Source organism: Lontra canadensis, unplaced genomic scaffold (genome assembly GCF_010015895.1).
Source record: "Lontra canadensis isolate GAN:19392208 unplaced genomic scaffold, GSC_riverotter_1.0 scaffold126, whole genome shotgun sequence".
Taxonomy (NCBI): Eukaryota; Metazoa; Chordata; class Mammalia; order Carnivora; family Mustelidae; genus Lontra; species Lontra canadensis.
The window spans coordinates 2,572,285-2,694,180 of NW_022631120.1; the positions used below are offsets into that span (position 1 = coordinate 2,572,285).

Genomic DNA, 121,896 nt, shown 5'->3' on the forward strand with positions numbered 1-121,896 from the left:
TCTGAGCCAAGGGATACCAGGATTGAAAACCAGTGACAGTGGTCTCCTCAAAAGGCTCTTCATTCATTCCTGTGATAGAAAACCATGATTTGGCCTTGATCTCCTGTTTCTTCCATGACCTGATTCTTGTCTTGAGCCTGTAAGCTATCCCCTTAAACTACCAATACAATCTTTTTATTTGTTTATTTGCTTCTATTAGTGAAAGCCAGCCTTTACTGCTGAACCTTGGTCGTCCTAACAGGTACACCGAGCACAGTGTGAAAGATTCTATAGCACTTGCTGGGTACCAAGCACTGTGCAAAACACTTCACCTAGGTTCAATCCATCATCGTGGTCGCCCTCTGAAGGAAGTAGCATTTTGTCTCCCTTTTAGGAATGAGGAAACTGTATCTTTGAGGAGGTGAGAAACCCATGACACAGCTGATTAATGGAGGCACAAGGTTGATGCTCAGTTCCTGAGTATGGGCCTTCTGCTAATAACACTGTTGGGCTTCCTTGACATCTGTCTCGCTGCCAGTGAGGGCTTTTCTCCCCTGAGTGCCTTGTATGTTCTTTGGTATTGAGGAGAGTTCACATTTCTCTGATGGTACTTAATTACATTCCACCTTCCTCTGGAGCCCTTTGTGTACATGCCTAGACTTGCTTAGCCCAGAATCTAGTATACGGAAGAGGTAATCAATAAATAATTCTGCATGGATAAGTAAACGTGTAGTTGGATCTAAAGAAGACAAATGAAATTTCTAATTCTAATTGAAGAAATAAACCGTGCTAACAGGGCAAGCAGATGGACCTCACCCTGGCAAGATGGCAGCAGCCATCCTTTTCGCATGAACTCACTTATAACTTCTTCTTTATGTTATGTTATGTTAAGTTTATGCTAAGTTAACGTTATGTTAAGTTATGTTATTACAAACTACTGATCTCCTTTCCAGTGCTTTACACACAAACCTTTAATAGTGGATTGTGGTTTCGATCACCAAGGTTACTTTAATTAAATTCAGTGGTTAGCAAAGAGTTGTGGCAAAAATTCTCCCAAGTTGTATCATTGGCCAGTGGAGCAAACTACCCTTTACCAGGGTCTTGCTGCTGATGTATTTTCTCCTTTGTGTTCTTTTAAGATTCCAATTTCTTTTTTCCTTTTCATCTTACTTCTCCAAGACTTTGATTATGGCACAACTGATCCAGTTGCCTCTCTCCTTGTAATCTTAGGATTGTGTATTGGAAGGAGTTGGAGGAGAAATGGTTTTCCATTTCATTACCAGTAGTGGTAACTACTGGTCAGGGTGAGGATGGCAGGAGGGGAGCAACCATGCTGGGGTGGGCGGATGCCGGGTTGGCTGGCTGGCCTTGGGTAGAATTGCTGGCAGTGTGGCACAGGCCAGCATAAATGACGTCAGTAATAATATTGTCCTGTTCCCACAAACCAGATGAGTTGCCTCATTGAGGCAATTTTTCAAAACCTCCCTATGAAAGATGCAAAATCTAACTTTTCCTCTTAAATATCTCCAACTGCCATAATTTACTCTGTAGGGATCAGTGCTTTAAGATTTTGTTCCCACTGTAAGGGACTTGGAACACATTTGTATGTTTCCGATCCCCTTTGGAAATAGAAAATGTGTTAAGCTGCCCCCCGTTAGATGAACCGTGTGATGGAAAACCCTGGAGAACTCTGCAGATATGAGATCAGTTGCAGAAGATCGGTAAGGAGAATGAAAGAATTGAGGATAGCAGGGAGGTTCCTCCATTTCAAAAAGTGAATATATTCAGTATTTATATTTCACTGAAATGTTCTCTCCCAACATTCATAAATGAGAATGCTTCTCTTTCAAAATTTTATTTATTTATTTATTTGAGAGAGAGAGAAGGAGGGAGGGAGAGAGGGAGAGCGCGTAAGCAGGGGGAGGAGCAGCGGGAGAGGGAGAGAGAAAGAACCTCAGGCAGAGTCCACGCTGAGCCCCGGCTTGACTGCACCACCCTGAGATCACAACCTGAGCCAAAACCAAAAGTCAGAGGCTTAACTGACTGGGCTGCCCAGGCGCCCCACAAGCCCTGTGGTCCTTAGGAGAGCCGCGCTCGATGATGGAAACACCATGGACTCCCAAGCACGCCGACCTGGTCTTCAACCCTGGCTCTGCCGGTTCTCGGCTCTGTGCTTCTGAGCAGGTTGCTGAAGCTCTCGGAGCCTGGGTTTCCATGTTTATAAGACGGAGATTCAAACAACTGCCCACAGGGCTGCACAGAGTGAATGAGAGTCGTGCCTATAATGGACGTGTCCCGAGGAGTAGCTCACAGTAGCCGCTCACCCTATGAGAGCAGCGTCCGTGCTCTCCTACCCATGCGCTGGCCCGCTCGCCAGCCTCTGCTGCCTGATCTGTGAACTGGAACCCGACAGTCGCTCTGTCCCATTAAAAGAGAAGGTGAAGGACGTTAAAAGAATCAGTAGAAAGGCTTCTGTGACAAAGAAGGTCTTCTCTAAAGAAGTTCTCTACTGTAAAGTGTGCCTGGCACCACCAAAGCACCCGACTGTCTCCTGGGTAAGATTGGAGTGACCTGCAACCTTCGAACAGTACTGCAGACTAAGTAAGTACCTCAAGGCAAGTGGAGGCTGCCCAGCGTGTAGGCATTTGGTGACCTCCATTCAGTTCTTACAAGTTCAGTGCTTGCGAACACAAGCCCTTTGGAAACTCAGGAAAAGCTGACTTGAGTCCCAGAAAGAAAAGGAACATTTGAAGCAACGGTGAGTTTATATCGTCCTGAAAATAAAAATGTCAGCATCGAATGGACCTTACTAGCTGAACCGAAGCCCTTTAATAGCCTGGAATATAAAGCAACAATCAGCCGTATAGTGAGTTATCAAGCTGGGAAACTGGTTACAGCACGAGAAGTCATAGACCTTTGATTTTTATCTTGGAAGACAGACTTTATTTGGATTTGAACATTTAAGTTATATGCAATGAATGCATTTCTCCCAGCCCTCTGGGTTTTGGAAATGACTCCTGGCCTTAGAAATAACATTTTGGAAGCTGACTCAATGCTAGTGGATGTCACTTCCACGAAAAGAGAGTTGGAACGGAGAGGAAAAAACAGAGCTGTTTAAGGTTGGTCATCAAATTGGTCTTTAAACGCTAACTTTTAATATATCAGGTATTGCCAGGGAAGGAGTCACTTCACCTAAACAAATTTTGTATGCAAAAAGGAAAACAGTTTTGTTTTGTTTTGTTTTGTTTTTAAGCTTCATGATTTCTGTGAGGAAATCAGGACATTTTTCATCCTCCTTAAGCAGCACGGACAACATACAAGCCAACCTTTGTCGACTTTTCAGTGGGTGGTAATGATAGACCCTGACTATCACTATCTAGGAGACAGAGGAGCGATACATTAGGAAAAGCATTGGATTGGGAAAGCTTGGGCAAATCTCTTCATCTGGAACTCAATCTTTTCGTATTTAAAATTAGGGGTTGATGAGTAAGGTTCTTCAAGAACCAAAATTCTTTCCTTCTGAGATCAGTTATGGGCTTATGCTCTGAAGCCATTTGCTGTAGCTAAACCATGTCTTCATCTTACTTAACCCCTGAGCAGCATTTAATACAAACCCCTGAAGGCACCATGTTCAGGTGGGTCCCAAGGTTCTACTCCTCTGATTTTCCACTTACTTCAGTGGGCTACACTCTCCTATGTCCTTCAGTGAACGCTCCTCATCTTCCCAAAGACTTAAAGTTGGAATGCACCGTCTCCCGTCCATGTGTACATCTTTCCTGGTTTATTTCACCCTGTTCTATGGCTAAAGCCATAAAAATATCCCAACGATTGAGCACTCCCATGTTTCTAGGTATCGTCCCAGTATCTCCCCTGAATTCCGGAAAACTTATGCAGTGTCTCCACTTGAGCATCGAATGGGTGTGTTCTACACAGATTTCCCTCCACGTGCCTCATCCTCGGCCAGAATTCTGGGTGCCCGTAAATGGCACTTCTCCATATCCCGTTTGTCAGTCAAAGCTTTGGAGTCAGTCTTGCCTCCTCTCTTCTGCTCACATGCCCTGTCTTAGCAGATCTTTTTACCTCCACTTTCGAAATGTATCTTGGATCCAACCAGTTCTCAAACCTTCAACTGATATCACCCTAATTAGAGATGCCATTGTGTGTTGCCTTGAGACAATCTCTTCACTGCAATGATCCTTTGGAAATACAGCCCGAGTCTATCCTTCCCCGGCTCACAACCTTCCAATGCCTTCTTGGCATGGAGAAGAGACTCTGAAGTCTTCATCTTACCCTGGGTGACCAAGCCCCTTGCAGTGCTCTGCTCTATCCCCAATGCTCCCTGGACTTCTGCCACCCTTGCCTCCTTGCTGTTTCCTAAATTCAGTAAGCACCCTCCTGCCTCAGGGTCCTCACTCCTCCTTCTGCCTGTAATGCCCCACCACCACCTCCCAGATCGGTGTATGATTTTTCTCCCTCACTTGCTTCAAATGTCACTTCTCCAGACAGTTCTTCTCTAGCCATTCTTTTCTAGTCTGTAATTATTGCTACCCTGCTCTCACCATTCTCTTCCTTTACTGGCTTCCTACTTACTTAAAACCTTTATCTCTACCCAATATTAAGGATCTGTTTTCTTGTTGATTGTCTGTCTCCCTTGACTGGAAGGTTGTCTTAAATAAATAAATTTTATTTATAATAAAGTTTGTTTATTATAAATAAATACATTTTATTTATTTTTGTTTGACAGATCACAAGTAGGCAGAGAGGCAGGCAGAGAGAGAGTGAGGAGGAAGCAGGCTCCCTGCCGAGCTGAAAGCCCAATGCGGGACTCGATCCCAGGACCCTCAGATCATGACCTGAGCCGAAGGCAGAGGCTTAACCCACTGAGCCACCCAGGTGCCCCGACACTTGGGCTGTTTTGTTCACTTCTGCACCCCCGGCAGCTACAACAGTGGCTGGCATTTAGTAGGAGCCCAATACCTGTTTTTCAAATGACTTATGAAGGTGTTGGATGGTTGGCATCTGATTTAATTTGTCCCAGAATGATTACGAGCACAATGTTTGATAGCCTTACTTCTCAGTGTGCTAGCTTCTACTCCCACTCCTACTTTTTTATAATCTGCTGCTTCTCGTGAACCGTGATTATAACCCACAAAAATTTCCAGGGTTCCCAGGGGAAGCTAGATAAACTTGTTATGACAGTGAGATTCATTTTATGCATCGTGCTGCATTAATAGGCCCCTTCTGTGGCAGTGTAAAAAAAAGGCACCTGAATGGGAGGGAGAAGCGTGGATGTCTTGTTACTATGACTTGCCCAAGAACCTGCAGTGTGATGAGGGTGGGTCACGTGGCTTCCCATCCCCCCTTTCTATCCTGAGGTCCTGGAGATATCTTCATGTGCCTGCTGAAGAGTACTGGGCATAAATTTGTGACACCTGTTTCTATCACTAACAGGAAGATTTTTTTTTTCTTGCTTTTGGTTTTGGGGCTGAGGGAAAGATATGTTTGGTTGAAGTGAGGTAGGAGTAGATTGGAATTCAGGAATCTTATATTCCTTATTAATTTGATAAAAGATTTGTTGGGCATATACTATGTCCAGCACGTACTAAGAACTCTAAATACAGTGGTGGAGAAGACAATCTTTAACTTTGCCTTCATAGAGGAAACAGTCCAGTGGGTAAGACGGGCTTCAAATAAGCAATCGTGTGCCAGGAGACCAGTTAGGAGTCTGCCATCAAGGCTCCGCGTCAGGAATCATTTTAGCCTGACCCGGAAGTATATAGAGCTACAGAGGTGAAGGAAAATTAGAGAGGTGTTTTGGAGACAAAATGGATAAACCTTGGCAATCGATTAGATGTAAGGAGTGCAGAAAGGGAAACGTGCGTAACACTCCAAATCTGGTGCTTGATCAGATGTGAGAAATAAGGACGAGGAAGGAAACACGGCTAACTCCCAACTTTCTGGCTTGAACAACTGGAGTAGAGGGGAGACTGCCAATTCCCAAGACAGGAAACCCCGGAAAAGGAGACGATGTGGGCACCACAGGTCAGGAGAGAAAACGAGGAGTCTGCGAGATGGGGAAAATGCCAAGGAACAGGTAGGTTTTGTCAGCCTATGGGATCTGCAGACCTAGGGGACAGGGTCCCCATCACTCAGGGAAAGCACGTGCAGTTGGAAGTGGATAGGGTCCAAGGCCAAGCCTTGAGGAATTCCTATATTTAATATTCGGGCAGAATATTTAGCAAAGGTATCTGAAAAGATGGGTAAGGAGAGCTGGGATGAAGAGGTCCAGCAGGAGAGAGTGGTTCAGTTGTGATGGACGCTGAATGTGGGAGAGAAGCCAAATAGGGCAAAGACTTCAGATTCACCCCTACGCGCAGAATGGCGCTGTTCTAGAAGATAACGGTTGCAATCTCAGTCGGGGCAATCTGAAGACTGAGTGTCAGGTGAGAAAATACAGCAAAAGCACATCATTTTTAAAAAGATTTTATTTATGTATTTGAGAGAGCAAGAGGGAGAGAGCATGAGCGGGGGAAGGGGCAGAGGGAGAGGATCCAGCAGACTCCACCCTGAGCGTGGGGCCCGTCACAGGACTCGACCCCAGGACCCTGAGATCGTTTGTGATCTGACCTGAAACCAAGAGTCAGACACTTTAACAGACTGCGCCACCAGGCACCCCCAAAGCACGTAACTTTTTAAAGAACCATAAAGTAGGAGATGGAGGGGCACAGGAAGCCAAGGGAATACCTTTTTTGTTTTAAGTGCAGGGGGGAGTATGTTTGAATGGCAAGAGACATGATGAGCCATGAGGGAGAGGGAAGAGAGTGGGAGCAAATGTAAGAAAGGATGAGGTAAGAAGAGCGCAAGATTGCCAAGAAAATACGAAAGAATAACAATCAGAGCATGAGTGCATCAATTCACTCTAATTCAGAAGCAAGTGTTCTTTGCTTCGTCCTGGGGGAAGGGGGCAAACATGGGTGTGGGCTCAGGGAAGTCCGGCTGGTATGGAAAATTGAAGTGGTTCCCAGCGGGTGGCTTTCATTTTCTCTGCAGAGTAGGAGGTGAGAGGGAGGGGAAGGGTGATGGGTGAGGACAGTGGAGAATGCATGAAGACAGTCATGCCAGACTGTGAAAAAGCAAGACACAGAAAATGGCAGGATTGAGGATCCAGCAAAGGCTGGTCACCATGAACATGGAGTGTCGCCAGCCTGCCCAGTCATGGGGCCTCCTCCTGGTGTCCTAGGACAGGAGGGAGAGATTCAGGATGCTCTATGGACTCACCAAGTGGTATGAGGAACACACAGGGGCGCTCAGGGGTGTATAGAGCATGACGGGCAGTCGAAGAAATACCCCCAACGCCCGCATACCAGGAATGATTTGTATTTGCTTTTTCGCACTTCTATTTTACTTTTACAATACAACAAAATAAGACAAAAATTCGTAACAGATCTTCATTTTTCACATACCCAGCATCCATCCCCCTTCCTCCAGAACAGCCCCAGATTTTTATTTGATGATTCTCCCTGACATAGCCTTAGCCCATAGGATCTGGCTGGGACCCCAGGATGGGAGCACAGGCCCTGGGACCCATCCTGGCCTGTCAGAGGTCTGCATCTCCCCGGCCCGTGTCACAGGATCTCATGTTGGCCCATGTCCTCAGCTGGCCTGGTGATGGTGAATTTCAGGCTCTTTAAGGAGGCCCTTCTGGGGAAGGTAAGGTTGAGACTGTTGCTGCCGTCTTGCCGCCATCTTGCCGCCATGAGGAAAAGCCAACTGAGAGCTGATGAAGGAGCAAAGGTTACGGAGGATGAAGAGAGCGAAATCTTGTCCTAATGACTCAGAGCCCTGGACCTAGCAATCCCCAAGTGACATCGTGAGCTCTGCAGGTCTGCAAACCAGTAAATTTCCCTGTTTACTTGAGCTGGTTTGGATGGAGTTTTCAAAAGGCTTTTTACTTGAAGCCAAATTTTTCATTTTTAAAAAGGAACCCCTTCCCTTCTCCCTCAGTCATTTCAGTTTTGGAGAAGTCTTCCCACCCAAGCAGGAGGCATCCCTGGGGACAGTCGTGTCACCTTGTTGGGCTCTGAGTGCAAATTCAAGGGAAGATTATGCAGCTAAAAAAATGGTCAATAACAATTGTTTTAGAGTGATGGTAAGTTAAAACGAAAAAAGGTAGGATTTAAATTGTATATAAAATGTAGTCACAGTGCCATTTTTATAAAAGATGACATAAATACAACAGTCTTATGATGATTGTTTTGGGTTACCAAGCTATAGTTGATTTTTACCACTCCTGATTTTTCAGCTTTTTTTCTGCCTTTTCTTAATGAGCATGCGTCAGTTATATGTATTTATTTACTTTTGAAATTAAGTATTTTCAAATCAAACAATACTAAAATTAAGTATTTTTAAATCAAAGAATACTAAAGAAGTTTATAATAAAAATCAACATTCTCCTGCCAGATCCCTTTCCACCCACACCCCCAAATCTGCTTTAACTGTTTCTTCCGTTTTTCTAAATACTGTGCATAGATAGCCATTTTCTGATTGTCCGTTTTAGAAAGTACCTCTTGACCTTCTGTTACATCAGTGTCACTAACCCATTCATTAGTCTGCAACTTAGCAAACGCTTGTTGAATACTTGTTATGCGACAGACACTTGTTTAGGGACTTGGGAACTCATTAGCAAACGAAACAGAGAAGGATCCTTGCCCTCATGGAACCTAGAGTCCAGCAGCCTGAAGATAGCGAACAACAGATAAAAGAAATTAAAAAAAAAAATTATGTACCGTCTTGGGAGGTGGTAAGTGCTTGTAGAAAAAGAAAAATGGTAGAGCAGGCTAAAGGGGTTTAGGAATATTACATAGCTGTAGCTTTTAAAAGGTGGTCAGGGTAGGCCTTTTTAAGAAATTGGTTTTTGGGGGCACCTGGGTGGCACAGTCGGCTAAGCGTCTGCCTTCAGCTCAAGTCATAATACCAGGGTCCTGGGATCGAGCCCTGCTCAGCGAGGAGTCTGCTTCTCCCTCCACCCCTCCCCCCACTCATGCACATGCTCTCTTTCTCAAATAAATAAATAAATAAAATCTTTGAAAAATTCGTTTTTTAAACAAAAAGAAAACCTGGTGGGAATGAGGGAGTTAGGCATATGGATATCTGGTCCATTTTTATCTACATTACTTCTGACATCAAATGTGTCCTCACACCAATCAGTTCTCCAACCCTCGGGACACCAACTGGGTGTCTTACAATTCTGTTCAATTCTGACACTAACTGCCCAGATTTAGCACAGACCCGGCAGGTGAAGGACTCAGCCCCAGCCTCAGTAAGAGGGCCTTGTTTCAGGAACCACTTATGGGTCCTGGGCCTTCTGTACCTCGAACCGCCAGCTGTAACTCAGAGTTTCCCATAATCCCCTCCTCATGTTTAATTATTTGCTAGAATGGCTCACAGAACTCTGGGAAAACAGTTTATTTGCTATTTATTTGCTATTGCCAGCTTATTATAAAGGACGCAAATGAACAACCAGGAAAGGTTCTGAGTACCTGTCGTGGAGTTGGGGTGCAGCACCCTCCTGGCATGTGCATACATTCACCAACCAGGAAGCTCTCCCAACCCCATCATTTAGGGGTTTTTAATGGAGGTTCCATTATGTCAGCACAATTGGTTAAATCATTGGCCCTTGGTGATTAACTCAGTCTCTAGCCCCTCTGCCCTCCCCAGAGGTGGAGGGATGGGAATGAAAATCTAACCCCCTAATCACGTGGTTGCTTCCTCTGGCAACCAGCCTTCACCTCAAAGCTATGGGAGAGGAGGGGCTAGTCACCAGGCATCTCATTGACATACAAAACATGCTCTTATCTTTGCAGAGATTCCAAGGGGTTGAGGAGCTGGGTGACAAGAACCAGGGACAAAGACCAAATATATATTTATCACAGGACATCTGGGGCAAGGATGGAGCAGGCTAGTTGAAAGGAACAGCCGGTGCAAAGGCCCTGAGGTAGAAGCAGGTCTGTCATGTTAGAGGAAGGGCAAGGTTAGTACAGCAGTGAGAGAGAGAGTGAGGAGGACACGGGTGGAGAGGAGGTCACAGAGGTGAGAGAGGGACTTTGTGGGTGATGAGAAGCTTTTACTGAGGACAGAAGAGCGTTGTTACAAAGTATGAACCAGAGGGACAGGATCTATCTTTGGATTTCAAAGAATCACTCTGGGACCTGAGGGAATATTACCCTCAGGGAATAGTAGGGAGGAGCACCAAAGTGAGGAGACCAGTTAGGAGGCTATTCCAGTAACCCAGAGAGAGGTAGAGAGACGGTAGCTTCACCAGGGTGGCAGCAATGAAAGTGGGGGAAAAGTAGTTGCATTGGGAAAGTATTCTGCAAGTAGAGTCAACAGGATTTCCTAATAAAATCAGTGTCAAGTGACGGAGATAGAGTGGTCAAGGAGGACTCCCAAGTTTGCGGACCGTGAAGCGGAAGGGAGAGACTGCCATGTTGCCCAAATGACAGGACCATCTGGCGTTGGGCTAGGTGTGTCGCCTTCCTTCCTTCCTGGGGCTGACCCTCGCCCTCTGCTGGGTGCAGTTCAGCTCTTCCAAAGCACAAACCTCCAGTTCCCTATCTGTATGTGCGGAGATGGAGTGGGAGCAGAGGCAAGGGAACAAAAGGATATGGGACGGGTTGCACTGTTCTTGTGTGCTCAACCAAGCCCCTGTTTTTATTCCCACATGTCGCTTCCGTCCAGGAAAATAGCTCCAAGTCCTAAGCCTTCCTGGGCTTCTGTGGACGTGGGTTCCCTTGCTTCACATTGCTCTTGAACTTGGCAGACACCTGCGTTTTAACTGGCTTAGGTTTTTGAAGTGTTCCAAAAATGTGCTGAAATTTCTTACCCATCCTTGCTGGTTTTCATCCTTCTCTGTGTGTGTGCGCACGCGCGGGTGCGCACGAGCGCGTGGATGAGCACGCATGCGTACTCATGTGCCTTCATTCCTACTCCAGCGCGCTCATTCCTACTCGTGCACGCTCATTCCCACTCATGCACGCTCATGCGTGCCCTTGCCCATGTGTTTGGAGAACAAGAGGGTATAAGGCTTGTGATCAGTCTGTGATGTTGAACTGGAAATATGCACGGGGGGGGGGGGTACCCTTTTTAAAAAATCTACATGATTTTGTATCATCTCATTTTCTCCCAAATCTCACCTTATATTTTAATTACCAGTAGTAATACATGACCTTCAAGAGATGTCACAACACACTGAGACCTAACAGTTCAAAACTCTGGTTTTCAGCGTGATAATGGAATTGAGCAACTCCCATTTCTAGGACCTCTTTCGTTTCCAGACAAGCCCTTTCATGGAGAGGCCAAGCTCTGGCTCGGAGTTTCAAAATAAAACATGGCATAGTTAAGAAGGGAATAAGAAGGGGGTAATCGTAGTAAGTTCTGAGAATGTATTATTCAGAACAGATAATGTAAAACGGTATCTTCCAATGTATTGCATTCCTGCAAAAGGCAACGGAACCATACTTCTGTGAGATATAAATAATGAATTATAAAAAACTGAAAATATCTTCCTGTTTTGGTTCCCCAAATCCTTATTCTTCATGGATTTAATTATTATGAAAGACCATCTGTACAGATGCTCCTGGCTTTTCTGTTTTTCTGCTCTCAATCCAGTACTTGGCATCTCTGATCAGTTGGTACAAACATCCCACTCAGCTCCATTCACAAAAGGTTTATTCTGAGCACCTTTGGAAATTGCTCGTTTCACCGTAGTTTGCCAAAGGGAATAAAATCTCGAGTTCTGCCAGAACTGTTTCATCTTCCAAAGGGCACACTAATGACTTCATCTGATAGTGAACTTCAATTTTTCAGGAAAAGTAAAAAGTGTAATTTAGTATTTCTTCAGTGGAAGAAAGGGTTAGCACATGACCTTATATTTAAATAAAAGCAATGAGTTGGGCCATATATATGAGTGTGCAATGGTCTTATAGGTTGCTTAAATTCCATTTACATTTCAGAATCATTTGATAGTGACACCTACTTGCTTATTGGGAATATGTTTGTACATATGGTTTCAACACCAATAAGAAGAAAATTTGCTCTCTCTTCCATACTAAGGTTTTTTTCTCAAATGTCTAGCGGTCCTTGGAGATCTTGCTGCCTGATCGTTTTCATTGTCAGGTGACAATGAGGGCTGAGCCATCCTTTCTGAATATTGGGTCTCCCAAAATCCATCTCTGGAGATCTGTCTTCTATAGCCATTCAGTTCCTCTAGAGAAAAGTCCTTTGATCTCCTTCTTCCTGGAGATAAATTGGCCCAAGTGACAGAGTAGCCTGAAAGGAAAAAGAAACTCAGCTCACTGCCTACTCCCTTCAGTAAATTTGCAACCTGAAGTTGGGGTAGGGTGTGGGGAGCAGGTGAGGCAATGCAGAACAGAGGAGCCACCAATTTCTCGTTGTGAGTTCCTTTAGAAAGACGTATCAACCAGTTTGACCAGGCTGAACCTTCAACTTCTCTTCTATTATCTGATTCTCCCATAAAGAATCAACTAGTTTGGCATTCACACTCTTCAAATAGCTAGAGTTCATGCAAATAGCCGACATCTGTTATTGGTCCAGCATCATTTTAAGGCTTTTATTACCCTGGAGGAAAGGCCATGGGAGGACCTTGATCTTGGCCTTCCAGCCCCCAGGACTGTGAGAAATAAATTCCTGTTGTTGGAGCCACCCCGTCTGTGGTATTTTGTTGTACCAGCCTGAGAGGAGTTAGACATTAGCCTACTGTCTACTTAGCTGGAAAGCCGTGGTTTGAGGATTGAAACCCCATCGACTCTAACTTCAGCCCCTGCTCCCTTAACTACTGTGCAATGTGTGCCTCTTTGATGTGTAAACGAAGCATTAGAGCTTGGCTACATAAATGTGCAAAGGAATGGAAAGAGCTGAGTTCGGAAAAGAATTCAATGAGTATAAGGGAAACAAACAAACTTCAGCCTTACTAGTAATGTTGAGTATCAAACATTAAAATACTAGTGGCAGGGCAGGGCCAAAAAAAGATAAAATAAGCAAACAAATAAATAAAAAAAATAGCAGCGTCACTCCCTCCCCAATAAATAAATAAATAAAGGATGAGGGAGTTCTCATACCAGGAGGGAGTTCATCTCCTTAGCCATTAGAGGTTCTTTTTTTTTGTAAAATGAGTGGTGATAATGGTGTTAATGTGATAAATTTGCAATTTGGTGGCCCTGTAAATAAATCTAAGCGGGCTTCTATTCTGCTGCTGTTTCCCAAAGCTCTTTGACCGTTTATTGACTGCAGAGTTCTACTCTGATGGGCTTGGGTCCATACCTGGTGGTAAATATTTTGAATTCCAACCCCAGCTGGAAAGTGATTTGGTGTTATTTACTTAGAAGCATACAAATGGTCATGTGGTGGTACTCTGTAATTCTACTCCTCGCACTCCCTAGGAAGTAATACAATTTTCAAGTGGAGATATATCCCCATTTAACACCCACCCCTTAGCTTTAACTGTAATAGCAAACATTTAGAAATAATGTAAATGTGTAATAGTAACAGAATGGTTAAGTGAACAAACAAATCTATTATACAGATATTAAACATAAAATAATCCTTGTGAAAATAGTAACAGGAGGAAATGCTCATGATATGATTTGAATGAATTAAAAAGGGACCCTATATCCTGTATATACTATGGTTATGTTCAACAGTTGTTTTTTTTTTTAAATGGATAGATAGGAACACAGTTGGAAGGAAACGCCCGAAAAAGGTTTATAGTGATTTATGTTTGTATGATAGACATTTTTTCTGTTTTGTTTTCTAATTTTTAATGACACAGAAAAAAAGTTATTTTCTTTTCAAGATTTTATTTATTTATTTGACAGGGAGCGAGACAGTGAGAGAGAGAACACAAGCAAGGGCAGTGGGGCAGGGAGAAGCAGGCTTCCTGCTGAGAAGAGAGCCTGATGAGGGGCTCATTCCCAGGACCCTGGGATCATGTGAATCAAAGGCAGATGCTTAACAACTGAGCCACCCAGGTGAACCTAGAAAAAAGTTATTAAAGAAAAATAGGCTATCTTTTTTTTTTTTAAAGATTCTATTTATTTGACAGACAAAGATTGCAAGTAGGCAGAGAGGCAGGCAGAGAGAGAGGAGGAAGCAGGCTCCCCGCTGAGCAGAGAGCCCAATGCGGGACTCGATCCCAGGATCCTGGGATCATGACCTGAGCTGAAGGCAGAGGCCTTAACCCACTGAGCCACCCAGGTACCCCCAAAATAGGCTATCTTTAAATCAGTTCTTACCATACTTCTTCATAGAATCCAAAATGGCAAGTAAACAGAATTCCCAGCAAACTCTGTATGTTTATTATTTTGAAAGATTTTATTTGCTTATTTGAGAGAGGGAGCAAGAGGGTGCACGTGTGAGTGGGGAAGAGGAGCAGAGAGGGGGAGAGAGGGACAAGCAGACACTGTGCTGAGCATGGAGCCCAACATGAGGCTGTATCCCATGACTCTGAGAGCATGACCTAAGCTGAAACCAATAGTTGGGCCCTAAACTGACTTAGCCATACAGGCGTCACTCTGCATGTTTAATTATTGAAGGAAATAGTTCATTGTAGTCTTTTTAATATGCATAATGTAGATACAAAATAATTCTATTACTCTCAACATGGATGGGAGGAAGAACCCATTTGTCCTTTCCTCAAAATCCTAGTGTGTCTAAGTGCAGTCAGTAGGAAATAGCAGTCCCTTGTGAGGCACAGGACAGGACACTGGTTTTCTTTTTTTTTCTTTTTTTTTAAATTTATTTTTTATTTTTATTTTTTATAAACATATAATATATTTTTACCCCCAGGGGTACAGGTCTGTGAATCTCCAGGTTTACACACTTCACAGCACTCACCATAGCACATACCCTCCCCAATGCCCATAACCCCACCCGCCTCTCCCAACCCCCCTCCCCCCAGCAACCCTCAGTTTGTTTTGTGAGACTACAAGTCACTTATGGTTTGTCTCCCTCCCAATCCCATCTTGTTTCATTTATTCTTCTCCTACCCCCTTAACCTCCCATGTTGCATCTCCTCTCCCTCATATCAGGGAGATCATATGATAGTTGTCTTTCTCCGATTGACTTACTTCGCTAAGCATGATACCCTCTAGTTCCATCCACGTCATCGCAAATGGCAAGATTTCATTTCTTTTGATGGCTGCATAGTATTCCATTGTGTATATATACCACATCTTCTTTTTCCATTCATCTGTTGATGGACATCTAGGTTCTTTCCATAGTTTGGCTATTGTAGACATTGCTGCTATAAACATTCGGGTGCACGTGCCCCTTCGGATCACTACGTTTGTATCTTTAGGGTAAATACCCAGCAGTGCAATTGCTGGGTCATAGGGTAGTTCTATTTTCAACATTTTGAGGAACCTCCATGCTGTTTTCCAGAGTGGTTGCACCAGCTTGCATTCCCACCAACAGTGTAGGAGGGTTCCCCTTTCTCCACATCCTCTCCAGCACCTGTCATTTCCTGACTTGTTAATTTTAGCCATTCTGACTGGTGTGAGGTGATATCTCATTGTGGTTTTGATTTGTATTTCCCTGATGCTGAGTGATGTGGAGCACTTTTTCATGTGTCTGTTGGCCATCTGGATGTCTTCTTTGCAGAAATGTCTGTTCATGTCCTCTGCCCATTTCTTGATTGGATTATTTGTTCTTTGGGTGTTGAGTTTGCTAAGTTCTTTATAGATTTTGGACACTAGCCCTTTATCTGATATGTCGTTTGCAAATATCTTCTCCCATTCTGTCAGTTGTCTTTTGGTTTTGTTAACTGTTTCCTTTGCTGTGCAAAAGCTTTTGATATTGATGAAATCCCAATAGTTCATTTTTGCCCTTGCTTCCCTTGCCTTTGGTGATGTTCCCAGGAAGATGTTGCTGTGGCTGAGGTCGAAGAGGTTGCTGCCTGTGTTCTCCTCAAGGATTTTGATGGATTCCTTTCTCACATTGAGGTCTTTCATCCATTTTGAGTCTATTTTCGAGGACACTGGTTTTCTGCCAATTAGCTGGTTTGTGATAATCACCATCTCAGTAAATAACTCCAATGGTGGATTATTTCCTGACTTTGGACTCTGTGGTAGGAAGATATGCCCATCTAATGACATTGAGTTGTGTGTAGACAGGGCATGGTCCCACAATGCTAGTTATAGGAACTCCTTGTTCTGAAGAACAGTGACTCATTTTGACACGACTATGGCCCTCAACACTGGCTCCAGTGAAAAATGGCTTTCTCTTTCTGTCTTTTCCATCCTGGGCAGGATAGACTCAGGGAGAAGTAGTATAGTTGGGATTCCAGAAGAGTCTAGACTCCTGGCCTGAAACAGCTGGGTTTCATTAATTTTGTTTTAGGTTTCCTCTTTCTATTCTGCTTTGTTTTCTTCTCATATAAAGGACTGACTTATTGTATGTCTCAACAGCTTCAGAACGTATTTTGTACTATGAGAGGAATGGCTGTTCCATCAAAGCACTTGTGATTTCGTGCTCTCTTCTCCAGAGAGACAAGTGCCAGAACATCCAGCTGGTCATGAGGGTAGCCCCTCTGGAAGGAGAGGGTGACATCTGGGCATCAAGCAGGGTGGCCTCATCTACCCTTGAGGGATAGCTCCTTGGAGTCACTGACTGCTGGACCCAGTGCTCTTGGAGTCTGCATGGTGCACTTGGAGGTGCCTTGTGGGGGAACTAAAAAGCTGACCTCTCAGAGTGGTCACCTCGGGGTCCCCAGGGTGGGCCCTGGCTGAACTACTCCACTCTCAAAGAACCAGAGTGACCTCTGCAAGGATCTGGCTAAATCAGACATCGCTGGAGAATGGAGATCAAAACAGGAGGACCAATTTTTAACAGCAACCTCCACGTGACAACAAAAAGCAACGCTGCTGGAAGAATTAATTAGACCCTGTTCTCTCTCTTCTTCAAGTGCATCTTCCCCACGTGCCTTCAGGCATAGTGAGCTTTCAGAAGAAGCTGACTGGAGATACGGTCTTTTGAAAGAGTTTTAAAAATAAGGTACCCTTTGATTGGATAAAGGCCATAAGAGTTCTTGCATTCTTTGACCGTGGGGGACCATTTGAGAGTGCCAGGTAGAAGAATGCTTGATTATGGAGGTAAGAGATTTCTTGCTGTTGAAAATGACTGGGGGAAAACCATGTCTATTTTGCCCCTGGAGGGTTTGTGATAATTTATACAGGTCAATCCCTCCCTTCTACCCATTCCTATCTTAGCTTAATGTCTATCTCTGTGATCTCTGTCTTCTTGCTTCTGCCTTGTTTGCCTTAATTTTTCTATGCTTATTCTTTATTTCTACTGTTAAAATATTTTCAATTTTTATTCCTATGTTCTTAAAATATATTTTTACTTCCATCTTGCTAATGATTATTTTAAATGCTTATTTTGTGATTTTTATTCTTTGTAAACTCCTTTTCTTTTTTCACTTTTTGTCATAGGGAACTTTATCATTAGTATATGTATTTTAAGTTTCCATTATTTTATATTACTCTTAATTTAAACTGACAGGACTCTTTTCTTTGATAACAACTCAATCTTATCTCCTTTTCCTTTTAAACTTATTTTTATTCTGAATTTTTAATCAGTTCTTAAGCCTTTTCCACCTGTCAACTTTTAGATCTCTTCTCTTGTTCCTGATGCTTTATATTTTTTTGACTTCATGATTTGTTTTTCTGGAATGCAGATGGAAGCTTGACCACACAGGCGCTGTGTGGAGGTCATAGCCAACTCTGCATCCCCCTTTTCTGAATTCCACTTGCCCTTCCGTTCCTTCTAAGGAGCGCTCCCCTGAAAACCTTGCTCCTGATGACTCTAGCTGAGTCTCCACGGGACCATAATTCCTTCATGTGTATAAATGAGCGGGATTAACCCACCAGGAGTTGTAGAGGTAGCTATTAGAACACGATGTCTCTAGGAACAAAATACGCTGGCGGCCAATAAAGTTGCTTCTTAGCATTTATTGAAATGAACAAAGCATGAAACAAAAAGCAAGAACGGAAGAGCAGGAGCCTGAGGGTGGTCATCCTATTAACAACTCATGATTCCTTGTCGTGTTTCTGGGTTGGAGCTAGTTCTCAGATCAGGAACCCAAGGACTGAAGAAGTAAATGGTCCCTAAGAGGAAATACTTGTTAACGCCACAGACTAGTACTTACTCAGATGTTGCTGCTAGTGTTTCCACAAAGACACCTGTAGCCATTTCCTTGGGGGACTTCACCCTGTGGAAAGGGGGAATTAACAAGTATCCTGAGGAGTGTTGGACACAGGATCTGAGCAGACATGATACCCAGAGACCCAAAATGTCATCATGGACCTTTCCTTGTAAGACTCGGGGCATTGAGGCCAGAGGATAAGTAGAGTCCTGGCTAAGGTTGGGGTCACAGTGCCTGAGTGTCCATTTGGAATCCATCTGCTTGGTAGTTGGAGACACCCAAGTACTGGGTTCTTACCTGTGAAGTAAAAGCATCATAGAGGGAAAGACCAGATGGAAACCTCTGAATCCAGACCTACTTTCTCTAGTTAGACAGTAAATCTAAAACAGTATTGGATCTCAGGAGGATGACAGAGATCAGTGCCTGCATTAAAGACAGGGATGGTGGTTCCTATCATATCTCCCTTTAATTCCAGTCTGGCTTCCACAGAAACCAGATGAATCTCAGAGAATGGTTTGTAGACTATTGAAGATATGCCCGTGTAGCCCCAGTTGCATTTGTGAATGACTGGCTGTTTCGACAGGGCCAGCAGTCCATTCTGATGAGGACAGATGACCTATGTGAGGTGTGGGTTTGCCTTTGCTGCCCATGGTCTCAGCCAGCATCATTATCTGGGGGCTTTCACAGTGCTTGATCCATAGACATGGAATCGCACACAACAGAGCGATTGACTCGGGGACCCACTTCCCAGGGACAAAGTTGTGGGAGAAGACCTGTGATTATGGGGGTCACTGCTTGTGGCACACAACAACCATCTAGAGGCAGCTGACCTTGAGAATGCTGGAAAAGCCTTCTACAGGTGCATAACTTAGTTGCCAGTTTGAAGGAAATACCATGACAAAACGGGGTGTGGTCATTTAGAAGGCAGTGTGTTTATTAAATTGGAGACCTCTACTATGCTACTTTTTCTCCATTTTTGAGGGTACAACAGATAGACAAGAATGCCCCCACCCTACTATTCCTTCCTTCCAGTGACTCACTGGGAAATGTCTTTCTCCTCTGTGCAACTCTGGGCTCTGTGTGGTTGGAAGTTCTGGCGCCCCGAGGATCTACTCTCGCAAGGGGACACAGCCACCTTGCCACTGGATTCCAAGTCATGGCTGCCCCAGGGCGCTTTGGACTCCGGTGCTCGGGGACAGGCAGGCAAAGAGAGAAGCAAATGTTCTGGCAGGGCTGGCTGACCCCGATCGGCAGGAAGAGTAGGACTGCTCTTACACAAGGGCCGCTGTGATGGGATCCACTTGGACACCTCTGAGGACTTCCTGGGAGCAGACGTGTGCACCAACCCCAAACTGAGGAATGTGGGACCATCAAGGGACTGGCCCCCGAAGGAGGGAAGGTGTGATTCATACCCTCAGATAAGCCACTAGGCCTGCTGAGGGGGAAGGGGATTTGGAACAGAGAGCGGAGAGGGGAGGGGATGAGCACCAGTTGTGCCTTGGGATTGCCTGCCCTGTTGGGGATCTGTAGTACCTTCCACTAAGGTGCTCCCTTTTCTAAGTTTCCCCTCAGGAAGAGAAGCCCACAGGAAAGGACAGGTAAGCCGCTCCCCCAGGCTGTGTGGAGCAGTAATCTTCCCAGTGGTCAATGGCAGGCATGAGGGGTCACCCAGCTGAACTTCAGGGCATATCCCTGGAGGAGGGCCCAAGCTGCAGGGCTTACCAGCCATGATGGAAGGCAGCCATGAGTGAGCGAGGGAGACACAGAACTCTCTGGTGGCAGGCTCTGGGCTCAAGGACTCCCCAACAGCTTCATCAACCCTGCCAAAGATTTCAGGACCATGGGGTGCCTGGGTGGCTCAGTGGGTTAAACTCCTGCCTTCGGCTCAGGTCATGATCTCAGGGTCCTGGGATCAAATCTTGCAGCTGGCTCCCTGCTCAGCAGGGAGCCTGCCTCTCCCTCTCTCTCTGCCACTCCCTTGCTTGTGCTCTCTTTCAGGCTCTCTCTCAAATGAATAAAATCTTAAAAAAAAAAAGACTTCAAGGCCATGTAGGGTGCTTCCCCTTCCCTCCCTCTCTCCTTCCTTGAGGTCAGACTGACACTGAGGTCTGATGACGCTCCATTCTCCCCTGGCCTTCTGCCTACTTCCTTCCCCACAGGCATCTTCCTTAATAAAATTCTCAGCACGTTTTCATCTCATCTTGGTGCTTGGCATCTGCTTCTGGGAAGATCCAGACTCCCAGAGAGCTGTGACTTTGTTCTGCCAGTTAACTCACTGCAAGTCAGCTTGGTGCTTCCAAGGCTTGTCGTTAGGCCACAGTAGGCCAGACCTACAACAGCTTCTCCCCAGCAGTTCAACCAGCCCTAAAGCTGAGGAGTTTCCTTTCAGGGGTTTCTGACAAAATGCCCCAAAGTTCACCAAGGACTCTCCTCGGCGGCTGGTTGGAACACAAGTATCTCCTGGCCTTTCATGAGCTCTGGAAGTGTTCATCTTAGAGCGTCCTGGTTGTTCTTTGCCTGGCTTCGTGGCATTTTATTCTATGCACGTAGAGCTAAGTATGCAACCATTGGTTCAAGGGACCCCTGAGCAAAATCTCTCTGCATAACTCCCTCCTCTCTGATGCTCTGCTCTGTCAATGCTAGACACTTCAGTCTCCCAGAACTCAATCTAGAAAACGTTTACGGGTAGGAAGATGGCATAATCATGGGTGTTACTTCATCTGTGTCTCTTCTCTTAGAAAAGAATCACAATCCCGGACTGGTTGTTGTTTAATATCAGAAAAGCGTTGCTTCATAAATGCGATCCAGTTTTCTAATTGTTTCCTGGGGGAGGGGGCAGTGGTGGTTACCACAAGAGGGCAGATCTGGCTCTCGTTGCTTTATGATGGCTGGGGGTGGCATCCCAGCACCAGCACCAGTGTCCCCTTCCACCCGAGAGGGTGGAGCTTACACTCTGGCTGGTGCCTCAGAAGGTGCCGTGCTTTAGAATATTTCATTTGAAGTTTTCAAGTCCACTCTCCCCTGGTGCCAGCGACCAGCTGGGGCCATCAGCACCATCTGTTGAGGTGTCCCAAGTCCAGGTTGGGGCCTACATGGGGCCCAGTCTCCATTTCTTTCCTTCTGGGTGCTCTTGAACCCTCAACCGCAAATGGGTTGACCAGAAGTCCCAGGGAGCTCAGAAGCAGACGTGTGGCTTCATGAGTCCATTGCTTCCTGTTTCTTTCACAAGATTCTGTGAGGCGGGCCTGCAAGAAAGGCGCTCGCACGTTGAATTTAGACAGCTGCCTCAGACGGGACACGGTCTGTTCCATTTTCTGGTCTATTACTGTTCTATTGCCACCGACCCTCGGGCTTTATCCACGTACGTGGGCTCATGCAGCAGCTCTTGTGTTCATATTCCAATGGGTCCAAGACTGCAAAGGGGGAGTGTCCCATACCCTTCCTGCCCCTGTCATGGGCACCCAAAGGCAATTTCCTCACCCCCTCCACAGGCTCTGCGCCATGGGTCAGGGAGTCTTCCACAGGTGTTTGAGAGTTTTTGAGACCATTGTTCTGCAATGTCAGTGAGCACTTTTATTAGTATGTTTAGGAAGAGAAGTGTGGGTCACACAGACCCATTCCAATATTTCTATAATCAGGGGCTTCTTGATTCCTTCCCCTAGAGCAGTGGTTCTCACCATGGGGGTCACTCGGGGAGTTTAAAAAAATAATCAGTGGTTGGGTCCCACCTCAGACTCATTATGAAAAGAATTGCTGGGCATGGGGTCCTTAGTATCTTTATTTTGAAAACTTTGAGGTGATTCTAATGTGTAGCCGGGGTTGAAACTGCTGCTCTGATTCTGGTACATCGGGCCTACTGGCTGTAGGCTACTGCTGAGTTTAGGATTCAATTACTTCCAGTCCAGATCTTCGAGCTAACATAGTAAACATGGAATCTTCAGTGAGAACACCGATATCCATAAATGTGACCTGATTCAATCTTGTAATTGGTGGAACACCCTTAGAATCGATTCCCATATGTGCTCCCCAGGCTTCTGTTGAAACAAAATCAAAAGATCCTAGATGTGTAGGCTCTCGTCCTAGAGAAGAAATAAAGCACGTCTTTGAGGGGCTCACTGGCAGCCTGGAGGCAATGAGGAATGGGTGGGTGAAGCCTTGAGAGTAAGTATCCCTCTACAAGGCAACTGCTCCAGATGAGACAGGGAAGCGTTTCTGCGAGAGGAGATATTTGTTCAGTCAGAGTGGAGGGCGGCTTTGCTGGTAAAGAAAGGTCAGAGGGAACCGATGGTTTGAAATTCTCAGCTTTCTCTTTGTCTAAATATCCCCATCCCCACTCTCAACAACCCACTCTTTTCCAAAATGGCGCCCTTACCTTAACATTACAGACCCGGCGGGGTTGCACATTTAACTGACATTGTAGCTCTGGGTCTAACCCAATCTCTGCTGGTCTTGCAGCTAGATGAGATAAGGGATGTCTTTAAGGTAACCAAAGAAGTTTTCTGACTGTTCACTTATACTGTGAAAGGGGAATTTAAAGCCTTAGATGTATCTTTTGCTTTTTGGCTCTCTCCAGGGCAGTCAGAAGAAGCCATAATAATCCATAATCCTGCTTCTTGCCACGGGCACCATGAGAGCTAAATCCTACAGGCACTCCATCTCTCAACCCCTTACTTTCTATCTGCAATCCATCCTAGGCTGGTAAAAATCCGAGTGAGCAACCATCCCAGGAAGGAGGATGCTCCTGTGCTCTTCAAGTATGTGAGCTGCCCAATCCCATAGTCACACACCTGTATCCTAAGAGAGAACGTTTGCCCTCCACTTTCCATCACTTCGATTCAGGGGGCCGGGCTGCAGATGTGGTGCTGGCGAGCCTGGGCTGAGCACACAGACAAGGACCACCTGCCTGGGGGACGGATGACGTCATGGAAGGGAGCGACCCGCCCGTCTTGGGTTCTCCACTTACCTCTGGGCTACCCTGTGAAAAAGTAAGCTTCTGTTTTGCTGGAGTCACTGCTTTTCTGGATCCCTTTGTTACAACCCTTTGGCCTAACCCTTCACTAAACACTAGGGCTCATCCGGAAGTAACATGTGACAACTGGCCGTTTTGTGCCAATATGTCTGAGAAATCCTGTAACCCCCAGCTTCCCATCTAACTAAACAGGTGACCAAGCACAATATTATATTGAAAAGCATGCTTGTTTGATTTTGTGTAATTAAGTGGGTAACTGAAAAAAAAAAAAAGAAGTGAGCATAAGTTTTAATGTATGTTTTTTAGTAGATGGGTTTTCTCCTTCATGTGTTTTTCTTCCTCTCCTTTTCTCCTTAGTGACGGTTTTCTGCCCTTATCGTTCCCACGCCAAACCATGTCCAAGACACTAGAGAGAAAAACACATTCACGATTTCCCCCTTCTCTTCTTTACAGTTTGTTTTCAATTATTATACATGAACTGCCAAAGGCAGGCAGCGTGTTTTCTAATTTAGGAAAGAGGTTTTATTTACCCACAGTTGGTCTTCATTTTAAACACATTAACTTAGTGAGAGTAATGACAATATATACCATATGACAGAGCAGGAGAAACTAAATCCTTGGGAACTCATTGTCTGAATCCCATCACTGATTCAACTGACGCTTGTTGAACGTATTATGCTGTGAGGGTGTCTGGCTCCGTGTTTCATTAACACTCAGTCCATAGTCTCTGTGACCGATGCCTTTCATGCAGAGAAGGGACTCTTGATTTCACTCTCCATCGACTTGGTCAAGCAGCTTCCTCAGTACAAGTCCCAGTACTGAGTAGATCTTTCCTTTTGTGCGGGTATATGGTGGGAAGGAAACACTTGATAAATTCTCTAAGAACTACAGAGACAAATTAGTTAAGATAAAAATAAGGAGAAAGGGGCACCTGGGTGGCTCAGTGGGTTAAAGCTCAGCCTTCAGCTCAGGTCATGATCCCAGAGTCCTGGGATCAAGCCCTGCATCGGGCTCTCTGTTCAGCAGGGAGCCTGCTTCTGCCTCTCTGCCTACTTATGATCTCTATCGAATAAATAAATAAATAAAATATTTTTTAAAATAAGGAGAAAGAACTAATAGATAAAGAAGACAAACGACATTCAACCTAAGAATTGTGGATACTTCTGAGGAAGAAACAAAAGCAATTGACATGGAAGAAGCAATAATTAGTATAAGTCTGAAAAGCTTTCTTAAACTTAAAAAAAAAAAATTCCAAATAATCTCAAAATAACTCCATGATGTTGTAATTTTTAAAAAATCAGTGAAAGAGACTTGCTCTTATATACAACCTAGCCATAAATTTTGAATTAGGAAGATAAAGGGAAAAAAAAATTCTGTACGTTTCCTGACAAAAGTGTAACAGAATGTTACATACGGCTTTTACTATCCTGTGTTAGTGTGGATCTTCCAAGAAGCAGACTCCAAGATGGGATTAGATGTGGAAAGGTTTTCTGCGAGGAGAAGGGCAGAGAGCCAGAGAAGGTGAGTCAGTCTTCTGGGTGTGATGCTAGTCAGACTTTCTGGTTGGAGGGAGGGAGGAGAAGGGCGGGATAAGAAGAGTCTCAGACTGCTGTGCAGGGTTAAGAAAGTTTCTGGCAGGGGGCGCCTGGGTGGCTTAGTGGGTTAAAGCCTCTGCCTTCGGCTCAGGTCATGATCCCAGGGTCCTGGGATGGAGCCCCACATAGGGCTCTCTGCTCAGCGGGGAGCCTGCTTCCTCCTCTCTCTCTCTCTCTCTCTCTCTCTCTCTGCCTGCTTCTCTGCCTACTTGTAATCTCTATCTGTCAAATAAATAAATAAAATCTTTTAAAAAAAGAAAAAGAAAGTTTCTGGCAGACCACTGGGAAATTTTCCAGCCAAAGCTGCCCATCAGCCCAGTCCTTCCCAGGATCTTCATTAATGTCTCTGCCACGCTCTGTCATTCATTGGCGGGGCGGAGCCCAGGGAGGCGTGGCCTCAGAGCAGACACAGGTTAGGGGGTGGGGCAGGAGACCTACCTCAGCAGCTGGACTTGTCAGTCAATTGCACTCAGTCTAGCAGGAGATCTGAAGGATATATTTTCAGGGTTCCCTCGCGCAATCAGCCAAAGCCATAAGCCTGAGGACCATAGATGGTCAATATGGACTCACTTTAAAAGTTTATAGACACATGTAAGAAGGACTTAGTGGCCTCAAAAGTAGCCTAGAGACCCCAACCAGGCTCTGTAAGAAAAGGCTACAATTGGAATTTACAAAGAAAATACTTGAAAGGCGATCTCTGCTCCTGGAAGACCACTGTTCTCTCTACAGCTATCTCTTTCCTGCTTTAATATCAGAGAAGGAATTTGCGATATATATATCCAACAAAGGACTTGTATCTAAAAAATATACAGGCGGTAAGAAAAAGACTGACAACCAATAGAAAATCATGCAAACCCTGTGAATAAACACTTTACAAATGAGGAAATCCGAAGACCTCATGATTATGTGAAAAAGTCTTCAGCTTTGTTGTAAATCAAAGAAGCGCAAATCAAAGCCACACACATACCAAAATAGCTAAAATTTACAAGACTGTTGATATTGAGAATTAGTCCAGTCATGGAACACTGGGAACTCTTACACACAGCTGTTAAGAATGGAAATTGGTACCACCAGTAGCTTTGGGTCATCTACTTCTGCTGAAGCTATGCACATAGTCTATGTTTAATAATTTCATTCCTAGGTATATATTCAACAAAAATGTATGCCAGAAGACATCCAAACAAGAGTATTATTTACAGCATTATTTTTATAATAGTCACACACTAAAAATAACCCAAATAGCTATCAACCATGGAATGGATAAATCACAGAATAAGCACATAATGAGATACTATAAATCAGTAAGAATAGATCAAAAACTGAATGCAGCATCATACGTAAATCTTACAAATGTAATGTTGAACTAAAAAAGCCAGACATCAATATTAACAGTCTTTTCTACACGAAGTCCCAAAATACTAAAAGCTAATATATAAGAATTAGGGATGCACATATACATGGTCAGAAAACAAAGAGGACCAAGGCAGTGAATGTCATAAAGCTAGAGGACGGTAGTTTTTTGGGGGGACGAGGGGAGTTTACCAGCAGGAGAGAACACAGCCAGATTTCTGAGGGGGGGTGTGCTGATAATGTTTTCTTTCTTTTTTCTTATTTCTTCTAGTCTTTTATTCCAACACAATATTTATTTGTTTTTTCAAAAAGATTCATACTTTTTCCCCCAGCAGATAAACTGTTAAATTTCCCAGCTGGCCTAAAACACCCAGAGAGCGATGATAATTTGTTAAAGGTTTTATTTATTTATTTGAGAGACAGAGACACAGATAGCATCAGAGACAGAGAGAGAGTGCAGCAGAGGGGAGGAGAGAGAGAAGCAGCCTCGCTGCCAAATAAGGAGCCCATGTGGGGCTCCATTGCAGGACCCTGGGATCATGACCTGAGCTGAAGGCAGACATTTAACTGTCCAAGCCACCCAGACACACCTAGCAACGATAACTTTTAACCTAATGTCTGCATATTCCTCGATTTTTAAAAAAATACTTATTTTTTTATTTGAGAGAGAGAACAGAGGGGAGGTGCAGGCAGAGGGGGAGAAAGAATCTCAAGCAGACTCCCCTATGAGCGCAGACCCTGTGGCAGGGCTGGATCCCATGACCCTGAGATCATGACCCGAGCCAAAATCAAGAGTCAAATAATTAAGTGACTGAGCCATCCAGGCATAGCCGCATGTTCCTAGATTTTAATAAGTAATAGATATTGATCACTATTAATAATAAAATATTATTATGCTTAGGTTTACAATATTTTTTTTATTATGGTGAAAGAGATATATGTAACATAATCTTTATCATTCTAGTAATTTCTAGGTATATGACTCAGTGGCATTAAATACATTCATGCTGTTGTGTAACCACCACCACTTTCTATCCGTAAAGCTTTTTCATCATTCCTAACAAGCAATAAAAGCAAACACCTTGTCTTATTCCCGACCTTAAGAGGGAAAAGCAATGAGTCTTTCTGTTAGCTGTGGGTTTTTCATAAATACTCTTCATCATGTTGAGTAATTTTCCTTCTATTGCTAGTCTTCTTTTATATATCTATATCTATGTATTTTCTTTTTAAAAATATTTTATTTATTTATTTATTTGACAGACAGAGACACAGTGTGGGAGGGAACACAACCAAGGGGAGTGGGAGAGGGAGAAGCAGGCTTCCCGCTGAGCGGGGAACCAGATGTGAGATTTGATCCCAGGACCCAGGGATCATGACTTGAACCAAAGGCAGATGCTTAATGGACTGACCCACCCAGGATTCCTAGTGTTATGGGAGGTTTTGTTGATAAAAGTTTTTATAAATAAAAGGCTATATTCTGTCAAATGCCTTTTTCTGTATCAAGTGTATCAATTGAGATGATCATGTCATTTTTTTCCATTGCTCTATTAATGTGTTGTATTACATCAATGGATTTTCTTATGTTGAATGACTCTTCCACTCTTTTTTTTTTTTTTAAGATTTATGTATTTATTTCACACAGAAAGAGACAGCACACGAGTGGGAGGGGCAGAGGGTGAGGGAGAGAGTCTCAAACAGACTCCACACTGAGTGCAGAGCCCGATAGGGTGCTTGATCTCACAACCCTGATATCATGGCCTGAGCTGAAACCAAGAGTCAGACGCTTAACCCACCGACAGCACCATTCAGGTGCCACCCCCTCTTCCGTTCTTGGGATAAATTCACTTGGTCATGGTGAATAGTCCTTTTAATACTCTACTGGGTTTTATTTGCTTATACTTACTCTATATTCATAAAGTTACTGGTTTTTAATTTTCTTTTCTTATGATGTCTTTATGTGGCTTTTTAAAAAATCAGAATAATGCCATTATAGATTGCTTATTCCTCTTTACTTTTTCTGAAGCATTGAGTAAGATTGGTTTTAATTCTTCTTTAAACTTTGGTAGAATTCCCCTGGGGGGAACCATGTGGTCTAGGACTTTTGTTCTGGGGGAGGCTTTTCATTGTGTATTCAATCTCTTTACTTGTTACAGGCTGTTGAGATTTTTTTAAAAAATCTCTTCTCCAGTCAGTTTAGCTAATTTCTATGTTTCATAAAATGTATCCATTTCTTTGGGTTAACTAATTTGTTGGAATATAATTGCTTATATTTTCTGTTACATTCCTTTTCATCTCTGTGAAGCTGATAGTAATGTCCCCACTTTCATTTCTGATTTTATTTATTTGTGTCTTCTTTTTTTCTTTGTTCATGTAACTAATGGTTTGTCAGTTTTGTTGGTCTCTAAGAACCAAATTGATTTCCATTGATTTTCTGTATTACCTTTCTATTCTCTATTTTCTTCATCTCCACTCTAATCTTTATTATTTTTTATCATCAACTTTAGTTTCCTCTTCTATTTCTAATGCCTTAAGGTATAAATTTAGATTACTGATTTGAGGAATTTCTTCTTTCTTAATGTAGACATTTATAACATAAACTTCTCCCTGAGCATTGACCCATTCACTGTTTGAGATTTGTGTTAATTTCCACATATTTGTGAGCTTTTCAGTTTTCTTTATTAATTTCTGACTTCATCTCACTATGTTCAGAAAAGATGCTTTGAATAATGTCTTTCTTTTAAATTAATTGGGACTTGTTTTCTGGCCTAACATGTGGTCTATCCATGGAGAAATCTCAGGTGTGCTTGGGAAGAATGGGTATTCTGCCGTTGTTTAGGTGGAGTGTTGTGTATGGACTTTTAGGCCTGGGTGGTTTCTTGTGTTGTTCAAGTCTTCTATTTCCTTCCTTATTATCTGTCTGGTTGGTCTATCCATTACTGAAAGTGGGATGCTGAAGTCTCCAACTATTTTTGTGGAACTGTCAAGTTCTTCCTTCAACTCTGTCAGTTTTTGCTTTATGTATTTTGAGGATATGTTATAGATGTGTAAATGTTCATAATTATTACATCTTACTGTATTGAACCTTTTACTGATATATAACGTTCTTTGTCTCTTGTAACATTTTTTAATTTAAAATCTATTTTGTCTGATATTAATATAGGCAGTTCAATTCTTTTTTGGTTACTATATGCATGAAATATCGTTTTCCCTTCTTTCACTTTGAACCTCTGACTTTGGATCTAAAATATGTCTCTTTGTAGACAACAAATAGCTAAGTCATGTTTTAAAAAATTCACTCTGCCAATCTCTGTCTTTTGGTTGCAGAGTTTAACTAATTTACTTTAAAAATAATTACTCAAGGTGCACCAAGGTGGCTCAGTCAGTTAAGCATCTGCCTTTGGCTCAGGTTATGATCCCAGGGTCCTGGGGTCAAGCCCTGCATTGGGCTCCCTGCTCACTGGGGAGCCTGCATCTCCCTCTTCTGCTCCCCCTGCTTGTGTGCTCTCTCTGTCAAGTAAATAAATAAAATCTTAAAAAAATAATAATTCCAATAAGGGGGTTCCTGTGTGGCTTAGTGGGTTAAAGCCTCTGCCTTTGGCTCAGGTCATGATCCCAGGGTCCTGGATCAAGCCCCACATCGGGCTCTCTGCTCAGCAGGGAGCCTGCTTCCTTCCTCTCTCTCTGCCTGCCTCTCTGCCTACTTGTGATCTCTGTCTGTCAAATAAATAAATAAAATCTTTAAAAAAAATTCTAATAAGGAGGGATTTAGTTCTGCCATTTTGCTTTGTTTTCTATACGCCTTATAATTTTTTCCAGTTCCCCTATTGCTGCCTTCTTTTGTGTTTACTTGATACTTGATTGAAACATTTTGATTCCCTTTTCATTTCTTTATGTGTATGATCTAAAGATTTTTTTCATGGTTTCCATGGTGATTACATTTAACACTCTAAAATTATATCAATTTAATTTGAATTTATACAAATTTAACTTCAATAACATACAAAGACTCAGTTCCCATACAGCTTGATCCTTCCCCTTTTCGTTACTGATGTCACAGATTATATCTTTATACATGGTGTGTTCAATAATGTAAATTAATATTTGTTTTTATGCATTTGTCTTTTACATCACATAGAAAATAAAAACTGGAGTTACAAACAAAAGTTACAAAAATACTAGCTTTTATAATTGCCCATTTATTTACCTTTATCAGAGATCCCTATTTCTTGTTTGAGTTACTGCCTAGTGTCCTTTCATTTTAACCTGGACTCAGTATTTCTCAAAGGGCAGATGTAGTAGTTAGCTTTTGTTTATCTAGGATTATCTCCTTTTCTCCCTCATTTTGAGGAACACTTTTGCTGGATATAGAATTATCAGTTGATAGGGTTTGCTTGTTTGGTTGGTTGGTTGGGTTTCAGCTGAGTAGATCAACCTTCTCATCTCCAAGGTTTCTGATGAGAAGTCAGCTGGTAGTCTTTTTTTTTTTTTTAAGGCTTGAGCAATGCCTCAAGGTAAGCTAGAGGTGCTTAGGGCTTTCTTGGGTCTTTTCCATGCAGTGCAGCCTTAGTCCTGTACATAGCCCATAGAATGCATATGGCCTTTAAAATTTTCAGGAACATGTTGGATTCCAGCTTTTCAAAGCCTCCTGTAGATACCTAATTCCTGAGCTTCTCCTTTTAAACCTTCTGATGGGCTTAATGTTTGGGTCAAATGTTTGCCCACCCCAGGCAGTTGCAATATCAAACAATTGCCAATGTTATTTTCAACCCGTGCGCCTGAGGAAAGGCCATTCACCCCAGGCTGAACTGTGAAATCAAATCCAATAAAGATAGTCTTGAGAGGACAGTCTTCCAGGGAAGTCTTTCAGGGAATCACCAGGTAGTTCAAATAATGGCAGTTCTCTGGAGAATGAGGCTTTCAAAGGACTTCATGCTCCCTCCAGTGGCTGCCAGGCTACTGGTTTGCACCTTGATGGGGACTATTGATTTTTAAGCCTACTGCAGAGCTGAGAAGGAGGAAATGAGAATAAAGCAAGTTAAAATGTTATAAAGCTCAGGTTATTATTATTTTTTTTAACTAAGATTTGGCTTTTTTTTTTTTTTTCCTTAACAAACACTCCCTGGATTGCTACAAGATTTTGGTTATTTTCCAGAGTTCTGAAATAGTTAATTCTGACCATTTTTTTCAGAGTTCACATTGCTTTCACAGAGGAGAGGATTTTCAGTGTTCCTTACTCTGTCTTACTTCTGGACATTTGATTTTTGACTCTTGATTAGTTTATGATGCGCTGACTCAAGTCTGAAATTCTCCCTGGAGACCCAGGTTAATTCCTTTACTGATGGTTGGCAACTGGATTTCTAGGTCTGACAAATCTGGCTTGATTATTTAAGGAGGTTCTCTCAAAGCTTCTCCTTTGAGCTCCTTGAGCTCCTTTCTGTAAACAAGATTCCTCTCAAAGATGTTGGCAGTTTGAGTTGGTGACACAGTGTGACCCATATTTATGCAAATAAGGGCAAAGGGGATGTCTCTCCAATACTTGTCTGTATTCTTTTTCTTGCTGCACCATATTCTTTGGCTTTCAATAAAAGCCTATGTGAAGATACCCTGTGGAGTCTGGTGAATCCTTTCACAGAACCAAATCTTTGCCAAGGTATATCCATACAATGCAGCTGTAGGAAAAAATGTGAAAGATCTCTGTGGACTGATATGGAAAGATACACAGAATATATTGTTAAATGAAAAAAAAATGCAAGGGTCAGAAGCATGTTTTAGTACACTATTTTTTACTTAAGAAAGGGGAAAAATGCAAGAGTAGGTAACTGTATTTGCATGATTTGCATAAAGAAACACAGGATACATACACAAAAATACTATCAAAAATTATTAACGATGAAAGCAGTGGAAGCCAGATATCTCAACATAAATTTCCACACTCTTTTTATTTTTGAGCCTTATGAATATATCACCCATTCAAAAAAAAATTAAATTTGCAAAGTAAATGAAGAAAAAAAGAAAAGAAAATTTTAATTATATGGCCCAAGGGGAAGAATAAAGTATTATAGAGGCTCATAGTAAGTACTAAGATATAATGATGGAAGGATAATAGACCTGCCAAAACATAAGCATAAGCAACAAAAGTAAATAGGTACAAAGATACAAAGGCCAAGTCCCATTGGGATAGCACAAAAAGCCTTGGGTTATTGCTTTAGTTTAGGATTTCTGAACAGTAGCAATGATGACATTTCTGGGCAAGATATTTCTTTGTTGCAGGCGGCTGTCCTGTGCACTGTAGGATGTTTAGCAGTATCCCTGGCCTTTACTCTCTAGATATGAGTAGCAAAGCCTCACCCCCACGCCACAGAGCCACCAACCAAAAGTCTCCATGCATTGGCCAATGTCCAGGGGAGGGGAGCAGCCCAAAGCACCTCCTGCTGAGAATCACTGTTCTAGCTGGTCTAAATAGGAAGGGGGAATTTCTGAGATCTCATTAAGAAATTTTTTAAAAAAACTTTTAGTGAATGTTTTCCTGGCAACTGATCGGTTTCCCAGAACTAATCTTTTACTGAAATGTCAAAAATTTCATATGATAGTATTTTCCAGTTCTTTTTAAAAATTATTAACCTAAGCATGATTCAGTGAGTGTATTATTTAGCAACTTCTGAGTGGTTTAACGATTTATCAAATATTTTCCCTTTAAATAAGATACTTAAATTGAGAGTCATTGGATGTCATTTTATTACTTTGCATCTTTTTGTGCAGTAGCCAATTTCTACTTGTCTAATGATATTAGGCAAATGGAATTAAACACCTCTGCTTATACACCTCTGTAGAGTTTCTTAGGCAAAATCGGGGGGAGGGGCCCCTCTAATATGAACTTCAAGTCACTCTGTTAGGGACTCCTTTTCTTTCTTTAACCTTTCCTTGGGAGTCTGGAATCCTTCCAGTAATGGACCACTGGGCGGCAAGGACGATAATTCATTAGCTCTGCATCTGTGGCAATCCCCATCTCACAATAACCTACACTCAGAGGCCCCTGCTATATAGCTCAGTAGCTCATAGTTGTGGCAGCCTGACTTGCAGTAGGAGAAACAGAAGGAGCTTTTTCTCCCTCAGCTCTACCCAGGATCTTCTGGGAGGGATGCGGGTGGCCATAATTATTTTTAAACACGATCTTTCCTTTTCTGAAGAAAGCCAATCAAACCTGTAATCAGGACACTGGTCCGCCAGTTACAGCACAGTGAATGCGTGAGCTTGGCTGGAGGTTTGTTTTTAATGTGACTAATTTCAGCTGGAGGAGCAGGGCGGATCACATTTCCCGGGAGAATCACCTTGGTTTACCCATCTCTGGACTTAGGTGGAAGGATTTCCTTATTGGATGGGGCCTACAGTTCAAAGCAGGAAAGCCAAGACCATTTCCTGGCCGAGATGGAAAAATTATCTTCGTTCTGGAAGACGGGATACACGCTCAAGGAAGTCTTCAGCTGGCAGGTGAATATTTAACCGCTATTTCCTCTTCCCCAGCGCCCGCTGAATATTTGCAACCCCATTCCCAATGCAGGCGAGTGCGTGCGTGCAAACTCGGGGTTGGGCGCAGAGGCGGAGAACTACCCCGGAAGCACCCACTAAATAGCAAACACATGCCCGGCATGCCAAAGATCTCACCGACTAGGGCATCGCCTGGGACTCCCGGCCCAGCAGTTTCTGGGCGGAGGAAAGGCTGGCCGCACGACTGCTGCATGAAACGAGCCGGTTTTGAAAGCAGAACCATCCTATCCCTTCCTATCCCTTTCCACCCCAGAGCTGCAGAGGAACTCTCCCTGCCTTTCTGTCGACCACTCCCGCAGGCATGTCCCAAGCTCGAAACGCGGCGGGACTCCTGACCTGGTTTCCATCGTTGCACTCGCTGCCTGGGTTGCGTGATTCCCGAGCTTATTTAGGTGGCGAATTTAGGGTCCCACGATCTGGCTTGGGAGTTCTGATAGCGAGGATGCCCCCCACCCACCCAGGGTCATTTCAGAGTGCGTCTCCAAAAGTCCAGATCCTTAAGCCCCGCACCGCACCCCCCAGCACTCGCATCCCGGGTAGCGGCCAACAGGTGTGCTCTTCGCAGACCATCCTGCAGTCAAGAAGCGGGGTGTGCTATGCGCTCGTGTCTTTTCCGACAACCCTTGAAACTGCACCGAGGGGCGCATCCAGCAAATCTCACGAATTCAAACATCCTCGTCCCAAATTCGAGTTTGCCCCGAACGTCCCCTTCCCGCGTCGACTCTGGAAGCCTCATCCACTTGGGCTTTGCCTTCGGACCCAAAGGGGCGCGCGCGGCTGTGCGAGGGATCCGCCTCTTTCCCCAGGCTCTGGCGGGGCGGGGGTGGGTAGGCAGGGACCTGGATCTGATTAGCTGGGAGGGGGAAGCCCTGGTCCCTACCGCTCGCTCGCGTCTCCCAAGCTTCTCGGGGAGGAGGAGGACGAGGTGGAGGAGGGACGTTACAGAGAGGAAGAGCAGGGGTCCCATCACTGAGCACCCGGAGCAAGGTTGGTGCCGCCGCCGTCTTCCGGCTCTCGCCTCGCCTTCGCCCCGGGTCCAAGCATGGGGCCCCCTTCCAGCTCCGGCTTCTACGTGAGCCGCGCGGTAGCCCTGCTGCTGGCCGGGCTGGCGGCGGTGCTCCTGCTGGCTCTGGCCGCGCTCGCCGCCCTGTACGGCCGCTGTGCGCGCGTGCCGCCGTCGGAGCTTCCCCACCGCGCGGGCCTGGACGCCGCGCCTTCCCCGCCAGCCACGCCGGGAGAGCCGCTGCCCCCCGGGCGCACCCGCCCCACTCGGGAGCCGGCGGTGACCGCCACCACGGGCCACGGGCGCCCCCCAGGACCCTGGGACCAGCTGCGCCTGCCGCCCTGGCTCGTGCCCCTGCACTACGAGCTGGAGCTGTGGCCCCGGCTGCGGCCCCACGAGTCCTGGGCTCCGACGTTGACCTTCACCGGCCGCGTAAACATCACCGTGCGCTGCACCGCGGCCACCAGGCGGCTGCTGCTGCACAGCCTCTTCCTGGACTGCGAGAGCGCCGAGGTGCGGGGTCCTCTGGCCTCCGACGCCGGAGACGGCACGGTGGGCCAAGTGCCGGTGGACGACGTGTGGTTCGCGTTTGACATGCAGTATATGGTGCTGGAGCTGGGCGGCCCGCTGCAGCCCGGGGGGCGGTATGAGCTGCAGCTCAGCTTCTCCGGCCTGGTGTACCAGGACCTCAGGGAGGGGCTCTTCTTCAGCGTCTACACAGACCAGGGGGAGCGCAGGTAAGCGCAGGCCGGCCCGCGTCCCCTCCGCTCCCGCGTCCCCCGGCTCCGGCCGAGAGTCCAGCCGCCTGCCTGCGTCCAGGTGCGCGTCTCCTGCCCCTCCCCCAAAGCCCCCATCGCTCGCGCTGCCTTCCTGTAGAGCCCTCCTTGCTCCCCTTCCCTTCAGAAATCCTGCTTGTAACAGCGGTTACCAGACCGCGGTCCTTCCTCCGGCTCATTCGAAGCACCATCCCCGGCCCATCCAGCATCCAGTTCGTTTCTGTCGTTGCCCTTCTAAGGTCGCTGCTCCCCCGAGACGTTTACTGTCGGCTTCAGAAAGCCCCCCGCCCCCCACCTTTGCTCTAACCCAGGATGGCTTCGCCGCCGTGAGCAAATCCCTTGCTCCTCAAAGTTTCGTCCGTGGACCGGCAGGAGCTGTCAATCTGGGAGCTTGTTCGAGACTGCAAATTCCCCACCCTCGACCAAAGGATCGGAATCTGTGTTTTAAGCAGATCGCCGGGTGGTGTCTGGGCATTAACCTTGGAGAAGCTTGGGGCTGTCGCGCCCTCGCGCCCCGAGGTTCCCTTCCTGAGCGGGCCTCCGGGCTCAGCTGCCTGCTCTCTTTTTCTTCCGCGCGCTCTGGAGCTGCTGCTCTTGCAACAAATACCCTCACGTCGGTGCTATTCTCATCCCCCCCCCCTTTTTTTGTGAGGTTCTCCAAAACTTAAGACTCCCCTTGAATTAATCCCCTCCCATCCTCTGCCTGGGGAGCGAGTCTTGTTTTGTGCGTGTGCCGCAGCTCCCCCCACCCCTGCCAAGCTTTCTGAACATCCCTGCGGAGGATGGGGAAGCTGGCGCTTTCGGGATTCCTTCCCTGGGAAGAAGAAAATAATAGCAGTAGGAGTAGGAGTAACAGTAGTAATGGTAGTAATAGTAATAATAGCAGCGGAGACAAGAGACCTCCCCGAGTTTGCAAGCTCACGTAGCATGCATGTGTTCTCTTTACATTCATCTGGGATAATGCTTTCCACACGGAACGATTCCATCTCAAGAACTGCCTCTTTCCACGCCCTGCGACCGCGTTACTGACCCCAGGTGGGTGCGGGGGAAACCATGTGTGTGTGGAAGATACTGGAAAGGTCTTTCTTCACACTGGCGCTCTTCTTCGCTCACGCACTGGTGGACCATTTGCGGTTTACATAAGTGCATGTACTTTGCCTTTTTTATTATTAGAGAAAATGTTCTCAGATGTTCTCAGAGGGAAAGGAACCTACTCAGTTACCTCCTAAATCATCTCCTGCATTATTTTCGAAAATGTCAAGGCTTTGAAAGTAAGTTTAATAAGCTCCCTCAGCTGGGTGTGTAATCTGTAACTTTTGTTTTTAAGGACTGTATGCTTTTTTTTTTTCTTTCGAACATGCATCAAGTCTTGAAAAATAGTTTTGGAAATTTTCTCATTAGGATGTTGTGTTACCGGATTTAAGGGCACAGGAAACCTTTTGTAATTACTGTGCGGGTGGTTCAGAGTGCAAGATTTTTCAGAGGGGGGAAAAAAAGGACACTGCCCTCACATGGGACAGTATTTTCTGCTGTTGAGTCAGTAAATCATTTGCTAACCCATCTCTTCTTAATGAGGCCCATGGCCTGGAGAGCCTACCCTCACAAATATGGGAAATGAAATTCCCTTTCCATTTTTCTATTGTGTTGCCAACTCTAGTGGTAACTAGAAACCGTATTTTGAGAACATTAAAATTCAAACAAGCAGAAATCCGAATAAAGTCCCCCAGATGTTCATAGACCACTGCAGAGTTCCAGACTCGCCGCATCTTAGAGGAGCTGATGCTTGGAAATTGCTCCTCTGCCTCTCTGTCTTGGAAATCACGAGGGAAAGAAACCTCCAGTTGAGTTTGAAGCCAAGGTCACAAAGAACTTGGACGACATAATGAGTGCGGTGAAGCCGATCTTGGAAGCCCACCAGGCCTGAGTTTGAGCTGTGTGACTTGAGTCAGGCCCTCCATGTCTCTGAGCTGATTGCCCAATGTGTTTACTTCTCTTCGTTGGTGACCCCGTATCACAGTCTGGACAGGCTGCAGTTTTTAGAAAATTTTACTCAACATTAAGGCAAAAGAAAAAGAAAATCACTCCAGCAAATTCAAAGAGCGTCGCTGTCTCACTCACTCTTCTAAGGCTTAGGTCCCCGATTTTCTGGCTTGAGAGATTGCTGGGGATGCTTCCCAAATGTTCTCTGCCTTTCCCCCTCTGGCAGGTGCCATCGCATTTCTGCCACAGAGGAGACCTCTATTGGATGCCTTAGACATGTGCTTCTCTGTGTGTCTGCCTCTCTCATTCTATGTGCAGGAAGTTGAGAGCAAAATCCAAATGCTGATGTTTCCAAAAGCAGTATTTCCCGGACTTCACTTTCTGGCACATCACTCTTCAGGGTTTTGCCATATTCACATACCTCTGGCCATATTCTTTTGTTAAAAAATATCACTCAATTTAAACAAAAATATTAAGTAGATCTATTAAAAAAAACTCTATCATATAGAACTTATAGTCGTGGTGCTATAGAGTCATTAATGAGATGAAAAAATGATGTTATTAAGTTCACCTGTTAACGATTATCTGCTGAAGGATCTGGAGTTCCAAATCTGAGGTCTGCTCTCACTTTATTAAAAGGAGAAATTAGAATCCAGTGTTCAAGATAAATAACATCAAACCAAGATTTTTCTCTTGACCTTACCAGAAAATTTCATAAAATGTGAAAAAGACTGACTTTCTCATATGTGAGTCAGCTCTCTATAATAGTGTGTCTGAGAGCTACCTGAAATCCTTCTTCATCTATCCTTGGGGAAATCCTGAATTCAAGTTGTGGTTCACAAACCTCGAATGTATATTAGAATCCCCAGGGGAGTTTATCAAACAAAGAGTTCTGGGGCACACCCTCAAAAATTCCAGATGACACACTCATGTCCATAGTCAGAATAGCCACAAGGTGGAAGGAACACGTGGTCATCGATGGACAAATGGACAAATAAAAGGTGGTTTATATACACGCGGGAATATTATTCAGCCTTAAAAAGAAAGGACGTTCTGGGGCACATGGGTGGCTCAGTCAGTTAAGTGGCTGGCTCTTGATCTCAGCTCAGGTCTCCATCTCAGGGTGATGAGTTTAAGCCCTGTGTTGGGCTTCATGCTGGGCACGGAGCCGACTTTAAAAAAAAAAAAAAAAAGGAAGGACATTCTGACACGTGCTGCAACGTAGATGAACTTTGAGGACATTGTATTTAACTACTATTTAGAGTGGTTAAATTCAGAAATAGAAAGTAGAATGTTGGTGGCTAGTAGCTGGGGAAGTGGCCCGTTGCTGTTGAATGGGAACATTCGGTTGTTTCCATTTTTTGTCTATTACAAATAATGCTTCCGGGAGCAATTGTGTGAGGTTTTGGTTGAACATGTATTTTCATTTTTCTGGAATAAATGCCCAGGAAAGGAGTATAATTGGTAGGTCACATGGTTGTTTCATGTTCAGTTTTTTAAAAAATGCTAACTTGTTTCCCAAAATGTCTGTACTATTTTACATTCCCACCAACAATGTGTCAATGATAGTTTCGCTGCATCTTAACCACCATTTGCTTTTACCACTGTTTTTTATTCTAGCTGTTATGACGCACATATAATGATATCTCATTGTGGTCTTAATTTGCATTTTTCTCATCCGTAGTCAGACATATTATCCCTTGCCCACACTTAATTTGCATTTTCCTAATGGCTAATCACACTCAGCACCTTCTCATGCTTTTTTGGCATCTGCACATCGCCTTTGATGAAATGTCTCCTCCTCATGTCTTTTGTCCATTTTCTTTTCTTTTTTTAAAATTAATTAATTAATTAATTTGACAGACAGAGATTACCGATAGGCACAGAGAGAGAGTGAGAGAGAGAGGAGGAAGCAGGCTCCCTGCTGAGCAGAGAGCCTGATGCGGGGCTTGATCCCAGGACCCTGGGACCTGAGCCGAAGGTAGAGGCTTTAACCCACTGAGCCACCCAGGTGCCCCCCACCCCCGCCATTTTCTAATGGAGCTGTTTTTACCGTTGAGTCCTGAGAGTTCATTATATATTCTAGATCGGAGTCTGTTGTGAGACATGTGGTTTACAAATTGGTTCTCCTGGCTTGTAGCTTGTTTCTTCATGCTCTTGCTAAGGTCTTTCAGGGGGCAAAAGTTTTTTAATTTTAATGAGGTCCAATTTATCAATTTTTATTTTTATTTTTTTCCAGCTTACCAATTTTTATTTTTATTTATTTATTTACTTAAAGATTTTATTTATTTATTTGAAAGACAGAGATCACAAGTAGGCAGAGAGGAAGGCAGAGAGAGAGAGGAGGAAGCAGGCTCCCCGCGGAGCAGAGAGCCCGATGTGGGGCTCGATCCCAGGACCCTGGGATCATGACTCAAGCCGAAGGCAGAGGCTTTAACCCACTGAGCCACTCAGGCGCCCCAGTTTACCAATTTTTAAAATAGACTATGCTTTTGGTATCATGTCTAGGAATGTTTTCTTAAAAGGACTGTTGTAGAGAAGTTTTAGGTTTACAACAAAACTAAAGGGTGGTACAGAGACTTCCCATTTAACCCCTGTACCTGGACATGCATGGCATTGCCCGTTATCAACATCACTCACCAGAACAATACATTTTTTTAATGAAAGATGAATATATCAATACACTATAACCACCCAAAGTCCATGTGAGTGAGTCCTATGGCTCACTCTTGATGTTGTACATTCTATATGTTTGGACAGATGTATAGTGACATATATCTATCATTATAAGTTCATACAGAGTATTTTAACTGACCTAAAAATCCTGTTATTTGCCTATTCATCCCTTGCTCCAATCGTTGATCTTCTTGTTTCCATGTTTTTGCCTTTTCTAGAATGTCTTATATCTGGCATCATACTGTATGTACATAGCCTTTTCAGGCCTGGCTTCTTTAACTTGGTAATACACAAATAAGATGACTTCATGTCTTTTCATGTCTTGATAGTTCATACCTTTCCAACACTGAATAATATTCCATTGTCTGGATGTACCATAGTTTACTTATCCATTCCCCTACTGAAAAATACCTTGGTTGCTTCCAAATGTTGACAATTATGGAAAAGGGTGCTCTAAACTCTTTTGTGTAGGTTTTTGTGAGGACATGAAATTTTAGCTTCTTTAGGTGATTATCAAGCATAATTGCTGAGTCATATGGTAAGAATATGTTTTGTTTTGTAAGAAGCCACAAAACTGACTTCCAAAGGGTCTGTACCATTTTGCATTCCCACCAACAATATATGAGGGTTCCTGGTGCTCCACATCCTCAACAGCTTTTGGTGTTGTCAGTGTTCTGGATTTTGGCCATTCTAGTAGGTGTTCAGTTTTATCTCATTGTGGTTTTAATTTGCATTTCGCTGGTGATCTGTGATGTGGAGCACTTTTTAATATGCTCATTTGCTATTTGTATAATTTCTTTGGTGAGTTGTCTGTTGAGGTTTTTGGCCCATTTTTCAATTGAGTTGTTTGTTTTCTTATTGCTGAGTTTTAAGAGTTCTTTGTATAGTTTGGATAACCATCCTTTATTTGATATGTATTTTGCAAATATTTTTTCCCAGTCTGTGGCTTGTCTTCTCTTTCTCTTTATACTGTTTTTTGCAGAGCAGAATATTTCAGTTTTAAAGAAGTCCACTTTATCCGTTATTTCTCTCATGGGTCATGTCTTCGGTATAGTATCTAAAAAGACCTCACCATACTCAAGGTCATTTAGGTTTTCTCTTATGTTTCTAGTAGGAGTTTTATGTTTTTGAATTTTACATTTTAAAGTGACCCATTGTAAGTTAATTTGACCATTATGAATTAATTTTTGTGAAGGGTGTAAGGTTTGTGTCTAGATTCAATTTTTTTGCACATGGATGTCTAGTAGTTCCAGCAATATTTGTTGAAGAGACTATCATTACTCCTTGCATTGCCTTTGCTCCTTTGTCAAAGATCAGTTGGCTGTATCTGTATGGGTCTCTTTCTGGGTTCTCTATTCTGTTCCATTGATCTATTTGTCTATTCTTTGACCAATATCACACTCTCTTGATTACCATAGCTTTATAGTAAGTCTTGAAGGCAGATAGTGTCAATCTTCCAGGTTTGTTCTTCTCCTTCAATATCATGTTGGCTGTTCTGCGTCTTTTGTCTCCCCATATAAACTTTAGAATTGGTTTGTTGATATCCACAAACTTAACTTGCTGGGATTTTTATTGGGATTGCATTGCATTTACAGACCAAGTTAGGAAGAACTGACATCTTGATAATCTGACTCTTATCCAGACACCCAGGTGCCCTAGCAATCAGCTTTTGTATCTTACTCTTGTATAGTGCAAACTTGCTATACTTTCTTATTAGTTGTAGGAGTTTTTTGGTCAATTCTTTTGGATTTTCTGCATAGACAATCATGTCATCTGTGACTAAAGAGTGTTTCTTTCTTTGCAATCTATACATCTTTTATTTCATTGTCTTGACTTATTGCATTAGTAAGGTGTTCAGCACAATGTTGAAGAGGAGTGGTGAGAGGGGACACCCTTGCTTATACCTGACCTTAGTGGAAAGATCTCAGTTCTCACTATTACGTATGAAGTTAGCTGTAGACTTTTCATAGTCTTTATCAGGATGAGGAAGCTCCCCTCTATTCCCATTTTACTCAGTCTTTATCATAAATGATACCAAATGCTTTTTCTGCATCTATTGATAAGATCGTGTGATTTTTCTTATGTAGTCTGTTAATGTGATGGATTACATTATTAATTTTCATGTGTTGAACCAGTCTTGTATACCTGAGATAAGTCCCACTTGCTTGTGGTTTATAACTCTTTTTATACATTGTTGGATTTGGTTTGCTAATATTTTAACAAGTTTTGTATCTGTGTCATAAGAGATATTGGTCAATAGTTTTATATATTTTTTGTAATGTTTTGTCTGGTTTTGGTATTGGGGTAGTGCCGTCCACACAGAATGTGTTAGGAATCATTTATCTGCTTTTTTTATTCGGCACATTATGTCTTTTAAGGAATAGAAGATCAAATGTGTGAGCGTAGAGTAGTTCATAGTACTTATTATCTTTTTAATGTCCATGGGATCTGCACTGATGACTCCTCTTTCATTTCTGATATCAGTACTGATATAGTTGAATTAAAATTTATCATGTGTATTATTGTTTTCTGTTTATTGCTATTGTTCTTTGTTCCTATTTCTGTCTTCAACTCCTTTTCTGCCTTTCTTCCCTATGTTGTGCCAATCCATGAATATAGCTTAGCTAAATTGACAATTCCATAGTTTTTCTATATAAGTAATTATATAGAAAAATCATCTCAAATAAAGACAGTTTTACGTCTTTGCTACTTTAGGTGCCTTTTGTTGCTTTTCCTTGCCTTACTTCCATGCCTAGAGTGTCTATTACAATGTTGGATAAAAGTGTTTAGGTGCAGATACATTTGTTTTGTTCCTTTTTTTAAGGTGAAAGTATTCAGTCTTACACTATCATTATTTTTTCCTGTAGTTTTTCTTCTTCTTCTTCCTCTTCTTCCTCCCCTCCTTTTACTCCTCTTCATCCTCCCCTTCCTCCTCATCATCCCTGTTGTAGATTCCCTATATCAAATTAAGGAAGTTCCCATCTGGTTTTTAATTTTCTGAGAATTTTTATCAGATTGGATGCCGGATTTTGCCAAATGCTTTTTTTGCATCTTTGAGATGATCATGTGGTTTTTCTTTTTTAGTCTGTTAATATGGTAAATGACATTGATTGATTTTTCTAATGATAAATTAATACTCTATTTAAAAGATAAATCCCACTTGGCCTTGGTGTATTATCCTTTTTATGTTTTGTTGCATTTGATTTACTAAAATTTTGTTCTTAACTTTTGTATCCACATTTGTGAGTTTTCTTTCTCTTTGTCTTGGTATCAGTGTCTTGGTATCTTTGGTATCAGAATAACACTGGCTTCAAATAATAAATTTAGAAGTTCTTCTTTAATTTTTTGGAAGAATTTACATGGAATTGATATAAACTCTTTCTTAAATTATTGATTAACTTTCACTAATGAAGCCACTTGGGCCTGAAAGTTTTGGGGGGATGGTTTTTAACTACAAATTAAATCTCTTTAATGAATAAAGGGCTATTTTACTTATCTGTTTCTTTATGAGTAAGCTTTAGGAGTTTGGGTTGTGCAAGAAATTTGTCCATTTAGTCAAAGTTGTTAAATTTAAGTATAATTAGTGTTTCTAAACCATTCCTTTATTATTATTTTAGTAACTGTAGAATCTGTAATGATGTCACCTCTCTCATTCCTGACATTGGTCATTTGTGTCTTCTCTCTTATGGGAGCTTAAGTCCTGGTTCTGATATCACCTCTGGCACTTACTTATTGTCTAAACAGTTACTTATACTCCAGGGTCCTCAGCTTTTTTAAGTTAAAAGGGTGGGGTTCTCCAAGGTCTCTTCTACTTCTGATAGACAATAAGTTTGATAAGTGTGCCTTGAGATTTATATAATTTATTAATCTTTTTGTAGAACCAATTTTTAGTTTCAGTGATTTTCTCTATGGTTTTTCTTTTCAGTAATTTATGTATTATTCTTTATTATTTCCTTTCTTCTTATTTTGGGCTCCCTTTTCTTTTTCTATTTTCTTTTTTTAAGATTTATTTATTTATTTTAGAGAGCGAGAGAGGGAGGGAGGGACAGAGGGAGAAGGAGGGAGAGAATTCACAAGCTGACTCCCCACTGAGCGCAGAGCACCACGCAGGGTTCAATCTCACAACCCTGAGATCATGACCTGAGCCCAAATCAAGAGCCACATGCTCAACTGACTGAGCCACCCAGGTGCCACTTTTTCTTTTTCTCTTTTCTTCAGATGGGTGAGAGGTAATCAATTTAAGATATTTTCCTTCTCTAACATAGGTGTTTAGTGGTATAAATTTTCCACTAACTACTGAATTAGTGGCATGCCACAAATAATTTCATGTTTTTAAAATTTTCGTTCAGTTCAACATACTTTATATTTCCCTTTTGACTTCTTCTTTGACTCATGGGTGATTTACAACTCGTGCTGCCTAGTTTCCAAATATTTGGGCATTTTCTCATTTTTTATTGAGTGCCTGACATTTCAAAGTTTATGTTGCTGAATGCAGTATTTTGTTATGTTGCTTTAATGAATGCTGTCTTTTTTAGATAGGTACATAAGTTATATGGTGACCTTCTCAATCCTTGTCTGATCTCCCATGGCTTGTTTTTAAGTCCTTTGAGAGTGAATCAAAAGTCGCCTTTACTCTAGACCTACTTTAATCCATTGCTTAGGCATTACCTTCCTGGTCTCTGTTGAAAAATCCAATCATTCTGGAGATTTCTGTACTCCGGCTTGTGGGAATTTGAACAACTCCTAGCACTGTGTGAGCTCTAGGAATTGTTTGGTTTTTCCCCTCTGCAGTACCTGTTCTTTCCCCCAATAGCATTTCTTTACTTGACCTCCTAAACTATAGATTAATATTTCACCAAAGACTCGGCAATGGGGACGGGGAGGGGGAGCGGATTCTGTGCAGATTTCTGGATTTTTTGCCCTGCAGATTTTAGCTATCTAGATCTCTCTGGGCATCAGCCATAGTTTTCTCCACTCAGTGAGACCCCTGAACTCAGTTTCTGTTCCCTGTCCCTGTGCTGCATTTGAGAAATTACTTATAGGTAGACAAGGTCATTGTAGAGTTCACCTCATTAGTTTCTCTTCTCTTGGGAGTCACAGTCCTGTGCTTTCTGTTACCATGTCTGAGAACAGTTGTTCTATATATTTTATAAGAGTTTGTAGTTATGTTCAACAGAGGGCTAATTCTAGCCCATGTTCCTCCATCAGGGTGGAAAACAGAAGTCTGATCATCTCTAGATTTGGTAATGTTACTAACCATAAAGTTAATCCTCAGTCTTCTTCACGATCTCTTAGTTGGCTTGTAGTTTTTATTACATTATGTTCTAAAAAGCACAAAAAAGGGCCCGAGGAAAGGGAGCTGGGAAGGACCATAGGCTGGGGACCCAGAGCCCTGGTTCTGGTACTACCCCTGCTACTTAACTCATTGTCTCCCCCGTTGTATAAATTCCCAGGGTACCGGCTTTCACATCTATAAATTAAGATGGTGGGACTCTCCAAGTTTTCTTTCACTTTTGAAATTCAGTGGAAGAATGTATAATTCCATTCTCGTTCACAGTGTCCGTTAGGAATACATCTTGCTTTTCTGACCCTGCCACGTCTTTAATAAAATATTAGACAGAATAGGGAGGTATTGAGAGAAGCGAGAATAGGATCCTCAGGGGATGAGGGTGGGCTCACTAGTGTGAAATGGCTGGAGAAAATTCTGATCTTTGATCAGGGACAAATGAAGATGAGAACAGTATGATCACCACGAATCAGCGTGTGCAGGTGTAGAAAGAGTGAACAGAGAACTGAAAAAGATTTCCTTCCAGTTGCTGTTTATGCTAGGAAATCTGGCACCCTCCTCAGGGTATGACACACAAGGGAGAAATTTGAGCAATATTAGGAAAGAATTTAGAAGTATCAAAACAAGCAGCGAACTCCAGCGCCAAGCACATGATGTCGTTGGTGTCACAGAGAAAAGAGGTCATTTCACTATCCTATAGAGGCGTTGAACACACATGCTTCATGGGGCCTAGCTGTCTTCTCTAGGGGATGATTTTGCTCATCCAAGATTCAGATCCTGTATGTTTTGCAAACCAGTGTAGCCAGCCTATCGAGAAAGCACACCTCACAGCTCAGTAAAAGTGCAACTGCGTTTCTCCCACTGTCCTTTACAATTTAGTCTCTGAGATCTTCTTTCCTGCTCCTGCCTAAATACTCTAATAGCCCATAATTTACTGCTCATTCTTCGGTGACAGATGACCTACGTACACGAAGTCACAAACACTGTCCAGATGCAAAAATTAGAGAATTCAGTCCTGGGTCATAGTAGAAGCCTTGAACTTCATTTACTGGGGAATCTCCCTTTCTCTCACTCCGTGAGCACTTCCCCGAGCCGGGGTTGGAGGCTTTGGGTTAGAAGCCTGCAGTGAGGTAAGGGCTAAGGGGCAGTGATGTTTCCATTTCTCCACCTCATGGTTCTCGTCGCCCCTTCTTCCATCTTGAGAGCTGCCATTGCTCCCACAGCAGGTCCTGTGGGACTAGGGGAGATGGGGAGCGGCGACCCATAGAGCAAGTCTTACCTTGCCATTTGCTCTGACTCTGGCTTTGCACATACATTTTCCCCTCAAATGTCATTTTCTCACTGTTTCTCTTTCTCCTACAGTTTTCTTGACCCTGAAGGCTGCTTCCTCTGTTTGTCTGTTCTTATGGTCATTTGTGACTCCTTCCTCAGTGCCACCCTGGGACATGCAGTGGTGACTCTCCAGCTTCCTGCTGGTGGCCCTGTTAGACAGAACCCAAGGCCCTGTACTGGCTCACTCCATGTCTCAGGGCACATAACTCTCCCAAGAAATAAATATATATATACACACATACATACATACATATACCCCTGAGCTGGGGTTGACGTGGGTCCCAAGACATTAGCCCTCTTCTTCTGGTTCTGCCTCCAAAGCAATCAGTCCTCCTGCCTTTCAGAGTCCCTCCTGGTAGGAGTTAGACTCGGACCCGTGTCCATTTTGGCTTTCCCACCTGGATGCTAGGTACCAGCCTCCACATCTCTCAGCCTCAGGAAACACCCTCTACTCTCTGAGAGACCTTCTCCCCTTCTAGTTCCTCCTAGTTAGGGGCTGCCCTCCTCCCAGCACCCTGAGATCAAGAGGGCTTGGGTAACTATGCCACAGAAATCTCTCCTCCCATCTCTTGTCTCCATTCCCTGACTACCTTCCTTATATCTTTTGTTTAAATGATTTTACTTATTTATTTATTTATTTATTTGAGAGTGAGTATGCACAAACAGAGGGGAAAGGGGCAGAAGCAGACTCCCTGCCAAGCAAGGAGCACGATGCGGGGCTCGATCCCAGGACCCTGGGATCATGACCTGAGCTGAAGGCAGAGGCTTCACCAACTGATCCACCCAGACTCCCCCTCGCATCTATCTTTGATGGAGGTGAGAAGCCCAAGAAGGCCCCGGGGGTTCTCCTGGCCATCCACTTCGAAAATCTTCATGACATGGTTTGGCACCTTCTTCTGGAATTGTACCTCTATTATGCCTTGTTGCCTGGTAGAAACTTCAGTTTTAAGATCATGTTACACAAGTAATAAACAAACATGATTCATGGGCCAAGCCTCGAACCACAGACCAGTGGTGTAACATCCGTCCTTACTAAACATTTGGATTTCTGAGTGTGTCATTGTGCAAAAACAACTCAGTGGGGACCACGTTCAGGTCTTACTTAACCCTTGGCCAGTTATGTTACTCAGCACTTGGTAGCTTGATCTGTAGGCATATGGTGGCTATAAATGCCTTGGAATGAAATACCTTACTGAGTGCATATTTCTTCTTCTTCTTCTTTTTTTTTTTTTTTGCTTATAAAACTTTTTATTTTATTTTATTTTTTTATTTTCAGCATAACAGTATTCCTTGTTTTTGCACCACACCCGGTGCTCCATGCAATCTGTGCCCTCTCTAATACCCACCACCTGGTTCCCCCAACCTCCCACCCCCCGCCGCTTCAAACCCCTCAGATTGTTTTTCAGAGTCCATAGTCTCTCATGGTTCACCTCCCCTTCCAATTTCCCTCAACTCCCTTCTCCTCTCTAACTCCCCTTGTCCTCCATGTTATTTCTTATGCTCCACAAATAAGTGAAACCATATGATAATTGACTCTCTCTGCTTGACTTATTTCACTCAGCATGATCTCTTCCAGTCCCGTTCATGTTGCTACAAAAGTTGGGTATTCATCCTTTCTGATGGAGGCATAATACTCCATAGTGTATATGGACCACATCTTCCTTATCCATTCGTCCGTTGAAGGGCATCTTGGTTCTTTCCACAGTTTGGCGACCGTGGCTATTGCTGCTATAAACATTGGGGTACAGATGGCCCTTCTTCTCACTACATCTGTATCATTGGGGTAAATACCCAGTAGTGCATTTGCAGGGTCATAGAGAAGCTCTATTTTTAATTTCTTGAGGAATCTCCACACTGTTCTCCAAAGTGGCTACACCAACTTGCATTCCCACCAACAGTGGAAGAGGGTTCCCCTTTCTCCACATCCCCTCCAACACATGTTGTTTCCTGTCTTGCTAATTTTGGCCATTCTAACTAGTGTAAGGTGATATCTCAATGTGGTTTTAATTTGAATCTCCCTGATGGCTAGTGATGATGAACATTTTTTCATATGTCTGATAGCCATTTGTATGTCTTCATTGGAGAAGTGTCTGTTCATATCTTCTGCCCATTTTTTGATATGATTATCTGTTTTGTGTGTGTTGAGTTTGAGAAGTTCTTTATAGATCCTGGATATCAACCTTTTGTCTGCACTGTCATTTGCAAATATCTTCTCCCATTCCGTGGGTTGCCTCTTTGTTTTCTTGATTGTTTCCTTTGCTGTGCAGAAGCTTTTGATTTTGATGAAGTCCCAAAAGTTCATTTTCGCTTTTGTTTCCTTTGCCTTTGGAGATATATCTTGAAAGAAGTTGCTGTGGCTGATATCAAAGAGGTTACTGCCTATGTTCTCCTCTAGGATTCTGATGGATTCCTGTCTCACGTTGAGGTCTTTTATCCATTTTGAGTTTACCTTTGTGTATGGTATAAGAGAATGGTCGAGTTTCATTCTTCTACATATAGCTGTCCAGTTTTCCCAGCACCATTTATTGAAGAGACTGTCTTTTTTCCACTGTATATTTTTTCCTGTTTTGTCAAAGATTATTTGCCCATAGAATCGAGGGTCCATATCTGGGCTCTCTACTCTGTTCCACTGGTCTATGTGTCTGTTTTTATGCCAGTACCATGCTGTCTTGAGTGTATATTTCTAACATGGCAGGAGATGGACCGCCCAAGGACATCATGTGGTCTTGACCCCAAGACCTCCTCCAACGCAAGAACGTGGTGAGTCCAGGATTCTCCGGCTATACCAGAGGGCAGGAGAGTGGCTTTGAAATACCAAGCCCCTACAAGACAAGCTCTCCCAAATTAACTACCCCCCACCCCAGCTGATTGCTTTCAACTCAGACTTCACAGGCACTGTAATAGCATGTTTCAATGAGCTCTGAGGGCACCAGAGGATGGATGGTTCTCTTTTCTGAGGTCAGGATATCCTTACAGGGTTGCTTGAGTCTAAAGCAGAGAGAGCAGGGGAACTAATACCAGCCTTCAGTTCCCAGATGTGGCATAACCAGATCGTGTGTGCTGCTGGCTGGTCCTGACCTTGGGAGTGAAGACTGCAAGCCAGAAAGGCTGTGTGTTATAGGGATCTTTCCCGTTTTGTTTGTTTGCAGAAAACCAGGGAAGGAAATATTTGAGTAAAATCCAAGAGTTTCTTTTATTGCACTTTTCTAGAGGCCTAAATCACAAAATGGGAAGGCATGTGCTTGTTGTTTGTTAAAGCGGTGACTCTCTGAGCTGGTTGTCTCTGCTTAGCCTTTTTGAACCTGTAGCCCCCCTCCTCCCCCCCCACCTTTTTAATTTAAAATCAGTAAATTAACATACAGTATATTATTTGGTTCAGAGGTAGAGTAACCCCTTTTGAAGAGCATACAACTTTCCCACTTGCCTGAAGAGTCTGATATTCTCACCTCACAACTTCCTCAAGAGTTATATGTTTGTGCCGTGGTGGCAGCGGAGGTGTTCCCAAGCTTTACTTATTTTATTTATTTATTTATTTATTTATTACTTATTTTATTTATTTATTTATTTATTTGTCAGAGAGAGAGGGGGTGGGAGTGAACACAAGCAGGGGGAGCAGCAGGCAGAGGAAGAAGCAGGCTCCCTGCTGAGCAAGGAGCCCTGATCAATAAGGGACTTGATCCCAGGACCCTGAGATCATGACCTTAGCTGAAGGCAGCCGCTTAACCGACTGAGCCACCCAGACCCCCCCTTCCTGCTCAATATTCTTCCCACTACATTGTCAATCATTTGACTTTTTTCTACTTCATCACCTATCTTTTAAAGATAGCAACCAATACTACAAAACAAATACCAGGGCAACAGACACCATAAAATTACTGTGTGCTTATAAATATAGAGATATCAGATCAAGGTGCCTTTATTTTATAGTCCCTCTGAAGCTGAGAAAATACTTACTCAGTTGCTACGAACCCATGTTTTCGCCAAGTGTTAAAAATGATACAAAGAGGAAATACATGACCCCTAACTTCCGGTAGTTTGAACTTTATTAGGAAGACAACTACAGTTCGTCTTCAGCTTGACCTCAGCTGTGACCTTTGACACCTGTCTAAATCCTTCGTAATTGGTGACTTCCAACTCTCCACCCTGACCCCATTAACTTATCCCTCCTTGAATTCTGCTACAGTTCAGCTATATGGAGAGCAATCTGGGAGACTGAAAGGAATATAGGGAATCTGTAGGTTGTTCATTGATAAATACAGTCATGAATAAGGTGAAAGTTCAAACAGCAATAAAAGGTCGATAGTGCCATTACTTTCTGGGTGGGGGAGCAGGAAGGCATGACTCGTTGTTAAGAGGTGCTCAGCTAGCAGGACTTGGAGCAAAGTCTTGTAGCCAAAGTGTTCACAGAGGTCAGAGTTCACAGAGGTCAGAGGTCACGGACCACCTTCCAGTCCCTGCGAGCTGGGGCAAAGTTAAGTGGGAGGAAACATATAGGGCAAGACAGGCTTGTTGAAAATTACTGTTTTTTGGGACATTGGGGAAGGTATGTGCTATGGTGAGTGCTGTGAAGTGTGTAAACCCGGTGATTCACAGACCTGTACCTTGGGGCTAATAATACATTATATGTTAATAAAAAAACATGTGAAAGAAAAATAAAATTAATTAATTCTGCAAAAAAAAAAAAAAAAGAAAATTTCTGCTTTGTCACAGTGAGGTTATGAACACATCAAGCTGGCTTCCTGGAGAGGCATGACTGTTGCATGTGAATTTTCATGTGAGTGGGGGGCCTTGCCGTGAGTGGAGATGGGTATGATAATGGGGGGCCCATACTCCTCCATACCTGTTGAATTCCCCTGTTATTTATCTAAGAGCTGGGCCTGAAACAAGGGTAAATGCATCTGGGACACCAAGCCCCAGGACCTTAGGAAAAAAAAAAAAGAATTAGCATCCATAGTTGTCATTCCAAATCAGGGCCGCAGGTGGCCAAGCCTTAATGAGACTGTGGGTTTATTCTGAGAAGAAAGTTGGTAGCAAGGACCCATCTCTTGGATTCAGGCCGTGTTACAGAGGCTGAACCTGCAGATCTCTTCATTAGCCCAGGGCACTCTTGTCCCTAAACTTTTCCTCGTAAATCATCAGTGTGCTGTGGGATAATGTCACTTTTTATATTTTTCCATGGAGTTGGGGGAAGGAGCAGTAGGGATTTGATAAATCCACCCAAATGTAAATGAAAGTTATTTTTCTTTCATTTGGCATGGACTTAGATCACTTACCCCAGTGGGTGCAGAATAAAACCTTTTCTAAATTTTCAACCAGGAAGAAGAGGGACCATGTGAGAAAAAGATAAAAATGTAGACATTCTGCAGCAGACGTTGCTTGTACTGCAGTGGAAGATGAGAGCAATAGTCCATTCCCCAAAAAGTCATCCTCGTTTAAAAAATAACTTGGTTCTCAAAAGCCTGTCATTGCGTATTTGCTATATTTGTTCCTATTTTGTTTGCACAGGGTTTTAAAGGCATATGACGTAATGAAGTAAATAGTATTTTGTGGTCAAAAATTAAATAGGTCCTTTGTATTTTAGGTCTTACAAGAATTCCAAGGTGTGGTGAGAACGAAAATGTGTGTGTTTTAACTGGAAGGGCAACGAGGAAGATGAAGGGAAACATTCTAGCTCCTTCCTGAATATAATTATAAGCCATCATCCCTCCATATTTTTTTTTGTTTCCCCTAATTTGAAACAAAAATAAATAGATTTTTCCCAAAAATGTATTACAGGGCCCTTTTGGCGTCTCAGATGGAACCCACGTTTGCCAGGAGTGTGTTTCCTTGTTTTGATGAGCCAGCTCTAAAGGCAACTTTTAATGTTACAATTATTCATGATCTTAGCTATGTGGCCCTTTCCAACATGCCAAAGCTGGGTAAGTAATATTTCCTGTCCTCATGTACGTGTATATTAATGATACATATGTATGTGTATGTTTACAGGCATATATTTGTGTACGTATATATATTTAACTCTGTAATACTTTTTTTTTTTAAAAAGATTTTATTTATTTATTTGACAGAGAGATCACAAGTAGGCAGAGAGGCAGGCAGAGAGAGAGGAGGAAGCAGGCTCCCCGCTGAGCAGAGAGCCCGCTGCAGGGCTCAATCCCAGGACCCTGAGATCATGACCTGAGCTGAAGGCAGAGGCTTTAACCCACTGAGCCACCCAGGCGCCTCTGTAATACCTTTATCAACAGCTTTTCTAGACCATGCATTGGCAGAGTATTATAATTAGGGAAAGCGGGCACTTGGGGTCTGTATCAGCACCAAGATCTCAATGATGGTAAATCCCGATTCTTTCTGCATTGCAAACTGGGGACACCACATGATTCTTATTCCTTGGAGGCCCGTCTGCCTGCAAATTTGGCCTTCCATATTGATCATCAGTGATAACAGGCCAGCAGACTTGGTCTGAATCTGGTGCACAGATGTGTTTCATTTGGCTCACATGATTTTTCCCCCCTTCGGATTGAACTTCTAAAAATCCAGAGATTTCTCATAAAAATCAAGATCTTTTACTTCCTTATAAACTTAGAAGATCTAAGGACCCCAGGCATGCAGGTCCTTCGTGACAGCAATAGTTAGAGCTCATGAGAGGCTGTCTGCTGCGGATGGCCCCCCAGTCCCCACCACTGTGGTCCCCACCACTCCCTGTGACTGTATGTCAGCCCCATTCACACCAGATATCTGGTCCCTGGCTTTAAAGACCAAGCCTGTCTCCACGGAAGACTTTGCTGAAACCTGACGATGGTCAGATTGCCCTTCTTTGACCTTCTGTGGGCCTGGGAGGCTCTAGATGAAGTGTTCTGAGAGCTGGACTGGTCTAGGAAACAGAAGTGATGGAAAAGAGAAGAGGTGTGTTGTCTCTTAGTTGCCTCCTAGTGCCCGTGGATTTAGCACTCCATCAATATTGTTCCAGATACTGATTCAGAGGAAAGATGCTGTCCTTAGATCTTCCTAATGCTGTTTCTTCATTTGTTTTTAATTGAAGTATCACGGACATAAGCAATTACATGAGTTTCAGAGGTACGTCATAGAGATTTAGCGATTATGTGACATTAAGAACTGTTCCCCATGATAAGTGTAGTTACCCTCTGTCACCATACAAAGTTAGGATTCTTGATGACATTCTTCTCTACGCTGTACATTCTACCACCATGGCACTGATATATTTTTTTTAAATTATTTATTTTAAGAGAAAGAAACGAGAGAGCATGCTAGCAGGGGGAGAGGCAGAGGCAGAGGGAGATGGAGAATCTCAAGCAGGCTCCACACTGAGCACGGAGCCCAAGGCAGGGTTTCATCTCACAACCCTGAGGTCATGACCTGAGCCAAAACCAAGAGTCAGATGCTTAACCTACCGAGCCACCCAGGTGCCCCTCCGTGGCATTGATTTTATCACTGGAAGTCTGTAGCTGTGGATCACCTTCACCCCCTCTCCCCTTTTTTTTTTAAGATTTTATTCATTCACTTGACAGACAGAGATCACAAGTAGGCAGAGAGGCAGGCAGAGAGAGAAGAAGAAGCAGGCTCCCTGCTGAGCAGAGAGCCCCATGCGGGGCTCGATCCCAGGACCCTGAGATCATGACCCGAGCCGAAGGTGGGGGCTTTAACCCACTGAGCCACCCAGGCGCCCCCACCTTCACCCCTTTTGCCCACTTCCCCAAACCCCGTCCCACTGGCAACCGCCATTTTATTCTCTGTATTTATGAGCCTGTTTCCAGTTTTTTTGTTTGTTGGTTGGTTGGTTCATGTGTTTTGCTTTTAAAATTTCACACATCAGTGAAATCATATGGTGTTCGTCTTTCTCTGACTTGTTTCACTTCATATGGTTTTGATGAGTTCGGGGTGGAGAAAGCCAAACGGCTCGGACTCTCGGGACTGGCTGGGAGGAAGTCGCTGGGTGACACATGCCCGGACACATCATTTCAAAGGTGGCTGTTAGTGCTTTGGTTTGCAGTGATCTGGGCTGAAATTGGTTTCCGTAGGTCAGTCTGTGAGGAGAGACAGGAACGGAAGCGCGTGGACCGTCACTACCTTTTCCATGACGCCCCACATGCCGACTTACTTAGTGGCCTTGGCCATATGTGACTATGCCTATGTGGACAGAACCGAAAGGGGCAAGGAGGTGAGTGAGGAAGACCGTCCAGGTAAGGGTGCCTCCATTCTGGCTGTGGATGGTTGGGCCGTTCGTTCCTTCTGCATCCGTGAGGGTTACACCTCCATCTCCCATTGTCACCTCCTGGTGGCCCCTTTGACTGTTTCCAAGCTCTGTTGAAACTCTTAGTTTGGGGAGCTTCTGAGGGGCTCAGTCAGTTAAGCATCTGCCTTCAGCTCAGGTCATGATCTCAGAGTCTTGGGATTGAGTCCCACATTGGGCTCCATGTTCCGGGGGGGGGGGAGTCTGCTTTTCCCTCTGCCCCTGTTCCTGATCATGCTTGCTCCCTCTCTCCCAAATAAATAAATAACATTAAGAAAAGAAGAACAAAAGAACTAAAGGAAGGGAAGGGAGGGCAAGGACAAGGGCAAAGGCAAGGAAAAGGAAAAGGAAAGGAAACTTTACAGGTGGGACGCCACGGTTCTCCCACACCAGTACCTCGAAGCTCAGGTATGCCAGCCGTTTAGTCCATGAGGTGACTGCAGCCTTGAAGGGGGGGTGACAGTGTGTCCAGCACCCCCAACAGCTCCAGGTCCCAGCCGGGAACAACCACCGTGGGGGAAACAGTGCCTGCAGGTGATGAATCAGGGCTGTGGGCTGGCTCAACTCAGGGGCGCCCAGCACTTCCCCAGAGCTGGGTGAAGGAGGTGCCCTGTCCCAACACCTTGTTTCTGCCCAGTTATGCCTGCCCTCTGTAGTCGCCCTTGGGGCAAATAATCTGGGTACCTGCAGCAATCCTTCACCTGCTGGCTCACGGCTCACCCTGGAGCAGAGAGGGAAGTAAAGTCGATTCCGAAAGCTGTGTTCTTCCTCCTGGCGTCCACCTCCCAGAGCTGAGGACAATCAAGCCCCCAGAGTGGGCGGAGACTCTGTCCCGGGCCCAGCATTTTCCAGGCTTGTACCGTGGACTTGTATTGTGGAGTGGACAAGCCTCTGGCCAGGGGGAGAATCACCCCCAGTTACTCCTCCGAAGGCTGAATGAACTGTACCATCTTCCAGGCAAACTGCAGCTTCTCCTCAGCTCTTGGCTGCAGCCTGATTTTTCTCTTCCCAAAGGGACACTGGTGGGTCCTTGAGATTCACAGATGGAACACAGGCCACATGGAACATTCAAGACCCCTCCTGACAAATCTCCTCAGGCATGATGTGAAACACGTGCTTCAGACCTGGCATGACGGAGTGACCCAAGGGGGTGTGTCAGCTCCTGTAGCTCAAGTGGCTTGTGGCTCTCGGAGCCGCCCTTCCACAGAAAGTCTGAGAAAAGGGGGCCAGTCCATTTCTTGGTGAAAGATAGCCCTGAAAAGAAAACCAGCTGTCACTGAAGCAAAGAGGAAATGGAATGGGCCTAAGAGAAGCATGTTCTTCGCCAGAACATTGAAACTTGGGATGAATTTATCAGTGGAATGCTGCATTTGGCGCAGGCTCAGCTCTCTACAAAGGGAAGGAGTCCACCGTCTATCCTACAGGGGAACCAGAATGTTCTCTTGGAAGAGGGTCCGGATGATACAAACAATTGCTTGTCAAGGAAGAGATAAAAATTTAGTGAGATTGAAAAGGCGGTTAATCCTTGACACGAGGAAACACGGACCTAAGGTTGGAAATAACATCTTTTGAGTAGACCTTAGCGCACACAGGCACATGTAAAAATTTTCAAACTCTCTTAGGTGTTGAGGTCTGCTGGGTGCAGGGAGGACCCCAAGATCACACTGGGGAGCAGTGAGGTGTGATTTTGAAGGAACTTTACAGCTGTGTCTCCCAAGTGTTCCTCACTGTTTGGTGTTAGCCCCGCCCCCATGCAGGTTGAAGTCTCCATTGTCAGCCTCCCCTTTAGCTTATAAGATGGTCGTTTAGGGGAGGAGCTTTTGAAACTGAAAGTCGATCCTACAGAGGTTCAGTTATTTCCCCAAATGTTGCAGTGAAAATGCATCCACCTTGAATGCAGGGGGAAGGTATGTTCTTTCCACTGAGCTTGGGTGTGGGCTTGGGTGCCGCCATCTTCCCCTTGCCTGGAACTAGAGGTGGGGGTGGGGTAAGTGCAGTGTAGGGGCAGGGCTGAATCCTGGGGCCTTCTTCCCAGGAGAAGGAGGCCTCTGCAGCGTGGGGGAGGCAGAAAAGCATGAGGTCAGAGGCCCCAGAAGCAGGTGGTTACATTCTGTGAGAGGGGAACATTCCTGAAGACCTCACGTAATTCCAAATTCACATAATTCAAGACAAATTTCCCAGCAGAAATACAAGCAGAGGAAGGTGAATGCGTTCTTGGAGCTCAGCGTTCTGCAAATATTGTTGTCCTGCTTTTCATTTTCCTCGCGTTTGCTCTGGTGTTCAGCAGAGAAGTCCTTCTCAAATTGACGGTATTCATGTCAGGACAATTACCTCAATTCCCTCGTTTCTAACTTTTTTTTTTTTTAAAGATTTTATTTATTTATTTGACAGAGGTCACAAGTAGGCAGAGAGGTAGGCGGGCGGGGGGGTGCTGGAGGGGGAGAAGCAGGCTCCCCGCCAAGCAGAGAGCCTGATGCAGGGCTCGATTCCAGAACCCTAGGATCATGACCTGAGCCGAAGGCAGAGGCTTAACCCACTGAGCCACCCAGGCGCCCCCTCATTTCTAACTTTCATTCCAGGGTTTTTTGAGTTTCGTGCATGTTCCCTGGCATTAACGCTAGCAACCCCATCAAAAAGTGCTCCGATGCTATTGTCGTGGCATAGACAATGATTTCATATTGAAATAATAACGAGGGGCGCCTGGGTGGCTCAGTCGTTAAGCGTCTGCCTTTGGCTCAGGTAATGATCTCAGGGTCCTATGATGCAGTCCCGCATCAGGCTCCCTGCTCAACAGGGAGCCCGCTTCTCCCTCTTCCTCTGCCTTTCTCCCTGCTTGTGCTTGCTCTCTCAAATAAATACAATATTTTATAAATAATAATCATAATAATGAATGACAATAATAAAACAGAAACAAAGGAGCCACCAGAGTGGCAAAATCAGTTCCCAAAGGCCCCAACAATAGCTCATTCACATTAAACTAACAAACCAAGGCAGGGATGTCTCTTTACCTACTAAAGAGGAAATATCATAAACAGAGACTGTAATTCAGTTACTCCACAGCTGTAAAATCATAAAACTCCTGGTGAACTTCTTTGAATGAAGGGAATTATAACCTTATTTAAAACTTTGAAGACAAGCTAGCCCTCTTCACGACCTTAGTGTTAATAAGCATGAAGAAGCCATTTTAAATTTGCACGATGCGGACGCCTACAATCTGTGCCACACTGTATAACCCCTGCTAACTGCACGATTCTGTTTGGGAACACTGGAAATAGGTCCTAAAAAGGGGAGGCAAGGGTCTGAGATGCCCTTTTATTCAAAGACAGAGTCTACACTTCCTGTCGGGGTAGATACAGGTGTAAGGATTACTTCAGTATTCTCAAAGTTAGACGTGTTACTGGAAAACATTGAAATGACCCCTTCTGGAGAATCACTGCTCACATTGTAGCCAACAGCCTTCTGGATCTTCTCCGGGGGCTACATGTACACGTTTCTGGTTGACCCTGGAACAACACAGATTTGAACCCAGCAGGACCACTTATACACAGATTTTGTGTATAGTTCAGCCCTGTAAATGTATTTTCTCTTCCTTACGATTTCCTTAATAATGTCTTTTCTCTAGCTTTCTTGTAAGAAGCAGTGTGTAATAGAGAGACGAAATGTGTATTAAGTGACTGTTCCCGTGGTCAGTAAGGCTTTCAGTCAACAGCAGTCCTATTAGCAGTTAAGTTTTTGGAGACCCAAGAGTGATCTGTGGGTTTTTGACTGCACAGGGTCGGCACTCCTCTAACCCCCCGTGCTGCTCAGGGGTGACCACCTGCCAGTTTTCTGTTCCATAGCTTCTTCTCGAAAAGTAAGGCTTTGACTCTAGAGCACCAGGGAACTGGTGCAGGCAGCCCCCCACCCCATTGCCAAAGTCACGACTGCTTTTCCTAATCGCCACTTAATTGTTCTGATTTAGATACGCATCTGGGCCCGGAAAGACTCCATCAAGAACGGAAGTGCAGACTTTGCTCTGAACATCACAGGTCCCATCTTCTCTTTTCTGGAAGATTTATTTAATATTAGTTACCCTCTTCCCAAAACAGGTGAGCCGTCTTCTTTTCTGATGCAATGGGTTTCCTATTACGGGGGCCCTAGGTTAGGGTCAAAGGTACACAGAGGAGCCTTTGAGGGCCCACTGTCTCCATTTAACTGCTCTTTTGGGGGCAGCCCTGCCTGCCTCCCAGCCTCATGTCCTACACCTTCCTGAACCCAGAGGGGCCTGTCTGCTGTTTCTCTGTACAATGCTGTGTGCCCAGTCTTCTGTATTTAGATTCCGTAGTGTTCTCAGAATTTAGATTCTTCCTGGGTACTCACTGCCAGCCTCCCAGCCTCCAGCCCCGGCTTTCTCTCTTGCATTCTGTCCTTTCCTCTTCCCGTGCATGGGAGTGAGGCGATATCCTGGATCCTTTTAGCGGGCTTACGTGGGTTCCTCCCGTTCCCATGAATGAGGGTTTTGGGGTGGTGGTGGTTTTCTGCGGGGTGGGGTTTGTTTGGGTTCTGTTTGTTTTTACTCTTACTCTTTAGCTGTGAGTCATGGGGTGAGGACGTGAGGTCCTGTCTGTCAAGATTTGTTGTGTAAAATTGGAATCACGTGTGAACACTAGGATCCTAGAGGAAGCACGTAAACGTTTTATTGGTTATAGATCGGCAGTGTGTGTCCTTCAAATCGTGTGAATCACTCAGCTCAGAAAGTCGCCCAGTGTTTTCTCTGTCTACGGTGAGAGTATATTGTGCAAATGTATTTTATTCCTCTGACATATTATGTGAAGTCTTGGGAAACGTGCGCTCTATCTACACAGGCAGATGGTGGAAGAAGGTAGGAAGTCCCTATCTGGGAACTCCAGCCTCCTGAACTTGGTCCAGCGAGCTGAGGGCACTGCTGGCTCAGGAATGGGGCATGAGGCCGGCTTGGCCCAGGCAGGGATCCCAGAAGTAAAATCTGTCCTTTTAGGAGTTGGGGGCATCAGAAGCCTAGCCTTGGAGGCTTCTGAGGCCGGAGGATCTCGAGATGACCCTTGTCTAGGCAAGAAAAGTTCCACACCCCGTTCCATAAAGCACCCCCTCCATCCAACTAGCCCCCTCCATTTACCTCCATCCCTACCTCCCTGTGTTCCCCAGCGCTCCCTAGTTTGTACCACCACCATCTTCACCCAGCAGCCCTCACTGGGTTATGCTCCCTTCCCTCTTGCCCCCTCAATTCCATCTCCCACCCTGAGGCCCAGGGGATCTTTCCCTAATGAAATCCAATGACCGTATCACTGTCCTCATTAAAACCTCTCCCTGGCTTCCCATTGCCCTGAAGATCAAGTCCAGAGTCTACTCTGTCTTTACAACATGGATCTCTTGCCACACTCTCAGGGCTTTCAGCAATTCTTCAGAGTTGGAAGGGGGCTTAGCCCACCTCCCCCCTGCCCCACACCCCACCCCCAGCCCCATCCCCTCCTCCACCTTCCTCTTCTCCTCTCTCCCAGGCTCTCTTACATGGGCACTTTGAACATCCAGTGATGATGTCTCCCCAACTGGTTAATTCGTATATTTCTCCACTCAGCACCCCCTCCTCCAGGCAGCTTTCCCTGACTCCCTTTTCCTCATGCTTCCACAGAATCCTGTGCACTTCTCTATTCAAGCTCTTGACTTAACATCGTAATTGTCACTCCCACCCCCATTCCCAGCCTCGCCTGCTCTCCATTAGATAACCTGGGCTTGGGATCTGACTTTTTTTTTGGGGGTACCCTCAGAGTCTATGGATAATGCTTCTTTCAGAATAGTAAACAGTAAACTTTGTGCGTGCGTGTGTGTGTGTGTGTGTGTGTGTGTGTGTGAAGGGAATAAATATGTGCAATTTGTTCAGTAATTCCATGTAAATTCTGACTAGATTGTCAGCTTCTGGAAATCAGGGTTATAGTTGGCACATTTCGATATCCTTCATAGCCTCTCAACCAATGTGACACACGGGTGGCCCTCGATCACAACCGTCAAAATGACAGGTGATTAAAATAAGGAGATTTTCTATTACTGGATCTTTAAGAGAAACATAAATGAATGTTTTCTAGTTATTTTAACTCTTGGTCAAGCCATTTAAAAAAATACAAAACAGTGTGGGAGTCTGCTTCTCCTTCTGCCTACTGCTGCCTTGCTCGGGCTCTCTCTCTTGTTCTCTCTCAAATAAATAAATACTTTTAAAAAAAATAATAAATATGGGCTTTTAAGATTTGCAGACTTTTATTTTAGTTTTTTTAAAGATTTATTTATTTATTTGAGAGAGAGAGAGGGAGAGACAGTGTGTGTATATCCATGAGAGCCAGGGGGAGAGGCAGAGGAAGAGGGAGAAGGAGACTCCCCACTGAGTGAGGAGCCCGACACAGGGCTCGACCTCAGGTCACTGAGATGATGACATGAGCCAAAAATCAAGAGTCCAGTGCTTGACCGACTGAGCCACCCAGGGAACCCATCTTGGTGCTTTTTTAATACAAGAGAAGCAGGTGACTGGGACTCTGAGTAGCTGAGTTGAGGGTGGTAGCTTCAGGATGTAGAAGCAAAAGCCACGAATCACCAAGCACGAGACAATAGGCTGGCTAAATAAAAGTCTTAAGAGAAAGAAGATTAAGAAGTGGTAATGGGAGTAGCCTAAATATATAAAGAACCCCTGCAAATAAATAAGAAAATACAGAAGAAAAAATAAGGAAAAGATACACAAATTGATGTTTTATGGAAGAAGGAACACGTGTGGCTAATAAACTTATGCAGGTTATTTAACCTCATTAGTAATCTAAGAAATGAATGCCCAAGGCCACGGCGAGGCACCATTTTATGCCTACTCACTTGTTAAAAAGGCATCTAACAAATGCCAAATGGTAGAAAAATGGCCTTGTTGAAAGGAGTATCAGTTGTCACAACTTTGAAATGTATTTATTATCTTGAGATGTTGATCGTTAGAATACCTTAAATCTCAGTAATTCCATTTCTAAGTTTATCTCCAAGAAGAATTTGAGCACACATGTACCAGAAGACATGTACAAGAATATTCATAGCTATACTTTTTATAATATAGCCCCAGACAGAAAGCCACCAAAATGGTTACCATTAGGAGAATGGGTAAATTATGTTTCATTCACACAACAACAACAAAAAAATCTCTATAACAATGAAAATGAAACATTTTTTTCCTAAAGTTTAAAAACAAAACCCCCCAACCTTAAGGATAGTGATTTAGCTGCTGGAAGAAGACACTATAGCGTGAGTTGAAAAGGAGCTCAAAGAGAGATGTAAGTCTGTTCTTCTCAAAGTTCAGCAGCTTTGGAATCATCCAGAAGACTTGTTAAAACACAGATCCTGATCCAAGAATTTCTGTTTCAGGAGGTCTGTGGTTGGTCCCAGAATTCCCATCACTACTAAGTTCCCAGGTGGTGCTGATGCCGCTGGTCTGGGAGTCACAGTATGAGTTATTGGCAGAATTCTCAATTAGGGGCTGGCGAGCGATCAGATCTGGCCCACTGCCCTCTTCTGGATGGCCCACGAACTCAGAGCAGTGTTCATGTTTCTTAAATGGCAAAAAAAAAAAAAAAAAAAAAAAAAGTCAAAAGGAGAATATTTTGTGACACATGGAAACTATATGAAATTCAAATCCCAAGGTGCATAAATAAAGTTTTATTGGAACACAGCATGCTTATTTGCCTACATAGTGTCTACAGATGTTTTTGCTCTGCAATGCTCGAGTTAAAGATGTGACAGAAAACATAAGGCCCACAAAGCTGGAAATATTTCCTATCTGGCTCTTTAAAGAAGGGTTAGCCAGCCCTTACTCTAAAGGGAGAGACGCAGATTCATGGGTATTTATATCATTATTTTACTTTATTTTATTTTATTTTATTTTATTTTATATTTGAGATTTTATTTATTAGAGAAAGAGATAGAGCATAAACAGGGAAGGAGAGAGAGAAGCAGGTTCCCCATGAGCAGGGAGCCCAGTGCGGGGCTCAATCCCAGGACTCTGAGATCATGACCCGAGCCAAAGGCAGACTCTTTACCGACTGTGCCACCCAGGTGCTCCTGTGTCATTATTTTAAAATAATGAGGTAACCATTAAAATAAAATAAAATAGGACCCTCTGTGAGCCAGCATTGCTAGTTGATCAAGAAACAAGAATTTGCTTACTCCCAGAATTGTGCATCGAAGGTAAACCCCCCACTTTTTTTTTTTTTTTTGTAAATCGTTATCAGGATTTAATAAGGAATATCTTTTTTAGAGTTGGTTAAGATTGGACAGCAAGCTTGGGGGCATTCATAGATTAAACGGAGGTTGCCTGTGGGTACCAAACAGCTCAAGCAGAGAATGGCTTGGCTGTAATAGAGAGCAAAAAGGATTGGCTTGAGTGGAGCCCAGCGGTGTTTGTTTGCAAGGAAAGTGGGTGGGTTCATGGAGTAGGGGGATGGCTGCATTTGAAGGAAAAGGGAGGTAGGAGAGTGCTAACCTAGGCTTAGCAATTAAGTACACCCAAAGATAATAGAGCATGAACTAGAGGAGGCTAGGTAATGGCTTGGATACCTTTTACTGCACACACCAACTTCAACCATGTATAAATAAACGTGATATATCGAACACAGCACAGAGCATTCATGAGGCAAACCTAGCGCACACTATGAAAATCGAATTTCTTCTATTAGCAAAACAAGTTAAAATGTTTTCTTGTTCTTCTAGGTTTATTTTGGGTTGGGGAGGGGCAAAGGGAGAGGGAGAGAGAGAATCTGAAGCAGGCTCCATACCCAGTTCATTGCTGGGATCGATCTCATAACCCTGAGATCACAACCTGAGCCAAAATCAAGAAATGGACGCTTAACCAACTGAACCACCCAGGTGCCTCTATTCTTCTAATTTTAAAACTAGTAAATGATCACACCATAGAAAATTTGGAAAAATCGAAAAATGCACAAAAAAGGATAAAAATATCCCAAAATATTTAAGTTTACCAAAAGACACCATAAGCAAATTTGAAAGGCAAATCACAAGCTGGTAAAAATATCTGAAGCATATATCACAAGCAACTAGATAACTTTTCTCATATCTAAAAAAACTAACACATCAAAATAAGAAAAACAAAAATGTGAACTATTCACTAAAGAAATAATTCAAGTAGCCAAAAATCTTATTTAAAATGTTCTGCTTCATTATCAGAAACACACATTAAAGCAATGATATAACTTAATCTTTCAAATGGGTAAAAGGATTAAAAATTACTACTGCTAATATTAGTCTTAATAATGGGTTACAGGCTCAGAGATAAGGCTACCACTCAGAGATAAGGCAGCTAACGTTTTGGTGTCTGTTTTCCCACTGTCTGTGGCGATCTCAATCTCTGTATTTGCGTCTTTGTTTTTAACAAAAATGGAACTATAGTATCGAGACTGTTCTTTAATGGCCTTTTGTTTTGTTTTGTTTTAAAAGGTAACTGTATGTGGCTACATGATCCAGATAACTGTTCTTTTGTATTGTCATTTTATTTATTTTTTATATTTTTAACAGATGTATTCATTTATTGCGAGAGAAAGAGAGAGGGAGAGAGACAGTGTGTGTGTGTGTGTGTGTGTGTGTGTGTGTGTGTGTGTGGTTTGTAAGCAAGGGGAGGGGATGAGGGAGAGGGACAATCCCAAGCAGATTCCACACTGAGCAGGGAGCCTGACTTGGGGCTCAACGGCAGGACCCCAAGAATATGACCTGAGCTAAAACCAGGAGTCTAGACACTCAACCGACTGAGCCACCCAGGTCCCCCTATACTGTCATTTTTAAAACATAGAATGCCTACATATCAATTGGGCAAAATTATTTATTTAATTAAATCCTCTGGTTAAATGTTTGGACTAATTGCATACCCTCCCCCATTTTTTGGCCACTTTAAGAACGCTAAAGAAAAGCACAGAGAATGTTTACAAATGTCCATGCTATTTGTCTTAGTATAAATCCCCAAAGATGAGTGAGTTAGTCAAAGGTAGGAACGTTTTTAAAAATTAGGAAGGGTTTTTCTGCTCACTCCAGAAAGATTGTAGCAATCACACTGTAACCAACAGGCGATATGCCAATTTTCCTGTGCCTCATTATTAAGACTAATATTAGCAGTACTAATTTTTAATCCTCTTACCCATTTGAAAGATTAAGTTATATCATTGCTTTAATTTGTGTTTCTGATAATGAAGCAGAACATTATAAATAAGATTTTTGGCTACTTGAATTATTTCTTTAGTGAATTGTTCACATTTTTGTTTTTCTTACTTTGACGTGTTAAAGTTTTTTAGATATGAGAAAAGTAATCTAGTTACCTGTGATATATGCTTCTACTGGGGTCTGTTATCAAAGGAACGAGACTAAGACAAAGTGAAAGTTATGCAAAGCTTTATTCTATGCCAAGCATTAGAAGTCAGACTGACCAGCCAGGGCCACCTCCGAAGAGAGCGACCCCGTCCTGATCTCACAGGCTGGTTTTATAGAGCGTAACAGTAGACCTCAAGGCACATGGCTTCTATTGTTAGGGCGTTTACTCCAGGAATCGATACCCGGAACCCGTACCAGGAACTACTGGGGCATTTATTCCCGGAATGAAGTCCATGGATGGAAACAGCAATATGGCTACCTAGGCAATATGGAGTCACTCTGGCTAAGCAGGCGCTAATAGTTAAACAGGTTTTAACATTAAATTGGCCCTAACACTTCAGATATTTTTACCAGCTTGTGATTTGCCTTTCAAATTTGTTTATGGTGTCTTTTGGTAAACTTAAATATTTCATTTTAACTAGACTACTTCTGGGGCACCTAGGTGGCTCAGTCAGTTGGTTAAGTGTCTACCTTTGGCTCAGGTCATGATCCTGGGGTCCCAGGATACAGCCCTGCATTGTTGGGGCTCCCTGTCAGCTCCGTGGGGAGACTGCTTCTCTCTCTGCCCCTCCCCCTGCTCACGCTCTTTCAAACTATCTCTCTCTCAAATAAATAAAATTAAAAAAAAAATTAACTAGACTATTTTTTAGAGCTACTTGTAGGTTCAAGGGAAATGACACAGCAAATATAGGCAATTCTTTTTTTTTTAAAGATTTTATTTATTCATTTGACAGAGAGAGATCACAAGTAGGCAGAGAAGAAGGCAGAGAGAGAGAGAGAGGGAAGCAGGCTCCCCGCTGAGCAGAGAGCCCGATGCCGGCCTCGATCCCAGGGTCCCATGACCTGAGCCAAAGGCAGACGCTTAACCACCTGAGCCACCCAGGCACCCCAGTATAGGGAATTCTCATTTACCACCTCTCTGTTCCCCTCCCCCAGCCCACAGTTTCTCCTACTGTAAATATCTTGCATTAGAGTGTTACGTTTGTTACAACTGATCAACAATATTGTCAAATAAAACCCATAGTGCATGTTGGGTTTCACTCTTGGTGCTTTTCATTCTATCAGTTTTCACAAGTGTATAATGACGTGTATCCAAAATTACAGAGTAGTTACATAGTCATAAAAATCCCCTGTGTTCATTGCCTCCGTTCTCCCCAAAATCCTGATAACCACCAATCTTTTTACTGTCTCTCCGGTTTTATCTTCTTCATCATGTTACGTAAGTGGAATCATACCACGTGTGGCTTGTCCCCACTGGCTTCTTTTCACGTAGCAGCCTGCATTTAAAGTTCCTTCTTGGACCTCAGATGGATGGTTGGATAGCTTCTTTATTGCTGAATAACACTGTGTTGTAAAGATACACTGTAATTTGTATGTCCATTCACCTATTGAAAGACATCTTCCTTCCCTTTTTTTTTCAATTACAGATAAACCTGCTATAGGTGGCTGGGTGGCTCAGACAGTTAAGCATCTGCCTTCAGCTCAGGGTATGGCCCAGGGTCCTGGGATCAGGACCCCAGTGAAGTCTGGTTGCCAGCTCAGTGGCATGTCTGCTGCTAGCTCTCTCTCTGCCCCTATCTCCTGCTTGTGTGCTCTCTCTCATTCTCTCTCTCTCAAATAAATATAATCTTTAAAAAAATAAAGCTGTTATAAACATTCTTTTTTTTTAATGTGTTTATTTGACAGAGATCACAAATAGAGAGAGAGAGAGGGGGAAGCAGGCTCCCCGCTGAGCAGAGAGCCCGATGCGGGGCTTGATCCCGAGATTATGACCTGAGCTGAAGGCAGAGGCTTAACCCAACGAGCCACCCAGGTGCCCCTGCTATAAACATTCTTGTGCCAGTTTTTGTGTGGACTTAAGTTTCCAGCTCATTTGGGCAAATAACCTCAATTGCTAGAATGTGGGCCAGCCTTTATTTATAAATTTTATAAGAAACTGGCAGACTGTCTTCTGGTGTGGCCATTACCATTTTGCCTTCCCACCAGCATTGAGAGAGTTCCTGCCACTCCAGATCTTTTCCAGCCTTCGGTAGTGTGCTTTGGATTTAAACCACCCAAATAGGTGTATACTAGTATCTCATTGTTTTAATTTGCAATTTTCCAATGACACGGGATGCAGAACATCTTTTCACATGTGTATTTGCCATCTGACTATCTTATGCAATGAAATGTCTCTCCAGATTGATTGTTTGCCAATTTTGTAAAGCTTATTTTTTATGGTGACGTTTTAAGATTTCTCTCTCCAGGTCCTTTATCAAAAGTATTCGATTTTCAGACAATCTAAACCATTTGTCTTCTGGCTTCTGTCTTTGGTATTCGTCTCCTCTCCCCTCACAATATAAATATTCACTTGTATGTTCTTTTAGTAATTTTATGATTTCATTTGGAGATCATTATATCTGGGAATCTCAGACTTTTTTGGAAGAGATGATTTCATTTTTCCCTCCATTTAAATCCACTTAGATATAATTGCATTGCCTACTTTTGACAACAGCGCAATGGAAAATTGGGGACTATTGATATTCGATGAGTCATTATTGTTGATGCAACCAAACCATCAAGTAACAGACAAAAAGGCTGTGATCTCCTTCATTCTCTCCCATGAGATCGGACATCAGGCATGTGGTAAAATGTTCTTTCTTACTTCACTTATTTCCCATGAAGATAATCCCCAATCGCTCCACCCAGGAGAGCAAAAAAACTAAACAAAACCTGGATGGTACACCAGATTTTAAAAAACTATTCAAGAAGTGGGTCAGTGAAGGCAGGTTCTGTGTAATCAGATCTTGCATGAACTTGAACAGTTGGTGTTGGATCAGACCGATGAGACCTTCCAGGCCCGTTGGAGGTCAGGTATTTACATACAAAAGTAAGCCGCTCCCCAGAACCCTCTTCAGGGGAAGTACGCCAACCAGAGCTATGATTATTTTCATTCCATCTTAACATAAGGGATGTTCAAAAAGGTAACTGACAGATGGCCACCTTTCCTCAGTAGATTGTTATGAACTTTGTTTTTGCTTTGTTTGAAGAGGAACTCAAGGGATACAGGGAATTGGTTAACGTGTCAGTGAGATGAGCAGTCATTAGTCCTCAAGCCACATACTCAAAAGGGATGTAAACAAGGATTTATTTCATTAGATCTGTGCTTCCATAATGTGATTTTAGAACTTTAATTTTGTTTGATGGAGGTTCTCACATCTGTTTTTTGACCTTGACTCCATTAATACAAGTTTGTTCAGAAAGAAGTGATCTAAACTAGGAAATTGTTCTCTTCTTGTTACGTGGATCCACAAGAAGTTTTGGGAAAGAATGACTTACTGGGAGAGAATAATACCGTGTTGCGTAAACACAAACTTTGATAAGTTTCATCAGTCCACCCCCCCCCCCCCCCCCCCACCACCACCACCCCGCCCCCGCCCGGCAATGCCATTTTTTAGGATTGCTCAAGTGGGCCCATAGTTCTGGAAGACCGGCTGCTAGCTATTAACGTGTGACAGCTATTGCAAGAATTTGATTAAATACTAGGGCACAGATTAGTTGGTGTTAGAAATTATTGGTTTTTTTTTTCCTGATTCCATTCATCATCCATTTGACACTTTGTTAAGCCCAAATAGAAAATAATTATAGCAGAACGCATGAGTGCCTTGGACATGACGCAGATCAAAACATGTTCTTAACACAACACAACTGCTTCCAGCAAAATAACTGATGTAGTCTAGAGTCTAAGATGCTGTAATCAGTAGGTGTTAAGTGAACATTCCAGACTTTTGCTTTATTTAAATTAACATAACTCTTGGGGAAGCGGACAGTTTCAGACCTGCTACTCCAGCTTACCTTTATCTTTGAACATGACAGTTCAAAAACAAAAATTGCTTTCAATTATTGGATGTGAAATGCTTCTTTCAAAGAAATGCATGACTGGTATCTCTTCACGTGAAAGCCACAACATGCTTTTTGGAGCCCTGTTTCCACTTCTGTTATTGAGGGATTACAGTTTCATCATGTTTTTGACCTTATATGTATTGAAACACGCAATTACAATGAATTCCTAAAATTAAACTTAAGAAAGCTCTTTTTTCTCCCATCTCCAAAAGTGGTTTGGAAATTTGGTTACCATGAACTGGTGGAATGATGTCTGGCTCAAAGAGGGTTTTGCATCTTACTTTGAATTTGGAGTAATTAACTACTTCAATCCTAAATTCTCAAGAGTAAGTATGTCTGTTACATTTACTTATAATTGTTTCTCCTAATTATGAAACCGGTACATTTCATTGTTTCATGTGTGTACAATACAGAAAAATAGAAGGAATATTAAGTTATTACCTGTAATACCAGAGGAGATCAGTGTTATCTTTTTTTTTAATGTTTTCTTTTTCCAGGCCTTTACCTATTAAATATTCATAAAAACGGTTATTACTTTTTTACACAGAAACCTGTAATGCCTTGTGTACTTCCTTTTATATCAAGAACATTTCCATAAATCATTAAGTCATTTTTGAAAACAAGAATTTAAGGGTGCCTAATATTTTATTATATCACCTTATAAGGTGTGTATGCCTATTATCTTTCCCTACTACTGGATTTTAGGTCATTTTCCCTTATTCCTGCCTAGACTCAATTCTAAAGCCACTATAATCAGTAGCCTATGACTTTAATGATAAGTAATATGCTAATTTATATATTATAAAATGTTATATAATATAGATCAGCTGGGTAACTGATATCTTATATGTTATACCCAATGCCGTTTTGCTGTTTTGAATAAATAGCAATATGAAAATATCAATTCATGAGTATGCAAATCTGATGGTTTCAAATGTAAGTTCTATTTCTGGTCATTTATGTAGATTAACCAGTGCTTTTCAGGATAGCATTATAAAACAGAATTGGTTTTATTTGACTTAAAAAATTTAAATGTTTAGGTGTAACATCATCCTTTGATATGTACCTCACTTCTTGATAACAAGCTCAAGGTCTTTACTTTCACTCTGTCCCTACCTCTCTCCACCTTTCTGATGCTCAGGGCTGTTCAGCCTGTGGCTCCCTGGCCTGTCCCTCATCCCACCTGTGTTTCCAATCTTGGTTCTTGGCCTCTTTTTTTTTCTTTCCCCATTCTTGCTCAGTATATTGATACTTGAAAGACTGATTGATCTCCACAGGCCAGATCTTTATCAGAGGCAAAATGTAATACCGCCCAGTTTGAAGGAGATTCTAAGACAATGTTTTTCCTATTCCATTGGCAATAAAAATTTCCCATTCTTAAGAAAGGATGGAGATGGTAGATACATGATACTTGGGTTTTGTTGATTATTTGGCAGAATTCACTGTTGGCAAACCTAACTTGGCCCCTCCGAAACGTTCTAGAAAAATACTCTTTTTTTAATGTGTTGGTGAAATTGTAGTTTGTGGGAAGCAGTCAGGTCGCAGCCTCTTCATACACTGGTTCCATGCCCCCAACGCTCTGCTTCGCGGGGTTCCCATAGATAGCCCATGCCCCCTGCAGTCCAGCCCCTCTTTCTCCCCTGGGTTGGGCATCATTCCTTGGATGAGGAGACGGAAGTCCTGGATGGTTGGGTGACTTGCCCAAGTCATCTGCGTGATGGGGACAGAACTGTGATTATAACCCATTTGTCCAGGTCTTGTCTGATGATGAAGGTAATAACCATAGTAACAACAGTAATACTGTGTTTCCTGTTCTCTGAGCACTCAGGACTTATGTTCCACATAGTGTGAGTCTTGTACGTACATAATCTTACTCGATTCCCAAAACAATCATCTGAGTGTAGTTGTCACTCTGTCTTCTAGTCGAGGAAACAGGTGTAGGAGCTTTAAGTAAGTTGTTCAAGGTCTCATGGCTACTCTGTGTCGGAGATGAGGTTCAATTCCAGATGTCTCTGACTCTACAATCATGCCTTCACCCAACTGTGCTCTGCGGAAAACACACATAGGAGTGTTCTTGTCCCCCAAGAGTTAATGGGGTGCGTGGGGGAGTTCATTATATGACTCTTTTCATTTACATAAATTTTATATACATAGAGAAAGCATTAGTTGTCTTTAAAATTTCTTTCCATATACTCTGTAGCAACAAAATTGTATCTCTCTTTTATGAGGTAGAATTTACGCATGGTTCGTGTCATCTATAATTGTTTATAAAAGAATTTGGTTGTATCCCAAAATAACTCTGCTTGGGTTCAATAAAAAAACCAGTTCCATTCCCATGAAACAATTAGATTCACCCTTTATTTTCTCAATTGAATGGAATATATCATTAACAGCCATCAGTTACCTCTTTTTTTTCTTTTTAAGATTTTATTTATTTGACAGACAGAGATCACAAGTAGGCAGAGAGGCAGGCAGAGAGAGAGGGGGAAGTAGGCTCCCTGCTGAGCAGAGAGCCTGATGTGGGGCTCGATCCCAGGACCCTGGGATCATGACCTGACCCGAAGACAAAGGCTTTAACACACTGAGCCACCCAGGCACCCCCATCAGTTACCTCTTAATACTACTGAAATTGGCTAAGGTATTATCGTATCTGGGGAAATTTGATGGAGATGTATTACTAGTGATTTTGAAGCAAAGATAATAAAATTAACCGCTTTTTGTACCAGTTAGTTATTTCTTTTGATCTTCAGTTTCTCAATTGCTCTTTTCTTTTTTCTTTTAAGAGTTTATTTAGTTGAGAAAGAGTGAGTGATAGAGAGAGAAAGAGAACACACACAGAGGGAGAGAGAGAAACAGACACTCTGTAGAGCAGGGAGTCCAATGCGGGGCTCAATCCTGGGACCCTGGGATCATGACCTGAGCCAAAGGTAGATGCTTCACTGACAGAGCCACCCAGGCACTTCAAAGTCTGTGCTTTTAACCACAGTGATATGCCTTGTAAATTTATTATGATGAATACTATTATATTTCTTAGGATAATAATACATTTAATAAGAATAGATATTTTTCTCTAGAATCTTACAGCTTGCAGGAAGAAAGTAATGGTGGTTATGCAGACTCACTTTCTCCAACCACTGTATTCAGTGCCCAAATACGATTTTTAAAAAGGCTACTATCACTTTTTATATAAGTGTTTCCCTCCAGCAGGACTGGAACAGGCAGGTATAAGAGTCACCTTATGGGAGGCCCAGAGGACAAAGACCTTGGGGATCTTGAGGAAGAGGTGTCTGTCCCATTCATCACAGTTAACTTGTGTGATGAGAGTGACACCAAGAAGACAATAGAAGATCTTACACCAGGCAGGGAGAAGAGAGACAGACTATCTATTCCGAGGGGGACAGAGGGAATTCACAAAACACGGAAAAGGTGATGCATAAAGGTGTTCGTTAAAATATTGTTTAAAACAGTAAGAAGCTGGAAGCAATTTAAATTCCTGGCTAATAGGGAGATGATGAAGTCAGTAATGGTTCATGGCCTCAGTGGGCCATTCTGCAGCCCTGCATTTATTTATTTTAATGTTTTGCTTTTGCAGAAGTGTTGTTATATGCTCTACTTTGAGAAGAATGATGTCATATGTGATTTGACCACACTGTGATCTTCACTATTACGTTTTGGCTTATTAAGTATTTGGCTTACTATATCCAATTTATGTATGTTTCATTTATAATGCAGCAGCCGTCTTTAGAGATAGTTATGAAGATGAAGTATCAGAATTTTGAAACATACGTCATAATAAGTAAGAAGGACAGAAGTGTTTACATCTAAATAAATACATAGGGAAAGAGATTGGAAAAACAGAGTGCTAACATTCTAATGATGACTGTCTTGGAGATGTACGAATATGGGTGTTCTTTATCTCCTCTGTTTTCCACGTTGTACTTAGTGGATACATGGGTCAACTGTGAGGCACTCTGAAGAATGCTTGAGGATTAAATTAATAAAAGCTATGCTGAATGAATCAGGTCAGACTTGCACAGATGTCTCCTCTCACTCCTAGCTTCTCAAAGCGGGACTATCAAACTAACAACATTAGCATCTCCAGGTAATCGATTAGAAGTATAGAACCCCACCTGAGACCAACTGTGTTCATGTATGAATCGATCAAACTGCCAGGGGATCCTTATTCTCATTACAGTTGGAGATGTGTTGCTCTAGATGAAAGGCTGTCTTGTTTCTGGAAGAGCAAAGTTGGACAATAGCCTAATCAATGGTGTTAATAAGTCGAAAAATAATATGTGAGGAGGAGAGGGTTGGTTGGAACATTGGCCAATGGAAGTGGGCTGAATTCGAAGGAGTCAACTTGGGGACCCCAGAGACGGTCACTAGGGAGTTGAGGCTGCTTGTGGATTATGAGAGGGTTCGCCCAGCTCTGCAGCTCTGCTGTCTCTGCTGCTTCTTTGCCACGATCCTTTCTTTGGCTCTGCCATGCCCCACACCTCTTTGGCTGTATGTTGGTCTTCCTTCTCTCTTTCCTTCAAAAAAGAAATGGCCCTTGTCCTGTGTCTGAGAGAGGTCTAGTTTTCTGGAGAGTTCTGTATTTACTCAAATATAATAAACTGCCTTTTCCTAATGCATGATCTAGAAACTGTCGTATCCAGCCCATGAATTTATTTCCAATTACAAACTAGGATAGCATCATCAAAATGGTAAATCTGGTGCGTTTTGGTCTGTAAATGTTCATTGAAGAGAGACTGACCCATTTTAAGGGGTTACTAATTATCAATACAATTCTACAGGATTAAAATCACCTAGAGATGCTAGTCCCTAGAGGGTCCTGTCTGTGTGACTGGGGACCTTGTTTGGGGAAATGTAGACAGTTCTCTTGGAAAACATGTTGACTTCTGTAATGGGGTTTTTAAAAATGGAAATAAGAAGGGTATTAAATGGGAAGGGAAGTATCTTAGATATTTTGTTATTCAAGGAATCCTAAGTTATTCGGTATAAGGAAGCTCACAGAGCACACCTGAATGATTTTTTTTCCCCTCTTCAGTTTCCGTTTTTGAAAGTATTTTTGAAAAGTATTTGAATTTTGTGCTTCTGTGACACTGAAGAAGTTAATGTTGCTCAATCTTTTCCTTTTAGAATGAGATCTTTTTTTCTAACATTTTACGTAATGTCCTCAGTGAAGATCACGCCCTGGTGTCTAGAGCTGTGTCCTTGAAGGCGGAAAATTTCACAGAAACCAGTGAAATAAATGAGCTCTTTGACTTGTTTACTTACAACAAGGTAAAATCAGTTATATATTGCCTTTTATTTTGCACTCTTGCAATAAGGTGCATAAAATGGATTCAAAGGATAGTAGGCTAATATGACACCACACAGGCTTTGATACAAATAATCACAATTTTATTCAGCAGATGGATTTCAGAAAATGCAATTAAATCAGTTCTCATCCAGCAAATATTATTCAAGCCCATGTTAGGTGCTCAGTACCATCCATCATTATAAAACACTGAGACAACTTGTTACTTTTAAGGTGAACCCTTCTGCTTGGTGGAAATTTATTCTGACCATGTAAACATCTCGGCTTAAAATATTTTGTGTATCCTGAATTCTTTATATGTAAAGCATGTGTTCAACTTTTACCTATTAGTTAGTGACAGTCTACTATTTTATCAACATATTTGGGGATAACCGAAACATTCAAATGAAGTACGTAATGTAATTGGGAGAAAAGCCCAGAATATTGCTTATCAAAATGGAATGTGTCAAAATGGAATGTGATATTGCTTATCAAAATGGAATGTATTGAATTTGCTCAAACAATGGACTGTTTCTTGTCCTAGGGAGCGTCTTTGGCCCGAATGCTTTCTAGCTTCCTGAATGAGAATTTATTTATCAGTGCACTCAAGGTGAGTTTACAAAATTGTTGTGACATAGAAGGCAGGAAACATAAATTGTTTGGGACATGTTATTTATTTTAACCTTAACTTTTCCATTCTTTTTAACTTCTTCATTCTTTACAGTCCTATTTGAAGACATTTTCTTACTCAAATGCTGAGCAAGATGATCTATGGAGGCATTTTCAAATGGTAATTGTCCTACTTCCCGACATGCGCATTCAGTGAATGAATGAATGAGTGAGTCAATGAATGAATGAACTAAGGACTCATTCACATAGAGAGTTGAGCAGAGTTCTGAATTAGGCCCAGAATATCATAAATGAAAAATAGAATAGCCAGCCATGTAGTTTCTTTTGGGAGACTGCCCCCTGAAAAGATTTTGATGGTCAATATTTGCTCTTGTGATACTTTTTAAAAACAGGTCATCGATGACCAGAATAAAACCCTTTTGCCAGCCACAGTGAAAAGCATAATGGACAGTTGGACCCACCAGAGTGGCTTTCCAGTGGTCACCTTAAATGTATCCACTGGCACCATCAAACAGGAGCCATTTTATCTTGGAAAGGCTAAAAACGAGACTCTCCTAACCCACAAGTAGGTACATTTGTTGCTCTGTCCTCACCTTCCCTGGGGTTGAGCTCCCATCCAATGGAAAGCAGCCTGTGGGTGAGGAAGCATGATGGCGGGCTGGGTACACACTCTTCTGCAGTGGGCTCTGTGCTCTGCGAGGGGTATTCCTGGGGTGCTGGCATGAGGCAGAGCCCCCGATGTCCTGAACGAGGCCAGAGACTCGCACCGAGGGATTCGAGACAGTGCCCTGTCCCCCACATTATCAGGACGTCAGCAACCAAAGCTTTGGGGGTTATGTACACTCTTTGCCCTTCAGACAGAAGTAGTGCATTACTCAGGATTCTGAGTGAGAGGCAGTCAAATAGAATCACGCTGGCCTCCTGTCAGGTAAGAGAAAAGGGGGTCCTGCTGCACAGTTGTCTTTTTTCAGTAGAAATGGAACTGAATGGTCACCAGCCCCAGAGGAACATTTCCACACGTGTCCGAAGGTACGCGTATGTGTGTATTCCTAGCCATGCCTATCAGATTAGAATTATGGCCTTTAGAGTCTAAGGGTTTAAATATCAACATCACCAAAATTCAAACCTTTGTTAAGTCTAATTGAAAATCTCTCAGTTGGGGCACCTGGGTGGCTCAGTGGGTTAAAGCCTCTGCCTTCGGCTCAGGTCATGATCTCAGGGTCCTGGGATCGAGCCCCACATTGGGCTCTCTGCTCGGTGGGGAGCCTGCTTCCTCCCTCTCTCTCTCTGCCTGCCTCTCTGCCTACTTGTGATCTCTGTCAAATAAATAAATAAAAATCTTAAAAAAAAAGAAAGAAAATCTCTCAGTTTTAGCTGCCTTATCAGTAACGTAAATGTGACAGCGTCTGTCCCAGTGGATTGTTGTCACAAGGAAATGAAAAGCTGAGCCTAAAACAGCTTAGTGTTCATCCCTTCCTCTCTCCTTCCCTTCCCTTTCTTAACTCGTCAGACTATGCTCAAGTGTATTGGATAGCGTTCTGATGTTCACATCGCACTGCGGTTAAGTATTAGCGCAGACGGGGGAGTGATTTTCAAAGAGTATCTCCCAAATACGGAGGACATCCTGCTCTTTCCTTAAAACCCCAGAGAAAAGGAACAGAACAGAATGTCCCTACTCACTTTGCTATTCCGTGATTTTTTAAAATAAAAGTTTTTATTTTAATTCCAGTTAGTTAATATCCGGTGTTCTGTTAGTTTCAAGTATACGATGTTGTGATTCCCCACTTCCGTGCAGCACCATGTGCTCATCACGATTCCGTGACTTTTGCGAAGATGGGTGCCTTAGCGATTAGATCAACACAGACCCCCCCATTCAAAGGCTTTGAGAAATCAGACTTGTGAGCATGTGAGCAAGATTGCAAGTCCTGTCCAAACTCCAAGGACTGCAACTCTTCCAATGACTAATGTCCTCCTGTGGTCGTCTGGTCCCTCCAGGTCACGTCCACCAATGTGGGAAGAATGTCGGCATTCAGTAAATGTGAATCATCTGATCCGTGCTGAACGCTTTTCAGATGGGGAGAAAGCTTGAGGCAGAAAGGCATTTTGAAATGTTTGCAAGCTTTTTCTTCTGAAATTACTTTTTGCCTCTCTTGGCACAGAGGGGTTTAGGTCTGTCTGTAACATTCGAACAACCCCCAAGTGAGGCCAAGTGGCTATAATTTAATATAAACAGGTCTTGAAATATAAACAGGTCTTGAGAGTTTCAGATACAGAAAGAAAAAGATTGAAAGAAAGAGAGAGGGTTAAAAGAAATAAAGGAAAGGAAAGGAAGGAGAAAGAAGAAAGAAAGAGAGAGGAAGGAAGGAAGGGGAAAGAAAAAGAATGAAAGGAAGGAAGGAAGGAAGAAATTCAGATACAACATTGTCTTCGTAGCTACCTTAAGTTATAAGAAAAAGTAAAGAAGAAGACAGACTAATAGAGAATAAACAAATGGCCAAAGAAAAACTGGCTTATAAAAACAACGGTGAAAGGCTCCTGGGTGGCTCAGTCAGTGAAGCGACTGCCTTCAGCCCAGGTCATGACCTCAGGGTTCTGGGATCAAGTCCAGCACCGGACTCCTTGATCAGCAGGGAGCCTGCTTCTCCCTTTGCCTCTCACCCCACTCTTGGACCCTTTCTCTCCCCCACCCCACTTTCTCTTCCAAATAAATAAATAAAATCTGTAAAAAAAAGAAAAAACAACAGTGAATAATCCTAAGAGCAAACCCTTGCCTATCCAGAGTGAAAAACCAAAGAATTTGAGTCCCGTCTGTCATTTTATCATCTCAGTTAATATGGGCTCAGAGTTTATATCTTATGTATGAAAATTAATTGAATTTTTGGTTTCTTCCTAATAAGTGACACATGGATTGTACCTATTCTTTGGATAAAAAATGGAATTACACAGTCTCTAGTCTGGCTAGATAAAAGCAGCAGTAAGTAACAGATTTTTAAAATATCTTCACATATATGCATGAATATATATTACACACATATATAAAGGCAGAGAATAAAATGTTGGAGCAGAGAGCCTTTGAAAAGCTGTCTTGCTTAAAACTAAAATATTATATCATTCTTGTCTTATCTAACATAGAGCTTTAAAGAAAATTTTCTAATCAAAAACCATTATATGTGAAAAAATACAATTATGTGGTATGATCAGTATCTATTTTAGAATTCTTTTACTTTTTTTGGATTATTAGGTTCATTGTTGAGGATTAAGAGGATAGAGTATAAATATGAACCGGAAAAATTTTTTAGGTGCCCCATTTCACACCTTTCCCATATCCCTTTGTAGAAATATTCCCCGAAATGCAAGTTTCGGCTTCTGATCATGACTGGGTGATTCTAAATTTGAATATGACTGGATATTACAGAGTTAACTATGATCAATTAGGTTGGAAGAAGCTAAATCAACAGCTTGAAAAAGATCCTAAGGTAAGGTGGCTTTTTCTACCTGTTACTAAATGTCATTCATAATGTACTCTTGAGTCAGGCTTTCATAAACCTCTCTGGTGAGAGGAGACTTTGCCCTAACTGCCGTCTCTCACCCTAAACCATACTGGATTTTTCTCCCCTCATTCTTAGAAAGGGCAGATTTAGGTTCAATGTATTGTGCTTTTGAACATTAATATCATTCTCCTTCAACCGTTTTGCCTTTCTGGGTAAAAATCAGAATACATTTTCCTACTCACCATTAGTTTTATGATCTCAGACAAGTTACCTGAATGTTCTGTTTCCATGTCTTCACTTTAGATGGGAATAATATACAGCTTTGTTACTTACCATGAGGATTAGATACAATGTAGGTAAATTTACGCTTACAATTTCTAAGCCCATCATGGGCACCCAGTCTATGCTAGGAAGTGTGAATTTTTAAAAAATTATGTTCTTACTCTCCCTTGGAGAATTTAAGCCACAAAATATCAATAGACTCTAATACTACTTTATCACCAAACATAAGTCATTCTGCCATATATAAATATTAAAATGTTGGCTAGCTTTGGTCGGTCAGATTTTGATTGGTTGAATTCAACCAAATCTCCATTGTTGGAGAAGGATGCTGGCGTTGGTGTCTCTAGAGTTGACTCTGCCATGAAACCTTGGACAGTTAGTTCATGGAGGCACCATTCTTTAAGCTAGAACGTTGAACTGAAAGACATCTTTGGTGTCTCTATCTTTGAGAGTTCTCTGGAAGTATCTAGCGGCCTCTCTAGCAAAAGATGACCTATGGTATATCGGTCCAGAGCTTGGCTTCTGTGTCTGATACCCTTGTGTTCATGCCTTGGTTTTCCCATCCATATGATGATGTTTTGATAGACCAGCATTAAATAAAGAATTGTGAAGACTAGATAAGGTGATATATGTATCCTCTTTAACAGAGGTTGGACACAGATCAGTCTGTCAGGACATATTCAGTAATTTTAAAAAATTATTATAAGGCTTTTGAATAAGTTTCCAAAATCCACACATTGTAACATTTTATTTTCAAATTTTTTTCAGAGTAGCTACCCTCTTACTGGTTTCTGAGGGCACTGTAAGCCACGGAAGTAAGGCCATGCCATTCTAGCAATGATTTTCTTGCAACCACTGTAGACTTGCTTATTGAAAAACTGAGGTCAGTTATTCCTACTACATGACTGGGGATGTCTGTTATTAGTATTAACTTAGAAAAATGGAAGTGTTATTACTGCCAGAAAAGAAATGAGACCAAGGAAAGATTGAAGCTTGCTGAGAGGCTCAAAACGAGTGTTATGATGATGGATTTTCTGAGACCAAACCTGTGAAAATGCATGAGGTGTTGAAAGAAGGGGATAGGAGCCTCTGGGCCCCTTGAGTCCCCTCCAGCTGAGACAGGTTCCTGTGGCCTGGCCATGCCGTGGGGCTGTAGCCCAAGCTTAAGCAGTTGGGTTGGCAATGGACTGCTGCCTTTCCATGATTCTCAGGGCTCTCTTGGTGGCATTGGGTCAAATTAGTAAAATCTCGACAAGACAAGACACTGCTCAGAGGACTTCAGTATTACCAAAATAGGGCTAAATAATGAGTACTTAAGGTCTCCCGTGCCAAAACTTCTCCTGACAGCAATATGGACAGTGTAACACAATTGAACACACACTCCTTGTTTTAGAGAGCCTATTCAACATGACATCCCGTTTTTGTTGTCACCATGCCATTTTTTTCAGGGAGTCTTTTGGCAAAACTCTCTGCCAGATGAAAGCCTTATGGTTGATGTCCAGAGGGACCATTTACCAAAAACAGATGTATAATAAATAAATCATGGGGACTATCCTCAGTGATCACCATTTCTCTGAGCGTGAGACAATTCACACGAGAGGGCTTCATAAGCGACCATGATCTTGAAATGCTGTTATGATTTTGCAAATTATTTTGTAGCTAAGCAATGCTCTCATCTTTTCCTGCACAAATTTGGATCTAATTTGCAGGCCATTCCTGTTATCCACAGGCTGCAGGTGATTGACGATGCCTTTTCCTTGTCTAAGTGAGTATGTTGTCTTCACCCCTGGCTTTTAAGCGTACCTTGAGAACGTAATAAAATGTTACAGCCTAGTCACTGTGCAGTGAAATTGCTTCTTTAGTATATACAGGGCCCAGCTTATTCGGATTAGGATCAAGTTCTGTGGGTGCAGTGGAATTTTAGAACATAGAAGTTGCTGGAATGGACATCATCATGGGTGTACTTTGAGGGCATGGTGCTGTGCAAGGGAAGCCAGTCCAAAAAGACAAATATTATGTGATTCCGTTTACATGAGTTCCTTGGAGTAGTCAGAATCCTGGAGAGACAAAAGGGAAGGGTGGTTGTTGGGGGTGGGGGTGGGTGCAGAATGGGGCAGTTAGTTTAATGCTGGAGCGAGTTTCAGTTTTATAAGATGAAAATGTAAGTCAGCATCTTAAAAGGAATCCCTTTAAAGGAGAAGTTTTAAAAAGATGCAGTAGAGAAGATATACTGAGGAAAAGGTCATTGTGTTTAAATATTTAGAGGATTATCACAGAAAGTATTAGAATTGTTATTTTTTTAAATTTCCATCAAGAAGAACAACTCAGGAGAAAATAAAGGTGATTTGGGCTTGCATTTATAAAGGTTCCTAATATTAACAGATACATTTGGGAAGGTTGTAGATGCATTTGTATTTTTCTGTGATATTGTAAATTAAGGAAATAGCTGACATATTAAAAAAAAAGAATTGCTAGAATTAGACTATCAATTGAGATTTTGAAGTGATTTTTGTTACTCTAGGGTGATGGCTATAGGTAAAATTTTAAAGAGATATGGCCTGTATTTTAGTATACTATAGAAGTATAGATTTTATTTCTATTACATTTATTCAGTAGAAACTGTGCTAAGTTTTCATTCAGGTAATTCATATGTGTCTAGAATTTAAATTTTAGACAATAAAATTAAAGAGTCTGTATAGTAAATTAGCTAGTGTGTTCTCTCTGTATTTACCTGTCCTATTTCTCAAAGGAATGTCTATTTATTTTGTCCTTTTTTCCTGTATCACTTCTCCCTCTGTGACCTGTAGCACATTTGCTCCACTGCTTTGCTGAAACCCCTCTCCAGGACCACCATGACTCTCAAACTATTGACCACATCCTCGGGGAAACCTCTCTTGTCTTTTCTCATTTCCTTCTCTCTTTCCTTTGGATGGCTCATGCCTTCTTATGGTTTTAGGGATGATTTTATTATGGGCACGTAGAATGCCCAGCAGATACAAGCTAATCAGTAAAGCTTTGGGAAGGGATATGTTCATGACTTCTAAGTCTACATCTCCACCTGTCCCCTCCTGCCTTCTGCATATCCCGTGGTCATTTAAATTCAGGATTTTCCACAGCGGATTTTTTTTCTGTCTCTGAATTTTTTCTGCTGTCAGTTTCTGTCTGTCTGTCAGAGTGCCACGATTCTTCCCATGACCCAAACTTGAGATATCCTTGACTCCTCTCTTTCTCTCTCTCTCCATCTGCCATCCAGCCAACCTGTCTTATCTCTTCTTTCTTGAGGATATTTTTTGGATTCCCACCTTATGTACCACCTTCACTGCTTCCATGCTAAGCCAAGTGCCCCCTCTTCTTTTACTTAGCCTGTTGCGTTAGCTTCCAGCCTTCCGTTCCTTTCATTTCCATTCTGTCTTCTTCAGCACAGTGGCAATAAAATTTTTCAGCATCGACTTCATGATGTCACCACCCCCCATTATTTAAACACCTTCCCACTCCATGAAAACTCTTCATCTTGACATTCAAGGCTCTCTACAGTGTCGATCCCACGTATTTCCCAAGCTCCACCTCTCAACTCCACACTGAAGAAATCCGGTGCCTCAGTTGCTTGCTTGGTCCGCTCTCACACAAATTCCCACTTTATCTTCTTTGTTTTAAGCACCGTTCCTCTTTCTCTCTATCCATTTCCATCTTACCCAGCCTTCACTGCCCTTCTCACCGTCCTCCTCCCAGGAGGCCTTCCCGGACTTCACCATCACACACATGGGTTTTCCTTCTTCGCTACTTTTATTGTATTCGTTGGCTTTTCTCAGACTCATGAACAGCTTCTCATGCATAAGCCTCTGCTCCTCGCTGAAGGAATAAACTCCTCAGTGGAAAGCAAGAGTCGTGGCCTACATTCTAGTTCGTGTTCCCGCGAGTAACTGGTAGAGCATTCGATAATGACTCGTAATTGATACTTGTTGAATGGAAATTGTACTCCCATAACAATGTGTATGAAATACACAAGGATTTTTTGCCCTAGGAGCAGTCCAACAGTTGGCCTGGATTTTCCTCTAGTCTCCAAAAATTGAATATACCAAACTGTAATTGGGGGGCTGTCCGCATTTCTTGGCTCCCATCTCATCAAGGAACTAAGACCTCTAGCTTCCTGATTCCGCAAACTTTTTTTTTTATTTTTAAAAAAAAATTTTTACGTTTATTTTATTTATTTATTTTTATTAACGTATAATGTATTATTAGCCCCAGGGGTACAGGTCTGTGAATCGCCAGGTTTACACGCTTCACAGCACTCACCATAGCACATACCCTCCCCAATGTCCATAACTCTACCACCCTCTCCCTACTCCCCTTCCCCCGGCAACCCTCAGTTTGTTTTGTGAGATTAAGAGTCTCTTATGGTTTGTCTCCCTCCCGATCCCATCTTGTTTCATTTATTCTTTCCCTCCTCCCCAAACCCCCCATGTTGCTTCTCGACTTCCTCATCTGATTCCACAAACTTTAAAGCCAGGCATCCAAGCATGGAACAAATATGGAAAGTGCGTAAATCATTTAGCGAGTGGAGGTTTTTTGAGTGTGTATTTTTTTGAACCAAACAGAAACAATTATATTGAGATTGAAACAGCCCTTGATTTAACCAAGTACCTTGCTGAAGAAGATGAAATCATAGTCTGGTATGCGGTCTTGGTGAACCTGGTAACCAAGGATCTTGTTTTTGATGCGAACAGCTATGATATGTACCCGTTATTAAAGGTAATTTCCTTCTTTGTTATGTGGTTTTAAAAAGTCCTCTCTTCCTCTTTCTGTATCTAGACAGCATCTGTGGAACACATCCTTCCCCAAAGTCATAGTCTATTAGTTCTAAATATGTATTCATTTTCTTAGGAAGGGCTGGTTACTCTTAGTCATACTTTAGTCATGGTCTGGTCTAGGAAATGAGTATGAGAGAAGTTTGGAAAAGTCTTTAGTTCTTGGTGAAGTGACAGTGTGCCCTAAGAACCCAGAAGTGGATGGAAATGGTATGCTTTTTGTCTAACAGCAACTCTTCTCCTGAACGATGGTTAGTTAAACAGAAAGACTTTTAACAACCCTGTAGTCGTCATTGAAATACTCTGATCTATAGGACTAGGGCTTCACCAGAGAGGTATGTTCCAGGAAACACTTAGAAGCTGCTTTTGCTGCTGGCAAGTGAGAGAGGGAAATAGGAATTCATCAAGCAATGGGACATCATCAAACTTCCTTCATTAGATCTTAAACAGTGATCATAAGAAAGATGGCTCAAGGGCAAACCAAAGGAACAGCTGGGAGTAAGGGACCCAGAGAGTAAGGGACCAGAAACAAACCAGAAAGTGGTCTAGATGTTAATTACAAGTGAGCTTCTGGGGCTGATGGAGGGCGAGATCACAAATACCTCACAGGTCCAGACTTCTTTCCTCAGCTGTCCAGAGTGCTGGTCCAAATGTCCTTGAGTGTGGGGATGGTGACCCAGAAAAGAAGACACTTAAGTGTGGGATTGAGGTGGCTCATTGATAAACTCTGATTCCTGCTTCTGGATAAAGAAGTAATAACTAGGATTTGCTTTTGTTTGTCTTTATTTAATTTTTTTTTATTTATTTGAGAGAGAGAAAACAAGCATGAGAGAGAGAGAGAGAGAGAGAGAGAACACACAAGTGGGGCAGGGAGTGGCAGAGGGAGGAGAAGCAAGCTCCTTGCTGAACATGGAGCCCAGGACCCTGAGATCATGGCCTGAGCCGAAGGCAGATGCTTAACCAACTGAGCCACCCAGATGCCCTAGGACTTGTTTTTAAGGAATGTCAATGAATAATATCTACTTTGTTCTTAGGGATGTATTCTAAATGGATAACTTTTATAAACTTGCTGTTCACCAGCTAAGAGCTCAATCAAAGAAACTTTATTTCCAACTCACGGCGTAAAATTGTCCGAAGCATAGATCAGTCATCCTTATTTTTCTTGGAGGTATAGATACAAAGCATGGAAATGCTAAGGTAGAATGTTGAACAGTTTTAACCTTCATCGTTTCTTTCTCTATTTTGAACACACCTGAAAATGTTCCAGGTGATGTGAAATGGTAATAAGAACCATGATTTATCGAGTTCCTACCTGCCATGGAGTGTACTCACATATGTGATATTGTTTTGTCCTCACCAAAGGGTAATATTGGTATTCTTGGCAATTCCCTTGTGCCAATGAGGAACCTGAACGAAGAGAGGCTCCAACAAAATCAACCAGTTACACGTTTCGTAACAAAGAAAGACAACTTCTCAGGAGACACCTGTCAGTCCTGTATTCCTGTCCTTTCAGATAGAGGGCAATACAGTGCAAATTCAGTGTTGCGAGCCAAAGCTAACCATAGATTTTCCTTATTGTTTATAGAAGTATCTGTTGAAGAGACTTACCTCGATATGGAATGTATATTCAACTACCATCCGTGAAAACGCGGCAGCATTACAAGATGACTATTTAGCCTTGTAAGTATTTTTTTATTTTTCTCTATTGAATATATATATTCCATTTATATTCATTTCAGTTTATAACTGAATAAAATCGTTCATGTTAAGAGGTGGGTTTCCAGATGTATATTAGGAAGATCTCGATACTTAAGATTTAACTGGGAGATTTTGCATGCTCCTTGAGACAAGTGGCTTTGGGATGGGTGAGCTACAAGTTTCCTACTCAGAGATAAAAGTTTGGGATCTTAGTTTACCTGTAGAGCCCACACATGGACACACAGGAATCTATAGCTCTGTCCTCTCAAATCTTGGGCTTCTGGTTGAGATTTTGAGTGTGTCCTGCCATTGGTGAGGGCGTTGTACTGAGTAAAACCAGCCTATACCAATGAACTGAAGGCATGGGAGGGCCACCAGAGAAAAAAGTCCCTTCTGTTTGTTATTAATGACAAAAATTCTATCATTCCTTATACAAATATGAGAGGAGTTGCCTGGAATATCTCAGTCACTTGTGTGTGAGCACGAGTAAGTATTGCAAATGATTTCCATGTTATTGGTTTGGTGAGGGCAGTAAGCCTGTTGTCCTGGCGGTCTGGGAAGGAGGTGAAAGGTAAAAATCAGGCTGCGGTACCCCTGACCTTCCCGTGACCCAAGATTTGTAGGGAGTGGGAGGTACCGGAGGGGAACTTCTAGGTTTAGGGAGGGAATTTGTTATCTGCGACAGTACAGGAATTCTGTTTACAGCTCTGATCAAAATCAGGCTGAAATCAATCAGACTGAGCAAGAAATACAAAATAGACAAAATGAGATTATTCTCTCTCAAGAGTATCCTTCCGAGAAGGGAGACATTTGCGTGCTCGGGCACGTGACTAGAAGGACACAGGGTTGACTAGACATGTAAATGGGAGACAGTGAGGACTAGTGGGACAGTCAGTGGGCAGTCGGGTTGAGTGCATGAATAGGAAGGCAGAAGTGTGCTCACTCAGGCATCACAGATGTTAGCCAGCCATATCCTTGGCTCCCCTGAACTGGACTCAAGTGACCTACTTTTGGTTGCTTCCCAGGGCCATTTGTCTTCCGAGGAACCTTGGAGAATTGTGTACTTGTAGAGAACCCTGTCTTGCTGCATCCAACTTGGGGTGGGGAGGGAGAGAGAGGGAGGGTGTAGAAATGCTCAGAACTGTCTTTTGGAGGTCCTCCACCCTTGGCCATCCTTACTTCTCCTTATCGGAAGGTCAGGTGGGGCCGAGGTTGCAAATGGAGGGTGGAGCAACCCCATTTGGCTCTTGCATTTTCTGGAAACTTATGGCCAGTTTGAGTTCCTTTACCTCTGAATCCAAGTTGGAGAGACTCAGGAGTATGGAGAGCGATGCCTCCAGACATCGCTTCTCTGGATTAATTACCGTTTTTCACTGTATCCCTTTGAACTTATTTTGTTCTGAAAGAAAATGTATACCATTGCTCAGCTGTCAAAACAAAACAAAACAAAACAGAAATCTCTATACTTTATCTGGACATGAACATAACTCGCCAGACAGAGCAGAGGAAGAAACAAAAGTTCTAGCGAGGGAAAGCGCGTTGTGGAAAGAAAAGAAACCCTTCCCTCTCCTTTCCATGTATAGAGAAAGAACTTCATTTTTCAGGGTATAGATCAAATGCTCTCAAGTCTTTTTTCTTTCTATTCATAAGGCAATTATTGTAAAAAGGGAGGAAAAATAAATTGATAGCAGATGCGGACTGTGTGTACTCCAGCTTGTGTTTGAGGGAGATGGAGGATGGCAATAATTTATTTCCGACTTTCAAAAAAATACCAGTCTTTGGAGTTTATTTGGTGCCTGAGAGCCTCTCAGCAAGTATTTCTCTGAGCCTTAAATAAGTCTGCCATCCACAAAAGCTATTTTTTTTTCCTTATTGGAAGGAGATTTTAAAATAAACCCATCCTCTCACGAAACACACGCAGTTGGAGAAAGGAAAAAATAATATGTGTGGTAAACGTAGCAAAACAAAATGTTTTTCTTTGTGCTTTCCTTTAAGAGTAGCCCTGGAAAAACTTTTTGAAACGGCCTGCTGGTTGGGCCTTGAAGACTGTCTTCAGCTGTCAAGAGAACTCTTCAAAAACTGGGTGAACCAGCCAGAGAATGAGTAAGATGCACTTTGGATTGCCCTTGGTTCTGTCCTATTTCTTTCTTTTTTTTTTTTTTAAGATTTTATTTATTTATTTGACAGAGAGAGAGAGATCACAAGTAGGCAGAGAGGCAGGCAGAGAGAGAGGGGGAAGCAGGCTCCCTGTTGAGCAGAGAGCCCAATGCAGGACTCGATCCCAGGACCCTGAGATCATGACCTGAGCCAAAGGCAGAGGCTTAACCCACTGAGCCACCCAGGCATCCCAGTTCTGTCCTATTTCAACAGCAATAATTTCTCTACCTTTTTGATGTTCTCTTTCTGGGAGTGATGGTTTGATTTTCTCTTGGGTAGTCTGTCTCCTATTTGTTTTCAAATAGCCCCACCCCACCCCCTTTTTTGGCATTACCTACAGTAGGTGGAATCTATGACAGTAGATTTGAATTTACACAGTGAGTTGTACCCTGGGCTGCTCGTCGTCAGTACATCTCCTAAGAAGCAGCTGCGTGTGTCTGGAGTCCTATTTTGGTTGTTCTTTGATGGTTTACTACTGTGACGTATATGTAAGTGTGTCCAAGGAGTGCATTCTCTCTGAGTTTGTATTCCCATGGAGAGCTGACACAAAGACTGTCTTTCTGGTTTTACTCTATTACCTTTAGTGCATTACCTCAGGTGGACTCTTAGGAAATGTGATCGTAACACCTGAGATGACGCGTTCCAGGCTGGCTCCCTCGGTAGAGCATCTGACTCTTGACCTCAAGGTTGTGAGTTTGAGCCCTATGTTGGGTATGGAAATTACTTCAAAAAAAAAAAAAGATATGCACCCAAGCTGAATTATCAGTGTACATTGATTGAACTATGATAATTTCCTTCTTTCTTAGAACTCCTTAGCTTCTAAACTAATCTGATGTTCTTTTCTTGCAATATTAATGCTCATGACAGTTTTCGCAGTTGACTTTCTTGAGCCCTACTTTTGATCTTCATACCTGAAATCTCAACATTTTTTTCTGGATATATCCTTCTAAAAGTAGAACACCCTAAGTAAATACATAACGTAACGACTATGAGAAATATCATTGCATGTTCTACCTTACAGAATACCTTCTCCGATTAAAAGTGTCATTTTATGTTATGGCATTGCCTTGGGAAGCGAGGAAGAATGGGACTTCCTGTTGAATATGTACGCTAATAAAACAAAGGAAGAGGAAAGGATTCAACTCGCTTATGCAATGAGCTGCAGTAAAGACCCAAGGATACTCAACAGGTGATTACCGTCAACTGGTCTTGGAAGTTCCTGGTAGAGGAATGCAACTAATGAACCAAAAGGAGAAAAACAGGAACTCAGATAATACCTGTTTGTGCCTTACTGAGTTAGCACCATATAGAATTTTAGGTCCACCTGTGGAAATTCACTCTTTCTATTGGATAGTGTTTGCACATTTATTTTCTTTTTTTAAAGATTTTATTTATTTATTTATTTATTTATTTATTTGTCAGAAAGAAAGAGAGAGTACAGTCAGGCAGAGGCAGAGGGAGAAGCAGGTTCCCTGTGGAGCAAGGAGCCCAATGTGGGACTCGATCCCAGGACCCTGGGATCATGACCTGAGCCCGAGGCAGACACTTAACCGACTGAGCCACCCAGGCATCCCTGCACATTTATTTTCTGCAAATGCTTCCTTGTAGGTACATGGAGTATGCCATTACTGCATCGCCTTTCGCTTTTAATGAGACAAATGTCATTGAAGTGGTGGCGGCTTCGGAAGTGGGCCGGTACATTGCAAAGGACTTTCTAGTCAACAATTGGCAAGCTGTGAGTGAAAGGTAAGAAGGAAATGCGAGACCTCTCTTTCATAAAGGTCATTGGTTCTATGCTAGGCGCTCAGCCTTAGTCGGGCTAGTTCACAAAAGTCCTTTGCCTTGACCAGAGAAGTGATGCTATTTCTTGCATTTCATCTCATCTGTGGAAGAGAAGGTCACTTACCCTCAGTTTTAGCTTTCTGTATGAAAATGAGTTTGCCTGGGATTATACCTACCTCAGTTTCCCCACTGTGCCCATTAAGAAGTTTGTCATCAGAGACATAGAGTAGAGCAAGTCATTTTTTATTGGCATGAGTGCACACCAACCACTCACTTATTTTCTGAGGTAGACCACTGTGTTTTGAGAAATAGCAGTGTTCATCACTATGTCTGCCTGGCTGTTGCTCATGTCTTACCTGTCAGATACCTTTCACATATCTGGGTTCCATATTCTTGAACTGGCCATATCTCTCACCTTTTAAGATTAAATCTGCTTGCTTCATAGCTCCCTATTGGGTGAAATATACATGAACATGTAAAAATCTGACAGCATGCCTTTCTTTGACGGCTGGTCTTTCCAGAGCATGACTTAATCCTACATTCTGGAAAGTCTAGAATAATACGTCCTACAAGTACTTACATATCCTAGAGTTAGCAGATAGAAAGGATCTGTTATCAGGTCCAAACGCCTGTAAACTGGGGAGATATATTTTGTAAATAAGTTTATCTTTTTGGAAGAGAACATATATTTAGAATATAAATGTGTAATAACGTGAATGCAGGGGGTGGTTCCTGGGTGGCTCCATTGGTTAAGCATTCCCACTCTTGGTTTTGGCTCAGATCATGGTCTCAGGGTCATAAGATCAACCCCCTTGTAGGGCTCCGTGCTGGGGGTGGAGCCTGCTTATGATTTTCTCTTTCTCCCTCCCCTTCCCTCTCTCTCTTCCACCATGTACCCACCCCCCCATCTCTAAAAATATATATATATGAATAGGGCCCTCTTACAGAACAAAATGTTTTTCTTTTGTAAATGTTTATTGAACTCCTTTACAATGCCAAAAAAAGTGCTTTTAAATCAGAACATTTAAATCATTACTTATTTGAACAGTATATTTGATGTGAAGACTAGCATGTTATCAGTCTTCATATATTAATAAAGATAACATAAAGGATAAATACACAAATGGCTCTGACAAATTAAATTTTACATTAATTATGTGAAAAAGGCATTCTGAACTTCCTGAAATGTGACTGATTACTACTAGCAAGTTAGCTATGGAATTCGTGTTGCTCTAGTATGTTCCACCGAGCCTCATTCATAAAACACGCTGATAAGCTTTCTAGGAACAAGAAAAACAGTAGCCCCATCAGTTTGGGAGCGGTCTGTGTTAACTTCCACTTTTTGCAAATTCACAGTATATGCTAGCATCGAAAAGACCCCAAGAAGCGCCGCAGAAAGAAATCTATAGAGATTTCCATACGCTTTTTCCTGCCCGTCAGGGCTGTAATCCTGCTACTTACCATCTGTGTCATGTAAGTGGAGGGTCATTTTGCCAGGAGATCGGTTGCCCTGGGAGAGAAGCAGATGAGAAACCGAATTCTCTAGAACTCCCATCTGGAATGTAACTAGAACAACTGTTTTTTGTTTTCCTGTTAGCTAACACATCGGCCTTGGTTTCCCTTCGTATAAGCTGAGAGGTAGCGTATTTGATCAATCCCAAGGTTCTTTCACCTATAAAAAGTTCTCGTCTTTCCATGCCAAGATCCAGGTAGTTTAAGCTCTCGTTGGGGATATAAAGTGATGAAGGTACGCTATCTGATAAATTTGATAAGAGAGGAGCTGGAGAAGGTGTAGGGACCCAAAGAGAAGACTGGGACTTGAGTGCAATTTGAACAAGCAGTGGGAAAAAATGAGCTTCTGCATCCATGAGGGTGTTAGGAAATGCCAGGGCTGGGGGATGGGGGAGGACTGAGTATCTGACTTGGGACCAGTCACAGGAGGTGGCTGGAACTTGGGGCTCTGGAACAGAGGGGACAGGGCTGGTCAAGTGTTTGAGCCATAGACTCTGGTCCTCAACAGTGCAAGAACATCTGCTCGCCTCACCTAGGCTCCGCCTTCTTCCCAGGAAGCCTGATCTGAAACTGTGGTTGGGAATACTTGTATGGAGGCAAACAACTTTGGTTTGGTCCTGCCCCTCACTCCCATGTTTGGAGCATTGCACTGGTCGCTCTGGAGTATTTAAGGTCCTTGTTGGGCCAAAGATGACCTTTTGAGTCCCGATCCCAGGGAGGGAAACTTCATTGAGCTCAAAGACATCTTGTAGTTGAGGGAAAGATGTGTCTGGCCTCATAGTTGTAGATGGGTCTCATGGAAAAATGTGTGGATAGAGAGGAAGCATTGGACTTGTATGAGTTGTTACTGTAGACGGTAGAAATGGTGTTTGTGTCCTATCATCTGGTCAAGTGCTTTAGTCTTTTTTTTCCCCCTAAAGATTTTATTTATTTATGTGTCAGAGAAAGAGAGCAGAAGCAGGGGGAGCAGCAGGCAGAGGGAGAAGCAGGCTCTCTGCTGAGCAGGGATCCCGACACGGGATTTGATCCCATGACCCCGGGATCATGACCTGAGCTGAAGGCAGATGCCCAACTGGCTGAGCCACCCGGGAGTCCCATGCTTCTGGTTTTCTTAAAACCACGTAGGCTTCACAGTCTCTAGGAAAACCCAGCTTTACCTGAGTGTAGAATAAAGTATGATCATTTTCAAACTCAACTGACCCAAAAGGAATCTTACCCCGTTCCTCTTCACCAAACCGTTGATTTCTTCTTCAGATGCTGTTATGCTGGCAAGAGTCCTAAGCATGAAAACTTGCACACATTCCCGCTTCCTCTCTGTTGGGTTTCCTAATGGGGACCATATAGCTGAACAGAGAAATAGGAACATGAGCAGAGAGAAGTCAGGTGTTACGGAGAGGTGCACCCAAGCTCAAAGGGGCTGGTGGGGGCCGGTGCCCACCACCTGTCCCTAGATCAGGCTGGATGCCTTGGCCCTGTACTTGCCCAGTGGCTACGCTTGTCCCAGGAAAAAAAAAAAACGTGGCAGGGAAATGGATCACAAGGGAGGGGAAATTTGAGAGAGGAGAGAGACAGAAGGTGAGCCAGAGGAGAGTGGCCCAAAATCCCTGTAACCACACTGGCATGGAATGTTACCAGATTTTTAAAACAGTAACTCTACTGACACAGGTTGGCTCTGGTCTTTGTATGAATTAGCGTGTATCTGGCCACTGGCAGATAAACTATTTGAAATGTGTCTATTTTTGTGCAGTAGTATTTCAGAGATCACCTCTCAACAAGAGGGACAAATCTTCTCTTTGTCAAAAAAAACTCTTCTTGGGGCGCCTGGGTGGCTCCATTGGTTAAGCATCTGCCTTCTGTTCAGGTCATGATCCTAGGGTCCTGGGATTGAGCCCTGCATAGGGCTCTCTGTTCAGTGGGGAGCCTGTTTCTTCCTTTGCCTCTCCCCCACCCCCCACCTATGCCTTCTCTCTCTCTCTCTCTCACTCGCTCGCTCTCTCTCTCAAATGAATAAATAAAATCTTAAATACCTCTTCTTGCAATTTGCAAGAACAGGAAGAGATGAAGTGTGCCAGGGACCCTGATAGGTGCTTCAACACACAGCATCCCCTTTCCTCTCCAGAACGATTCTTCTCACTATATCTTAGTCCCTTCTTTACAAATTGCCCAAGGTCATTTCAAACCCAGCCCTGCCTCTCTGGGTAGTCTTCCTCCTCCGTCTGGTAGCAAATCACACATATAGGGCCCTAAGTAGTTTTCTTTCCTTTCTTTCCTTTTCCCTTTCCCCTTTCCTTTCCTTTACTTTTCTTCCTTCCCTCCCTCCCTTCCTTCTTCCTTCCTTCCTTCCTTCCATCCTTCCTTCCTTCCTTCCTTCCTTCCTTCCTTCCTTTCTTTCTTTCCAAATTTTGCCAGATTTCCTGAGTCATTCCACAGGCTTTTAATACGTGGCCAATAAAAATGGAGAGCTAAGAAGTATGTCCTCTCTGCCTATGGAAACAGCAGTGTTTATATGGAGACTGTCTCATCCTTCCCTTTGCTCAAGGAGACACAGCTTAAGTTACCATGGAGAATTTAAAAAAGACCAAAAACACCGTTTTCTCTTACCTTTAGGTGTTATGCCAACATCAACTGTTGCAATTTTTAATTTCAAGTGTACGTTTTTGAAGTCAGTCAATCGTGTGTACTGTCTATTATCAGTAGAACAGAATGGCAACCCTTTCTTGTTCAGTCCAAAACATTAACCCTATTTTAATTTTCTTTCTTCTTTAATGCATCCCAAAGTCTTTATTTACCTTTTTAACCACAGCAAGGCTTTGGGCGGGTATGTATCTGTTGTTTTTCCGCAACAATATTTCTTATGTTTTTTCGTTGTTGTTGTTTTTTTGTTTTGTTTTGTTTTTTCCTGCATGATCCTTGTTGGACATTCAAGGGCATGAAACTAGAGGGGAAGTTTTCAATCATGGTGCATGTTTGAGGGAAAGTAGAGCTGGAGTACTTAGCCCTTCCATGATCACCAACATGTTGAGAATCTTCAAAGACATAGATCCTTCAAAAAAGCATATACAAATACAAAATTTTACGTAAGTTCTCAGGGTAGGTTAGCCAGAGTTTCTGAAACTGATCCCATATTAATTACTATTTTTTAAAGGGCGTAATTTCCGTATTTACTTACCCCTTGTAAGTTGTCTTAATTTGAAGTACTTGACCTCTGTTTGAACCACCTCATTTAAAAAGATAAGAACAGTTGCAGTTTTGAAGAGGAGCTTTTCATATTTAAAGAAAGCTTTCAAAACTCTATGGACAGATATCGATATTTACCTGTATTTTATTTACTTAGTGCTGATAAAACTTCTGTATAATAGATAACTTATTAAATGATGAAGCTAAACTAGTTCATATGTATTTTTGCTTTGATTTGGGAGGTAGGAATCAACAGGGGCTGTGCACTTAGCATAGTACCCGCCCGATAAAACAGTTTTATCTTGCAAACCATTTTCCACCTCTGACTAGTATCTTGTTGCTTTGCAGGTATGGAATACAATCACTGGTTACTCTCATGAATATAATAGGGAGAACCATCAGTACAGACTTGCAGATTACAGAGGTGAGTACTGTAGGTATTTTGAATTATAATGATAATTTAGAAGCCATTGTTCGTGTAATTGGGAGTTGCTAAAACTGAAAGCAACAGGCTTATTTGAATGATGATACTCCCTGCTCCCATTGGGTGATTTTCACTGTGTGCAGGAAATGGTTTTTAATTCCATCTTGCTCCTGAAATAGAGACCATTCTTGCTCCTAGAGGGTTGGATCCCATCCTTCCTCACCTCCCTGGATTTGCAGTGAACTCTGGTGAGGACTATCTTCCCAGGGCAATTCCTCCCTGCACCCCAGGCCCCATATAGCCGCCAGTCCTTGCCCCGCTGTGGAAGCTTCCAGAATTCATCACAGTGTTGAGAAGACATTTTTACTCTTCATAATAACCTGGTCCCTGCCTGCCTCTCTGACTTCATTTTTTGCCCACCTCACCACCAAGTATAGGAGAATGAGAGTGTCAGATGCTCCCCAACACTTTGCCTCTAGATTTTCTTAAATTATCACGTTGTTTCATATTTTCTGGGTTTTGGAAATATTCTACCTTCTGCTTTGGGTGACTTCGCTGTGCCTGTCTTTGGCTGGATAATTCCTAGTTATCCTTTAAGACCCTGCTCCAACCACCTAGTCTAGGAATTTTTCAGTTAACTGATTTATACCCTCTCCTCCTGCGTGGTCTTCAGTGATTTTTGTTTGTTTTTTATTTATATATTAAAACTCTTTTTTTCATTAATTATTTTTATTAACTTATAATGTATTATTTGCCCCTGTGAATCGTCAGGCTTACACACTTCACAGCACTCACCATAGCACATACCCTCCCCAGTGTCCAAAACCCAACCACCCCTCTTTAGTTATCTTATGAGTACCTGTATCATAGCACCAACCACATTATACTCTAATTAGGGTATAAATAGGTCTGCTCCCTGAGACTTCTAAGGAGCTCCCTGAGGAGGGAGATCACATTTGAGTCAGACCTGTATTCTAGAACCTAGAAGGGACCTGGCTATTTCTTTTTCTTTTTTGAAGATTTTACTTTTAAAGTAATCTCTCCACCCAATGCAGGGCTTGAACTCACAAACCTGAGCTCAAGAGTTGCACACTCTACTGCCTGAACCAGCCAACCACCCCTAATTTGTCATTTGTGGGCTCTGCTCCCTCCCGGCCTGAATTTCTTCTTACTTAGGTGGACTTTCACCACAGGAGGTAAACGTAGCTCCAGGTTTCTGTCATCCTTAGCCCTCTTAATTGTAGGAGGAGGAGTCCCTGCCCACCACCCCACCCCCCAGCTTCAAGTTCCAGCCTCACAAAATGACTCTAGTCGGTCCTACTTGGGTCCACATGCACCAGTCACCATGGGGGTGGGGGTGTGGAATGAAATACTCCAGTGGCTCAGCCTGGGTCATGTGCCTCCGTTTGGAACCCACAGCCACGGGATTCAAGGGAGGAGTAGTTCCGGAAAAAAAAAGAGGGGATCCTGTAACCAGGAAGTAAACTTAGGGGCCAAAGCAAATACCCTTCATACACACACACACACACACACACACACAATAAAACAAGGGTAATCTATTAATACAACCTCTGCACATCTCGTAGCATAGGTGAAATTAGAAAGACTTACGACACCAAACACCAGCAAAGATGTGAAGCACATGGAGCTCTCATTTTCTGCTGGTGAGACGTTAACATGGTACAACTACTATGGAAAACAGGCCGTCTTTAAAGTGTTACTTACACACGTATGACTTAACAATTCCATCTTTGGGTTTTTACTCAAGAGGAACTAAAACCCACATCTACACAAGACTTGTTACATGAATGTTCGTGGCAGCGTTATTCATGTCAGCCAAAAACTGGAAACCACCCAAGCACTCAGCGATAGGTGAATAGATAAGGAAAACATAATATGTCCACACCAGGTTATCCTATCCTGCAATTAAAAAAATAATAATAATAAATAAGTTTTTGTAACAACATGAATACATCTCAAGATGATTATGCTGAGTTAAGAACACAAAACAAAACAGACACATTCTAGGAAATGCAATATAATCTCTCGGGACAAAAAGAAGATCAGGGATTGCCTGGGAGGGAGGGAGAGCTGGATCAGAGAGGGCCTGAAGGAGTATGTGGATGATGGAAACGTGCTTCACTGTACCTTGACCCCAGCTCTGTGTTACGGGTATATGCGATGATCACCAGTCGTTCCCTTGTCACATTTTAAGTGAACACAGTTTATTGTCCGTCAGTTTCATCTCAGTAGAGTTCAGTAAATTGTTTTGAAAAGAATGTCTGAGCTCAAATTAAACACCATGGCCCAGAACTATTTTAATACAAACAGAAAGGGCCTGTATAAATAAGAAAGGAAAAATCAGTCGCTTCTTGGCCTTCTGGCTGAGATCAAGGGGAGTATTTGTTCTTACCAGGTTAATATCGGATGTATCCTCTATCCAAGGATAAGATATTAAATGGATTTTTGGAGCAGGGAGATGGAATAGGAGCTTGCTGGGTCCGCTCCACATGGTGACCTGGTTTAAAGGCAAAAGAAAAAGAAAAAAAGGAAAATCAGCTGCCCTGTCCTAGCAAATAAACCAATAAACATGTAGGTCGTAAAGGCCTGAAGTTTGATCATGAGCCAAAAAAAAAAAAAGAGAGAGAGAGAAGCAGTCAGCTATGTAGTTGTTATTTTTTTACCATTATTATTTATTTATTTGTCAGAGAGAGAGAGAGAGAGCACAAGCAGGGGGAGCGGCAGGCAGAGGGAGAAGCAGGCTCCCCGGGAGCTGGGCAAGGAGCCTGATGTGAGACTCAGCCCCAGGACTCCGGGATCACAGCCTGAGCCAAAGGCAGACACTTAACTGACTGAGCCACCCAGGAGTATGCAGTTGTTGTTATGAGAGAGGAAGAATCACGAATTCCTGAAGGAATTCTGTTTGTGTGGGTTTTGGCCCGTTTGAGGCTGAGCTGCCTCAGGGATTATCAGGGATTCCCTAGAAAGGAGAGGGAAGGACACAGCCAGACACCCCAGAAGGAAGGCTCCAGAAGGAAGGCTGAGTTTGCGCCAACATCTTCTAAAGGGCCTCAGTTCATCTTTGTATCTACAGAACCCAGGGAATTTTTTTTGTTGTTGTCATTTCATGAATGAACAAAGTGCGTATAAATTTAGCAGTCCTCAGAGTTCCAAAACTCTAGAGTCACTGATAGTTTCTTTAAAAAAAAAAAAAATGCAAATGTACATTGAGCCATGGTGAAATTTTGCCATTTTGAAAACAAGTAAATTAGCTACTATGAATATTCTTGTCAAAGCTTGTGGATCACTTATAGATTATAGTCCCGCTATTATCTGTCTGTTGATGGGATCATCTTGAAAATAATGAGTAAAATGGAAATGAGAAGTTGCATGCCTGCCTTCTCCTTCTAGAACAGTGCAGTGTCTATACACTCTCCACATCTCTTGTTCTGGTCTTCCTACTCTACCTAGAGAGAATCTGGCCTCATGTTCCCAGCATGCATGAAGCCCCACTGACAATCCCACAAACACCTACTCCCCTCCCCCACATTACAGGTGGTCCCGGGCTGTGGGCAGCTGTGGGAGAGGGCAGGAGATTGTTCCTGGTCCCTTCGACTACTTTTTGCTCAAAATTTACTTTTTGGGCACACGAGTGGCTGCCCTCGGCTCAGTCATGATCCCAGGGTCCTGGGATCGAGTTCCACATCGGGCTCCCTGTTCACCTGGGGAGTCTGCTTCTCTCCCCACCCTTTCCCCCTGCTCATGATCTCACTCTCTCTCTCTCAAATAAAAAAAGAAAATGTAAAAAAAAAAGAAAAGAAAAGAAAAACTTACTTTTCTTTTATGTGGTAATTAGGCTGAATGGCCCTATTACTCCTCAATTTCAAGTACATTAGGGTTTAAGTGACATGTGTGAGCTGGTGTAGATACACTGTCATCTCATATGTTCTAAGTTCCAATGCAGGAACACAGTATGGAGTTTCCCCAAAAAGTTAAATATAGCACTACCCTGTAATCCACTGATTATGCTACTAGATGTTTGCCCATAGGATACAAAATACAGATTCTAAGGGGTACATGCCCCCTGCTATTTATAGCAGCATTATCAACAAAAGCCAAACTATGGAAAGAGCCTAGATGCCCATGGACTGATGAATGGATAAAGAAGATGTGGTCTTTATAGATACATAATGGAATATTACTCAGCCATCAAAAAGAGTGAAATCTTGCCTTTTGCAACAGTATGGTTGGAGCTAGAGAGTATACAGCTAAGCAAAAGAAGTCAGGCAGAGAAAGAAAGACAAGTACCATATGATTTCATGCATATGTGTAATTTAAGAAAGAAAACAGATGAACTTATGACAAGGGGAAAGAAAAAGAGGAGAGAGGGAAGTAAGCCATAAGAGACTGTTAATAATAGACAACAAACAGGGCTGATGGAGGGAGGTGGGTGGGTGGGGGATGGGCTAGGTGGGGGATGGGCATTAAGGATGGCACTTGTGATGAGCCCAAGGTGTTACATATAAGTGATGAATCACTAAATTCTACCCCCAAAAATCACTTTTACACAATGTGTTAATGAATGAGAATTTGAATAAAAATTTGGAAGAAAAATAAGTTTGAATGCAGTGACACAGAAGTAGACTTTGTGCAATATGACTTATTAGTTCACTGGGGTCTGGCAGATGTTCCTGTAATTAAACGCTAGAGCTGAGTCAGTGATGGCATCTGGCCAGTGGACAAGCCCAGTCTCTAAGTTCTCCTAAATAAACGATAACACTTGTGAAGGCATGGATATCAGGTGCCAGTTTTGAGATTTGGAAGCTGCAGGATTTCTTTGGAGATAACATCCAACATGCATTCGGTGGGTTGCTACCGAGCACCTGCTCTGGGCTCCGGGATATAGTGCAGGGAGCAAAGAGATGAAGTTCCCTCTTCACGGGGCTTCTGGTCTACCCCTGATTCTTCAGGGTAGGCGTGGTCTTCATTCCCTGTTCTCAGGCAGGGCCTCCCCCAGGAACCCACAGTCCGGGGACCACACCTTCCTTCCCACCCTGGCCGCCCTGCGCGCACCATTTGCAAAAATCCCATCGCTCCTCCACGGGAACATTGCCTTATTCTGTCTCAACGAGACATGAGTTTGCACTGACCCGCCATCCCTTGGTGCTTGCAGCTACAGCAGTTTTTTGGCAACATGTTGGAAGAGCACCAGAGGCTCACGGTCCATGCCAAATTACAGACAATAAAGAACAAAAATCTGGAAAACAAGATGCGCAGTGCCAGGATGACAGCATGGCTACGGAGGAACGTGTGACGGGCGCCCTTCCAGCCTGCGTGGATGGATTTCGCTCCCACTTGGGTCTCCCAGGGCTTCGTGAGTCTGCAAACCCACATGTTGTTATTCCTATGTCAGTCACGTTCACTCCTCCCAGTCCTTCCTGTTCTTCCCAGGCTGTCACGTTTGGCCCTGAGACTCCATGATTCCCGAGGATGCTGCCAACCCAGGGGAAGATTTCACTTCACGCTGGGCTGTGAAGCCACAGAATTGACTCAGGGTGCCTCATGAAAACAAATATACCTTAGAAAGCCTTGCTTATTCTGTCGGAAAAGCCAGTGGAGTATTAGATGCTTGGCCAACGGAGCACATTCTTCTCCGAGGGAAACACAGACTTGCAATGCTCTGGGGTTTACAGAGTTCAATATGTAAAAGGGTCACGAGCCAATAACACAACAGGACAAAGAAAGAGAAGCCAGAAAAATAATACTCACAAGGACATAGAGAAGCCAAGGCAAAAACATTTTAGGAAGAAGGAACAGATCGTTGTAGGAGCCACGTGATGTGCCTTAAGGACCAGACGTGGGTCTTCAGCCCATTTCTCTCTTCCCACGGGGCCTATCCTTTGTGCCACACCTTACAGGCCACTGAAGTTTAGGGTGTCCCTAAAAGAACCAGGATCGCAGGACCCATGAATTGCCCTTTGGGTTATAGAGGCCGGAAGGACAAGAAGGAACCTTCCTGATGACAGAGACCGCATCCCTTCCTGAGGGCTGGACACTCACTCAGCCCAAGTTTAGGAGCAAACAGAAGGATGTCGACAGACGGTAGCCATGAGGGACTGAACTTCAGCATAAAGGGAGGTAGTCAAATAAAGAGAAAGAGAACAGAAAGGCTAACCAGACCACACTCTTCAGCTCTGCACTCAGGGGACGAAGTGGGAAACATGGTTTCATTTGGCCAAGTTGAACCTGCTTGTGCTGGGGACAACTTTAAACACATTCATCGGTTACCACATCAGGAATTGGCTGAGTTCTCTTACCCCAGACTAAATCAGGATGGCCGAGGCAAATCGTCCCACTCTAGACTTTGTGTGTGTTTGATGTAATTCTGTTTTCATTTGGATTCTGCTTTTGTAGAATGGGGGTAAAAAACTACAGATCTCCGATCTACCTCAGAGGGATGTAAAGATAAAACACCATGTTGGTTTAAAAAACCTTTAAATACGTTGTATAAGCTCAAGGCCCTGTGATCTCGGGTTCCCCTCCCCCTTGTGTAAGTTGATGCAGCCACAAATGAAAATGCAAAAAACCAGAGTTGCCTATTGTATCCCCTTCACAAGAAGATGCTTCCTGAGTGAGTGGGAGGTCTGGGATGTGGCCCCGAAAACCAACCAAAGCCCCAGTCCCTCAGACTTTGACCATGGGTCATAGGTCAGAGAGCTTTTTCTCTAAATTTAGAAATGTAAAAATTAGACAATAAAATATCACCATGTCTTCGAACTGTTGTGTACGAGGTATCTTCTGGTGTTTTCTAGAACATTTGTTCTCTGTTTCCTATCATTCCTTCGGTCACGGTCTCAATTTACAGTAACCATGCCACATGCATTCTCTCTTGCTTTTCTCTTCCTCTTCTTCCTCTCCCTCCTTGTTTCCCTTGGGCTTCCTTCTCCCTCTCCAATAACCCCTGCCTGCCTTGTGCATGGCTGTCTGCATCGCCCTTCCTCAGTCTTGCCACCCTGCTGTGCCCTCAGTGGCTCTGACCGTGGTCACCCCATGTGGGTGACGCCAACACTGATCCCACCAGAGAAGCATCTAGGCTTGGAGCTCTAGGCCATCTGTTGAAAATCAAAATATGGTTACATAGTAGCTTCTGTGGTATTTCAACAGCCCTGAAAGTGTTTCTTGAGTGCCCAAATATTTGGTTAATAGTCCTTCTTCTAAATAGGGAACAGAACTTTGCATAATGAACATTTTTTCTTACGTGGAAGAAGCAGGCTATTCCCGATAGGCATTATGTTTTATTACATCATACTTAGATTTAGTATAAAATGGAGTAATTATTGATAAATGACGGTGATCGCAGTAAGTCAGGGGGCGAATCTGAGGCAAATTTGTGTAAATGGTGCAAATAATTTCTTAACTGATGAACCAGCCTATCATTTAGCACCCCAACTATAAAACAATTTCTCTGATGCATCCACTGTCTGCTTTAAATCACTCGCCCTAGAAAAATGTTAAGATGGACAACATGGTCATGCCTTTTTTCCATTCAGTAATTAGAAATGAAATGTTTGCTCACAATCTTCTGCCTTTTTCCTGCTCAGACCCATTTGGTGACTTCCCATCATTGACTCTAAGTGAGAGAACAAGTCTTGAAGACTCGAGAGATAATGGGTAAGGTAGAGCTCTAGGGGCAAAGCTGCACAGCAATTTTATTCTGGGGAAAGAAGGAGGAAGGAAAATGAGATGAGATTTAAGAGGGAAATCTTCTTGATTATTTTCCTCTTTATCTCAACAAATGGCATCTTGTCTCCATCCAAACTCTAGCAGAAATAGTAAGTCCAAAGCGAAGCCTTATGTGGGACTTGCAGTAAATAGAACTGTCTCCCCCACACTCAGAGAATCCGGAATCAGCATTGGAGACCATGGAAATATTGCCTCCAGCCAGCTCTTCTCCAGAGTCCAACCACATTCAGCAAATATATTCTTTACAACACACATTATCTAGGAATTACTTGGGCTTTTCCTCTTCTCCTTTCATAAGCAGGTTGGTCCTTAAGGTGAGAACAAGACAGCTCTCTACACCAGGGAGAGCCAAGGGGGAGCTGTGGAGTCCCATGACCTGGAATGGGTGGAAGAGCTTGGGTGGGCAAAGCAGAGGGTCCATACAGTGGTGAGCAGCTTGGTGCAGGATGTCAGAGCCCAAGGAAATGAGTAGGATAAGCATACAGCAGGGAGGGGGCTTATGACATGGAGAGTCAGAGCCCAAACAGGGTGAGAAGGGGAGTCCAAGTCCTAGTGGGGTGGGGTGAAAAGGACTTCCCGGGCTAGGGCAGTGTCCCAGCAGGAGGTATCAGAGTCTGAGGATGGTGAGGAGGGTATCACATGGGGTGAGCATCGATGGGAGCTCAGTTACCACAGGTGAAGGAACCAAGTACCAAAATACACAAATGATCATAGGACCTGGGTATCTCACCATTGGAGAAGAGCATAGCAAACACTGAAAAAGAGAGATCTGGAATGAACCTTTGGTTATTAGGTTGGAGTTGGAGGTACTGATGTGAACAGTCCTCATCATTCTCAATATAGGGATAGAGTCATACACAGAGACGGAAATGTGTGTAGACACGTCTTTTTCTTTCTCTATAAGCAAAGAGATGCAGATATATGTAGGTACAGAAGTGGATATAGATATACATGTCAACATTGACCTTACCTTCTCAACTGAGGGGGCCTGGGGCAGCAACTTCCTACTAACAGTGAGCACAGCCCAGATGTTGGCTACTAAAGGCCACGGTCCGCCATATGAACCAGAGCTCCTCAGACAAATGGCTGATCTCAGGGCCTTGGCAGGAGAGGGATAATTTGAGAGGGAACGTATTTTTGTACCAAAAGACAAGGAAGTGCTCAAGGTCTGATGGGAACATGTCAAATCCTGATCCTTGACAAATCGGTATCACATGAATCTAACCACAAGGACACATCAGACAAGCCCTAACTAAGGGACAGGCCACGAAATAGTCTTCAAAAGTCACAAGGTCACGGAAGTATAGGAAAGAGAGAGGACCGTTTTTAGACTGAAGGAGTTAAAGATACATGACAACAAAGTAACATGGAATTCTGAGCTGGATCCTTTTATAATATACAACATTACTGGGACAACTGGAAATATTAGAATGGAGTCTGAGGGTTAGATACTAGAAATGTACAATGTTAATTTTCCCACTTGGACAGGTGTGTTATAGTTAGGTAGAAGATATCCCTGACCTACAACCAGGGATATCTTCTACCTATAACATACCTCTCCAAGTGGACAGGTGAATGAATGGGTCAAGGGACAACTTACTTTTAAGGATTCTGGGTGAAAAATACTTTTCTTGTACTTTCACCTTTTCTACAAATGTGTGATTAAATAAACTAAATTTAAAAATAAATACAAGAATTATTTTTTAATCAAAACTGCAATATATTTTTCTTTCAAACCATTTTTTCATTTAAACTTGGTAATAGCCAAGTCTTAAAGTTAATCTGTTAAACATTTCAATAAGCACAAACTGAAAACATAAGTTGTCCCCAAAGACTTAATGTCTTTTTTCAGCCAATATTTTCCATCTTGAACCAGAGGGACTGGGGCACCTGGGTGGCTCAGTCGGTTAAGCGTCTGCTTTCAGCTCAGGTGTTGATCCCAGCGTCCTGAGATCGAGTCCCACATCTGGCACATGCTATCTCTCAAATGAATAAAAAACAATCCAGGGGGACTAAACCCTTAAAATATAGAAAACAATGTTACTCAAAGTTAACAAAGCTGTATAAATGTAAAAGAAATGCAAATATTAAATTTTCAAACACAGTTTATTTGAAACTTGTATGTAAGTATGTAGCACTTAGGCTTGCAAAGTTATTAAAACTTAAGACTCAACTGAGTCTTTTGGAAAAGCCTTTTTACATACATGAATGAATGTAACCTTGAAGCCACCATGGCAACAATTTGACTTAATCTATGCTACATTAATACCTAAATTGTATATTGCCATGTCACACAACTAGTGATAAATGTTACTTCAGTTAGAAGTCCTATAGCACACGATGCCTGCCATAGAGCTATGTAGGTTTAAGTAGGACTATCTTGATTTAATAACATCTCTCTACAAGGTACAAACATCGGCTCCTATTCCTTTCATTGGAGAATATCGAACTAGATGAATAAAATCTGGTTTGACTTGGGTGCCGTAACATGACTTCAGAATTCCCAATGGGATTTAGAGGCACGGAATGAAAAATGGAGTTTCCTGCTCTATTTCCAAAGTTCATATCTTCCTATCTTTGGGTCAGGATATTCCAAATAATAAATTACAAGCTTTTATTTTTCCATTGGATTTTACTGTAGCAGAGTATGAAAACACTTATTTATATGGTTTCAGATTGTACACTGCAACCAATCTTTAAAACACTACAGGTGTCCAGTTGTGGTATAGTTTCAAAGAAGAGTGTCTACAATTATCTGGAAAAGCTATTAAAATACTCTTAATTAAGGTCACACTTTCTTCATATACGTCAACCAAAAGAACACATATTGAATATAGGAGCAGATTGAATGTAGAAGCAGATCTGAGACTCCAGCCCCTTCTGTGAAGCCAGACAATGCCATTCTGCTATTTTGTGGGGGATATTTTTGTAAAATTTATTTATGTTATCATATTCTGGATTTACTGCTGCTTTTCTAAAAATAAACATTTCTTAAACATTTCTCTGTTTTATTTCTAAAATGTTAAATAATGACAGGTTTTCTTTCTTTTTTTTTTTTTTTTAATAGAAATTTTCCTGGAGCAGCTGGGTGGCTCAGTTGGTTAAGCATCTGACTCTTGATCTCAGCTCAGGTCTTGATCTCAGGGTCATGAGTTGGAGCCCCACACTGGGATCCATGCTGGGCGTGGAGCCTGCTTAAAAAAAAAAAAAAAGAAAAAGAAACTTTTCATATTCAAATTGTATTCTTTTTTTTTTTAAGATTTTATTTATTTATTTATTTGACGAGAGAGATCACAAGTAGGCAGAGAGGCAGGTGCGGGCGGGTGGGAGGGAAGCAGGCTCCCCGCTGAGCAGGGAGCCCGATATGGGGCTCAATCCCAGGACCCTGGGATCAGGACCTGAGCCAAAGGCACAGGCTTTCACCCACCAAGCCACCCAGGTACCCCCAAACTGTATTCTTAAAAGTATATTATGACTTACTTTGCTAAAAGCATATTTTGTGAAAAAGGGTTATTTGTGTAGGTGTGTATATGGACCCCAGCGTATGTAGGGGTTTGTGCATAACTGGTGTGAGTGTGAACACCTGCCTGTCCTAGGCTTAACTGCATGTTAATTCCATCCCCACCTCCCATCCCCAGAAAAGAAACAGCCACAGAGATGAGGCCGAGATGACCTCTCTCTTTACTTCCTCCCACGAACAATGCCAATGCTATTTGGAAGACTTGCTGTGTCCCGCTCCCCAGGAGTACATAGATACAGGTCAGTAAAGCGAGGGGGTACTTACTAAGCTTGGTGTTTGCTTGAGTTTCTTCTTTGCTGCCCTCATAGTGGTGGGCGTCCTCTGACTTAGAATGGCCCCTCAACGTTAGCATCACTTACTTGGGATCAACACAGTCTGACAGTTCCACGGGTTCCTATGAAACTGAACAATCCTTAGCGATGCCAAGGGTCTGAGGCCTCCTTTAGGAGATTGTCCTAAGAACGCCCCATAACAGAGAACAGGTAGGATCTTCTTCGGAAGGTGTTTCTCGGACCTCAGCAGCAAGCAGAAAGCCTTCTTAATGTGGCTTCAGTATTTATGATCTGCTGCAAAAGCCAGGCAAGGGGAGAGTACTTGTTTCTTCCGTAAGGTAGGTGGTCTCCTCATCTCTCCCTCCCGGGTCAACACATCCCCAGACTTTACAGAAAATACACTCCTATTATAAATACGTAGAGAGAATTTTGAGCCACTCACCGGAAGTGACGTTTTGCAGTAGAGAAAGCTGGGGCCAACAGGAGAACACTTGCTCAGTGAGTACCCTCTGCGAGCCAGCTACCGAGCTGTATGCCCTATATAGTTCCTCTTCTCCTCAAAATAACCTATGAGGGTGTGACGTCCAGTAGATGTGATTTTAATGTTAGGGATTAAGAGAAGTCAAAAAGCAAAGGACCCCCCAGGTTAGAGCATCAAAATCAGCTCTCCCCCTGGGGCTGGGGGATAAAGGACAAAGGTTGCCGTTATCCACGTGCAGAATCTGACGCCAGGAGTATGAGTGTCTGTTTCCTTGCGGTCCACCCAGGTGTCCTCATTGCAAATCTCAGGGTCTCAGTTCTCCTCAGTCAGTGGCCCGACTCTCTCAGTCTGGACTTGGAAGGCTGTGAATTAGACTTGGGCTGAAACTCTGGGTCCCGTGGAACAGCTATGAGAATTACGAGCTTCTTTTAGAAATGCCTTTGAAGGTGTCTGGTTCTCTAAGACTTGAGCTGGTCATTGTTTTCTTGTAAGCGTCCAGCACACTCAGAAATAGCCACCTGACATCTTTGCAGCAACAGTGGCCAAACCCAGCAGGCACTGGGTCCCTGGAGGCACTTGCTTCATTCAGTAGGTACCTCCTTGTAATTAACCTGACTGATGGCGGTGACATTGCTCTGTCCAAAGTCACGGGTATGATCAGAATCCCACCTTGACAGTCTGTTTCCTGGGAGTCTGCTGCCAACAGTCAGGGTTCAATCAGGAAAACCCAAACCGGCTTTGCTTTTTTCGGACTGAGAGAACTTATTATTTTTTAAAATTGACGTATAAGGAACTGAAAAGGTAAAAGAGAAAAAGTCATTGCTGGGGTGATGCTGGTAGAGCTGGAAGCAAACAGGACCAGGCAAGTCCCTTGTCCCCAGGGCAGCCTTCCGGTGACCCACAGCGCCTCCTGCTGGCAGAGATGACAAAGCCGAGGTGTGTTTGCAGAGTCCTGTCCTAACATCACACAGCCAGGAACAACCAGCTCGGGCTGGTGGAATTGTTCGGATTTTAAGACGTGGGGGAGGAAGGCTTAAGGCTTCAGCACCCTCAGAGGCAGAAGCCAGAACTGAAAACCCACTCTGTTTCCTGCCAACCCTCATTTACTTTGGGATTTTCTTTTACCTTTTAATTTAGGACACTGTTAAGATACTATTATATGCTGGCAAGCCTCATTTGAAAGCTTTTAATCCGCACACACCTACTGTGGACCGGATCTGTAATAGGGTGTCAGCTCCCAGAAAAACAGGCAGGGCTTCACCCAGATGCGGCCATTCAAAACAAACAAAGCAAAACAAAAAAACCTCTTCCCAAGAATGACTTGTGTAAGAAAGTTAAATTTGGACTTGTATTGAAAAGAAGCTTAAGGCAAATGCATTTTTTTTAAATTTTTTATAAACATTTATTTTTATCCCCAGGGGTACAGGTCTGTGAATCTCCAGGTTTACACACTTCACAGCACTCACCATAGCACATACCCTCCCCAATGTCCATAACCCCACCCCCCCTCTCCCAACCCCCCTCCCCCCAGCAACCCTCAGTTTGTTTTGTGAGATTAAGAGTCACTTATGGTTTATCTCCCTCCCAATCCCATCTTGCTTCATTTACTCTTCTCCTACCCCCTTAACCCCCCATGTTGCATCTCCTCTCCCTCATATCAGGGAGATCATATGATAGTTGTCTTTCTCCGATTGACTTATTTCGCTAAGCATGATACCCTCTAGTTCCATCCATGTCGTCGCAAATGGCAAGATTTCATTTCTTTTGATGGCTGCCTAGTATTCCATTGTGTATATATACCACATCTTCTTTTTCCATTCGTCTGTTGATGGACATCTAGGTTCTTTCCATAGTTTGGCTATTGTAGACATTGCTGCTATAAACATTCGGGTGCACGTGCCCCTTCGGATCATTACGTTTGTATCTTTAGGGTAAATACCCAGCAGTGCAATTGCTGGGTCATAGGGTAGTTCTATTTTCAACATTTTGAGGAACCTCCATGCTGTTTTCCAGAGTGGTTGCACCAGCTTGCATTCCCACCAACAATGTAGGAGTGTTCCCCTTTCTCCGCATCCTCGCCAGCATCTGTCATTTCCTGACTTGTTAATTTTAGCCATTCTGACTGGTGTGAGGTGATATCTCATTGTGGTTTTGATTTGTATTTCCCTGATGCCGAGTGATATGGAACACTTTTTCATGTGTCTGTTGGCCATCTGGATGTCTTCTTTGCAGAAATGTCTGTTCATGTCTTCTGCCCATTTCTTGATTGGATTATCTGTTCTTTAGGTGTTGAGTTTGCTAAGTTCTTTATAGATTCTGGACACTAGCCCTTTATCTGATATGTCGTTTGCAAATATCTTCTCCCATTCTGTCAGTTGTCTTTTGGTTTTGTTAACTGTTTCCTTTGCTGTGCAAAAGCTTTTGATATTGATGAAATCCCAATAGTTCATTTTTGCCCTTGCTTCCCTTGCCTTTGGCGATGTTCCTAGGAAGATGTTGCTGCGGCTGAGGTCGAAGAGGTTGCTGCCTGTGTTCTCCTCCAGGATTTTGATGGATTCCTTTCTCACATTGAGGTCCTTCATCCATTTTGAGTCTATTTTCGTGTGTGGTGTAAGGAAATGATCCAATTTCATTTTTCTGCACGTGGCTATCCAATTTTCCCAACACCATTTATTGAAGAGGCTGTCTTTTTTCCATTGGACATTCTTTCCTGTTTTGTCGAAGATTAATTGACCATAGAGTTGAGGGTCTATTTCTGGGCTCTCTATTCTGTTCCATTGATCTATGTGTCTGTTTTTGTGCCAGTACCATGCTGTCTTGATGATGACAGCTTTGTAATAGAGCTTAAAGTCCGGATTGTGATGCCACCAGCTTTGGCTTTCTTTTTCAATATTCCTTTGGCTATTCACAGTCTTTTCTGGTTGCATTTTAATAGGTTGTTGCACCTACTTTGCAAACAATATTAACATAGATTTTTAGGGAATGGTCAAAGTTCTAAAATAACTAGTTTCATGCTGTCAAATCACGATTTGCTTTGGCTTACAAGTGAATTTGAAAATTGTGGATTACAGAGGCACCTGGCTGGCTCAGTCACAAGAACCTGTGACTCTTGATCTTGGGGTGGAGAGTTCAAGCCACATGTTGGGTGTAGCAATTTAAGTACATTCATTTAAGTAAATAAATAAAACTTTAAAGAAATTATAGATTATCCAGGAACTATAGCCTGAGGATACTTTCTTGATAGAAATAAACTTCACTGATGTAACTATAACTCATGAATACACACATATTACTCATGAAAGCTAGCTTTAGCTGAAATGTTCTGTTCCTGTGGTTTTCATAAACCATGTACGGCCATAGAAAGGATTTAAGTGAATCCAAAGTTTAAAATATCAGAAATTTAATTTAATAGCAATTCAAAATGCAGAAGTCAAATTCCTGCAACATATGAGTGCTTCATTTGTTGATGCATTTTGAGTGTCCTTTTTGAATTTTTCCTTCGAGAGCTAGTAATGATATTTTTCTTTGTATATATTTTCTTTCTTTCTTTCTTCTTTCTCCCTCCCTCTCTCTCTCTTTCTCTCTCTCCTTCCTTCTTTCTCTTCTTTCTTTCTTTCTTTCTTTCTTTCTTTCTTTTTTTTCAAGTAGGCTCCACACCCAGCACAGAGCCCAAGGCAGGGCCCAAATCTGTAAGGACCTATGTTAGCCAGAGCACTTCCATCCAGGTTAAACAATAACCTTGTTGTTTAACCCATAAACTGTCCCTTCCCCTCTTCCCCCAGGGGACTTACTCAAAAACAAGTTGGGGAAACCAGTCCCAGGTAACAAAGCCCAAATACAAGGGTGAGTCAGGCCAGGTGGAGACATCTGATCAGTGGGGGGATGCATACTGTCTCCCTAGTTACCAAGGAGTATGGGCCCCGCCCTCTGGGGGGCCTTCTGGGTGCCAATTCTGACCAAGGTGGTAGGCTAATTCAAATATCTACTAGGATAAATTGTAATTCAATTGGTCACTTATGTATGACCTAATATGACTGTGCAACTTTCTCTGTGTGTTACAATTTCATTGGCCATCTATGCGTGGCCAGGCCCAACCACATGGCCTTTGCCCTTAAAAGCTAGTCTGTGAAGCAGAGAGAGGTCACCCTCTCTGTAAGAGGCACGGCTCTGAACGTTCGATTTGATTCTTGATGCTTGGCATGAAATAAAGCTTTGCTTGACCTTCACTTTGTATCAGTCTCGCTCCTTTAATCACGGACCCATTATTGGGGGACCTAACAAATCCACAACCTTGAGATCAAGACCTAACCAAGAGCCAATCAAGAATCGGATATATTTTTTAAAATTTTATTTGTTTATTTGAGAGGGGGAACATGCGAGTGCAGGAATAGTGGGGAGAGGGAGAAGCAGACTCCCCACCGAGTGGGAAGCCCAATTCAGGACTCAATCTGAGAACCCTTGAGATCATGACCTGAGCTGAAGTCAGATACTTAATGGACTGAGCCACCCAGTTGCTCCTATTTTTCCCATTTCTAATTGGGAAGTTCCTCCTCTGAGCACTCCTTTTTCTCACTAGTAACTTGAAAGTATGGCACTGCCTTAATGATTTTCTCTAGGGCTTCTTGAAACTATTTTATGGATTGATGAAGTATAGCGAGTTCTTGATTATGTCGGCCAACAGTGGGGGTGGGAGGACTTGGGCAAAGGAAGGCTCAGCATGGCTCTTGTCCCCAAACTCTATTTCGTTAGGACAGGTCCAGTTTTGTTGGTTTCACACGTTGGGGTTGGTTTAGAGAAAAATCTCAAAACGATGTTTGAGAAAACTAATGGACTCCATAATCTCCAAAGCCTCACACTGACATCTCACTTGTTCATTCCTCAAGGATCTTCTACACCCATGGCCTTGCTCTGCAGAATCCATAGGTCCTACACATGCCCTTCTCAGAGGCCCGTCACTTACCTGTGAAATGACTCACCTGTGGGTGTAGAAGTGATCCAACAAATTATATTTAATGGACATGAAAATTCTGGAGCCGGTCTTGACTGATCCTTGGTCACTGAGAAACGTGCCCTCCAGGACCGCATTCTTGAAGTGGTTTAAGGATGTTTTCTTTCTGGGTTGAGGTTTTGTGCCATCTGCTGGACATCTTGATTTTGCACCTCCTGTGAGAACGGCGTTTATTCTGAGACCTTTTTAAAATATGTATTACTACTTATAAAATTGTAAAATATACGTTTATTCTAGGAAATGGGTCCGTGAAGGAAATAACAAAGGGTAAAACAAAGACCCAGAGATACCTGCTGCTCTTAATGACATTTCCTTGTACACACACACGAGAATCTGTTGTCTTTTCGTTGTGGCTTGTGTTGGTGTTTGTTTTTCTTCTTTAACACAAATTTGAGATCAACGCTGTGTTGGTTTAGGCTGTGGCAGAGGTGAAAGGAGAGGGCACACTGTGGGTCTAAGATTCGTGAGGAGGGTCTATTGGGTGATTCACTTGTCCTATCTGAGGCAGGAATCTTAGGTTCCAATTTAACTGGGCAAGCTGGAATAGAGGTCGGGTTAGGGGAGTGGAAAAGATCCTGAAAAAGTGCCTAATATTGCTCAGAATCACAGGAAACAGATCCCCCCCATTACCCTTCCCACTGGTAAATGTTACATCATGCTTCTCTGCTAGTGGATGTATCTTGAGCCCCAGTGTGCTAAGTGCTGAGACACATATTATAGGACAGAGAGGCCTTGGAGATCCAGGAGGGGACAAGCATAAGTACAGAACTAACTAGAAATATAAGCTTGGAAACACAGAAGCAGGGGGGCTTATCCTAATCGAGTAGCAGGACTACGAGAAAAACGCAGGTGGGTCCTGGAGGTGGGGACAGTCCTGGCATTTAGGAATGGATAATGGAAGTCGAGTTGATGGAAGGAAAGGAGACTTAGGTCACATCACAGAAGCCTGAAATATGTGCTGAGGATCACAACGCATCACCGAGGTGTTAGAGGAGGAAAGGAACATAATGGGACCCATTTTAGGAGGCTGGGACTGTGGTCATGCTTATGTGAAGATTTGAAGGACTGAAGGCAGAGAAACCGGGTTTGAGTCTGAAGCTGGGCTGGTAGATATAAGCAGGTATTAAACAGAGATGAAAACTCATTATTCTGTGCACCGAGGAAACAGAACGCCATCAGAAAAGCATGGTCCATGAATAATTACTGCTAAATAAAGCAAATTTGGACCCAGTTGTGGAAGACATCAGAGAGCAAATGTATGGTTCTATGGCTTTTTACCAATATGCACTTCCACATCGCATGGGGCACCCTGAGGGAAACAGGAAACCCTTGGAATCGCAAGCCTCATACGGGCTTTCTGAGCATCGCTGGGGCCTGAAAGACATCATGGAGTGACAGGGAAAATGGAACAGAATGGGGACATGAAGAGATAAGCTACTTTGCTACTGGAATGGTAGGGAGTAGGAGGCAGGATAGATGGTAGTCAGCCCTCTGAGTACCAGCCTTAATCAGTGATAGGACCAGGGGCATTCCAAGCTTAACTATAAGCCAGGAGTACATACAGAGCCTTATGCCCAGAGCAAGGGGTCGGTGGGAAAATTTCCAAGTGAACATACCTCTCCCCATCACGTTCTCCCTGGGTTCATCTCCCCAGTCCCTCTGTCCCTCTTCCCGTGCTCCTTCATCGAATAGCTGTCTCAGAATGAATGGCCTCCATGCAAAGACTCCAGATAATCCGAAACGATCCGCATGGAACCTCCACAGAGACACTGGGAGATAAATAATAAATAACTGATAAAGAACACATGGGAGAAGAAATATACCAGAAAGCCAAAGAAAATATGAACAAACTTCAACATGGAATAAAAATTTCAGAAAACATTTCTTCTTTGAAAGTAGAGATCAAATTATACGTAGGACTCAAAAGAAATAAAAGGAGAGAAAAAGATAAGAAATAAATCGACCTGGCAGAAGCAGACCTAATGAGATTTATATCCACAAATGCTATTATTAGGGGGAAAAAAAGGAATGAGAGCTAACAATCTAAGCATACATCTTAAGACAATAGAAAAATAACACAAAACATACCCCAATAGAAAGAATAAAAGAGAAAAAAAATATAAGAATGAAATGAATGAATGAATGAATAGAAGGAAGGAAGGAAGGAAGGAAGGAAGGAAGGAAGGAAAGAAAGAAAAAAGGAAGGAAGAGACAGAAATTTAGAAATGTAGAAAGAAAGAGAGAAAGAAAAAGAAGAGGAAAGAAAAAAGTAAGAGGGAGGAAGGAAGGGAGATTTTCCTTTACAGGATGAGAAATATTTAAGAGAGTAGGCATGAAATAGCAGTAGGAATAAAAAGGAAGACATAACCGCAGATACTTCAGACATCAAAGAAAACATAATGATGTTTTGAACAAATTTATGTCAATAATTTTGAAAATCTGGAAAAAATGGTTAAACTCCTAGAAAAATGTGATTTACCAAAATCGTCTCTAGGAAAAAAGAAATACTTTCTAGATTTTCATTTTGAAATGAATCACACTGTATCTTTCTTCCTGCCAACAAGTACCTTTCCACTGTATCATTTTAATGGCTATCTTGTATTACATAACTGTGTTTGATAATGACATTGTCACATTTAAAAAAAAGATTTTGTTTATTTATTTTAGAAAGAGAGAGAGAGTAAAATCAGGGGGCAGGGCAGAGGGAGAGGTAGGTGGAAAGGATCTCCAGCAGACTCCTGGAGCTTGGAGCATGACAAAGGGCTCAGCACAGGGCTTCATCTCACTACCCTAAGCCGAAACCAAGTCAGTTGCTTAACCAACTGAGCCATCCAAGCAACCCCAAAATTGTTAAATTTTTACTCTCCTGACCTAGTCACTCTCTAACCCAGCAATTAATACAAGATGCTAAATTTTTGCAAAGAGCTTGATCTTTCCTTAAAAGAAATCCCCCAGAGTAATTGCTGGGCCAAAGTTGCCTATTTTAGAGCTGTTTTATGCCCCATATGTCTATAATCTTTTTAAGGCATGACGGGAAAGCATTTCTAGAAAAGAAAAGAACAGAAACAATTTGAGGTACGGCAAATACAAACTGTCTGGAGAATAGGAAGTAGTCCTTGAAGTAATACAAGTTCTATGACATTAGTACATGAAATTAGCACAGCAATATTTATCTAATAGTTACACTAATAGCAATGGTAAACATATAGTCATAGTAGTCAGTTTAACACTAATAATAGTAAAATGATCTTTTGGAAAAAAAATGATTCACTTGCACATGATATAAACTTACATTGACCTCTGTTTGGGTTAACAAAAAAGAAAGGTGTAAAATCATTTCCCTTGTTTTCCAGAACAGAGCTCCTGGAGCTCTTGGAACTGCATACATGCCCTGCTTCCTTTCTTATCCCTTGCCTTATGCTGTCTGCCTGCCAATCCCTCCAGTTTCATCTTGGGAAAGATATTTATTAGAGTCTGTATAAATACACAGATCCCACTGATAAGGTTTCAGCCTTATCATAGCCCAGATAACTACTCCACCTCCCACTGGACCCTTCCAGAAAACGTAGACTTCTCCTACATTGAGCTCCTGCTCCAAGCAGCTCCATCTGCTTAGAACGCCCTCTCTCTGCCTGGTTTTCCCTTTTCATTTTTCTTTTTGCTTTTCTTTTCTTTCTTTCTTTCTTTTTTTTTAAGATTTTATTTATTCGACAGACAGAGATCACAAGTAGTCAGAGAGTCAGGCAGAGGGAGAGGGAGCAGCAGACTCCCCATGGAGCAGAGAGCAGGGCTCCATCCCAAGACACTGGGATCCTGATCTGAGCTGAAGACAGCCACCCAACCGACTGAGCCACCCACGTGCCCCTTCCCTATTCATTTTTCAAGATTAACTCAATGGCCACCTCTTCTTGGGAGCCCTCCTTGACATCTCCCTCCCCAGGGAAAGCCACATGTCTCTTCACTCCCTCCCCTGCCCCCTGCCTCACCCCCAGTGTCCTGAGCAGTTGTGATGCACATGTAGTATGTCTTTGAATACATATCTCCTTATGGACTTGTGAGCTCTCTGGAGAGGAGCCATGTCTTAATGGTGTTGCTATCTTGCACACACTTCATGGCCAATGACAGGTATTTAATCAAAGCCTGCTGAGTGAATGATGGGATGAGTAGCAGTAATGGATAACCACTCCCCACCCTCCCCACCTGGGAAGAGGGAGCCACGGCTTCTGGCTCAGGTTATGAGTTCCATGCACTCACTGGACCTCCTGGGTGATTCCTTTTCAAAAGCACAACCCATCACGGTTTCATAGCGTAACAGCACCTTACTTAATCAAACACCAGCCACAGCGAACCTGCCGCGATAGTGCCCAGACAATAAGAAGTATTCTCAATTGGATTTTTTTTTTTCATTAGTCCGTTAACAAACCCATGAGAGGTTGTACGGGAGCTGCTGAGGATGCTAACACATTTAGCCAGATAAAGCTGGAACCTTTCCCACGGCAGCCCTTCCCTAGATGCCAACGACTCTCAGAGCCGGTGACTTTTTAATTATTTCCCAAGCCACGCCCTACGTCAGATTGAGTTGATTGGAATTATTTGGCTACAAGTAACAACTTGTCTCATATCCTTATGTATTATACTAGTAGAGCATAGGTACATGGAGGGTAGATATTCTACAGTACTCTGTCATTTTCATTAATTAATATAATCTGTATTATATATATACACTCTATATCCCTGCATAGGGATATATGCATATATATATCCCTACATAGGGATACATCTTCCTCACTCTTTTCTCGCAGATGCATTGTATACCATGCCTATAAATAGGCATTCCAATATTTTGCAACAATAAACAATATTATAAGAAATAAGCTTATGAGCCGTGTTGCTTGTAAAATACAGTGTATATTTCACATTAACATGCAGCTAGCTACAAACTGATAAAATAAGGTAACACAACTCACAAACATAAAGATTTTTACTCTCCAGGAATTAGTATGTGAACTGAGGGGAGTTTTAGTATGTGAATCCTTCATTCAAAAAAGCAACCAGTTTTATTTTACCTTCATTTTCTTCTCCCAAAAACCTGAGCATTATCTAAAGAGAAAAAAATTAATATTTTCTTAGCAGAAGTTATGTTGAAATTGCACTAAAGGGATGCCTGGCTGGCTCAGTCTGTGGAGATACAAGTCTTGATCTCGGTGTCACGAGTTTAAGCCCCATGCTGGGCATAGAGCCTACTTTAAAAAAAAAAATGCAGTAAATTCAAGAGTTGCAAATTTGCAAGACATTATTAACTTTAAAAAATACTCCATCTTTTATGATTAAATGTTTATCTTTTTGAAAACATGATGTAAAGTTCTTCTGAAGATTTGCCAGTTGAACCATTAGTCTGAATAGCTAGTAGATTTTGCAGGAGAAACCTGGAAATCATACAGGATAATTATTTTGTATGATTTATTTTCTTTCTTAAGTTGAAGAACTAAGAGGAAGCAATAATTTTCAATCCGCTGGTTCACTGTTCTTTCTTAGCACTATAATTTTTTTTTTTTTAAGTTTTCAGTTGGGACTTTGGATTGGTGAAAATCCTTATTCTTTAAAAGACTTTCCGCCATCTGGTTTTTAGAGGATTCCTATCCTTGCATTTGGCCCATAATGTGTTTGTTCTTTGTATTCATCTTGGGTGGTAAAATCAGGGAGGAGTCCCTTTTCCGGTCGGATGTGTAAGAACAAAGCCAAACGTGGGCCAAAGAATGTATATTTGTAAGGTATGATTGCAAAAAAGCCTGGTGGGATTTTTAGCCACTTTGAGGTGTTTCAGTCCTTAATTTTCAAGATGGCATTGGCAATCCTTAAGTGGCAAGATGGCAAAATTTTTATATGCAAAAATGCCTGTGCGATCTCAAAAATGTAGCCGTAACCTCACAGATATAAGGAATAGTATCATTGCCGGATGGGTCACAAACTCTTCTAACTGAAGATTTTGTTTCTTTTCCTTGCTCTTTGTAGCAAAAGTAATTAAGAATGAAATGGTTGTTTGTACCCTCTAATTCACAAATGAATGGGGTGGGTATGAACCTGCCATGAAGTAGTTTTAATGACTCACAGGACAATATCCTAGCTCTCGAAGCAGAGGCCGGTAGTGAGGGGGCTGCGATTTAGAGATTAATATGTATTTTAGGCACAATTTATAAACATGATTTCGTTTTCTCTTGGGACAGTGCAGTTTTTTCCTATATGGTTTTTAGCTTAAATGTATATATTTTTAAATTTTGATGTGCAAAATTTACTGTGTAATCTCAAAAATAGAGCAATTGCTTAATGGATGTGAGGTTTAAATCAAAGATATTTAATCCTGGCACAACCTTAAGGTTTTATAGCATTGCCAGATGGGTTGAAGGCTCTTATAAGTGAAGACTTTCCTCTCCTTATTCTTTCCAAGAACACTATTTTATTCATTTATCTTTTCAAGAATGTATAGATAATATGAAATATATTACATAAAGATTATGTAATAGAAATAATATATCATATATAAATTATATATGCTATAATTATGTATCATATAAATTATATATAATGTTACATATAAATTATATAAATAATATACGGTATATAATAAAATAAATAATATGAATAATAAAGATAATATAGAGATATAATTTTACAGTGATAGTGTATTAATATAATTATATATTATAAATTATATAATAATATAATGATGTAAACTCTATTCTCTATATACTGTGTGTGTGTGTATGTGTGTATGTGTATCTATGTGGAGGTGTGTGTGCTATTTACACTGAACTATAATTACAGCCAGCGGGAAATTGGTGTTAATATTAGTTAAACATTTGAAGTCAACATATGAGACTCAAAAGTAGAGTCAAAACTAAAGCTCGAGACCGGAAGATGGGGAACAGATGAACGATCATTCCCTGATGTTGTATGATTTTAGAATAGGCTCTCAGTGGAAGAGAGGGTTGACACTACTAACCAGCCCCCACCTCTCCGGCTTCCCACCTCTCCGCCTCTCAGCCATTGTTAAAAAAGGAGCACCTTGGAGGCCTTGTGGCTTTCTCCCCAGAGGGCTCTACGATTTCTCAGCAAAACAAAGGAAACAAGGAAGGACAGTTTCTCTTGTTTCCAGTATTTCTTCCTTCTTTTTCATCCAGCGGAAAGGTATGTGCACTTTCTCTCTGCTACTGGCCACGGGGCTTGCCGAGCGACTGTCCTTAGGAAGGGGTGACAGAGGTGGGAGATCAGTCCTCGAAAAGACGATCCTTTTCTAAGGGTGCATTTATACCGGATCCCCTCCGAGGCTGGTAGAGAGAGATGAGGCTAAAGGTGGCCACCAGATGTTGACTCTGAAAATATATTGCCATATTAATGTGTTGTAGTTAAGACTGGAAGAGAATTGGGGTCCTTTTGTGGCAGCATGGACTGAAATAAAAATGGAAGCAAAGAAATGAGCTTAAGAGAATGTTCGGGGTCTGGAGAAAAGAACCTCTGCACTTAAAATGTGGGAGGACGGGTGGAAGTGTACTTCTCAGGACAATGCTGTGTCAGGGAAGGAAGAATTTCCTCTACTCTTCAAGATTCTTCTAGCTGGACTTAGAATCAAATCGAAAGCAGACCGATTAACAGGAGAAAATCAAATGTAATAGTGTATAAACAGAGAATTCACATGGACATGGGAATTCCAAAGAGAGTGAGGCAATGGGAGATTTATAGGAGCTAAAGAGAGCGGCGGGGGTCTGAAGATACAAGAGGAGGAAGACCATTGGCAGGAATGTGAGAGGAGATGTTTGGAAAACAAAGGGGTTGCCTGGTTATGTAGGTATGTTTCTTAGGTAGAGGGGAGTGTCTGTTAATTGCTCTCTTCCTAGTACAAACAGGCAGTTAAAGGGGAGATAAAGAGCTTTTCCTGAATCTGCTGGGTTTTGACAGCTTTTACCTCAAAATAATGTTCATGATCCAGTGACCCATTTAGGGGTGGCCTGCCCTTGGCCCCTATAGCTGAAAATGGCCTAATCTTCTGATCTCCTTAAAAGAATCACCTTCCTTCTCTCTTTTGCATTGACGGGGCCGACTACACACGCAGGTTTCTGGCTTTTATAATCTTTAAAACTGCAGGGAACGGTGAAAATGTATAATTCAGGAGATCCAGATTATGAGGAAGGTGTGAGGGGAGAGGCCTTCGTGGCTGTGGATCTGTTCAGTGACCCCGATGGGTTTTGCAAGGGGGCTTGGTCTCAGAGCGATGGCAGATGGCCACATTCCAGCAGCTCGGTCACTCTGTGCTCCTGTCACTTACCCATCTGTGCTGGGCATCCCTTCAAATTACTTTAAATACCGGATACCTGTTTTCACTTTTTATTTTTTATTTTTTTGAGAGAGGGAGATAGAAAGCAGAGGAGAGACAAAGGGAGAGGGAGAGAGAGAATCTCAAGCAGACTTCCTGCCCAGCATGAAGCCAGACTCGGGTCTCCATCTCATGACCTGGAGATCATGACCTGAGCCAAAATCAAGAATCAGACACTTCACTGACTGAGCCATCCAGGCATCCCTGTTTTCACATTATTTTATACTGAGCCAGAGAAGGGTGTGTGTGTGTGTGTGTGTGTGTGAGAGAGAGAGAGAGAGAGAGAGAGAGAGAGAAAATACAGCATAGGATATATACTTCTATTTTGTAAATCAAGCTGTTTTTAAAGCATTTACATTGTTTAAGAGCACTCCCAAAGGCTTGGATGCAAATTACCATTCATTCTTAGGGACAAATAGCCATGAAGATTTTGTGGGAGGTTCTCCTGTGGTTTTGTGGCTTTGAAAACAGCTGACTGAGCTGGGAGGGAGCAGCAGGGGATGGCTTAATTGATCAGCAGCACCGCTGCTGTTTCTCTCTCCCACCCGCGTCCCTGGTGGGATCCATCTCACCTGTCAATTACCTCATGACCTGTCATTTTTAGCAAGTAGAGGAAACTAAGGCTGGAGACCGGATGAGATTAAAACAGCTTAAATCTGCTCTTTGATTCACACATTTTCATGAAAACCTTTCCATTGAGTCACTACCGCATGATGCATTTGAATGTTGCCCGTGGATGTCGACATGGAGTCTTTTCTAAATCTTTTCTGCACAGTGTTTTACAGAGAGTGTCTCAGAATCAATAAAAGCAGAGGCCAACTTTTCAGCGAGGATGTAAATGCAGGTTTTTCTTTGCTTTGATAATCTGCTAGTGTCATTACAGATAAAAGTAGAAAAAAATACTTTTTCTACCTTATGCAAGATATAATCAGCCCTCAAAAATCCAACTGTATGGTGCTGGGGGTGGGGTGGGGGCTTCGTAAGCATGAGCCATTTTGCCCACATTCCTGTCCATGACTGGTGCCCCATGGTGAACAGGAAAGTGATCCTGACCCAGAGCTGTTTCTGAGGCGACCCGGTACCCGAGGCCCCCTGCAGAGCGAGCAACTTGCCAAGGGATGTGATTCTGAGGTTTAAAGGTCAACAGTTCATCTGTGATGACCCCTTGGCAAAAGCCAACTGTCTCATTTGGTCATTAGTCTATTCCCTATGTAGCGTTTTCTGAAGGCATTTTCAAGGTAATTTTGTTGGCATGTGACTTTCTTCTTCTTCCTCTTCTTCTTCTCCTCCTCCTCCTCGTTGGCCTCCTCCTCCTCCTTCTTTGTCTCTACACTCAGAACCCACGACCTCAAGGTCAAGCGGAGCACGCTCTCCTGACTGAGCCAGCCAGACACCCCTCAGGGCTTTCTTCTTTTGTGCTGCCTTCGCAATTCCATCCTGAAATCAGGTGGGGCTCCTGTGCCTGAGGTGGGCGTCTTTTCTCAGCACACCCTTTGAGATGTGGGGGCAACTTTGAGAAGCTCTATAAAGTACATCCTCCCTTAATTCCTTCTCCACGTTTCTCTTTGAAAAGGCTCTGTGTGGCTGGCATGAACCGCATGCCCTCCTTTGGCATCGTCCTGTGTAGACGTGATGGCCATCACTAAAGCAAACCTTAATGCTGTGTAACCCTCTGAAAAAAGTTTCATCTAGGGAGCCGGACAGATCTGGGTTTCAAACTCATGTAGCCTACGTGTACCTAGGGGGCCAGAAGGAACTTTCTGGGCCTCCGTTTGGTCATCTGAACGATAGAGATATCATCTAATTCACAGCTGTCGTGGAATTGAATGAAGTAGTACATGTAGGATGTTTAGCCCCGTGCCTGACACATAGTAGGTCTCTAATCATTGGCATCCACTAGCGTAATATTCATGAGGTATCTACTGAGCCCTGTGTACTTGTTCCAGGCTTGCTGGGGGGGCAGGGGGTGCAGTATGAAAGATGTCAAACTACTTCTGGAGC

The 121,896-nt window shown here is 42.8% G+C and overlaps 1 protein-coding gene and 1 pseudogene across 1 annotated transcript; both read left to right on the plus strand.

Annotated features, from left to right (window-relative positions):
• Nucleotides 1-34,660: 34,660 nt before the first annotated feature.
• On the plus strand, nt 34,661-100,102 carry LVRN (laeverin). The gene is made up of 20 exons (XM_032842247.1): nt 34,661-35,395; nt 52,485-52,627; nt 54,743-54,882; nt 58,916-59,042; nt 67,825-67,979; nt 69,456-69,569; nt 74,386-74,529; nt 75,090-75,155; nt 75,270-75,335; nt 75,568-75,740; nt 78,073-78,149; nt 78,512-78,651; nt 80,658-80,713; nt 83,544-83,697; nt 85,339-85,433; nt 87,447-87,554; nt 88,630-88,797; nt 89,217-89,354; nt 94,428-94,503; nt 99,677-100,102. The coding sequence occupies exons 1-20, from the start codon at nt 34,698-34,700 to the stop codon at nt 99,815-99,817; spliced, it is 2,979 nt and encodes a 992-aa protein (XP_032698138.1). The 5' UTR covers nt 34,661-34,697; the 3' UTR covers nt 99,818-100,102.
• Nucleotides 96,868-97,026, plus strand: LOC116857834 (annotated as a pseudogene).
• Nucleotides 100,103-121,896: the final 21,794 nt, after the last annotated feature.

What these genes read in the sequence shown, in the direction of transcription:
- LVRN (XM_032842247.1), top strand. Translation starts at nt 34,698, where the DNA reads ATGGGGCCCCCTTCCAGCTCCGGCTTCTACGTGAGCCGCGCGGTAGCC. An exon ending in AGCTTGAAAAAGATCCTAAG is followed by an intron (nt 78,652 to 80,657) that starts GTAAGGTGGCTT and finishes TCTAATTTGCAG; the next exon opens with GCCATTCCTGTTATCCACAG. An exon ending in CAAGATGACTATTTAGCCTT is followed by an intron (nt 85,434 to 87,446) that starts GTAAGTATTTTT and finishes CTTTCCTTTAAG; the next exon opens with AGTAGCCCTGGAAAAACTTT.